Below are 144179 nucleotides of genomic sequence, written 5' to 3'. Positions count from 1 at the left end.
CCCAAGGAGAGCTACTGGGGTGTACGAATCCTTGCTCAATGAGTTGGGAAAGTTACTTTTTAAGTTCAATGGCTTCAAGAAGGGACATTTTATAGGGCGTTTTCGAGACAGGTTGAGCTCTAGGGATCACCTCGATTTCATGATCGACTTCTCGAGGAGGCGGTAGCCCTGTAAGCTCATCAAGGAAGATGTCAGAGAATTCTTGGAGCCAAGAGGGTTCTGTATCCTTACTAGGTTCAATGGCTTTGCTGATTTTGACTAAGAAAACTTGCTAACCCTTACGTGCTCCCTTGAGAAGATGTTTTGCCTTGACTACCCTAGATTTAGGTTTTCCTATTATCCCTTGAACGGATATTACTTAGCCATGCTTATTTTCAAAAGTGATACTCCCCTGAATGCTAGCTTTGTTTGCAATTAACCAATCCATCCCAAGGATTCCATCATAAATTCATAATGGCAAGACTCTAAAGTGGCATGAGTTTGCTCATTATCCAGCTCAAAATTAAGGTCTCCTTCAAAGTGGCGAGATACTACTTCTTTCCCACTAGCTAACTCTACAGTCATTCATCTAGCTGTTTTTTGACCCAAGTTTAATTTTTGCAAACACCTAGGAGAAAGAAATGAATAGGTACTTCCACAATCAATCAAAAGCTGGAATGTCTTACCGTGATGAGTGGCTGGGGTTTGGATTACACCAAATTGTTTATTCCTTGGTGTTCTACTGCTGCATGGACGGTGGCGCGCTCTTCTTCAGCCATTTCCAAGGTCGGTTCTTCTCTGCTCCTCCGCGGCCTCTCTGCCACATCCACCGCCTCTTGCACCTTGGTGGATAGGAGTTCCATGGTCTTGATTTCCTTTGCCACCTTGGGGAAGGGAAATGATGTTGCCATCTTGGGACAGTTGGCCCTAAAGTGTCCCGGCTCATTGCATTCAAAACACAGAGGGCCTTCTCTGGAAGAAGCAGCATACGAGCAGGGGAAAAAAGAGTTGCTTTGCCGCCCTCTGTTGTAGTAGGGAAAATTTTGTTGGGGTTTCTTGCACGGTTGATCTTTAGGATTTGCCTCAGGGTAAGATCTCTTTTGAGGCTTAGGTTTGTCAGTCCTCATTTCTTTCACAAGGGGCTTTGCTCGTATGAGAGCATCCTATAATGTGCTTGGCCTCATTGCTTCAAGGCGGGAATCTAAGGGTTCATTTAACCCTTGGTAGAAACGAGCCACTTGCTGGAAAGTAGTCATAGCTGGGGCATACTTCTGAAGAGTGATAAATTTGGAATAGTAGTCCTCATCAAGAGTTAAGCTGCACTGCCTTCTACGACTAAAAAACTCATTCATCTTTATGGATTCATGGGATGGGGGAAGATATCTTTCCTTCACGGCCTGCTTGATGTCTTCCCACGTTTGAGAATACTCGGTGACTCCCTTGTCATGGCACCACTGTTTCCCCCAGAGTTTAGCATCTCCGATGAGGCCAAACCATGTAAGCATAGACTGATTTCCTACTCCAGTACCAACATTAGAAAAATAATCGTCCATTGCTTCAATCATCTAGACTTCAGCATCCTTCTCAATCTTTGAACATTCTCCTTTAAAGGAGTGTAAGATTCCTCCCCAGCCTCTCAAGATGTCCAGCATCTTCCCGTGTAATCAAATCCCTCTTTAGAAACATAAAAGATCTTGTTTCTAACTGTTTTAGCCTAGAGAGAGAAAATATTCTAGAGAGAGAATATTCAGATTTTGTCAATGATGTAATTTGACAGCTGGTCATGTAGCATCTCATCATTCATAAGAGATCCACAGTGTACTATGAACAGGCTAACGGTTAGGTGGAGTCCACTAACAAAATACTCTAGTGGATTTTGATGAAACTAGCTAATGAAAATCACACCGATTGGGATGAGAAGTTGTACTCAGTGTTATGGGCATTCCACATAGCCTACAAGGTCTCCACAGGAATGACTCCATTCAAGCTAGTATACTGCACACAAGCAATCATGCCAATGGATTTCCTAGTGTGCCAAGCCTTTGAATTGCAAGAGTTGAGAAGTTAAGCCCCAAAGAATCCTAGCAGCATCATATGGATCAGCTCCTCGAGCTGTGGATGAAGATCGATTCAAGAGCTTCTTCATCCACTACAGTGATCCAGAAGCGGAGGAAGAAATGGGTCAATTGCCACTCCAAGTTTTGACTGTCCAAGGAAGAAGATCCTATCCTACTGTTCTAGCCATGGATGGGTCCACATTCGGGGAAGCTGAAGCTCACATGAGCTGGACCTTTCTAGACCGTGGAGAAATTCTATGAAAAAACATTCCTCCTTGGCACACTCACAAGAGAGTGCTTCCAGAATCCAGTCAATAGCTATATAGCCTATGATCATACAATGGGCCGATGTCACCTAATCCATTCATTTATATGGTGGCACCGCTAACCCACTATCTCGGAATCCATCACATTAATATGGGCACACCTCTCAGAACAAGCATCATTGTGAGATCCCCCTGTTCCCACCGAGCAACGGATTCGAGTACTAGCAGCGGAAGTAGCACTTCTCGCACGGGACAGGGGTCCCACATTCGGGGCCTCGCCCACGGATATCCGGACAAGAGACTAATCCGACGGTTGTTCCAAAACCGAATTCGGGAAAACTTCCTTTACCCGGAAAGCACGGGCGATTCCACCCGGATAACTTTTTACTTTATCGTAGTCAAGATTATTTCTGATCAAGTTGATCCAATTGCATCTTCAAGATACTCGGTCGGATCAAGGAAGAAACTTGCACTTGGATCATTGGGATCAACGCTTTTTTCCCCATCAAGAGGCACAGCCGTTGATTCCTATCCATAGAACAATTACTATCCGGGACTTACTTCATCTATCGTAATAACAGAATTTGAGTCTCGGTTTACGGATCCATCAGTCCAGCCTAACCCCATCCGATCCCATGGGTTAGCCAACCGCCCAACCACTGTAGTGATGGGATCCAATTTGGAATTTGGTTAGGTTTTGTCCCGGGTACCAAGGAAAAGAGTTCCAAGGCCCCCTAGCCGGAATTTCATGCAAACATAAAACTAGCCACACCACTTACACACCCAATATGAAAATTGCCTTTTTCTTAGCATCAGCTAACCTTAAAACAATCCTTTAATGAAACCATAGTACCACTGATCACAATCTCCCAATTTATCCAGTTGATTCATAATTTTCCATCATTCCTTCATCAGAGTATCTATGGCATCATTGGCAACTAGAACGCTCACCACCTGTCCACACAGAGGCCGTTTCCATAGTTCCTAGCCCATAATACTCGGCAATATAATCACTTATCAAGATGGACTCTCGTTGAAGATCAGCAAGATCAACCAACAGATCCATATAAAAGAGCCATGGACTCATCCGTTGAGGACCAGCAAGGTCAGTCAACCAGATCCATGCCCGGTTTCACAAAACAACTCTTACTCCTTGTTCCAATATCTTCCTCGACGCACGCGTGGGTATCCTAGGCGACCCAGAGCCCGAGCACCGTATGGTCAGCACCCTCTAGGATCCTTCGCAGGTGACCTAGCGCTTCACTCATAGGCCGCTTCCTTGGTCCCTCATCCACCGTACCGGAAGCTCACCATTTTAATCGAACCGAGGCTGGTCAAGACCTCGGTCGACCTTGCTACGCGAGACGTCCTCCATTGACTCTCCGTCAGCAGTTGCAACTTTATCAGTTAGGTCTCCACGACCTTAAACACAAGACGGTCAAAATGCTTCCCCAACATTCTTGACATAAAACAGCCATTTACAAACAGCATTTACAAACAGTTTACAAATACAATTTCTATATTAACTCTCATTTTTCCACATTATCCCTCATTAATCCACATTACTTATTCCACATTCCATTTATATGTGTACTCATCCAATCACATCATTTTTCATCTCTTCACTTCAGATTCCTTCACATCACATATCATATATTCACATCCATATCCACATCCATACATCCACATCCACATCCACATTCACATCTACATGCTTACCTCCATTTTCACATCCTCATTTATACATCCACATCCCATATCCACATTCATACATACACATCCATATCCACATCCATAAATCCACATCCACATGCATACATCCACTATCACGTCCTCATTCATACATCCACATCCACATCCACATCCATATACATACATACATCCACATCCACATTCTCATTCACATCTATACATCCACATCTACATCCACATACATACATACATCCACATCCACATTCCACATTCACATCTATACATCCACATCTACATCCACATTCACATACATCCACATTCACATACATCCACATCCACATTTCCATTCACATCTATACATCCACATCTACATCCACATACATACATACATCCACATCTATACATCCACATCCACATCCACATACATACATACATCCACATCCACTTTCCACATTCACATCTATACATCCACATCTACATCCACATACATACATACATCCACATCCACATCCACATACATACATACATCCACATCCACTTTCCACATTCACATCTATACATCCACATCTACATCCACATTCACATACATCCACATCCACATTTTCATTCACATCTATACATCCACCTCTACATCCACATACATACATACATCCATATCCACATTCCACATTCACATCTATACAACCACATACATACATACATCCATATCCACATTCCACATTCACATCTATACAACCACATCTACATCCACATTCACATCTATGCATATACATCTTCATGCATACATCCATTTTCACATTCATACATCCACATCTACATTCACATTCACATACATCCACATCCCCATTCCCATTCACATCTATACATCCACATCTACATCCACATACATACATACATCCACATCCACATTCCACATTCGCATCTATACATCCACATCTACATCCACATTCACATACATCCACATCCACATTTCCATTCACATCTATACATCCACATCCATTCACATCTATACATCCACATCTACATCCACATTTACATCTATGCATATACATCTTCATGCATATATCCATTTTCATGTTCACACATCCACATCCCATATCCACATTCATACATACACATCCATACATCCACATCTACATCCACATACATACATACATCCACATCCACATTCCACATTCACATCTATACATCCACATCTACATTCACATTCACATACATCCACATCCACATTCCCATACATCCACATCTATACATCCACATTCCACATTCACATCTACATTCACATTCACATACATCCACATCTACATTCACATTCACATACATCCACATCCCCATTCCCATTCATATAACCCCATATGCCTTCACATCTAATCTTTTACATCACATCCATTCTTGCCCTATCTCTTCACAACCCATATACATCTTATCCTATCATATACACTTCTTCATACACATCTTATCACATCTTAATTCATCTTATTACCTCTTATCACATCTTATACACCTCTTATCACATCCTATCACATCTCATATCTATTTATAGAATACAAGAGAACTCTTATATTTGATATAAGATTTCTTTACACATTTATTTATGCATAAATTCCATTTAAGGAGATTAATACTTTCGAAGTAAAAATCAATCTTTTTTTGCATCTTCCTATGCATAAATTCCTAATCTTCCTATGCATAAATTCATTTTAAATGAAAATGATACTTTTGAATTAAAATTCAATCTTTTATGCATCTTCCTATGCATAAATTCAATTTAGATGAGAATGACACTTTTGAATCAATCTTTTATGCATCTTCCTATGCATAAATTCAATTTGGTAGGAATTACACTTTTAGAATAAAAGAATTTCTCTTATGCATGTAATTTATGCATAAAATCCATTTATGAGGAAAATCACACTTTTAGTATAAAAAGAATATCTTTTATGCATACCTATATGTATGAAATCCAATATGATAAGAGTAACACTCTTACAATAAAATAATCAACTTTTATGCATACCTCTATGCATGAAATTCAATTATGATAAAAGTCACACTTTTATAATAAAATAATCGACTTTTATGCATACCTCTATGCATGAAATCCAATATGATAAAAGTAACACTTTTGATATAAAAAAAATTATCCTTTATGCATACTTCTATGCATGAAAATTAAAAATGATAAAAGTAACACTTTTAATATAAAAAAATTATCCTTTATGCACACTTCTATGCATGAAAATTAAAAATGATAAAAGTAACACTTTTGATATAAAAAATTTATCCATTATGCATACTTCTATGCATGAAAATAAAAATGGTAAAAATAACACTTTTGATATAAAAATTTATCCTTTATGCATAATATTAAAATTCAATTTCTCCATGATTATAATGAAATTCTTTCAATTAATCTAGGATGATGATTCCTAGAATATGGTAGGAAGTCCTCTTTTTATGCTTTGAATGAAAATTTTTTATGCATAATTTTTATAAAAATTTTGCCATAGCTCCGCTGCTATGACTGATAAATCTCAAATTTTCTAAGGGATAAAGCTTATCATTAAGGAAATAATTAAAATGATTCTCTAATTGGATCCTTAATCCATAATGGATTGAATCATCAATATACATAAACTAAAAGCATAAGAAAAAACCATTAATTTGGCCTCAAGCATAGCTTAATCTTGGGTTAAGAAAAAGCTTTATGAAAAGCTTGATTTGGATTGAGAATAGGTCATGAGTATGACCATTTCTTGAGTGAGAGAGAGAATTTACATAAGAATCATTAGAATTTAAACATAAATGAAAATTAACTTCAATAGCATTTATTAAATTATGTAACTCTTCACTACTATTCAAACTTCAATAGCATTTAAAAAAAATCATACCAATTAAACTTCTCAAGCTTGAGAGGGGTTGAGAAGAGAGAAACATTGAGAAATTATAGAAAGATGAATATTCACTAATTACCTTACAACTTGCTTGATTCTTTGTTCACGGTAGAGGCTCCCAACCAATCAATTGGTTAAGTATGTTGATGGAGCCACTAATAGGGATTGAAGAAAGAGGGAAGCTCCAAAAACTAGTGAATTATTAAATGAATTCACAGTTCTTGGCTTAGGTGGAGTAGAGTAACGATGCATAAACACTATATATTTTTCAACAAGGGGGAGGCTTCTATTTATAGGAAAAATTAAGCTCCTAACCAAACAAACTGATTCTAGAATTTTCTAAATCAGTTTGGTCAATATTTGACCATTTTTAGGTCAGTTAAGCTAACTTTTTGGAACTAGACTTGAATGAGGAGAGAGGAGAGATGAAATATCTCAATTTTTATGAGTTTAAAACTCATTCAAGCATGTGAAATATGCACCTCCTTTAAAGAACTCCTCTTCCTTACATATGTGTCATAATGGAATCATTTTAATATTGCTCATAGTTTTTTTTACTAATAATCCTTGTACATTTTCAACTCTTCATCTTATGTGAAATATGCACCTCCTTTAAAGAATTCCCCTTCCTTACATATGTCATATTTTTAATTTTGCTCATAGTTTTTTACTAATAATCCTTGTACATTTTCAACTCTTCATCTTATGTGAGCATTTAAGGGACTTCCCTTCCTTACATATGTGTCATAATAAAATCATTATACCCAAAATATCTCATTGCACATAGTTTTTTTTACTAATAAACCTTGTACATTTTCAACTCTTCACCTCATGTGAGCATTTACTCATTTTTGGGTATTTTCTTTTTACAAGTTGGATTTATCTCCTCCCTACACATGGATTGATGCTATTGGTCCATAGGAACCTTAATTGGACCATAGTCTAAAGATTTCTGAAAATCTAGACCCTTAGGCTAAGGTTCTTTATAGCTATTTTCAATTAATTCCAATTGCACATTGAAAATTCTTTTTGAATTTCTGTTTCAGGGGAACTCATCTGAATTAGAAGAGATATTTTTCTATCCAAAAATATTCAAAATCTGAATATTCTCTCTCTAGAATATTTTCTCTCTCTAAGTTAAAACAGTTAGAAACAAGTCTTTTATATTTCTGAAGAGGGATTGATTACAGAGGAAGATACTAGACATCAAAAAGGGGTTGGGGGAGGAATCTTACATTCTACCCCACTTAAAAAACGCGAGATGTCCTCATCTCGCAAACTGGGATAATTTCGCAAGATGCACGAATATGAGACTTAGAGAAAAATTTTAATCAAGATTAACCACCAAGATAAGTCTTAAAGAGAGCAAGATTCAAAATACGAACAAGATTTAAACTTTATTCATTCTCGGAACTTATACAGTAAAGATAGAGGAACTCTTTACACTTCCATAAGCCCGTCCATCATATGGTCACAAAAGCAGTCCTCACAAGCTGCACAAGTATAAGGTAACTCATCTATGGGAATGATTCTGTGGGTTATTGCTGCGCCTATCTCAGTGGTATGAGGTGTTCTAACAAAAGGACCTCTGAGAGGCAAGCCAAAAACGGGGTAAAGGCATATCTTCTCATGAGGAAGAAAACACGCCAGTAAGAAGACCCGCTCATAAAACCCAGGATGCCTTGATCTCATGATGCAGTAGTATCGGGGACCCAAACCCAAAGCTTCAATAACCATGGCCAAGCGGACATTGTTACGGAAGTGCTGCTGACCCCAGGGTGTTACCCTAGTTATGTTTTGATAGGTCCGCCATTTGGTTTGCGCTACAGAAGTTCCCAAGTGAGGGAAAAGTGAGCGCTCATACTGCTCTATAAAATCCTTCTTTACAGATTCACTTGCGTCTTGAAGGTGAGGAATCATTATGGATAAAACTAGTTCTTGTTGCCAAGCCATGAAGGAGATTAAGAAAGAAAGGAGATCGATGGAAGTAAGATTACTGTGAGCGACAAGTAAAAGTTACGACTTATATAAAGGAAGGAGCTAGCGTAACTTAGAAGCCAACGGTAACTTGCCACTGAAGTTTTACCGTCTTTCCATGATTTGGGTTTGGCACAATTTTCTACAGAAGGCATTAAGAACTTTGAGATGAGGAGATAAAAGAAGTTCGTAAGTTAAATCACCTACTTTCTTTGGTCCAATATCTGGGAGATAACTTCTTCCCAAGAGATAAAGAACTTCTTTTGGGCCGTACTCGAGACCAAAACCTTGATATCCAAAACATCGATTCTCACTTCTGAATCCTTAAAACAGGTGGGACTCTTGAGAAGTATTCAGGAAAAGGTTCTTCCTTTTTTAAACAGAATCTTTCTTTTATTTTAGAGATAGAATAATTATAAGATCAGAAAGGGAGATTCTTACTCCTGTATACCTCTAAGGCTGGGGGAGAATCTTACATTCTACCCCACTTGAAAAGTGCGAGATGTCCTCATCTCATAAAGTAGAGGACAACTCTTTTTCTTAAGATCCAATTTTATTCTGGGGTTCCTTATATTCTGGTCAACCCAACAGAATACTGGGATAAATATCCCTTAGAACTCATCATTAAATAACAATTCATTCAGATCATATCATTCATATCTTTAACATGATAAAGGTTCATTAGACCGAAAAATTTCCTTCTGAGCATTCCTCCACGGGAATTTCAGTCAAGTAAGTTCTCAATTTGTCATCCCTTAACTTGATCTAACGGTCAAGTGTTAACAGTAGCAATTTGACAGCACAATCCACTAATCTCATAGTGATTTGCTGAATCATTTTCATCATTTATCATTACAGGGACTCGTCCCATTCATCCTCATTGCGGTTTTGCTCAAGTTATTATATTTCAACTAAATTTCAAAAATCATCATTTCTCAATCAGAATCCCAATCAATTCATCAGTTCCCAAACAGAATTAAAAATCATATCAACCACATTCAAATTCATCATCTGGATAGCATTAACGCTTATAATTTCAAGTCTTAGATTTACTCGTATATACTGTCAGTAAAGAGCTGCAGTTATACTCTCGGTATATACGGATAGTCACGGCCCTTGGAATTATAAGGTAAATACCATCATGTCTAGGCCTCAAGCAAGTCAAGGATTCTATATAATTGCGGTACTTCCATCTGAAGACCCAATTACCAAATTACGAATTTCAATTTGAATATCAAATTGTATGAATTATATCACACAATTACAACCTTTTTGTGTTTCTTGATAAATTTCTGACCTATTTGTCTTCTCAATTGATCTTTATTAACCAAATGCTCTGATACCAACTGTGAGATCCCCCTGTTCCCACCGAGCAACGGATTCGAGTACTAGCAGCGGAAGTAGCACTTCTCGCACGGGACAGGGGTCCCACATTCGGGGCCTCGCCCACGGATATCCGGACAAGAGACTAATCCGACGGTTGTTCCAAAACCGAATTCGGGAAAACTTCCTTTACCCGGAAAGCACGGGCGATTCCACCCGGATAACTTTTTACTTTATCGTAGTCAAGATTATTTCTGATCAAGTTGATCCAATTGCATCTTCAAGATACTCGGTCGGATCAAGGAAGAAACTTGCACTTGGATCATTGGGATCAACGCTTTTTTCCCCATCAAGAGGCACAGCCGTTGATTCCTATCCATAGAACAATTACTATCCGGGACTTACTTCATCTATCGTAATAACAGAATTTGAGTCTCGGTTTACGGATCCATCAGTCCAGCCTAACCCCATCCGATCCCATGGGTTAGCCAACCGCCCAACCACTGTAGTGATGGGATCCAATTTGGAATTTGGTTAGGTTTTGTCCCGGGTACCAAGGAAAAGAGTTCCAAGGCCCCCTAGCCGGAATTTCATGCAAACATAAAACTAGCCACACCACTTACACACCCAATATGAAAATTGCCTTTTTCTTAGCATCAGCTAACCTTAAAACAATCCTTTAATGAAACCATAGTACCACTGATCACAATCTCCCAATTTATCCAGTTGATTCATAATTTTCCATCATTCCTTCATCAGAGTATCTATGGCATCATTGGCAACTAGAACGCTCACCACCTGTCCACACAGAGGCCGTTTCCATAGTTCCTAGCCCATAATACTCGGCAATATAATCACTTATCAAGATGGACTCTCGTTGAAGATCAGCAAGATCAACCAACAGATCCATATAAAAGAGCCATGGACTCATCCGTTGAGGACCAGCAAGGTCAGTCAACCAGATCCATGCCCGGTTTCACAAAACAACTCTTACTCCTTGTTCCAATATCTTCCTCGACGCACGCGTGGGTATCCTAGGCGACCCAGAGCCCGAGCACCGTATGGTCAGCACCCTCTAGGATCCTTCGCAGGTGACCTAGCGCTTCACTCATAGGCCGCTTCCTTGGTCCCTCATCCACCGTACCGGAAGCTCACCATTTTAATCGAACCGAGGCTGGTCAAGACCTCGGTCGACCTTGCTACGCGAGACGTCCTCCATTGACTCTCCGTCAGCAGTTGCAACTTTATCAGTTAGGTCTCCACGACCTTAAACACAAGACGGTCAAAATGCTTCCCCAACATTCTTGACATAAAACAGCCATTTACAAACAGCATTTACAAACAGTTTACAAATACAATTTCTATATTAACTCTCATTTTTCCACATTATCCCTCATTAATCCACATTACTTATTCCACATTCCATTTATATGTGTACTCATCCAATCACATCATTTTTCATCTCTTCAATTCCTTCACATCACATATCATATATTCACATCCATATCCACACATCATTTCACATCCTCATTTATCCACATCCTAACATCCACATAAACTCCATATACATACATACATACTCCACATCCACATTCACTTCACATCTATACATCCACATCTACATCCACATACATCCATCCCACATCCACATTCCACATTCACATTCACATACATCCACATCCACATTTCCATTCACATCTATACATCCACATCTACATCCACATACATACATACATCCACATCTATACATCCACATCCACATCCACATACATACATACATCCACATCCACTTTCCACATTCACATCTATACATCCACATCTACATCCACATACATACATACATCCACATCCACATCCACATACATACATACATCCACATCCACTTTCCACATTCACATCTATACATCCACATCTACATCCACATTCACATACATCCACATCCACATTTTCATTCACATCTATACATCCACCTCTACATCCACATACATACATACATCCATATCCACATTCCACATTCACATCTATACAACCACATACATACATACATCCATATCCACATTCCACATTCACATCTATACAACCACATCTACATCCACATTCACATCTATGCATATACATCTTCATGCATACATCCATTTTCACATTCATACATCCACATCTACATTCACATTCACATACATCCACATCCCCATTCCCATTCACATCTATACATCCACATCTACATCCACATACATACATACATCCACATCCACATTCCACATTCGCATCTATACATCCACATCTACATCCACATTCACATACATCCACATCCACATTTCCATTCACATCTATACATCCACATCCATTCACATCTATACATCCACATCTACATCCACATTTACATCTATGCATATACATCTTCATGCATATATCCATTTTCATGTTCATACATCCACATCCCATATCCACATTCATACATACACATCCATACATCCACATCTACATCCACATACATACATACATCCACATCCACATTCCACATTCACATCTATACATCCACATCTACATTCACATTCACATACATCCACATCCACATTCCCATACATCCACATCTATACATCCACATTCCACATTCACATCTACATTCACATTCACATACATCCACATCTACATTCACATTCACATACATCCACATCCCCATTCCCATTCATATAACCCCATATGCCTTCACATCTAATCTTTTACATCACATCCATTCTTGCCCTATCTCTTCACAACCCATATACATCTTATCCTATCATATACACTTCTTCATACACATCTTATCACATCTTAATTCATCTTATTACCTCTTATCACATCTTATACACCTCTTATCACATCCTATCACATCTCATATCTATTTATAGAATACAAGAGAACTCTTATATTTGATATAAGATTTCTTTACACATTTATTTATGCATAAATTCCATTTAAGGAGATTAATACTTTCGAAGTAAAAATCAATCTTTTTTTGCATCTTCCTATGCATAAATTCCTAATCTTCCTATGCATAAATTCATTTTAAATGAAAATGATACTTTTGAATTAAAATTCAATCTTTTATGCATCTTCCTATGCATAAATTCAATTTAGATGAGAATGACACTTTTGAATCAATCTTTTATGCATCTTCCTATGCATAAATTCAATTTGGTAGGAATTACACTTTTAGAATAAAAGAATTTCTCTTATGCATGTAATTTATGCATAAAATCCATTTATGAGGAAAATCACACTTTTAGTATAAAAAGAATATCTTTTATGCATACCTATATGTATGAAATCCAATATGATAAGAGTAACACTCTTACAATAAAATAATCAACTTTTATGCATACCTCTATGCATGAAATTCAATTATGATAAAAGTCACACTTTTATAATAAAATAATCGACTTTTATGCATACCTCTATGCATGAAATCCAATATGATAAAAGTAACACTTTTGATATAAAAAAAATTATCCTTTATGCATACTTCTATGCATGAAAATTAAAAATGATAAAAGTAACACTTTTAATATAAAAAAATTATCCTTTATGCACACTTCTATGCATGAAAATTAAAAATGATAAAAGTAACACTTTTGATATAAAAAATTTATCCATTATGCATACTTCTATGCATGAAAATAAAAATGGTAAAAATAACACTTTTGATATAAAAATTTATCCTTTATGCATAATATTAAAATTCAATTTCTCCATGATTATAATGAAATTCTTTCAATTAATCTAGGATGATGATTCCTAGAATATGGTAGGAAGTCCTCTTTTTATGCTTTGAATGAAAATTTTTTATGCATAATTTTTATAAAAATTTTGCCATAGCTCCGCTGCTATGACTGATAAATCTCAAATTTTCTAAGGGATAAAGCTTATCATTAAGGAAATAATTAAAATGATTCTCTAATTGGATCCTTAATCCATAATGGATTGAATCATCAATATACATAAACTAAAAGCATAAGAAAAAACCATTAATTTGGCCTCAAGCATAGCTTAATCTTGGGTTAAGAAAAAGCTTTATGAAAAGCTTGATTTGGATTGAGAATAGGTCATGAGTATGACCATTTCTTGAGTGAGAGAGAGAATTTACATAAGAATCATTAGAATTTAAACATAAATGAAAATTAACTTCAATAGCATTTATTAAATTATGTAACTCTTCACTACTATTCAAACTTCAATAGCATTTAAAAAAAATCATACCAATTAAACTTCTCAAGCTTGAGAGGGGTTGAGAAGAGAGAAACATTGAGAAATTATAGAAAGATGAATATTCACTAATTACCTTACAACTTGCTTGATTCTTTGTTCACGGTAGAGGCTCCCAACCAATCAATTGGTTAAGTATGTTGATGGAGCCACTAATAGGGATTGAAGAAAGAGGGAAGCTCCAAAAACTAGTGAATTATTAAATGAATTCACAGTTCTTGGCTTAGGTGGAGTAGAGTAACGATGCATAAACACTATATATTTTTCAACAAGGGGGAGGCTTCTATTTATAGGAAAAATTAAGCTCCTAACCAAACAAACTGATTCTAGAATTTTCTAAATCAGTTTGGTCAATATTTGACCATTTTTAGGTCAGTTAAGCTAACTTTTTGGAACTAGACTTGAATGAGGAGAGAGGAGAGATGAAATATCTCAATTTTTATGAGTTTAAAACTCATTCAAGCATGTGAAATATGCACCTCCTTTAAAGAACTCCTCTTCCTTACATATGTGTCATAATGGAATCATTTTAATATTGCTCATAGTTTTTTTTTACTAATAATCCTTGTACATTTTCAACTCTTCATCTTATGTGAAATATGCACCTCCTTTAAAGAATTCCCCTTCCTTACATATGTCATATTTTTAATTTTGCTCATAGTTTTTTACTAATAATCCTTGTACATTTTCAACTCTTCATCTTATGTGAGCATTTAAGGGACTTCCCTTCCTTACATATGTGTCATAATAAAATCATTATACCCAAAATATCTCATTGCACATAGTTTTTTTTACTAATAAACCTTGTACATTTTCAACTCTTCACCTCATGTGAGCATTTACTCATTTTTGGGTATTTTCTTTTTACAAGTTGGATTTATCTCCTCCCTACACATGGATTGATGCTATTGGTCCATAGGAACCTTAATTGGACCATAGTCTAAAGATTTCTGAAAATCTTGACCCTTAGGCTAAGGTTCTTTATAGCTATTTTCAATTAATTCCAATTGCACATTGAAAATTCTTTTTGAATTTCTGTTTCAGGGGAACTCATCTGAATTAGAAGAGATATTTTTCTATCCAAAAATATTCAAAATCTGAATATTCTCTCTCTAGAATATTTTCTCTCTCTAAGTTAAAACAGTTAGAAACAAGTCTTTTATATTTCTGAAGAGGGATTGATTACAGAGGAAGATACTAGACATCAAAAAGGGGTTGGGGGAGGAATCTTACAATCATAGATTCTCCTGGGAAGTCAAGCGATGTGATACCCCTCCATCATGATTGTTCGACGGTTGTGTGGCAATCATGATTGTTCGACGGTTGCATGGCAATCATGCACAACACGAAGCACAGTAACTATTTTTGGATTACCAGGAACTACAGTTAACTTTCTTGTATCTATCTATGTGGATGCAACCACTCTTCTCCCTCTCATAGCTCCAACACTGTGCCTGTGCAAGCCTTTGCTTTGCTTGCAACCTTCTTCTCTCTTCTCTCTCATGCACTGCCTGCTTTGCTTGCAACTATGGTGACCTTTAAGCCATTCAACGGCATTGTCATCAAGAACGCTTAGGTGCAGCAAAGTGGCTAGGCATCACCCCACCAAGAATATTTCTTCAACATCCCGAGGCACACATTATCTGTGCACCCTGAGGCTAAAGACCTGGTGCAATTGTAGTAGTGAACCAGCATGACAGTCACCCTACGTGGTGATGAAACCATGCTCATGGAAGCTTTGGTGGCTATGTGCCTGAGGCTACCCCTCGTTGTCCTCACAGAAGTCGTCCCAGCCACCCACCAAGAATGATTACATGGTGAGACACTTCGGTGACCGTGTGAGCGGTGAGCACAATTGGGTAATCGCAAGAACCCCACCTCCATTTTGTGTTACAAATTGTTCTTGAAACCATTTGGCTGCTGCTCTGCAGAACTAGATGCAACATATCTCAGTATCCATGGGTTGGATCCACAAGGCTGAGAAGGGAGAAGATATCAGTTCGGCAACCCTCTCCTTCACCAAACTACAAAAAGAAGCCACCCACATTCAGAAGAGCAACACACACACTAAGATGGGAAAACTTCTCACATTGTTGTTTCCATTCGGCGGCGTAAGGCTTGTGCAGAACCGGGCGGAGGTATTTCCCATGTCTATGCCTATGCCTATGCCTCAAGAAATGTAAAACACTCCAAAAACCTAGCCACAGGACCAAACCGGCCCCCATCTCCATTGAAATGGTTAGCTCGGAGCACACTACTAGCCTCAACACACACCGAGATGGGACACACCCATTCCACCGCCATGGTGTCCCAGTCCAAGTGCAAGTTGGTGTTGGCTTCCAAGGTCTCCAAAGAAAAGAAGCAGTTTGTCTTTCTAAAGTTGCCCCCCTCTACTCTGCCACCTGAGAAACCTCCGCCTGTCCCAGCCACCCCGGCACAATCCGTGGTAGCCTCCAACACCGCGGGTCCCTCAAGCCAATGGCCGCCCATCGACGTCCCCACACCACAACCCGACAGTACATTGAGTACCTTGCCCAATGCTTCCAAGGAGAATATCCATTCGGAACCTACCAAAAAGCAAAAGCCCAAATGCTCCGCCTACAAGATATTGTCAATCGCCTCCAACAAGAGAATAACGCCCTCTGTGATCGGATAGTGGATGCCTAGTAGTGGGAGCTTATTGTGGATAAAGAAACCAAATCCCAAGATGCCACCCAGTTCATTAGTTTCCTCAACTCCCTCAAAGCCCAAACCCTCAAAGAGAAAACCCAAATTGCCATACCAACCCCTCTCCTGATACTATCTAGATCGACACGGGCATGTGTTGGTGGCTGATCTCTTCAACTCACTTCAAGATGAGCTGAGCTATCTTTGGGACTAGCTCATGTGGATAAGCTCTATCTAATCCTCACCAGCCAATGCAAGCAACTGGCCATCTAGCCAAAAGAAGACCTCGACTCAGATGATGAAGGTGACGCGCAATCCAGCGCACCGCGTCAAATGCCCGCCCCACTCCACTCCGTCGCTCCAAGTGCCCCGACATCTCTTTCCCAGCCCTTGCCCCCTAAAGCATCAACCTCAGTCACCCATGATGACCTCCTTACCAAGATGAACCAGTTTGTAACAAGGGCTTGCCCTATGTAAAGCACAGAACGCCAAACTCTTGGACAAGAAGCCTATCCAAGACTTGGCAGAGCTGAAGCCAAAGGCACCAATCGACATGGAGAACCTGTGATTGGCCATGGTTTCCTACTCCAGGGGAACCACATCTAAAGAAGATTCGGCCATAGTCCTTTTGAAGGATCATGCTACGGCCCTCTAGAAGAACTACGATGAGCTATATGATCAGATGGTCACCCTGAAGATGTCCTACAAAGATCAGCACCACCAGCGAGAAAGAAGAACGACAAGGACAAGATGCTCGCTCACATTGAGGAACTCAAAGGTAAGATCACTAAGAAAAGGCTAGTCACTCGGAGCCGAAAGGACCAGGAAACGCGCACAGATATCTAGCTCACTATAACCAGCATCGAAGAGACCAAGAATGTCACCCTCTATGCCGAATTCGCCTCCTTCTGAACACGGATCACGGACCTGTGGCACAGAATGATCTGGCTCCAAGCCAGACTCCATGCCAACCTCGCCCAAACCATCCGCCACAAGACTGTTACTACCTCTAGATCCTTTCCTCTAACATCATTGCAGCCAATCTACATGAACCTGGTGCTTGGAGGAGGATGGATTCCTTTCTCTGTGATAGCATGGCCTCAACCCCCCAACCCCTTCATGACCTCACCCAAAACCGGAACAACCCCATCCTTACTCCTCGATAATGATGTTGATGATATGGGAGGAGTCGAACACTAAAGCTACCAGACTCGAGGGATCAAGAATGTGTCTAAATCGATGACGATGGTGGGCACCTCAGCTAGCCCGATGTGGCAAAAGGTCATTAGCCATACTACCGTCCTTGTTTCATAGCTCAAACTTGAGGAAGTTTTCCTTCATCTTCTAGATCCATTCTTCCATATCACCATCACAAATGTGTCTGTCTCACTAGGTTTGAGAGTCTTGGCACTAAGGATGTAGAGGTGGATTCATCTACATGTTGTGATCAGAACTCCCCCAGACTCAAGGTACATGCTAAGGAGCATCTAACATCATCATGAAGACTCGAAGATTCAAGGTTCAAGTCATCGGATTGGGAATCCGACCCACCGAGCGTGCCAGATGTTGGCCATGGGCCAAATAGCCACCAAACAATCATAGTTGGATAGATACCCAGCCGAAGCAGCACCATTGAAATGTCATAGCCAGTGTACGAGTTAATAGGTTATTACGCCTCTAAATCAACCATACTCAAAGCAAGAGGTTATCTTTGTACCGCCCTATGAATGTGAGTAAGCAATATAAAAGGATGTAATCAAAACTCTGTAAAGGTTGTTGTAAGGTTGTTGTTTTTTTATTATCTCTTTGGAATAAAGGAAGATCATTTTTGTATCATCTATATACATTCATCGAGTCTGTCTTTCTGTATAATTATCTTGTCTATTATCATTTTTGGTGAATCTGTCTATTAAGTCTTTAGTATTTCATGCAACAATCGGGATTGTCCGCACGAGTCCATTAGTCTTAGTATTCATCGAGTCTGTCTTTCTGTATAATTATCTTGTCTATTATCATTTTTGGTGAATCTGTCTATTAAGTCTTTAGTATTTCATGCAACAATCGGGATCGTCCGCACGAGTCCTTTAGTCTTAGTATTCGGTTCCGTTGCATAGTCACTTATAGAAGCCAAGAGGCTGTGTCTGTGTTCGTCTCGTGCCTGATCCGTATCCAATTGGTGTATATTGCATGTATAACTAGAGTCTCTCAGCAGTTTTCTCAAGACAGTGGCAATCAATCCTTGATAGTAACACTATACACTCAATGCGTGCCTCTCAGCATGTATCTCACTTTGATGTATAATGCACATTTATTAGGCCCCCATTATGAGGAGTAGCCATGGTGCATATGTATTTAGTGGAAACCCCAGCTTAGATCCGATGGGGTCATTATTGTGACCATTAATGACGGTTAGGAGATGGTCAAGGGTATGAGCATTAGTGGGGGCCCAAGGTAATGCCCTGATGCTGCTAACTCCCCTGGTGATAATATGAGAAATATTCCCTAGGATATTCCCTAGGATATTCCCTTAGATACCAAGTCCATCATTAGTGGGTAGTGGTCGGTGGTGGTGGTCGGTGGGCTGCGTTCTTGCGTTCTTGATATGCGAGTAGTGATCGTGTCTATGCTATGTAACCGCCCTCGTTGTTGTATACGAGTCTACCACACCGCCTACAGTACTATTGGTTGCCATGAGCGAAGGCATCCAATGCTTATGAGTATCCATCCCCTTCTACACTCAGTACATCCTCCATCTAGAGTCTGTAGTATAGATCACCATCTAAGCTCTACTCAAGAGTGCAGGGGTGGACAACACCATCAATTGTACCAATTTGGTATAATCAAAATTTTTAAATTCTCTCCATTGTATATCTATTGCATTATCTATTGTGCTTTGTCTTGCTATCTCTTTCCACTATGCCATATTCTTATATGGTATTAGAGCTTAGGCGCTCTTAGTAAGAATAGTGCATAAAGTTCAGTCTTTCTCTACATAAAATCCTAGAAGTGAGGGCTTCTATCTCTAACGTTGCGCTGCTACTCTGCTACACCAGTCTTGTGCATTCGTCCACCTACCTTCATGGAAGGCAAGCTTGATGGGACAAACTACACTCTCTAGAAATTTAAAATCAATGCCATTCTAAACTCTTTTGAGCTCCTAGAAACTGTTTTGGGAATGGATACAGAACTAGTGGGAAGACTCGACCCCAAAAACCCTCCAAACATGCTTCCAGATGCTACACTTCTTTGAGCATAAAGAAGGCGCAATGCTGATGAAATTTGTGCCATTGTCTCACCAATGTAAGTGATTCTATTCTCACTGTAATTCAACATACTACCAAGGCTGTAGAGTCTTGGATCATACTGAGAAATCAGTATGAGACTCAAAATCAACGAGGGTTCAGAACCTGGAGAATCAGCTTGCTACTAAAAAGTTTGTTGAAGGAGAAGCTACTGAAGCATTTATCTTGCGGATCAAAAATCTATGAGATCAAATGGCTGATGTAGGGATTGCACACATTAGTAAGGAGTTGTCCTGGGTGCATCCAGACTCTTCCGCAGAAGTATGATGGATTGGCTACATCACCAAACACTCAGGTTAGAGTACCACCTTTATTATTTGAAAAATTTAGTGCTATGTTACTTGAGGGGAAGAGGTGCGGCTAAAGACAAGCGATGGTGGTGATGCTACATTTTTGGTCAATGCTAAAGGCAAATGTGCGACATATTTTGATGAGAAGAAGAAGAAGCCAAAGAAGAAGATGTTTCAAGGGAGCTGCTAAGAAGGGTCACGACATCAAAGAAGATGTTTCAAGGGAGCTGCTAAGAAGGGTCACGATATCAAAGAATATAGAAAGAAGCAAGTTGACGAGAAGAACTGAACCTTGAAGTCTTCATGGAAGGAAAAGGAGTCAGTCAACAATGTCAATACTAAGCTTGAACTTTGGGTCACCATTGAAGAGGTATGGTCATCTGCTGAGGCTCTAGTTGTTGAAGATTCATGGATTTTGGATAGTGGAGTATCCTGACACATGACTAGTAAGAAGGGCTGGTATAGTTCTTAGAAGCCTCTATAGGAACCCATCAGTGTTGTTGGGAATAATGCTAAATGTCCAGCCAAAGGGTCTAGAACCATATCTTTTGTGGTAGCTACAGGTTAAGAGAGGAAGTTGTCTGAGCTCTATGTACCTCAAATAAACAAAAATCTACTATCAGCGCTACGATGATAGATCATGGGCTTGAAGTACACTTTAAGAAAACTGAAGCAAAAATTATAGATGTTGTTGGCAAAGAAGTAAGGCGCAACAATCTCTACGAGCTGAGTGCCTTCACAATATTTGTAGATAAGAGCACAAGTATTCTTTGGCACGAGCGATTTGGTCACATTGGATTTGTAGTGCTAAAGGAGATGTAGAAAAAGGATATGGTAGCTAACTTTCCTGCATTTTTAGAATTGTAGGAACCATGTGATGGGAAAGCAACAATGCAAGGAATTTCCAGAGGAAAGCAGCAATCGAGCAAACACTACAAGGGATCGGGCTCATACCCGCGCTCCTAGCCGCTAAAAATGACTTGTGAAAAAAAGTAGCGGGCCCGTGTATCAGCGCGTGTATCATCGTGGCCACAGACATGCGTGTAAAAGCGTGTGTATAGGACCTCTCAGACGCGTTTATACACGGGTGTATAGCCGCGTTCTTTTCACAGACGCATTGATACATGCGGCTATACACGCCTTTCTTTAATTTAGACGCGCTTATACACGGGTGTATAGCCGCGTTCTGTTCAGTTCAGATGTCTCAGACGCGTTGATACTACCTGCGTCTATACACGCGTTTCTTTCATTTAGATGCGCTTATACACACGTAATTGTAAGTTTTGACGCATTAATACACGCGTATTTTACAGATTATCCGCGTAAATACACGCGAATTTTAGCAGTTCTGACGCGTTTATACACGCGAACAGAGAGCAAAAAAAAAAATCCAGAGAGTGCTATTTGGTGCCTGAATATTGTTCCAGCATTCCAGCACCCAATAACACTCTCTGGATTTTTTTTTTTTGTGCATTAGACCATCCCATTAGACCATCCACGAAGAACATGTGCACGAGGGAGATTAAGACAAGAACGACATGAATGCATACATTATCAATACACGATTCAAGACAGACATGAATGTAATACTATCGATCAATCAATTCAATATTACTATCAAAATTTCATACATATATACAAGGGAGTCCATATCTCGAAGTAGCCCATGGCTTCAGTTTACAAAAAAATATATACAACCACATCCTCAATATGGAATGTGATACTATAAGTCTGAGTACTACTCAGACCCAGATGATGACTCGGTGCTCCCTCCATGCTCAGATGAGCTCACATCGGTCGGAATGTGCGATGAGTAGTGCTCACGTCCACCCTCTGCAGTGGCGGCGGGTGGATCATCAGCAGCTTGTGCCTGTTCAAGTAATATATAGTATATAAGTATATATATATGTAATTCAATAAACCAAAATCATTCGTTTAGAATTTTCAAGTACCTGTCGACCGTATGGTCTCATGGCCATCTCAAACTGCGTGTCCGTAATACGTCCCTTGGCTCTGAAGATGGCCCACGTGTCACGTCTGCTATGCCGGCGAGCATACGCAGTATCGTGGGTTGTGGGCTTCCTCCCCGTAACCCGTCGCGTTGTATCATAATCAACACAATTTGTAAGATTAAAACAATCATAGAATCAATGAATTAAGTAAACAATCAAATAAAGTGGCAAGATACTTACGAACTCTGCCTCCCATGATGACTCGACGTCGCCAGATCCGAAATGCGAAGATCCAATGGTCTCCATCTGGATCCGTCGTGCCTCCACATGTTGCCTGCTCTTCACGCCACCCTCTGCTCGTTTCTTTGCCTCCTTCCACTCGCGTTTGTGCGCAGTGGTGGGCAGGTTTCTCGGCAGGATAGCCACCCGCCCGCAGCTACATTTAGCCGGTCATCGTACGCGAGTTTTTTAAGGTGAGATCTTTTATTACTTAAGATCTCCCTTATTCGCGTCCTTCCCCATACATCCGAGAATGTAGCATGTGGGGGATTGGGGTACCGACTATGTACAGCCTCTATCACCTCCCTAACTAATCGGCTATTTTGATCTTTAAATTTAATAAAACAATTTCTATATGAGTTTGATACTACCCCACGCATGTACTCCATTACCTCCCTCCCCCTCGCATCCATCACTATCCCGCCCCTATCCGTCACATCATAGCAGACCACTCTCTCCATCTCTCTCATCTCCTCCTCTTCTGAACTGTCTCCTCTAACTCTTCTCCCTCTATCTCCTCTCTCACCGCGTGCCCTACAACCTCCCCCACCTCCCCCACCAAAGCACCCGCCGCATCCTCCACTCCCACTCTTCCTACTGCTGCGGGTGGAGTCACGACTGGGGGATTGTCTACGTGACGGTGGTGGCTGTGAGCCCTGACATGACGGTGGCTCTGAGGGAGCACGTGATGGTGGCTGTGAGGGTGTACGTGAGTGTGTCTGGGACGAGGTATGTCTCCTCGGTGGACATGGAAGAGGAGAAGCTGCATGCCGTCTCGTCGGACTCGGAGGAATAGACGGCACTGGAGTGCCCTGGATACTCGCGGTAGGGGTATAGACACCAGGCAGGGAAGGAGGGGGGTGGGCATACATATACTTTGTGAGCTCAACTGGACCAGGATGGCGCCCAAAATGATTCAGCATCTCCATCAGCCAATTGCTGTACGCAAATGGATCGGATGAAGAACCTGGAATATCCATAAAGAACCTGCAACAACAAACATCTTCATGTACATCATGGGCTGTCTCTTGACTCACACAAATATCATCATTCAAGTCAGTTGTGTTGCTTGCAAATCATGAATTTTGAAACGCAGTCTCTTGTATACACCTGTACAGAAACGCGTGTATACACCCGTCAGAAAACGCGTGTACACACACGTCAAAAAACGCGTGTATATACCCGTCAGAAAACGCGTGTATATTCGCGTGAACAGACTCTGCAGACAGGGTACACACGCTTTTACACGCGTTTCTACACGCGACCTGCGAAAATTTTTTTTCAAAAGGACCGACCTCCGACAAAGACAAAGTGTCCTTATAAAAGGACCATTGTTGCCCCTGTCAGAATCATTCACCCAATCGTGTGCACAGAAGCAAAAGGACGGAGACAAACCCAAAAAGCAAAGAGCAAATAGCATAAACAAATCTGAGGAAAGAGACAAGGCACAGGACAAACTGACTCACCTCTGAAAAAGTGAGTCTTCTCTGCTCCTTCTCTGCTCCCTCCTTCTCCCGTGTGTGCTCCTTCTCTGCTCCCTCCTTGCACTTAGGTTTCGTTACTGTTGGAAGAGGCGAAAACGAAAGCAGTGTTGATATGTTAGTTCAAAATCTATATTTGGGGAAGGCGGGCTATTTTTAGTTTAAACATACCGTCGCGTTTATAAACGCGTGTATATTCGCGTGTATGATATTTTAGCTGCGTTTATACACGCGTTTTGCAGAAATTACCCGCGTTAATACACGCGATTTTTAGGAAATAGCCGCGTTAATACACGTAATTTTTAGGAAATAGCCGCGTCAATACACGCGATTTTTATACTTTCATTAAAAACATATTATGATTTTGTGTTTTCTGGTTTGTACATAGGATGTCATCAACCTCTTCAAGCAGTTCTGGGGAAGATGAGACAATGCGTCATCGTAATCGCGATGTGTGGTTGGGACAACAGATCAAATGTATGTGTAATCGATGTCAAGGATGCATTGTACGAGCACGTCGAATTACCTTGAATCACATCTCCATGTATGGAGAATGGAATCAAACAGGTTTAGAGGTGAGTAGATGTAAATTGATGGTTTAGAGGTGAGTAGATGTAAATTGATGGTTTAGAGGTGAGTAGATGTAAATTGATGGTTTAGAGGTGAGTAGATGTAAATTGATGGTATTCAAATGACTCATGGTATCCAAATTAAATTAATAGAGTTGTAATATATAAACTCTAATTGAAGCAAGATGCAGTACCACACCCTAACATGGTACCCTACGCGCGACGAGAGCACGCAAAGCGTCGACGAGATGATGCTGGAGCTTTGGGATCTATTGTTAGAGATGAGTGGGGAAGGGATGACAATAGCCCTGCACCCCACGAAGTTGTGGAAGAGGAGGTGCTTGATGATATGGTGCGGAATCTTTTTAAGGATGATCCCAAAGGTATGGACGACGATGATATGGAACAAGAGCATCTTTATAAGGCTTCATCGACACCGGTGTTTGAAGGGTGCACATTCTCTGTTTTACGTGCTTCACTTGAACTACTTAATATACAAATAGTTTATGGATGGAGCAATGCAAGTCTTGACGCATTATTGAAGTAAGCATTCTAACTTACAAATTTGAATTAGTGGTTTAAGGTTTAGGATTTAAGACGAATTATAATTGATGATATTGGATGCAGGCGATTATCAAACATGCTTCCAAAGGAAAATAGACTACCCACCTCAAGAGACATAGCGAGGCGCTATGTGACATCTCTTGGAGGACTGGATTATGATCGCATACATGCATGCGTCAATGATTGCATTCTCTTTCGTGGGACGCATAAGGAGGCTCTACATTGTCCCACTTGTGGTGAAGCAAGGTACAGAACAGATATGAAGAGTTTTGATGTACCTCGTAAAGTCTTGCGACACTTTCCTATAATTCCTCGCATCAAACACATGTTCAAGTGCAAATCCATAGCAGAGCTCATGTCATGGCATTCCTCACATCGATCGGATGATGGCATGTGGAGAATTCCCGCAGACACTCCTGCTTGGAAGCATATTGAAGATGAGTGGCCCAGCTTTAAAACAGAGCCCAGAAACTTGAGACTTGGCCTGGGTATGGATGGAGTGAATCCATTTGGTTTCAAAAGCACCGCATACAGCGTGTGGCCAGTTGTGTTGGTGAATTACAACCTTCCACCATCAATGGCGATCAAGAAGGGACATCTTATGTTATCCCTTCTAATTCTAGGGAAACATAAAGTCAAGCATATGGATGTTTATCTTGAACCATTGATTGATGAGTTGGAGGAACTATGGAGAGGTGCTGCGGTGGACATTAGTAGGCCTCCCTCCTCTCGACACTTCGACTTAAAAGCAGTGTTGATGTGGACAATGCATGACTTTCCAAGATACAGCGATTGTTCTGGTAAGAATTCTAATTACCTCCCTACTCTATTACTATTGGCTATATATATTAATTATACATATTGACTTTATTATTCTAACTTTTATTTATATTTTAACAGGTTTGAAAACATCGGGTAAACATGCATATCCTGTTTGTGGCCCTTCATGAGTATGCTGACGGTTTGTATAAGACTATATTCGATAATCATCATCGATTTCTCCCCTCAGATCATCCTAAATATGTTGCTAGTAAGAGTAACATTCCTCCACAAACACTTCGTGCAAAAGATTGGAAGCGTATTTGGCAACTATTCTTCCTCCAGATGGCATGAACAGGTATAGTAATGTTTTTTCAATCTTGTTTTGTGTAGTCTCTAATTGGATTAAAGATCACATAGAGCAATCCCTTGTGTATTTTTTTTCGGCTGCCATATTGGACCCATCTTAAGATCAACCATCTTCTTGATCCCATGCACATCTTCAAGAATGTGGGATCTGGTATTTGGGAACATATTATTGGTAAACGAGACAATGTTAGCGTACGTGAGGACTTGCGGGTCGCAGGACGTATGCGTCAAGATTGGCCACGAGAGGTGGGTGGGCACGTTTGTCTTCCACCTGCACCATGGATTATATCAAAGAAAGAGGAGAAGAAGGTAAAGCAGGCCATCACCACTTTGCGTACTCCCACTGGATGCATGAGATCATTGAAGGGAGCCTTTACAAGCATTAAGAAAAGAGGCGTTGAGCAACTATATGGGTTGAAGTCCCACGGTTGGCACAAGATGCTTCAAGTAAGTGTTTTCCAAGTCTTGTACGTACGTTGAAATTAAATTTTATATTGAAGATGAGATCGAACCCTAACCAATCCGTCACTGTACGTTCTAAATTGATGACATTTCTATCATCTCATATGCATGATTTATTTTTGAATATATTTCATTGTTGTAAATGCATGTAGTGGGATTGTGTAATGATGTATACTGTAATGTACTATGAGATGTTTTAAAGAAAATAGTTTTTAATTTTGTAAAGGAATTCAGTTTTTCTTCAGTTTTTCTTTGCCATGCGTGTATTAATCCGTGTATAGTAGCGTGTATTAATCCGTGTATAATAGCGTGTATTAATCCGTAAATATTACCGTGTATAGATGTGTGTATTACTGCGTGTATATAAACGCGTTTATACACGCGTTGATAAATGCAAATATACACGCGAACTTAAATGCTAAAATACACGCGCCCGATTCTATTCAAATACAAGCGTGACCATACACGCGCTCGTAATTTATCGCGTGTATGAAACGCGTGTATGGCAGCATTGTCTTAGAGTGAAAGACTCCTCTAGAGATGGTACATGCTAATCTTTGTGGTAAAATTTCTACTACTACATTATGGGGATCTTCTTACTTTATGTTGTTAGTCGACGATTACAGTAGGAAGATGTCGGTTTATTTCCTTCGAGATAAGACTGGAGCTTTTGGCAAGTTCAAACAATGGCATAAGCTTGTGGAAAATGAGACAGGAAAGAAGTGAAGAAGTTTTGTGTACAGATCGAGGAGGATAATTCCTTTCAATGGAATTCGACAGCTATTGCAAGGATAATGGCATCAAGCACCAACTCACCACTACTCACACACCTCAACAAAATGGTGGCATAAGCTTGTGGAAAATGAGACAGGAAAGAAGGTGAAGAAGTTTTGTACAGATTGAGGAGGAGAATTCCTTTCAATGGAATTCGACAACTATTGCAAGGAGAATGGCATCAAGCGCCAACTCACCACTACTCACACACCTCAGCAAAATGATGTTGTAGAATGCTGCAATCAAATTGTCACGGAGATGGCTCGATGCATGCAAAGGGTTTGCCCAACACATTTTGGGCTAAAGCAGTCAACACAGTAGTTTATGTCCTCAATCGGAGATACATAAAGGCACTCAAGGATGTTACACCTTAAGATGCATACTCTAGTAAGAAACCTTCAGTTTCTCATTTCAGAACATTTGGCTGTGTGTTATGTGTATATTCTAGATGAATCCAAGACCAAGCTAGATGAATCCAAGACCAAGCTAGATGCCAAAACCAAGAAGTGTATATTTATTGGATATAGTCAAGAGTCAAAGGCATATTGGCTCTATGATACAGAGACAAAGAAGTGTATATTTCTTGGATATAGTCAAGATTTGAAGGCATATTGGCTCTATGATACAGAGGCAAAGAAGATTTTGGCCAACTGAGATGTGGTATTTGAAGAACACCCACACTCAGTGGAGGAAGGAGGTCCGTCCACTCTATCATCAGCTAAAGAAATAGTCCACATCATGAGCCCAACCCACCAATCAGATTTCCTCTCCAGGAGGAGGAGTTTTCAGAGGATGAAGACTCACACATCACAACAACCTAATGCTGCACCACAAGGAAAGCCACTTCCAAAGTGGCTTTCCTTGTGATGTAGAAGAGAAGCCTTGATGAAGACTCTCAACATCACAACAGCCTACTATCGCACCACAAGGAAAGCCACTTCCATCACAATAGCTGGCTACTACACCACAAGGAAACCCAATTCCAAAGTGGGCACACCTACTCTTTGATGAACGTAATACAGTACCTGAGAAGCCAGAATCTTCAACAGATGGACCATGCAGATCAAGGAGAATAGAGGAGCATATGATCTCATTGGCCATATGTCCTTGATGGCTGAGATAATGGGAACAATGAAGGATCTAGCCACCTTGGAGGAATCCTTAGCAAATCCAAAGTGGAAAGCCACGATGTAGTTTGCAGCACAACTATTTTCACCTGATTATATTATTAATCCTTGCACTAGTATGCACTAATAAGGAAGATGCCCAGATTGGGACTACAAGGCGAGGTAAGGCATAAACATATGAGTAATCCAAATTATGGGTGTTGTATATCATGTGGAATTTAGAGAAATGTTTTCTTTATAGGTAGATGTCAATGTGGATATGAGTTTTGGGATAGCCTCTTAAAGCACCATGCAAATAAGGGCAAGTGATTGTAGAGCTTTATGCAGGATGTGGAGATTGTGCTATGGTACCATGCAAATTAGGCATGAACATAGTTTGTATTAATCCCGAAGAGGATGTTGTGAAGGGTGTCTTGATGAAGTTGTCATTGTAGTTCAATGAACATATTTTTTTTATGAATATTAGGGTGATTGGGTTTAACAATTGTTTATGATTATGTCATGATCTTTATTTACATCTAAATATATATGTATATATATATATATATATATATATATATATATATATAGAGAGAGAGAGAGAGAGAGAGAGAGAGAGAGAGATGCGTGTTGGGATTTAAAATAAAATATGATTAACAGTTTCAATCATATGTTTGTGCTCAACATGTCAAAATTGAAATTATGTAGATAAAAAAGGTAGTGTTAAGTTTGTAGGCTCAAAGGATATGTAGTAGGGGTGAAATGAAGTTATGTGTACTGTGTTAATAAATGAATGATACTGAGAGAGAGAGAGAGAGAGAGAGAGAGAGAGAGAGAGAGAGAGAGAGAGAGATGGATGTTGGCCTTTAAAATAAAATATGATTAAGAGTTTCAATCATATGTTTGTGCTCAACATGTTAAATAAACTAATAAAGTATTGACATTGTGTGTATTGTGTAGATAAATAAGGTAGTGTTAGGTTTGTAGACTCAAAGGATCTGTAGGGGTGAAGTTATGTGTACTGTTAAATGAATGATAGGTTTGTAGCCTCCTTTGATCAGAAAGGTAAGAGAGAGAGAACATGAAGAGCAAGAGAGGTACAAGAGATAACATGGACAAGAGATAGAGAACATGAAGAGAGAGAGGATGCTATCTCCCTTATAACATCATAGAAACAATCCAAAGACAACGAGATTGATGAAGGAAGAGTGAAAATGAGTTGGAAAGGAAAGACAATGATAGACTACTAATGAAATAGAGGAGGGGAGAGGGTTAAGGTTGACAGAGACAATGAAGGGGGAAGGAGGAGAGAGAGGAAAGGAAAGACAGTGATAGACTACTAATGAAATAGAGGAGGGGAGAGGGTTAAGGTTGACAGAGACAAGGAGGGAGGAAGGGGGAGAGAGGTAGACAAGAGACAAGCAAGAGAGAAAGAGATGGAAGGGGAGAGACAGAGAAGAGAGAGAGGTAAGGGAGAGTGAGACAAAAGAGAAGAGATACGAGAGAGAGAGGGAGAGAGAGAGAGAGAGAGAGAGAGAGGGAGAGGGAGAGAGGGGGGGAGATTGAGACAAGAGAGAAGAGAGACAAGAGAGAGAGAGAGAGAGAGAGAGAGAGAGAGGGAGGGAGGGAGAGGGAGAGAGGGGGGGAGATTGAGACAAGAGAGAAGAGAGACAAGGGGGGGAGATTGAGACAAGAGAGAAGAGAGACAAGGGGGGGAGAGAGAGAGAGAGAGAGACAAGGGGGAGAGAGAGAGAGAGAGAGAGAGAGATGGTAGAAGAGAGAGAAGAGAGACAAAGATATGAAGATTGTTAAAATGAATGATGCTAGAGTGCCAAGTCACCTAGGCAAGTTATCCCACATGAGGTATCATAGCTTTGTTGTACTTTCCTCATATAAAAGAAGGACATTCGAAGCATTGGAATACAAGCACAACATCTCAAGTCTTTTTATGAGTACTGCTATCAAAAAAAGAAGCAAGCAAGGTACATCGAGGCCAAAGCTATCCCTGCTTGAAGACGTGCTCTTCTAGAGAAAGAACCATTGTAATTTTCACCCCTCTTGTCTCTACAAAAAGTGTGATGTAATCAGCCTCTAAGGCCATATAATACACTCAAGTTGAAATTCATAGCCAAAGTAGCTATAATGCCAAAGCAGCCTAGCATAAGGGGAGAGAGAGAAAGAGTGAAAGCCTAAAAATTATACCCAATCTAGCATCAAGGGGCGGTGTTGAAATGAGTGATGCTAGAGTGCCAAGTCACCTAGCCAAGTTATCCCACATGAGCTATCATAGCTTTGTTGTACTTTCCTCATATAAAAGGAGGACATTTGAAGCATTGGAATACAAGCATAACATCTCAAGTCTTTTTATGACTACAAGTTTCCATCTTATAACCTAACTGAACTTGAGTCTAAACTTAATTAGCACACACTCATCACCATGAGTATTGTTTATTTTTATCCACCTTAGATTAGTGTTATCATTAGTGTAAGATTAGATCAGAATTAATATCTAATTAGATAGTTGATTGTCATTAGGGAGCTTAATCCATAAATTTCATCAAAGATGGTAGTAGAGAGAGATGAGGGTGGGAAAGAGATGGTATGAGAGAGAGAGAGAGAGAGAGAGAGAGAGATAGGAGAGAGAAGAGAGGTATGGTTGGAGAGAGAAGAGAGGTATGGTTGGAGAGAGATAAATGAGGGAGAGATGTGAGATGGTTGGAGAGGGAGAGGAGAGGGAGAGAATAGAGTGTGCTAGAAGACAGAGAGAGAAGAGAGAGGAAAAGAGATGGTCACCTTACATCTCCCTCTCCTAGCAGTTGCTCTCATGAAAGTAGCCTTTTGAGATTCTTCTTGTATGAGCAACACCCACAATGCCATTTGGTCAAAGGGGAAGGCACCTTACATCTCCCTCTCCTAGCATTTGCTCTCCTCTTTTTTCATTGTAGTGTACTTCATATAATGCTATTTGGTCAAAGGGGAGTCATTACCGCATTGACTCAAGGAGAAATACCCAAGATTGTGGGGCCATGGGGGGGACTTTCGCGTGGATGATGAGCATTGTTGTGGTGTTATCACATACATCCTTAAATTTGGATTGCGAACCTTTGAGTTCTTTGCTTTTGATGTCAAGTAGTTCTTACATAGCCCATAGGTAGAGTTCCTACTGCAATAATAAGGAAACATCCAAGTGGGCTTAAGCAAATAGACTCTACGAGGCTTTGGTGATCCAATAACAACACTCTAGTCTCGCCCATGCATTGTGAAACAGGTTAACTTCTAAACATACGTATATGTGAGTTTCAATATAATTTAATTTAACTTCATTTGCTTGGGCCTTAAGAAAAGTCTTTTGATCTTGGAAGGTTGTGTTCCAAATCAATGAACTGAGATGGTGGTATGTAGTGCAAGTTACTTCCCGTGTGAAAAGGCCATTTTCCAAGATCTCGACGTCGAAGTTATGGAGGAGGTGGCGGATGCACATGATGGAGCCAATGCAAATGAGGTGGTGACCATGGAGGATACAAATGAGGGCAATAATGCAAATGAGGAGGAAGACCACGAGGAGGAGGATCTTGACATCGATGATGATCATGGTGATGGTTCACATAGTCGATTCAACCTTCTTATTGATCTTCGTTCCATGGGTCTGTCTTGAGGGGGACGAAGAGACTTGTCAAGACCTAGAAGAGGATAGGATTTGCGTGTAGTCGTTTATAAATTAGGTGTCTTTGTGAGAGAAATGTGATATTTTGCTCTTTCCCATCTACTACACATGACAAATCCAATGACCCATCATAATTTAGATATGGTCAAGTACTATTATCCATAGTAAGTCGGAGGCTGATTCTAGCGCACGATCCCAAGTGCAGCATGGCCACATGTGTGATCACACACAGGGCCCCAGCGGTTGTGTGTGATCGTGTATCTGGCCATGTGTTTGGCCGCGTGTGTGGCTCGTATGTGTGGCCTGCCTCATTCTCTTATAGCGTGCGCCATGGAGTGTTCAAAGACTTTGAGAAAGAATCAATGGTCCTTTTTTGAATCGCCTTTCAAAAGTTTTGGCTTGAACATGCATGGCCAAGATCTCCTCCAGCTTGGATAAGATCAATAATAGAGTCACTGCATGAAGTAACCCACTAAGTGCTTGATCTCATTTTGACGTACGGTGCCCCCCCAAACCCTAACCCACTAAGTGAGGCTCAATTGTATTGCATGGCTTTTTAAAAAAGCATGTGGCCTCTTCAGGGTCGTATCAACTTGGTAAACATGGCTACATCTCAGTTGAGCTTCATGTTATTTGGGGGGTATGCTTTGGATACATTGTCCAAACACCACCAATGCACATCATGATGCCGCTTACAATGGAGATGTCTCCTTTCTATTAGCACCGTCAAATAATTCTCCGCCCTTCACAAATTCCAGTCCTTGTATAGTGGGTTTTGGTTTCGCCAATGACAGGGAAAAGATCTTGGTCATCATCACGGCGCGTTTAAAGTGCAAACCTCTAAAGTCTGCACGGCCATAGCCACTACTGACAACTAAGCTACTTACGCTGTAGCCATTACTCACCCACCTTTATAAGAAAAGGAAAAAAAGAGAAAAAGAAAAAAAAACTCAAACTCTTGCAAGAAGAAACTCTGTGACTTCCGTTGACAATTAATGCAGACATGATTATATTTTTCAACAACGGGATCTCGATGGGGCCTCTCCCTTGACGACGAGAGGCCGGTGGTGGCCAGCAGGCGATGGCGACGTCCAAAATAATCCACAGTTAGGGAAGGATTAAGGCAGGCGTCAAGGAACGCCTTTTGAATGCGCGCGCGCTTAGTCGCCAACAAAAGCAGTCATGAGAAAATAATCTGAGGAGGAGGAAGATCTTGCAGGTTGGATCCCACGACGTCCAATAGTGCTGAGCGGGGACCCCCAGCTGGACACAACTTACGCGTCGATATTCTTGCGATCAGCGGCAGCAGCTATAAAATGCAGGTGGTGCGCAAGAAGGAGTGCATCATCTCAGCTATCATCAATATATCATTCACATGGCCAGAAAGCAAGCGTTGCTTCTGCTCCTCATGGTGGGGACGTCCCTACTTCTGAGTGAGGCCGCCCGGGAGGAGCCCGTAGACAAGCCAGACGAGACGGGAGCTGGCTACTACGCTGGTGGTGGTGGTGGCCACAGCAAGTCGGGATCCGAAGGGGGAGGATACGACCATGGCGGAGGGTACGGGGGTGGCGGGGCTGGCCAGGGTGGCAGTGGCTATGGCAGTGGTGGAGGCGGCTACGGCTCTGGCGGTAGTGGCTACGGCCAGGGTGGCTCCGGCTACGGTGGTGGTGACAAGGGAGGCGGCTACGGCAGCGGCGGTAGTGGCTATGGCCAGGGTGGCTCCGGATACGGTGGTGGCGACAAGGGAGGCGGCTACGGAGGGGGCGGCTCTGGCTACGGCGGGGGCGGCTCTGGATATGGTGGTGGCGGAAACGGAGGCGGCCACGGCAACGGTGGCAGTGGCTACGGCACTGGGGGCAGTGGCTACGGTGGGGGCGGCTCCGGCTATGGGGGTGGCGATAAGGGAGGCGGCTACGGCGAGGGGGGCAGTGGCTACGGCGGGGGCGGATCCGGCTACGGGGGTGGCGATAAGGGAGGCGGCTACGGCGGGGGCGGCTCCGGCTACGGAGGTGGCGACAAGGGAGGCGGCTACGGCGACAGCGATGGTAATGGTAATGGCGGATCCGGCTATGGTGGTGGCGACAAGGGAGGCGGCTACAACAACGGAGGTCATGGCTACGGTGGTGGCAGCGATAAAGGAGGTGGCTACGGTAGTGGCGGCATGGGATACGGTGGCTACGGGCACGGAGGTGGTGGGGGTTGGAAAGGAGCTGCAGCCTCTGAAACGGAAGTCGGCCATTGAAGCAAGGTGACGCCGAGGCCCTACGTAGAGTTAGGCTTGCTTGCCTTACTCTGCGCAAGTACTACGATGCAATGCATATACGTCCCAGCTCAAGATCGAGAGCTCTTTATGAAATAAGAATTTGTCATCGTTTTCAAGCTGCCTACGTTATTAACATGCTCATATAAAAAGTGTTGTTATTACGTTATATTAACACCATAGATAAGGTAGACTACTACGCTCATTAGTTTGAGTCTCACGGCTCCCCCCCCCCCCCCCCCCCCCCCAAAAAAAAAAGGTGTAGTTTTTGTTTTTTTTTTCCAACCCAAAGGCAAAGTTTACCCTTGAACTTGAAAATCAATAGAAATCATACAAATATCAAGATTTATAAATAAATAAAATGTACAAAAAAAAATCCTTTAAAATTCTAATCGTCGTGATTTTTGAGTTTTAGTCGAAAAAATGACACTACGAATTGGGTTATGTGAGCACTGGTTTGAGTCTAAGCAACACTAGCTAAACTAAATTCTAATATTTTAAGGAAATCAATAATAGGAAGAGAGAGAGAGAAAGAGAAAAATAATAATTTCATGGCTTTCAAAATGAGAGAAAATACAATCTACTTGTCCATGTTAAGAATGTGTCATTATTAATGTTAATGCCACTTTTTGAAATATTGTTACTTTTGCACTATTATGTCCAAGTCCCAGGGGGGGTTCGAAATTATGTAACCTTTGTGTCGAAATACATATAACATTAGCAATGGAGAGGTATTTTCAAAATCCTTTGTTGTATGTTTTAAGAGGTTGGTACCCTTCTTGTAGATGTGATGCCGATAAAAAGTATTGTATGTTTCAAAAGATCTGTACCCTTCTTGTAGATGTGATGCTAATAAAAAGTATCTCTTATGAATTTTTCTTTTTGGGTTTCAAACCCCTTATATGAATGGACAATTTTTTGAGACCAAGAATTAAAAATAGTCCTATTGTTAAAACCTTGTGCTATTCTACCATTTTTTTTAAATTCGAGATCTATGCGTTGTTTACATTTTTCTAAAGATGAACCCTTGGAGATCTATGCGTTGTGAACATTTCTTTATAGCGGTAGCTGTCCCAATTATAACACATGAACCAGCTCAAGATCAAGAGCACTCTATGTAATCAGAATTGTCATCATTTTGCAAGCTTCCATTTGGCTGGTCATACTTTCGCACGTGTTTTTGCATATAAAAGGTGGTTACATTACTAACATGAGATGAAAGTAATGGCATTAAACTTCAATGCTCTGTCATCCCTAGAAATAAATGAACCTAAAGTAGGTGGTGAGGTTGAGGCCCCAAGTGGGAATAGTAGCTAGGCTACCGAGTCCGAGCCAAGTGGGCTGCTCCATGACCTATGGGGTCCTTGTTTGCGACGACGCGACGACAAAGGAGATGGATATGGGTATTGTGCAAGCTATTTTGTGAGCACCAGTGGCTTGTACCTTACCTTTGCTTGATTTGATATGTATGGTACGTGAATTTGTGCTCGACCTTCCTTTCCGACTGGATCGTGTTGTTGTGGATCATGTGGCCATCGACCTCCCAAAGCACGTGCCAAGTGGGGAGAAGTCGATGGTAATGGCATACCCCAAGAGCTTGGTTGGAAGAAGGCAGGAAAACAATCACTACAAGGGATCAGGCTCATACCCGCACTCCTAGCCATAGAAAATGACTTGTGGGAAAAAAGTAGTGGGCCCGTGTATCAGCACGTGTATCATCGCGGCCAGAGACATGCGTGTAAAAGCGCGTGTATAGACCCAGTCAAATGCGCTGATACGAGGGCTTATACACGCGTTTTATAAGTTTAGCTGCGCTTATACACGCACATTTCACAAAGTATCCGCGTGTATACACGCGACTTTTATAGAGTTAATGTTCTACCTCCAGATGGCATGAACAGGTACAGTAATGTTTTTCAATCTTGTTTTGTGTAGTCTCTAATTGGATTAAAGACCACATAGAGCAATCCCTTGTGTAGGTACTCCATTTTTTCCGACTACCATATTGTACCCATCTTAAGATCAATCATCTTCTTGATCCCATGCATATTTTCAAGAATGTGGGATCTGGTATTTGGGAACATGTTATTGGTAAACGAGACAATGTTAGCGTACGGGAGGACTTGCGGGTCGCAGGACGTATGCGCCAAGCTTGGCCACCTCTATTGCGCCTCAAGGAAAAGGACAGAACATTGATTGATGATCTCAATTTCACTTGCATCCTTAATAGTGATGTGATGAGCAGATGGGTTACAAGATATGAGAATGCAAAGACAAAAAGGCAAGCAGAAAGAGCTCTCTTTCGGAGGCAACATGGCTCTCATAAGGCGCACCCTAAGCATCTAGCAACACTTCCGAATGATATCCATGTTGATTGGTTGCATGAGGAAATGGAGAGAGCAGAGAGCAGCGAGGGGCTGCATATCACAGCGGAAGAATGGGAGTATGCACGAGGATGCATGTTAAAGGTACATAGAACTAATGTTTTGCATTAGTTGTAAGTGACTTGCTTTTAATATTTACTCACGCGAGGATGCATGTTAAAGGTACATAGAACTAATGTTTTGCATTAGTTGTAAGTGATTTGCTTCTAATATTTACTCACATTGCTTATACAAATATTGCTTCTATTTTGGTCCAATGCACTATGTTCAATGCTATATGGTGTGAAGGCAAGCATTTTTGAACACAAAGAATTGATGAAAAGAGGAATACACAAGATTGCGGCGTCATTAGTAGCTTTGAGGGAGCCAATGGAAAAATGGATGATTATTGTGGCACAATCCAAGACATATTTAGGCTTGACTTTCGTCGCTTCTTTGTGTATGTTTTGGATGTCAAATGGAAAATGAACGTGGTGGAAAGAAAAAGGGCCTAATACAACGATAAAACGCCATGCAAGTGGCTAGGTAACTATTGACTCTACAAAGTTTTGGCAAACAAAGAAAGATAGGCTCGTATTGCCACAACAATGTGAGCCGGTATGCATTTTTTTACTAATGTGTTTCATTTACATATATATCTAAGCTCACGTACCCCTTGACTTTTGATATGCTAATTAATTACTGCAGTATGTGTATTTGAGTAGGTTATCTATCTGCTAATGGTGCATGATATTAAATGGTGGTACGTCATCCCTATTGCACCACATTCCAAAGTGATATATAATACATTCATGTTGGAATTAGGTTTGCAAGAAAGCACACAAAGCTTGGAGAAAAAGGAGCAAGGATGCACACAACACAAAGTGTATTAGATTGTGTCAATGTACAAAAGATAAGTTAGTCCTAGAAGGATGGGCGTATATACAAGCCGGGGGAAAAAACCTCCTAAAGAGGGAAAAAGTGCCCCGGCGGTCCTAAGTGTGTTCACACACATCACTGCCTATATATATATGGCAACAAATCCCCCCTGGGAGTCATGGTGTGAACGAGAGCTGGCACTCATGTATAGGGGAGTGCCATGCCCGAAGTAGATCAGTCCACAAAGGAGAGCAAGCCCAAAGCTTTGCGGAAAGCTTCAAACTTCTCACGAGGAAGCGCCTTTGTGAAAAGATCGGCGAGGTTGTCCTGTGTTGGCACATAGGCCAAGCCAATCTCTCCTGCTGAGAGTCTCTCCCTGACATAGTGATAATGCACCTCAATGTGCTTTGTGCGAGCATGAAAAACTGGGTTTCTCGCAACTGCCAATGCGCTCTGACTGTCAGTGAAGATAGAGGTGGCAGACTCCTGTCCAACACCCAAGTCAGTCTCATAAGCCGTCTGAGCCACACACACTCAACCTATAGCTGTGAAAGCTGCCCTGTACTCAGCTTCACAACTAGAAGTGGCCACAGTAGGTTGCTTCTTGCTCAACCAAGATATGCATGAGCTACCGAGCATGAAACAAAACCACTTGTGGACACTCTTGTGTCATAGCAACCAGCCCAACCTGAGTCCGAAAAAGCATGTAAATCTGGCAGCAACGATCCCCCCTTGGGATAAAACAACCCAAGATGTATGGTGCCACTCAAGTAGCAAAAGATGCGTTTAACTGCCTTCCAATGCTAAGACCCTGGGCTATGTATAAACCTGCTCACCTGTGAGACTGCAAACTGAATGTCCGGCCTCATAATGCATACATAAATGAGGCAACCAACAGCTGTGTGATAGAGTGTGACATCAAAGTGATCTCCAGCATCATGAAGACTCAACTTCAAACCTGTCTCCATTGGAGTAGCAATAGGCTTGCAATCTTCAAGGCCAAATCTCCGCAACAATGTCTCAATATACTTTGTCTGACACAAAGCAATACCTCCATCACACTGCTTAAATTGTATTCCCAAATAATGATGCAAATGCCCCAAATCTGACATCTCAAAAGAGGCATTCAAATCAGCCTTAAAATTAGCAATATGACTCTCATTTGGTCCTGTGAGCAGCATGTCATTGACATAGAGAGCAATGATTAGATGTACACCATCCACACGTTTAACATACAAAGTGCTTTCTGTTGGACTATTCTGAAACCCATGTGCAGTCAAATATGCATGTATCTTTTCATACCAAGCTCGTGGAGCTTGCTTTAAACCATATAAAGCCTTTTTCAGCCTGCACACTTTGTTTTCCTGCCCTCTTTGAACAAAACCACGAGGCTGCGATACATACACCTCCTCATGCAAATCTCCATTCAAGAACGCAGTCTTATGTCCAGCTGATGTACATTTGAACCATTATAAGCTGCCAATGCACAAATGCTACAAATGGTAGTTATACGACAAGTGGGAGCAAAGGTCTCATCAAAATCAATGCCCTTTTCTTGAGCATAACCCTTTGCAACAAGTCTGGCCTTATAGCGATCAACACTGCCATCTGGCTTTTGTTTCAACTTAAAAACCCACTTACATCCAATGGCCTTTTTACCAATAGGCAAATTACACAAAGACCATGTACCATTCTTGATTATAGCATCATATTCACTTTGCATTGCAGCCAACCAATTTTCTGATTTTTGTGCCTCATCAAATGAAAGAGGTTCTTCCTCTTCACACATACTAGACATAGCCAAAGCATAACAATCTGATGCATAAGAGGCATGCTGAGAACCTGAACAAGTATGACTAGATATAGGTGCATCAATTTTACTATCATGCAAGGTTTGCACCAGCCATTTAGGCATACCTCTAGCCTGCTCATTTTTAGCCCTATCCTCAGAAATTACATCCTGTAAATCTGCATCAAAAATGGGATGATCTATTATGTCATTTGAAATCTGCATAGGCTGAATATTTGCCTCATTAGGACTTACATTTGAATTCCCACCTGTAAACAGAGACAACAATGTATCAAATACATCCCGTGAGCTCACACCCGTCTCTTTGGTACATGATAACAAAGGCTGCAGAGCATCTTCCACAAAAACAACATCTCGACTAATCAAGATACGCTTTGACTGCGGATGATACAATCTGTAACCCTTGCTCTCAGCACTATAACCAACAAAAACGCATTTGACAGCCTTATCATCCAATTTTCTGCGTTGTTGCACAGGCACTAAAGCATAGGCCAAGCAACCAAAGACACGCAAGTGACCAATAGAAGGCTTCCTACCATGCCAAGCTTCGTATGGAGTAATAGACTGTAAGGCCTTAGTGGGACACCTGTTGAGTACATATGCAGCACACATGACAGCCTCAAGCCAAAACGCATGTAGCAAAGCTTGGCTCTTGACCATACATCGTGCCATCTCCATAAGTGACCTATTTTTCCTCTCAGCAACACCATTTTGCTGAGGGGTATATGGCACTGTACATTGGTGTTTTATCCCACGACTAGCTAGAAATGCATCAAACTCTTTAGACAAGTACTCTCCCCCTCGATCAGAACGGAGGGTGCCCACCACAGTACAATTGGATACATTTTCAACCATAAGAAAAAACTCTTTGAAGCACAAAAACACTTCGGACTTTGCCTTCAGTGGATATACCCATGCATGCCTCGAGTAATCATCAATGAAAGTCACGAAGTACAAGTGTTTACCAAATGATGGAGTTTGCATAGGCCCACATACATCACTATGTACAAGTTGCAATTTGCGAGTGGCCCGCACAGAACCATCCTTTGGAAACGCAGAACGCTGCATTTTACCCAAAATACAGCCTTCACAAACATGTTTCAATGGTGCCTCAAGAGGGGGCAATGAAGCAACCATATTAAATTTCTGCAAACGCAGCAAACTAGCAAAGTTCAGATGACCAAAACGAGCATGCCATAGTTTTGCATCTGAAACTGCCTTTTCATCAGAAACTGCATTTGCTGAATCTTCCACACACTTGTCATAAGAATTGAGCCTATACAGCCCACGAAACAAGGTGACAGATACAATAATCGTATCACCAGAAGTCAAATCATGAACAGTACATCTGTCATCCACAAATTTGACTACAAATCCAAGTCTAGCAAGCGTAGAGACAGACAATAGATTCTTCTGGAACGAATATGTGGGGTGATGTTACATTTGATAGAAAGTGCAATCAAGGCATGAGCCTGTGCATCTTTACCATCCCAACGAGCTTGTTCAGCAGTGGGTAAAACAGCAGCAATAGTAGAGCTGCTAGAACCTGCAACATCCTCAACAGATCCTACATCCACAGAACCTGGACGTACATCCATACCCTGCACAATGTTCCACACTCCTTTTGCAACCAAAACATGCTGCATCATGTATGCCCAAAGTGGGTAGTTGCTGTCTCCATCCAATTTGTCAGCAGCAGCAGATAACATGCGAAATACATCATTGTTGTTATCAGCCATGGCCACTGACTGAAACTGATGCAAAAGCTACCTGTAATGAAGCAAAGACTGAACAGAAAACAACTCGTGCTATGTAGCACAGTCCACAATAGAGTACGTATGCTTGTTTTGCAGAAAATTGCACTGTCGAAATTTCTGTAGAAAATGACGAAAACACCTGTGCAGAACTTGAAATGCAAAAAGGGAGCCCAAAACGACCTCAGATGCGATTTCTGAGAACATAAAGCCCTACGGGTTTTTTTTGCAGAGTATAGGGACCTGGAAGCGCTCGTGAAAGCTCACCTCAATCGGAGAACGTGAGTCGAAGGGTGCTGGCGGCGTAGCCCTGGGAGCCGATGCCTGCTCTGATACCAATTGTTGGAATTAGGGTTGCAGGAAAGCACACAAAGCTTGGAGAAGAAGGAGCAAGAATGCACACAACACAAAGTGTATTAGATTGTGTCAATGTACAAAAGATAAGTTAGCCCTAGAAGGATGGGCGTATATACAAGCTGGGGAAAAAAAAGATAAGTTAGCCCTAGAAGGATGGGCGTATATACAAGCTGGGGAAAAAAACCTCCTAAAGAGGGAAAAAGTGCCCCGGCGGTCCTAAGTGTGTTCACACACATCACTGCCTATATATATATGGCAACAATTCACTGATATAGAGCATATGGAGGATGTAGCAAGCCGCAATGAAGACGATGTCGAACATGTCAATAAAGATGTTGTGATCGATGATCATGAAATAAGAGATGATCATGATAATGAGGATGAGCGTGCCATTTCTCATGATCATGAGGATGACCCTACCATTGAGGATGATGGTGATGTTGATGAGGATGATCAGGGCATCGGTACCATTATCAATGGACAGAATATCGATAGTGGAATAAATTTAATCGTAGCCTTACAAATTGATCAAATGGATATTGATGTTGATCATTTGGCAAGGATGGATCTTATTGAAGATGAGATCAAACCCTAACCAATCCATCACTGTATCGTTCTAAATTGATGACATTTCTATTGTATATGTTGTCTTTTAATTATCATCTCATGATTTATTTTTGAATATATTACATTGTTGTAAATGCATGTAGTGGGATTATGTAATGATATATACTGTAATGTACTATGAGATGGTTTAAAGAAAATGGTTTTTAATTTTGTAAAGGAATGGAGATTTTCCTAATAAAGTTCTCTGTTATCGCGTGTAATAAAGCGTGTATAATTGCGCATATATACACGCACTGGTACACGCGTTTCTGAAACCAGTATACATGCCAATGTAGATGCCAATATACATGCAAATGTAGATGCGAATATACACGCGCTCGATACTACTCATATACATGCGCGACCATACATGCGCCCGTAACTTATCGCGTGTATTGAGCGCGTGTATGTGAGCGCGTGTATGGCAGCAGTGTCTTGTAGTGAATTGGCAAGATTTTAGCTAGCTGTAGAGGAAACAGTGGGAAATGAGAGGGGCCCTTTCCTTTTATAGTATTTTACTTAGGAACGTGCATACGCAATGGGTACACACGTTCGCACGCCAATCTCAAGAACGTGCATATGCAAAATGACATACATATGTTTGGAGCTCCATACATACATGCTGAGGTGTGAAGATGCGTGCGAGATGGAAACGTACATGTGCAGATGGAAACGTGCATGTATAGATGGAAATATACGTGTGCAGATGTGAACATGCATGTATAGATGAAAATACACGTGTGCAGATGTGAACATGCATGCATGCGCATCTTGTACCTTCTTTGTGGTGGTTGTATTCTAATTACTGGCTCGGTGATGGGATGTAGCATGGGCCAAGTTATCACCCACCATGGTCCCCCATCCTGAGATAAAGGAGATGGCTATGGTAGTGGACGTTGGAAAGGAGTTGCCTCTAAAACGAAGTCCATGGAAGTCGGCCATTGAAGCAAGATAACGCCCCTGTGTATGGTAGAGTTAGGCATGCTGCATGGACGGTGCAAGTGCTATGATGCAATGCATATATAAGAGATCTTTATGGAATAAGAGTTTGTCATCGTTTTCAAGCTTCCATTGTTTGCGCCTACATTATTAACATGCTCATATAAAAAGTGTTGTTATGTTATTAACACTAGATAAAAGTAGACTTAAAGTACTAGCACTCACTTAAACGCTCTTTCATGCAGTAGTTTGAGTCAGTGCTCCAAAAAAAAAGTTTTTTTTTAAACCTTAAAATTAAAAGCAATGTTTAGGCTTCAACTTTAAAAACATTAGAAATCATACAAATATAGTAAAATGTATAAATTTCGTCCCTTAAAAGTCTAATTGGGATTTCTAAATTCTAGTCGAAAAAATTACACTACAAACCAGGTTATGTGAGCACACTGGTTTGAGTCTACGCAACCCTAACTAAAGTAAGTTCTAATATTTTAGGAAAATTGATATATATATATATATATATATATATATATATATATATAGAGAGAGAGAGAGAGAGAGAGAGAGAGAGAGAGAGAGAGAGAGAATATATAGATATATATATATATAGAGAGAGAGAGAGAGAGAGAGTGAATATATATATATATACATATATATATATATATATAGAGAGAGAGAGAGGGAGGGAGAGAGAGATAATTTTAAGGCTTTCAAAATGAGAGAAAATACAATTCACATACCCATGTTAAGAATGTGTCATTATTAATTTGTTAATGCCACTTTTTGAAATATTGTTACTTTAGCACTGTTATGTCTAAATCCTAGGGGCTTCGAAATTATATAACTACACATATAACATTAGCAATCGAGAGGCATTTTTAAAATCATTTGTTGTATGTTTTTAAAGATAGGTACACTTGTTGTAGATGTGATGCTAATAAAAAGTCTCTTATGAATTTTTAAGTTCCCCATCAATATCATCATTCACATTTTGAGGCCATGTTTTAATAACATATTTATGAAACCAAAATAAAGAATCCCATATAAGGTTGTCACATTTCTATAGGAAGAATGACCACTTCTCTATAATGTGCTGTAATAAATTTTAAATTAATCAGTGGCTAATAATTAAGATCTTGACCTAGTACTCAAGAGAACAATGGCATTCTCAAGCCACATCCTAGGCCTTGGGAAATCACATGGACCTAGGTATAAATTAACCTCTAGAAGGAATCAAGTTTTATCTTGATGGTGGGTACATCAATCATGGGGGTAACTTGGTCACAACCCAAGACAAATAACTAGGGTGAAAACGTCATTTTGTATCATTTCATCAATCAACGCAAATCCTTGCCAAAACAAATCACTTAGCTTCCTTTTCAATAAAAAACCAGTTTAGACTATGATTCCAAGTAGTGAACTAAAAAGATTTTGAGTCAAGATTGACTTACTTGTGCAGTATCAGATAGAAATGAAGATGGACAACCTAAATGCAAGTAGTAGCTACATTCACATTGTGTGTTGCCTGACCATATTCTACCTTTTACCACATCTTCTCACATCATCCAACATCGTACTTGTACTAGTGATGCCAGTTCTATACTCTTCTTGGTTCTCCTACCTTTAACAACACTCCCATCATGACTTTTCATCAACCAATAGTCATCGAAAGATGGATAAGATTTTCACATCAGTCTCACTTATGGATTGCTTGAGTCGCTCATGCATTAATTTGGGGATTAGAAGATTGCATAAAAGATGGAATTAAAGAGGTAGAGGTAAAAGGGGATTCACAAATGAAAGGAGAATATAAGGCAAGGAGTCCCAATCTCCAAGAATTGTATAAAAGGGCAATGGAGTTAAAAGAAGCTTTTGAGTTTTGTAAATTTGTGCATGTTAGCAGGAAGGATAATCAAAAGACTGATGAATTGGCTACTAAAACTTTGACTTCTTTCAAAGTAGCTATTCTTGCATTAATGGATATAGGTTGGCCTGAGCTCCAAGATGTTCAACACTATTTAGATACAGGTTACTTCCCTCTTGAATTGAATCCTCAACAGAAGCAAAGGCTCACAAGGAAAGCTCATCCTTACAAAATTCTAGGGGATGTTCTTTACAAGCAAGGTAAGGATAAGATTCTTAGGAGGGTAGTGAGCCTGGAAGAATCTAAAAGGATTATGGAATTATGTCATGAATGTTCAGGTCACTTTGCCTCAGCCAGCACAACTCGGAGGATCCTTAACACAGGGTATTATTGGCCTCGACTCAGCAAAGATGTCTATGAGTGGTGCAGAAGCTGTGAAGTATGCCAAGCGTATGGGCATAAGCAATTGGTTCCCGGACCCTTAAACCCTATCCCGGTATATGGTCCATTTGAAAGGTGGGAATTAGATTTTGGGGGCCCACTTCCTCGTTCCTCACACATGGGAAGTATTACATATTGGTGGCCACAGATTATGCAACAAGGTGGGCAGAAGCAAAGGCCATGGTCAATAATAAAGCAGTGGTTGTGGCATCCTTTCTCAGGGAATACATATGTGCCCGATTTGGGTGTCCACTAGAAATCCTTACAGATGGGGGGAGGTCTTTCAAGAATGACTTGATTGAAGTTTTGGTGCAGAAATTAAAAATGAAGCATGCTATGTCAACTCCCTATTATCCCCAATGTAATGGTTTAGTAGAAAAAACTAATGGACTGCTTTGTGGATCTTTGTCTAAGCTAGTGGATACTATGAAGAGAAAGTGGGATGTGCATTTGCCGGAGGTCCTATGGGCCTATAGGACAACTCACAAACTCTCTCTTGGTTTCACACCTTTTCAGTTAGTTTATGAAATGGAGGCTATTTTGCCAATAGAATTGAAAATCACAAGCCTTCGTACATCTTTTGCACGCTTGAATAATGAAGAAGAAACACATGCCCAACGCCTAGCACAATTGGAGGACTTGGATGAGAGGCGACTTCAAGCATTTCAAAATTTGGAGGCTGCACAACAACGGCGCAAGGCAAGGCATGACACTCTCACAAAGAAGAAGAAGAAACTGGAACTCAAGCAAGGAAGCTTAGTCATGAGGTATGATGGCCGTGTGGAGAAACGGCTAGATAAGAAGCTTCTTTGACACTGGGAAGGCCCCTTCAGGATAAAGAAAAAGTTCAAAAATAACACCTATCTTCTAGAGGATGCAAGTGGCTAGGAGGTTCCCGGACGTGCCAATGAGTACCGGCTAAAGATATTCTACCCTCGAGCACCATGGCCAGCAGATCCCCAAGACAAGCATGGAGGATCTGCTTGGGGGGGGGGGAAAGATGTGACATGAAAAATTGATATCTTTCGTTTTCAATTATGTGCATATTTTGATGGTTTCTCAATGGTAGTAAGGTGGAAGCTTGTCCAAGAATATTGCGACGCCCACAATGGAATAATGACGTGGTGATACGACGGCTTGGCGGCTACCCTGATAACAACATTCTATCTTCAAATATAATGGTTTTGCTTGATTTAGGGTGCACACATTGTAAATGCCACAAGTATGCTTGATAAATACTTTGGTATGGTAGATAGACTAGTGATGTGGAAAATAAAAGTGGGCCTTCATGCTCACATGGATTTTAATTGTATTATTAATATGGTATTCACCATAAGGCTACAAGTTGGGGAGTGTGGAAGGCATGTGGAGGAGTGTGTGTGTAGGTGCATAATTGGGAAAGATTCTTCTAGAATGCCTACATGATGGAAGAGGAGAATTCCGCCATGTGTAAGTGGGATCTCCACCTACATGCCACTTAGACTTGGCTATTATCTCATCACACTTTCAAAGTCAAAAAGTCTTCAATTTAATAATCAATAGAAGACTTAGCCTAAGAGGACAATTGATGGTGACATCTACCCTTATTCTTCTAGAATGCCTACATGATGGAAGAGGAGAATTCCGCCATGTGTAAGTGGGATCTCCACCTACATGCCAATTAGACTTGGCTATTATCTCATCACACTTTCAAAATCAAAAAGTCTTCAATTTAATAATCAATAGAAGACTTAGCCTAAGAGGACAATTGATGGTGACATCTACCCTTATGTCACTGAAGGGTTGAAGATTTTTATGTTGTAATTTGTAAAAATGGAAGAGAGGGTGATTCTCCACCTATAAAAGGAGCCCTCCTCTCCCTTTCAAATCCAGGAATGTGCCTCCTCAATTGAGCATTTTGTGTCATTGCCATTCTCTTATCTTTCAAACCCCTATTCAAACACTCTCTTTACATGTGAATGTCTCATTTAGCATTAGCTCCTCATGCTTAACCCAATTTTGGACCTCTTTGATGATTCATGATAAGTGGGATAAGGAGTTATTATCTTGGTGGGCCTGTGACTTCTCAAGGTAGCCCTTGCCTTATTGCCGCCCTCCTTTGGAGGTACTAATGGTTTTAGCGGTAATGAGCATGCGAAAAGACTTTGGGGACCATAGGTAAATCTTTACGATTGCCCGCTGAGCAATGTTAACCCTTACCCTCTAGCTTGAATCATGAAGGAGATGAAAGGCAAGAGGCTATGTGAAAATTGAGGTTTCATGCAAAGAGAGGGAAGTGCAGTTTTTGTGATCCAATACCCAATTTTCAACCGGTAATTACTCATCACTCGGGTGTTGGTTTCTTAAATTGATCATATGGCTAGGAAGCTCTTTATATACTCTTTCCACTCATGTAACTAATTTCTTAATCCCTTACTTCATTGATGATCAGAATTTCTCCCAAAGTTGCTAACTTTTAGGCAGTTTTATAGTCTTGTAGTAAAATGCTCATAACTTTTCGCTCGGTTGTCCGTTTTTGAAAGTTTTTATATGGGCGCAAAGCTCTCTTCAAGCTCTACACACTTAGGTAATCCTTTTTTGCATAGCCTATATGGATTTAAAACTGTAATTCTCTGTGTATCTCTGTTTTTATAGAATTTTGGCCATTCTTTCTTCTTAATAATGATTAATTTCTCTTAATCTCTTATCAAAAAGCCAATCCCATGTGTCATATCCTCTTGTAAGTGATTGCTATATTCATTTGCTTTAATATGTTCGACCAAATCGCCCAATTCGAACAGATGAACCTTACCAATATTCCCCGTATGTTTCCGTTCACATAATCCTGAGTCGGAAGATTTTCTTCCAACAAAGAATCTCCCTCTTGTTTGGAGCTACAAGACTGGCAGAAATTCTTGCTTCTCCGGAGCCTTTCATCTTCCCTTCCATGAATTATGATCTCACCTTTGATGTGTATATCTTTATCTTAATCTAGGGAGAGAAAGGGAGGTGAGGAGGCTGTGAGGTTTCATACAAGTGTGTTTTGATTCTAAGAAGTGACTGAAGTCCAAACCCTAACTTCGTGTCACAGTAGGAAAGGGTAGCTACGGTGAAAGAATGATCTATGCAGCGTGGTTCTCCCGAAAGCGTAACATGCGGGTGTTAAGGGCCCCTAACTTCGATATAGAAGTAGTGGTCAGAAACTGGTGAAGTGGCCCCTATAAAGGGATATCAAAGTCAGCCCGTATGTGTGCATATGCTGGGCATGTCATAATCATGTGCTCCTCTGATTCTACACGCTGTAGTCCACACAGCTTGCATAACCTCGTCTCTCATGCCTGTCCACTCCATGCACCTGTCTCGATCAATAAAGTGTGTGATCAAGTTCAAAGTCATGCAATACTCCATCTAAATACCACTGAGAGAAGGGCTTGGGGGAGAGAGAGAGAGAGAGAGAGAGAGAGAGAGAGAGAGAGAGAGAGAGAATCTTTTAGTTGTTGAGTCAGACAGAGAGGAGATGTGATAGTAATCAATGAAGAAAACAGTTTTTGGGTGGGTTTGCTATAAAATATAAATTTTAAATTGCTAGCCTATCTAGAAATTTAAATTTAAATTAAACTTTTTATGTTTTATGCATTGAAAAGTGAAAAATTAAAAAACGTAAGTTTTCCTTGTCTTTTAATGACTATTGATTTAGAATTTGTGGGAACTTCAAAAACGCAATGAAAGTGTATTAAACGAGATTGTCTTTTAATGACTATTGATATGAAATTTAGAGGGAACTTCAAAAAAGCAATGAAAGTGCATTAAATGTGATTGAAAGTTATTTTGAGACAATTATTTTGAATTGTAAGAAAAAATATTTTTGGGGCCCCTATATGGATGAGATTGATGATGTTTCGAGAGTTTTAGTGGCTAGAAAGAGAATCCTAGAGTGAAAATCCTACAAGGAAAACTAGAGAGATCCCCTAATTTTAGGGCCAAAAGTAGGCTTCATTATGACTATCTCCTTAAACCTCAAAAAAATTAGTCTTAATTCCTTAAAATTAGGGATTCTCACAGGGCCCTTTTTATGCTCAAATGCCCCCTAATGCATAGGGCAACTGTTGGGGAGCAATGTACAGTGGGTTTGCCATGAAAAGTCTTTAATAAAAAAGGGACCCTGGTTGTCTTAGTCCTAGTGCTCCATTTGACTCTAAATAATCAACTTCTCATCCCTTCTATGAAATCAAAATTTAGCGCATTTAGCTCACCTAGTTGGAACCATCTTTGTTTACCTCTAAACCACAAGTTACCCAAACATCAAATCCTTTTTTTGGAAAGTTTGTGAGCTTGGACATGTACCACTATGGGAATATAGTTCTTCATGATTTCAGATAACCAGAATGACTCGTAGTGGAGAATGCTCCCAAATTTCCTTAAGTTACTATAGTGAAGGAGAGCTCTTCTTTTGCTTCTATTCTAGGATTTCCACATCACCTTCACAAAGGAGGCTTCCCAGAGTCCGGTGGCTTGATTACACAGACTGTAGAAGATGGTCATTTGCAAGACCTCATATCATGGGCAATCTGCCACTCTGAAGCTACAAATCTGCATATTATGCATAATGGCACATTCCTCAATGTCCCTGTAGTATTATAAGCTTTGTATAACCCATTTTGATGCCATCGTATTTGCAACATCTAATGTGAATAGATGTGAATGTGATGTGATGATATCTAAATGGATGTGATGCGATGTGAATATGATATCATGAGATGTAAATGGATGTCAGTATGATGTGATGTGACGTGAATGGATGAGATGTGATATGGATGGATGTGATGTGATGAGATGTGGATCTGAATGAATATAAATGAATGTGATATAATGTGAATGGATGGATGAGATGTAAGGTGGATGAATGTGATGTGATATGGATCTAGGTAGATGTGAATGGATGGATGAGATGTAATGTGGATAAATGTGAGGTGATATGGATCTAGGTAGATGTGAATGGATGTGATGTGGATATGGGTAGATGTGAATGGATGAGATGCATTAGGACCTCAATGGAAGGCTTCTTGGGCCCTTTTATTTGGTAGTTTAAGGAGTCAAACCTTTTCTCTTAAGAAGAAACGTTTTCTAATTAGAAGCTTCAAAACGGCTACTTTATTCGAATTTGAATTTTGGAGGGAAAAGACAAAACCATATCATGTAGCATATCTATGGAAAGCTCTTGATGCATAGATCACGGATCTATAATCTCCGCTCAAATCGGAGCTTGTATGTAGAAGTTATGGAGGTTCGAAAATTGTAAAATTGCCTCCCCCCTTTTTGGGGAAAAAAGTGCACCCTTTGACCACTCTTACACCTCTCTTACAAACCCAACATTTCAGTCCACATGGCAACCCTCCATTTGGCTATTCCTTAATCACCTTGATTAGGCTTGGGCAAATTAAAGGGCCCAAGAAGACCCCATTCACTTCCTAATGTGATGAGGATAGATGTGATGAGATGTAATATGATGTGATTGGTTAAGAATGGATGAAGACGATGGGAATACATATGACTGGATGTGGAATAAGCAATGTGAATCGATGTAGAAGAATGTGGAATAACGAGAAATGATGTGGAACAATGTGGAAAGATGAGAGTTTGTTATTAGAAACTATATTTATGACCTATTTTTAAATAACTGTTTTATGTCAAGAATGCTAGGAAAGCATTTTGACCATCTTGTGAATGAGGTCGTGGTGGAGACCTAATTGATAAAGTTGCATCAGTTGACAGAGAGTCAACAGAGGACGTCTCGCGTAGCAAGGTCATCGACCGAGGTCTTGACCAGCCTCGGTTTGATTTAAATGGTGAGCTTCCGGCGGTGGATGAGGGACCAAGGAAGCGGCCTTTCAGTGAAGCACTACGTGACCTACGAAGGAGCCTAGAGGGTGCTAACCATACGGTGCTTGGGCTCTGGGTTGCCGAAGATACCCACGCGTACATCGAGAAAAAAAATGGAACAAGGTGCTAGAGTTGTTTTCTGAACTCGGGCATGGATCTATTGATTGTCCTTGCTGATCCTCAAAACGGATGAGTCCATGGCTCTTTTATATGGATCTGCTTTTTGATCTTGCTGATCTTCAACGGAGAATCCATCTGGATTTTCTTATGTGATTATATTGTGTAAGATTTCTCCTCAGCCTGAATAATGAATAAGCCTTTACTTCAATCCCCTGTAATCATTTCCTGTTTCTGAATACACAAGAAAATATTAATTTTTCTTGTTTTTACCTAGTGAGATGAAAATTTATAGAGAGTGGTAATTCAATATTGAGATATTTTTGGATATATAAATTCTACAAATATCAAAAATATGTTTCCTTGAAATAGAAAATCAAAATAAATTTTCTAAGGTGTATTAGGAATCAATTAAAAATGATTTAAAAGACCTTAGCCTAAGGGTCAAGATTTTCTCAAATTTTTGGATTATGGTCCAATTAAGGTTCCTATGGACCAATAAGATTAATCCAAGTGTTGGGATAAGATAAATCCAATGAATAAAAGAAAATACCCAAAAATGAGTAAATGCCCACATAAGATGAAGAGTTGACTAAGTACAAGGTTTATTAGTTAAAAATTATGAAATATTACTAAAAAAAGATATTTTGAAGTAATCATACCATTTTGACACCTTGGTAAGAAAAGGGGGAGCCTTCAAGGAGGCTCCTATTTCACACATGTGAAGGAGTTTTAAACTCAAAAATATTAAGATATTTTTATCTCTCCTCTCTCCTGGATCAAACCAAATAAAAAAGGGAGCCAAACTGGTCCAAATCTTTATCGAAATTCAACCAAACTGAAGCTGGGAAATTCTAGTAGTTGGACTCAGTTAGTGGCCTCCCTCACCTATAAATAGACCCTCATTCATTTGTATTCTCGTCTGTGAACTAGACCATGCCAGTATTACTCTAAAATAAGCATATTTTCTATTATCCTCTAAAAATCCTCTACAATTTGGAGAGATTGGATCTTCTCTCTCGCTTCAACCTACTTTGGAGCTTTCCTCAACATACTAACCAATTGATTGGTTGGGGGCCTCTCCTAAGACTAGAGAATCGAGCAAAAAAAACAAGAGGTAAAGTGTGACTTTATGGTCTTTTTTCTTAATCTTCTAAATGTTTTTCACTTCTCAACCCCTCTCAAGCTTGAGAAGTATTAAATTGAATGGTTCTTCAATGCAAATGAAGATCTCTAATGAATTTTAATGATTAATCACATAAAGTTTACATTTATGCTTAAATTAGAATGTTTTTTAAGCATATCTCTCTCTCTCTCTCTCTCTCTCTCTCTCTCTCTCTCTCTCTCTCTCTCTCTCTCCCCCAAAGAATGGTCATTCCTATGACCAATTCTATATTCAAATGATGCTTCTCATGAAGCAATTCTTAGTTCTAAAAGTAAACTCTATGCTAGTCAAGTTAAAGGCCAAATAAGTGGCTTTTTAATCCTTTTATGTTACTTAAATTATGATAAACTTAGGGATTAAGTCCATAAATTGGATATTGATCCAAATGATAGTTATTCTATCATATTGTATTATTAAATCTTATCCTTTCTAAATTTATTCAAAATTATCAGTAGTAGCAGCGAAGCTACGGCAAAATTTTTAAAAATTAACACATAAATCATTTTTATGCATAATGTGAAAAGAGGACTTCCTACCATATTCTAGGATTAGTCATCCTATGTTAAATGGATAATTCTCATCATATCCGTGGAATATTAATTTTTAATATTTATGCATACATAGTTAATTAGAGAAAAAGAGAAATTTCTAGTAATTTCATTTTTATGATAAAAGAGGAATTCCCATGATAATGGAGATCCATGTATTCTAATCTAGAAAGAGAAAAATTAGAATATCAAAATAATGGCTATTTTATTTAAAATTAAAGGAAAACTTTAGTTAAATTGATTTTTTATGCAGCATAAATAAATTTAAATGATGAAAGAGGAATTCCCACCATATTTGAAATTCAATCATTTAAATGAGACAAGTGGAATTTCTAGTATAATGGAATTAATGGATATTTTTATTTAATTTTTAAGAGAAAAATTAGTTAAATTTATTTTCATGCATGAATAGATTTAAATGATGAAAGAGGAATTCCCACCATATTTGGAATTCAATCATTTAAATGGAAAAAGTGAAATTCTTATCATATTAGGATTAATGGATATTTTTATGTAATTTTTAAGAGAAATTTTAGTTAAAATTATTCTATGCATGTATAAATTTAAATGACGAAAGAGGAATTCCCATCATAATTGGAATTCAATCATTTAAATGGAAAAAGAGAATTCTTGGTATATTTGGAATATTTAATATTTTTTATTTAATTGAAAGAGAAATTTTTTATAGATTTAATTTATGATAAAAGAGGAATTCCAATGACATTTCGATTGCACTCATTAAATGGAAAAAGGAGGTATTTCAAGTTTATTCAAAAAAAAAGATATTGGTATTAGTTAAAAAAAGAATTTTTATGATATTTAAGAAAAGAAGCATTTTAATTAATTTTTAGTGTCAAAATATGAATTTCAACCATAATTCTACCTAGGGAATTAAGGTTGAGAACATAAATGGTAGAAAGAATATCTTTAGATATTTTATGTGGTTAAAACACTAAATTGGTATTTACCCAAAACTAGATGTTTATCTGAAGGAATCCTTGTTGAACTAAACCGAATGAAATTGGTTAGACTGTGAGAGGGACAGACAATAAACCTACTTGTCCATATCTCGATCTAAATCAAGCAAAATCTTCGTGACCAAATCTAGTTCCTAAATACAAAGAATTGACTACCGTTGAACTAAACTAGTTTTCATTTGATCAAACTCACCAAGAATCTAGTTAGACAATCAGTCAAATGATGGGTAGATTACCCTGATGAGAGATCAAGGATCCTCATTTCGAAACTAGAAAATATGGAAAAAGGGGTTTTGCGGAACCAATCTCAAACTGGGAATTTTACTTGCATTAGAACATCTGTTTTTTATTTAAAGGACTGTTTTACGCCACAATGTTGGAGGAAGCATTTGGCATGTGTTTTACTAAGAGGAGATTCGTTGCAATAGCTGGTGGGGAGTCGTCGAGGGAGACGTCGCTCGTCGCGACAAAGCCTACCGAGGTCTTGACCAGCCTCGGTATGGTTAAAGTGGTGTGCTTCCGGTACGATGGGCGAGGACCGACGAAGCGATCCCTAAGTGAAGTGCTAGGACACCTAAGGAGGATCCTAGAGGGTTCTGACTAGGTGATGCATGGGCTCGCGGTTGCTATGCGTGCGTCGAGGAAGATTCGGATGGACTAAAGGAAAGATTTTTGTGAATCAAATTTTGATACTGGATCTCGTTGGTTGGCCCAGCTGAAGACGGAGAGTCCATAAGACACATTTTGTAATATAATGGACTCCGAACTTTGGAGGATGATGATCAGTAATAGTATGATTTTCATTGAAGGATTGTTTTAAAGCCAGTCGAATCTGTTATAAATGGCAGTTTCATATTGTGGGTGTACGTGGTATGCCTACCTTAATTTTTGAATGAATCGCCAGCTAGGGAGCCTGAGAACTCTTTTCCTCGGTACCCGGGCAAAACATAACCAAATCTTTATAAAGGAATCCCACCAATACAGTGATCGGGTGGTTAGCTAATCCATGGGCCGGTTGTAGGATTCCCTGCGAAACAACTAAGATGCGATTAGTTACATTAGTTAGATTAAGTCCTGAGAAGACCTTGTTCTGTGGGAAGGGATCAGCGGGGCTGTGCCTTGTTAAAGAAGGAAAAAAGCAGTGATTCTATGGACCAAGTGCAAGTCTCTTCTTGATCTGACCATGTGACTTCAGATTCGGTTAGATCAGTTTAAAATAGTGATGACTTTGACTCGTTAGGATAATTTTTCCGTTAGAAGATTTTCCCCATGGTGGAATTGCCCGTGCCTTCCACGCGAGAGGAGGTTTTTTCGGGCTCGGTTTCGGAGGAATTGCCAGGCTAGTCTCTCGTCCGGACATCTGCACGGCGAGGCCCCGAGTGTGGATCCCTGCCGCCCTACGTGTGGGAGGCCGACGCTCCTTCCACCGTCGGAGCCCCCGGAGGGGGATCTCACATATTGTCGGGTACTATGAGCTAGGAACTATTGAAAAGGCCCCTGAGTGAATAGGTAGGGAGCGTTCTGGTTGCCAATGATGCCATAGGTACAACGATGAAGGAATGATCAAAATCCTCCTAGTGTCTGAAATGGTTTCCCCTGAAACAGAATTTCAAAAAAATTCTCCAAAGTGCATTAGGAATCAATTAAAAATGATTTAAAAGACCTTAGCCTAAGGGTCAAGATTTTCTAAAAACTTTGGATTATGGGTCCAGTTAAGGTTCCTATGGACCAATAAGATTAATCCAAGTGTTGGGATGAGATAAATCCAATGAATAAAAAGAAATACCCAAAAATGAGTAAATGCTCACATAAGATGAAGAGTTGACTAAGTACAAGGTTTATTAGTTAAAAATTATGAGATATTACTAAAAAAATGAGGTATTTTGGAGGAATGATAAATTTTTGACACCTTGGTAAGGAAGGGGAGACCTTTAATGTAGGTGCCTATTTCACACATGTGGATGAGTTTTTAATTCAAAAGTATTAAGATATTTTTATCTCTTCTCTCTCTTGAATCAAACTAGATCAAAATGGGAGCTAAACTGGTCCAAATCTTATCTAAACTGAACCTAAAAAAATCTAGAAGTTAGTTGGACTCAGTTAGTGGCCTCCCTCACCTATAAATAGACCCTTATTCTTTTGTATTCTCATCTTTGAGCTAGACCATGCCAGTGTTACATTAAAATAAATATATTTTCTATTATCCCTTAAAAATTCTCTACTTTTGGAGAGATTGGAGCTTCTCTCTCTCTTCAACAATCCTTGGAGATTTCCTCTCAACACACTAAACCAATTGATTGGTTGGGGGCTTCCTTCTAAGATAAAGAAGCAAGAAAAATCAAGAGGTAACATGTAATTTCATGGTTTTCTGTAATATTCTCAATGATTTCACTTATCAACCCCCCTCAAGCTTGAGAAATTTCAAATGAATTGTTTTTCAATGCAAATTAAGCTCTCTATAAGAATTCTAATGATTAATCACAAAAAGTTAGTTTTTATGCTTAATTAGGATGCTTTTTTTATGATTAATTAGGATGCTTTTTATGTATATCTCTCTCCCCCAAAAGAATAGTCATTCCTATGACTAATTCTTATTCAAATGGATGCTTCTCATTGATAAATTCTCAATTCAAAAATCAAACTCTATGCTAGTTAAGCTAGAGGTTATGAAAATGGCTTTTTATGCTTTTATACTAATAAAATTATAGTAAACTTATGATTTAATTCCATAAATTGGATTTAGGTCCAATGATAGTTATTCTATCATAATTGAATTATAAAGTCTTATTCTTTTCAAAAATATTAAAAATTATCAGTAATAGCAGCGAAGTGAAATTCAATCATTTAAATGCTACTTCTGCTGCTAGCACCCCCGAATTCTCATTGCGCGGAGGGCGCAGGGATCTTTCGCCTAAAGTTGTGCTTGGCCCAATGTCAAGTTTCCAGACTGAGCCTGAATCCCGCTAAATGTGCCTTTGCCATCCAAAGCGGTATGCTCGTTTGACACATTATATCTCAGGAAGGCATTGTAGTAAACCCAGCCAAGGTGGAAGTAAACTGGAAAGCTCCAATTCCGACCAGTGAGCTGAGAAGATTTTTGGGACAAATCAGATGGCACAATCGAATTCTCCGATATCTTTCCCACATAGCAGTCCCATTAAACTAGCAAATGACCAAAATCAAAACACCATTGACCCATCAGTTGAGTCAATCCAACCTCGACTAGATGGAGGAATGTGACGTTGCATTTCAGCGCCTCAAGTTGATGCTATTTCAAGAACCTATAGTTCAAGCCCCTAATTGGGAATTGCCATTTCCCATCTTTGTGAATTCCTCAGATGTGGCAATAGGAAGTGTCCTGATGCAGGAGGATGACAAAAAATGGTTTTGGCCCGTTTATTATGCCAGCCACCACAGTGACTATCAAATGCTGAAGGGAATTACTCCACCATACATAGGGCAACGCTTGGCATTATCTATTCAGTTAGTAAGTTTTGCCACTATTTGCTAGGCAACAAGTTCACCTTCCAGTTCACCTTCCATGTGGATCATTCCATCTTGCTTTATCTTGTGGATAAGCAGAGCTTGGCAGCAGCAGCTGGAAAGATGGCGAGGTGGATGCTGATCCTACTAGAATTTGAATTCAGCATAATGCACATCCTAAGTGCAAACCATATATTGGCATATTACCTATCCTCACTAGAATCTAGTGAAGCCCCAATCGGAGTAGCGCGGATGATCTACCCGAATGCGGAGCTGTTTACAATGGAAGCAGTCATCCCGATTCCTCAGACATGGTATGATAAAATGTTGGCATTTGTGGCCACAGGTTTGATGGAGGATAGCCTTTCTCATCTAGTTTTACTCTGAGAAGGAATCTCTACCTAGCCTTGAGGCTTTTCCATATACAAGTGATCTTGATCCATATACAATTTCAGAACACAAAAAGAACCATATTTGTAAGCTAGGTGCTCATAGATTTTAGCTATAATTTCATGCAATAAACAAACACACGTGAGCATGGATTTTATCCATACTCTCATGCCACAATGAAAGGTTTATTTGTAATGCCAATTTTCATGTCGACATGGTCATAGGTTCATCATGGACCTATTATAGTGGAAGTGGCCAATTGATAATTCATATTCATGGGATTTTGAAGAGATGTCTTCTATAGAATTTGACCATGTGGAAAAAACTTTGCTTTGTTTAGTTTTACTCTTAGAAGACACCTCTACTTGGCCAACTTCCTTGAGGCCTTTCAATATACAAGTGATCTTGTAATTAAGATGATTGAAAAAGAATTTTAGAACAGAAAAAGAACCATCTTAGTAACCTAGGTGTCCATGGATTTTAACCGTAATTCCATGCAACAATCAAACATAGGTGCTCATGGATTTTAGCCATACTATTATGCAACATTGAAAGAATACATGATTTTCTTACTTTTTTCCCATAATTTCAAATTTAGTTTGACATGAAATAGAGAGACAATGTGTTACATGTAACAATTGAGATACAAAGATTTGACCACAAGGCAAAAGCCTATGTGTCCAAAATGTTGAATGTAATAATTATAAGGTAGAATTTGACCATATGAACAAATCTTGTGACAATGGAGAGCACTAATGTTAGAGATCACTAATGGATATATAGAAGTGAGCATGGATTTTATCCATACTCTCATGCCACAATGAAAGGTTTTTTTGTAATACCAAATTTCATGTAGACATCGTCATAGATTCATCGTGGACATATTGTCATGAAAGTGGCCAGTTGATAATTTATATTCTATGTGTAGCATGGGTTTTTGAAGGAGATGTCTTCTATAGAATTTGACCATATGGTAAAAACTTTGCTATGTTTGGTTTTACTCTTAGAAGACTGCTCCACTTGGCCAACTTTCTTAAATCCTTTCAATGTACAAGTGATCTTGGATACAAGATGATTAAAAAAAAATTAGAACACAAAAAGAACCATCTTAATAACCTAGGTGTCCATGGATTTTAACCATAATTCCAACAATCAAACATAGGTGTCCATGGATTTTAGCCATATTATTATGTGACATTGAAAGTATGCATGATTTTCTTACTTTGATCCGATTTTAGTCTAATATGCAATAGAGACACAACATGTTACGTGTAATAGTTGAGGTACAAAGATTTGACCACAAGGCAATATCCTATGGCTATTTCAGAAAGAAGCTTTCATACTGACCATGGCTTTTGGCCACACAGTCACTTTTGTTTGAAGCATCATATAACCAGAAGTATATTTTTGTTACCTCTTTTGTAAGCACAAGTATATGTGTGTCTTGAAAAAGTCATTTCATGTGAAATGCATACATATACAGAGAATTATTCTATAATGTCCAATTAGTCTCTATTGTGCTACATGGATAGATCACTATTTTCTGCATAGCGAGTGATTACACATATGTGCAAGTAGTATATACAAGTACGCTTATACAAGCAAGGTCAACGCAGCATACAAGAAGAATCAGCAAGACAAAAGCATTCTCAAGGGACAAGGTCACATCTTTGCCATAACAAGAGTGTTGAAAAACTGATCAAGGTTAGTTTCATACTTGTTTTCTTATTTCTGCATTGTTTGTCTTTTCAAGTAGGCTCTTAGTCAAGAAACATTCTCGATTTTAAGAAAACTGGGTGTGAAGTTAACCATATTTTTATTTTTATGTCATGAATGTACTATATGATCTTGTTTATCTTACTAGCTAATTATAATTAAGAAAGATTAATTATGTAATTAAGTATTATGAACCAAAAAATCAAGAAAACAAAGAACATGCATGAGGCAAAGAGCCTACCTTTAAATGGCTATGGTTACGATGCTTGCTGGCAAAGTTCTGATTAGCATCAATATTATGAATGGCTGTTGTTGTTGCGAAGCTTGCTAGCAAAGTCGCTTCTGATTAGCGTCTGATTAGCATCAATATTTAAGAAGAACTTCCAATTTCCATAGCCAAAAACTACAAAAAAATAGCAATGACGTGTGAAGACAGAAACAAGAAGATGAAAAGAAGTAGATATGTAGATGAAGCATGCATGAAGGGTCAAAATCTTGCTTAAGCACAATTAAATCTTTTGATTAGAGAGCTTAGGTGAGTTGTAATGCAGAGAAAACATCACAGAGAGAGCAAGAACAAAAACCAGGGTCGAAAGTGCGAGCAAGAAGAAGAGTACGTTTTTAGGAGAAGAGGGAAATCCTAGAGAGAGAAGATAGAAAGAGAGGACCAAATTCAAATTCTTAGAAAAGGTTCACATCACTAAAGGATATCTTCTTTAATGAAGCATATATTCTCAAGAATATATCACATTTAATGAAGAACATTTATAAAAAATGGACGTTTGACAATAAATGGAATTATCTTAAAAATGGACGTTTGACAATAAATGGAATTATCTTAAAAAAATCACTTTTATCAAAGTTCGTAAATAAGAATTAAGCAATCGATTTTTTTTTCATATCACACATAGCCGCTGGGGGCGTTGCCCCCTGGACCCCTCACTGGTGGGGGGCGTTGCCCCCCCAGTGCCCCTGGGGCGCTGCCCCTTGGCTGGGGACGTTGCCCCCAGACCCCCACCAAGGGTGCTGCCTCCTAGACCCCCATTAGGGAGCATTGCCCATAGCAACTAGTGCCTCAAATGTCATTTAGAGTTTCCAAGAAATCCACCACTATAGTGAACAATATTATAATATTATTATATTCCAAAATATACTATTATAATATAATATTATTTTATATTATGATAATAATTTATATTATTAAATATTATATTAAATAATAAATATTAAAATATTATGTTATTAAATATAATATTAATTTATTGATATTTTTTTATAAGACAACATAGAAAGCAATAAGTTAGTTACATAGGATTACTCATTTTACATCATTTATTGCTTTGCTAAAAGAGTTCCTATGTCTACATAGATATTTCAAGGTGTTGAGGCTATTCTAATATTAATGCCATATAAAATAAGATTCATATCTTGCTATTCTATTTTCACGACCTTTACTTTTCATTATATGGATAAATCTACTCTTTTCAAATCTACTTTTTAATTTGACACAACTCATATTAGTTACTTCTTGCAATGTGCACTGCATTTAGACCATAATACCAACTATTGGTATATGATTATTCAATTTTGCATCCAGAATTATTACTTGTGCATGCACTAACATTTGTGCTTCCCAATATATTAATAACTATTCTACTTACCACATGGACATAAACTTTGCACCAACCAAATCTTATTCATACTATGCCTGCAATACATTAAACCTTGAGAGGATTTGACCATGCAGCTAAAACATTCTCTACACTAGCACACAATAAATTGTCTTCCTTGGAAAAGTTACATATGGCCTGTAAATATTTTAAGAACGATAAGTCTTGAGAGGATTCGACCATGTGGCTAAAACATTCTCTACACTAGCACACAATAAATTGTCTTCCTTGGAAAAGTTACATATGGCCTGTAAATATTTTAAGAACAATAAGCCTTGAGAGGATTCAACCATGTGGCTAAAACATTCTCTAAACTTGCATGCCATAAATTGTCTTCCCATGGAAAAGTCACATATGATCTAAGTATATTTTAAGAATGATAATCCTTGAGAGGATTCAACCATGTGGCTAAAACATTCTCTACACTAGTACACAATAAATTGTCTTCCATGAAAAAGTAACATATGATCTATAGATATTATAAGAATGATAAGCCTTGAGAGGATCGGACCATGTAGCTAAAACATTCTCTACACTAGCACATAATAAAGTGTCCTCCGCAAAAAAGTAACATATGATCTACATATGTTTTAAGAATGATAATCCTTGAGAGGATTCAACCATGTGGCTAAAACATTCTTTACACTAGCACACAATATACTGTCTTCCATGGAAAGGTAACATATGATTTGTACATATTATAAGAACAATAAGCTTTGATAGGATTTGATCATGTGGCTAAAACATTATCTACACTAGCACACAATAAATTGTCTTCCCATGGAAAAGTAACAGATGATCTACCCATGTCTTAAGAATGATAAGCCGTGCAAGAATTTGTCCATGTGGCTAAAACATTATGTAGACCATCACACACACCATGAATACTTTTAATACTAAAGTAAGATATGATGTGCATATATACTAAAGTAAGATATGATGTGCATATATCATAGGCTAATGAAGTTTTGGCCATATGGTCAAAGCATCCATTTCAACTAAGCAATGATGACTACATAGGCCTTTTTTATCTAGTAACTCAAGTAATCTAGATCAAGGATATACTACCATGTTCATTTTTATGCCCACATCCTCATCATCTAGCGAAGAGCGTCGGGTTGGGCGTGATGTTTACCTTTCTCAAAGAATCCTTCTCCCTTGTAATGAATGCAAGTGGACTATGAGAAGGGAGTGACAAATGACACTGCGACATGTTCGAGATCATGGAAGATTTGATCCAGGGCTCATAGATCAAATAGTGGAGTGACATAACTCATATGTGAGTTTTTCATAAATATGTGTGTTTTTTTGCGTGTTTATGTATGTTTATGCACGCGCATGTGTGTATATACATGTGTGTGTGTGTATGTTCATGTTATACTATGTGTGTGTGCGCTCACTTTTACTTTTATAGGACTCTGGTAATGATATGGAGTACAACATCTTACGGCCTACAACTCGAAGGCGCACTAGAACAACACCATCTACAAATATACCCCATCTTGATGAATATGTTAACATATTAGATCAACAAAATAACAAGGAAAGTGACGCAGATGCCAACATGGAAGAAGAACCACAATATGCACATAATGCGCTAGAAATGGATGAAATGATGAAAGCTCTATTTGAAGACAACAGTGGTGGACAACCTAACCCAATTGAAGAAGCATTGAAATCAAAGGCCAGCACTCCATTGTATGATGGATCCCGAATATCAAAGCTTAAAACGTGCCTTGCATTATTGAATCTACAATCCATTTATGAGTGGAGTGATAAAAGTGTTATTGAATTGTTTAGGTACGTATTTCATACTTGTAAGATTCCTCCTTAGCATGAATAATGAAAAATCTTTTACCTCAATCCCCTGTAATCATTCCCTATTTTTGAATACAAGAAAATATTATTTTCCTTGTTTTTGCCTAGAGAGAAGAAAAATTCTAGAGAGAGATAATTCAATATTGAGATATTTTTAGATATAAAAATTCTCCTAATATCTAAAATATATTTTCATGAAACAGAAGTTTAAAATAAATTCTCCAATGTGCATTAGGAATCAATTAAAAATGATATAAGAGACCTTAGCCTAAGGGTCTAGATTTTCAAAAATTTTTGGATTATGGTCCAATTAAGGTTCCTATGGGCCAATAGGATTAATCCAAGTGTTAGGATGAGATAAATCCAATGAATAAAAGAAAATATCCAAAAATGAGTAAATCCTAACATAAGATGAAGAGTTGACTGAGTACAAGGTTTATTAGTTAAAAATTAAGAGATATTACTAAAAAAATGAGATATTTTAAAGAAGTGATGAATTTTTGACACCTTGGTAAGGAAAGGGGGACACCAGATTTCCACTTACATCATCCCCAACAACATCTTTTTCAGCAGTATACCAGGTACTCATCTCATCAAATACAACATCCCTGCTTACCCTCAATTCACATGTAGCAGGATTATAACATCTATATCCCTTCTTCTCAAGGGAATACCCAATAAACACACATTTTTCTGATTTTGGATCCAGCTTGGTATGCAACTCATCTAGTATATGCACATATGCAACACATCCAAAAACTTTCAAGTGAGACAAATCAGGTTTCTTGCCAATAAACTTCTTCTTTGGCGTTACATCATGTATGGCTGAGTATGGCTGAGTATGGCTGCAGTAGGAGTCCTGTTCATGATAAACAGCTGTGTAGACACAGCCTCAGCCTAATAGCTATGCGACATATTTGTAAGATCCCTGTTCCCACCGAGCAACGGATTCGGGGTACTGGCAGAGCGGAAGTAGCGCTTCTCGCGCGGGACAGGGGTCCCACACTCGGGGCCTCGCCCACGGATATCCGGATAAGAGACTAATCCGTTGGTTGTTCCAAAACCGAACCCGGAAAAACTTTCTTAACCGGAAGCACGGGCGATTCCACCAGGATAACTTTTTACTCTAACGTAGTCAAGATCATTTCTGATCGAGATGATCCAATTACATCTATAAGATACTTAGTCAGTTCAAGGAAGAAACTTGCACTTGGATCATTGGGATCAACGCTTTTTTCCCCATTCAAGAGGCACAGCCGTTGATTCCTATCCATAGAACAGTTACTGTCCGGGATTTTTTTTTTCTTTTCTATCGTAAAAACAAAAGTTTGAGTCTCGATTTACGAATCCATCAGTCCAGCCTAACCCCATCCGATCCCATGGGTTAGCCAACCGCCCAACCACTGTAGTGATGGGATCCAATTTTTAATTTGGTTAGGTTTTGTCCCGGGTACCAAGGAAAAGAGTTCCAAGGCCTCCTAGCCGGATGTTCATGCAAAATAAAACTAGTCACACCACTCACACACCCACCAATATGAAATTGCCTTTTTCAACCAGATTCAACCAGTTTAAAACAATCCTTTAATAAAACCATAGTATCATTGATCACCATCTTCCAATTTATCCAATTGATTCTTAATTTCCCATCATTCCTTCATCAGAGTATCTATGGCATCATTGGCAACTAGAACGCTCAGGAGCTGTTTCGATAGTTCCTAGCCCTTAGTACTCGGCAATATAATCACTTATCAAGATGGACTCTCGTTGAAGATCAGCAAGATCAACCAACGGATCCATATAAGGAGCCATGGACTCATCCATTGAAGACCAGCAAGGTCAATCAACCAGATCCATGCTCGATTTCAGAAAACAACTCCAACCCTGTTCCAATATCTTCCTCGACACACGCGTGGGTATCCAAGGCGAGCACCGTATGGTCAGCACCCTCTAGGATCCTTCGCAGGTAACCTAGCGCTTCACGCATAGGCCGCTTCCTTGGCCCCTCATCCACCGTACCAGAAGCTCACCATTTTAATCGCAGCGAGGCTGGTCAAGACCTCGGCCGATGACCTTGCTACGCGAGACGTCCTTCATTGACTCCCCGTCTCAGCAGTTGCAACTTTACCATCACGACTTTAATCACAAGACGGTCAAAATGCTCCCCCCAGCATTCTTGACATAAAACAATCATTTACAAACAGCATTTACAAACAGTATTTACAAACAGTTTACAACACAATTTCTATTTTAACTTTCATTTTTCCACATTATCCCTCATCAATCTACGTTACTTATTCCATATTCCATTTATATGTATACTCATCCCATCACATCATTTCTATCTCATCATTTCAGATTCCCTCACATCACATATCGTATATTCACATCCATACATCCACATCTATATGCGTACATTCACATCTACATGCATACATCTACATGCATACATCTACATCTACATGCATACATCTACATCTCTATGCATACATCCACATCCGCATTCACATTCACCTCCATACATCTACATCTACATGCATACATCCACATCTCTATTCACATCTACATCTATACATCTACATCTACATGCATCCATCCACCTCCACATCTACATCTACATCTATACATCTATATCTTCATTCCCATCTACATCTATACATCTACATCTACATGCATCCATCCACCTCCACATCCACATCTACATCTATACATCTACATCTACATGTATACATCCACCTCCACATCCACATCCGTATCTATACATCTACATCTACATGTATACATCCACATCCACATCTATACATCTACATCTACATGCATACATCTACATTTCCATTCACATCCACATCTATACATCTACATCTACATGCATCCATCCACATCTCTATTTACATCCTCATCTATACATCTACTTCTACATGTATACAACCACATCTCCATGCATACTTCCACCTCCACATTCACACTCACATCCATACATCTACATCTACATGCAAACATCCACATCTCCATGCATAATAAAATTCTTTTAATTAATCTAGGATGATAGTTCCTAGAATATGGTAGGAAGTCCTCTTTTTATACTTTGAATGAATTTATTTTATGTGTAATTTCTATAAAAATTTTGCCATAGCTCCGCTACTATGACTGATAAATCTCAATTTTTTTCTAAGGGATAAAGCTTATCATTAAGGAAATAATTAGAATGGTCTCTAATTGGGTCATCAATCCATAATGGATTGAATCATCAATGTGCATAAACTAAAAGCATAGCAAAAAGCCATTAATTTGGCCTCAAGCATAGCTTAATCTTGGATTAAGGAAAAGCTTTATGAAAAGCTTCATTTGGATTGAGAATGGGTCATGAGTATGACTATTTCTTGAGTGAGAGAGAGAAATTACATAAAAACCATTAGAATTTAAACATAAATGGAAATTAACTTCAATAGCATTTATTAAATTATGTAACTCTTCACTACTATTCACCAATTAACTTCAATAGCATTTAAAAAACCATACCAATTAAACTTCTCAAGCTTGAGAGGGGTTGAGAAGAGAGAATCATTGAGAAATTATAGAAAAGATCAAAATTCAATATACTTACCTTATAATTTGCTTGATTCTTTATTCACGGTAGAGGCCCCCAACCAATCAATTGGTTTAGTATGTTGATGGAGCCACCAATGGGGATTGAAGAAAGAGAGAAGTATCAAAAACTAGTGAATTATTAAAGAATTCACAGTTCTTGGCTTAGGTGGAGTAGAGTAACAATGCATAAGACACTATCTAATTTGGCTTAGGTGGAGTAGAGTAACAAAGCATAAGACTCTATCTAATTTGGCTTAGGTGGAGTAGAGTAACAAAGCATAAGACTCTATCTAATTTGGCTTAGGTGGAGTAGAGTAACAAAGCATAAGACTCTATCTAATTTGGCTTAGGTGGAGTAGAGTAACAAATTATAAGACTCTATCTAATTTGGCTTAGGTGGAGTAGAGTAACAAAGTATAAGACTCTATGTCTTTTTCAACAAGGGGAGGCTTCTATTTATAGGAAAATTTGAGCTCCTAACCAAACAAACCGATTCTAGAATTTTCCAAGTCAGTTTGGTCACTTTTTGACCATTTTTAGGTCAGTTAAGCTAACTTTTTGGAACTAGACTTGAATGAGGAGAGAGGAGAGATAAAATATCTCAATTTTTATGAGTTTAAAACTCATTCAAGCATGTGAAATATGCACCTCCTTTAAAGAACTCCCCTTCCTTACATATGTGTCATAATGGAATCATTTTAATATTGCTCATAGTTTTTTATTAATAAACCTTGTACATTTTCAACTCTTCATCTTATGTGAAATATGCACCTCCTTTAAAAAAACTCCCCTTCCTTGCATATGTGTCATAATGGAATCATTTTAATATTGCTCATAGTTTTTTACTAATAAACCTTGTATATTTTCAACTCTTCATCTTATGTGAGCATTTAAGGGACTCCCCTTCCTTACATATGTGTCATAATAAAATCATTATTCCCAAAATATCTCATATTTTTAATATTGCTCATAGTTTTTTTATTAATAACCCTTGTACATTTTCAACTCTTCATCTTATGTGAATTATGCACCTCCTTTAGAGAACTCTCCTTCCTTACATATGTGTCATAATGGAATCATTTTAATATTGCTCATAGTTTTTTACTAATAAACCTTGTACATTTTCAACTCTTCATCTTATGTGAGCATTTAAGGGACTCCCCTTCCTTACATATGTGTCATAATAAAATCATTATTCCCAAAATATCTCATATTTTTAATATTGCTCCTAGTTTTTTACTAATAAACCTTGTACATTTTCAACTCTTCACCTCATGTGAGCATTTACTCATTTTTGGGTATTTTCTTTTTACAATTTGGATTTATCTCCTCCCTACACATGGATTGATGCTATTGGCCCATAGAAACCTTAATTGGACCATAGTCTAAAGTTTTCTAAAAATCTAGACCCTTAGGCTAAGGTTCTTTATACCTATTTCCAATTAATTCCAATTGCACATTGAAAAATTCTTTTTAAATTTCTGTTTCAGGGGAACTCATCTGAATTATAAGAGATATTTTTCTATCGAAAAATATTCAAAATCTGAATATTCTCTCTCTGGAATATTTTCTCTCTCTAGGTTAAAATAGCCACAAACAAGATCTCTTATATTTCAGAAAAGGAATTGATTACAGGGGAATATACTAGACATCAAAAAGGGGTTGGGGGAGGAATCTTACAATATTCTTCTCTGCCACATCAATGCTCGTGCTATCTCTGTAATGTGCCTATTTTTTTGCTCAACAACCCCATTTTGCGTAGAGTGTATCTACATGTAAATTGTCTCTGAATGCCATTATTTCATAAGAACTCAAAGAACTCATTGGAGAAGGATTCTCCCCCTCCATCTGACCTTAGGCACTTCACATGCCTTCTTGTCTATTTTTCAACCACCATAACTCTGAAATTTTGAAAATGAGTGAACACTTAACGCTTCTCCTTCATGAAATCCACCCACACTTTCCTCGTGTGGTCATCAATGAATGTTATATAGTACCTTCATCCACCAATAAACATAGTCTTTGCTGCAGGACCCCATACATCTGAATGCACAACATCTAGTGCTCACATTTCTGTCATGTGGAAATACATGTTTTGTTTGCTTTCCAAGTTGACATGCTTCACAAACTTTATGCATACCTTCAACTTTAAACTTAGGCAGCCCTATCACAATTTTTTTAATCTGCATAGACTTCATTCTTTGCACATTTACATGCCCAATTCTCTTATGCTAAATGTCTATATATTGGCAACCAATCCAAAACTATTTACAAACATTGCAGCACTCACTTCAGGCATATTTACATTCAATGTAAACATTCTGTCCACTCTGTTTCCTTTTGCCAACCAACCTGCATTTATGTTTAAAATCTTCTACATAGTAGCCATATCACGGTTAAACCAGACCTGCAAACCCTGCTCAATCATCTGGCCAATAAAAACCAAATTCTTTAGAATATTCGAAACATGAAGTACATCTGCAAGGTACTTCACCTTACCATCTTGCATAGACAATGGGACATCTCCAACATGGGCAATCAGATGAGCAGTGTCATCCTGTTTTGATAAAACCTGGTCTTTCAAACTGGTCATTTCCTTGAACCACTCACCATGACTTATGTGGTTTGAAGCACCTGAATTAACATACCATACATTATCTGTACATGTTGCTACATCATTTCCAGACATAGAATTAACCACATATTGCATAACAAACAACCTCTCATTATCCTCATTATCTCTGCTAGAGGATGCATAGTTGTTTCACTACACTTTTTCATTTCGCATGTCACTCTATTTCTTAGAGAAATCTACCTGCTGATTTCAATCTTATTAACCCTAATCATTCTCATTAAGCTACTAATCCATATCTTATCTCTTCTTCACTATTTGTGGCCAAGATTTGAGATGATCATTCTACTCACTTAAGGCACCATTGGGAGAGATATTTTAGGCATACATTGGCCTCATATTGCTCTCCAATCTCACCATTGCAATTAGGCGAAGACGCATGCTGCTCTGCTGCCTACAAATCGCAAATAAGCGCATCGACTGGTCTTTTGAAGCATTCATACCATGTACGTCGAATTAGGCCAAGCCCTTTTAGCCATGTGTTCTACTTACCTAAAGGCCTCGAGTGGCTAAAGGCTTAGTCTATGCTCCAGGAGCATCTATTTTAGCAGGCGACAAAAATAGGCAAAAATTAACCTTTTTGGGCATCTTTGAGCTGAGTTTTTTACATGAGCCTTCAAGGGCAAGAAGTTCATCAAGAAAGCCCCATCAAAACGCTTTCTCAATTTTGCCCTCCAAAGTCTGTTGTTGTTAATCACTATGATTAGCACTTAATCATTGGTATTAGCAAGCAATTAGAAAAATTAAGCTGAATCAAAATCAGAATTGGAAAATTAGAGTACTATTCCACAGAGTGGGAAACATCCTCTTGCATCAAATTTCACTGCATCCTCTCGCATTACTCAATTGAAGAGAATTTGTTTCATTATTATCCTTGTACTAGGACTAGACACTGGACTAGACACTGGCCGTGAATCATTATCCCGTGCAAAGACCTTCACACTACAAATTTGTATGATATTAGACACTGCTAACAAAGCAACATAAAAGCTTGTTAGTAAGACCTTCTCAGTATGGAGCGTGTTGAAGTTGTTTCAAGATTTAATGGTTATGTTTTTTTTACATGGCAAAGCAAGACCATGTTCTTGCTTATGCGTAAGGGGCTTTGGCACCTTATTGAGGATGAAGAAGTTGAGGTTGAGCCACTTCAAAACAACAAAGCATTGGGCCTCATCACTCAAAATCTTGATGATGATGTGATTAGTCACATTGCTAGTATGAAGGATGCCAAGTTGGCATGGCAGGAACTCAACAAGATTTTTGGCACCGACTCAAAGAGCTCAAAGATCAACCTTCTCATGGAGTTCTACAAGCACGACAAGAAGGAGACCGAAACCATGGCACAACACATTAGTAAATTCAAAGGTATCATTAGTACATTAAAGAAAGTCATTGAGGAAGATGAATCTATTGCTGTATTGCTAAAAAGTGTTGACAAAGAACCTTATGAATCAATTGTTGCTACACTTAAAAATGTGCCCAACACTAAACTTCCAGACGTAGAATCATCTCTACTTGAACAAGAATCCAAATTCAAAGATAAAGAATCATTCAAATCACATTCAAGTGAGCAAGCACTCTATACAAAGGGTGGGATATTCCAAAGGAAAAATCAATCAACATCTCAACTTCTAAGATGCTATCACTCTGAAAAACTTGGTCATACCAAGAATGAATGTCGCAGCAATAAAGATAAACCAAAGCTTGTTTGTGACTATTGTGGAAAAATTGGTCACCTAGAAGAAGATTGCTATCAAAAAAAGAAGCAAGTAAAGTACATCGAGGCCAAAGCTATCCCACCTTGAAGGCGTGCTCTTCTAGAGAAAGAACCATTATAATTTTCACCCCTCTTGTCTCTACAAAAAGTGTGATGTAATTAGCCTCTAAGGCCATATAATACACTCAAGTTGAAATTCATAGCCAAAGTAGCCTAGCAAAAGGGGAGAGAGAGGAAGAGTGAAAGCCTAAAAATTATACCCAATCTAGCATCAAGGGGAGGTGTTGAAATGAGTGATGCTAGAGTGCCAAGTCACCTAGCCAAGTTATCCCACATGAGCTATCATAGCTTTGTTGTACTTTCCTCATATAAAAGGAGGACATTTGAAGCATTGGAATACAAGCATAACATCTCAAGTCTTTTTATGAGTACAAGTTTCCATCTTATAACCTAACTGAACTTGAGTCAAAACTTAATTAGCACACACTCATCACCATGAGTATTGTTTATTTTTATCCACCTAAGATTAGTGTTATCATTAGTGTAGGATTAGATCAGGATTAGGATCTAATTAGATAGTTGACTGTCATTAGGGAGATTAATCTATGAATTTCATCAAAGATGGTAGTAGAGAGAGATGAGGGTGGGAAAGAGATGGAACGAGAGAGAGAGAGAGAGAGAGAGAGAGAGAGAGAGAGAGAGAGAGAGAGAGATGGCAGAGAGAAGAGAGGTATGGTTGGAGAGAGATAAATGAGGGAGAGATGTGAGATGGTTGGAGAGGGAGAGGAGAGGGAGAGAACAGAGTGTGCTAGAAGACAGAGAGAGAAGAGGGAGGAAAAGAGATGGTCACCTTACATCTCCCTCTCCTAGCATTTGCTCTCATGAAAGTAGCCTTTTCAGATTCTTCTTGTATGAGCAACACCCACAATGCCATTTGGTCAAAGGGGAAGGCACCTTACATCTCCCTCTCCTAGCATTTGCTCTCCTCTTTTTTCATTGTAGTGTACTTCATATAATGCTATTTGGTCAAAGGGGAGTCATTACCGCATTGACTCAAGGAGAAATACCCAAGATTGTGGGGCCATGGGGGGGACTTTCGTGGATGATGAGCATTGTTGTGGTGTTATCACATACATCCTTAAATTTGGATTCCGAACCTTTGAGTTCTTTGCTTTTGATGTCAAGTAGTTCTCACAGAGCCCATAGGTAGAGTTCCTACTGCAATAATAAGGAAACATCCAAGTGGGCTTAAGCAAATAGACTCTACAAGGCTTTGGTGATCCAATAACAACACTCTAGTCTCGCCCATGCATTGTGAAACAGGTAAACTTCTAAACATACGTATATGTGAGTTTCAATATAATTTAATTTAACTTCATTTGCTTGGGCCTTAAGAAAAGTCTTTTGATCTTGGAAGGTTGTGTTCCAAATCAATGAACTGAGATGGTGGTATGTAGTGCAAGTTACTTCCCGTGTGAAAAGGCCATTTTCCAAGATCTCGACGTTGAAGTTATGGAGGAGGTGGCGGATGCACATGATGGAGCCAATGCAAATAAGGTGGTGACCATGGAGGATACAAATGAGGGCAATAATGCAAATGAGGAGGAAGACCACGAGGAGGAGGATCTTGACATCGATGATGATCATGGTGATGGTTCACATAGTCGATTCAACCTTCTTATTGATCTTCGTTCCATGGGTCTGTCTTGAGGGGGACGAAGAGACTTGTCAAGACCTAGAAGAGGATAGGATTAGCGTGTAGTCGTTTATAAATTAGGTGTCTTTGTGAGAGAAATGTGATATTTTGCTCTTTCCCATCTACTACACATGACAAATCCAATGACCCATCATAATTTAGATATGGTCAAGTACTATTATCCATAGTAAGTCGGAGGCTGATTCTAGCGCACGATCCCAAGTGCAGCATGGCCACATGTGTGATCACACACAGGGCCCCAGCGGTTGTGTGTGATCGTGTATCTGGCCATGTGTTTGGCCGCGTGTGTGGCTCGTATGTGTGGCCTGCCTCATTCTCTTATAGCGTGCGCCATGGAGTGTTCAAAGACTTTGAGAAAGAATCAATGGTCCTTTTTTGATTCGCCTTTCAAAAGTTTTGGCTTGAACATGCATGGCCAAGATCTCCTCCAGCTTGGATAAGATCAATAATAGAGTCACTGCATGAAGTAACCCACTAAGTGCTTGATCTCATTTTGACGTACGGTGCCCCCCCAAACCCTAACCCACTAAGTGAGGCTCAATTGTATTGCATGGCTTTTTAAAAAAGCATGTGGCCTCTTCAGGGTCGTATCAACTTGGTAAACATGGCTACATCTCAGTTGAGCTTCATGTTATTTGGGGGGTATGCTTTGGATACATTGTCCAAACACCACCAATGCACATCATGATGCCGCTTACAATGGAGATGTCTCCTTTCTATTAGCACCGTCAAATAATTCTCCGCCCTTCACAAATTCCAGTCCTTGTATAGTGGGTTTTGGTTTCGCCAATGACAGGGAAAAGATCTTGGTCATCATCACGGCGCGTTTAAAGTGCAAACCTCTAAAGTCTGCACGGCCATAGCCACTACTGACAACTAAGCTACTTACGCTGTAGCCATTACTCACCCACCTTTATAAGAAAAGGAAAAAAAGAGAAAAAGAAAAAAAAACTCAAACTCTTGCAAGAAGAAACTCTGTGACTTCCGTTGACAATTAATGCAGACATGATTATATTTTTCAACAACGGGATCTCGATGGGGCCTCTCCCTTGACGACGAGAGGCCGGTGGTGGCCAGCAGGCGATGGCGACGTCCAAAATAATCCACAGTTAGGGAAGGATTAAGGCAGGCGTCAAGGAACGCCTTTTGAATGCGCGCGCGCTTAGTCGCCAACAAAAGCAGTCATGAGAAAATAATCTGAGGAGGAGGAAGATCTTGCAGGTTGGATCCCACGACGTCCAATAGTGCTGAGCGGGGACCCCCAGCTGGACACAACTTACGCGTCGATATTCTTGCGATCAGCGGCAGCAGCTATAAAATGCAGGTGGTGCGCAAGAAGGAGTGCATCATCTCAGCTATCATCAATATATCATTCACATGGCCAGAAAGCAAGCGTTGCTTCTGCTCCTCATGGTGGGGACGTCCCTACTTCTGAGTGAGGCCGCCCGGGAGGAGCCCGTAGACAAGCCAGACGAGACGGGAGCTGGCTACTACGCTGGTGGTGGTGGTGGCCACAGCAAGTCGGGATCCGAAGGGGGAGGATACGACCATGGCGGAGGGTACGGGGGTGGCGGGGCTGGCCAGGGTGGCAGTGGCTATGGCAGTGGTGGAGGCGGCTACGGCTCTGGCGGTAGTGGCTACGGCCAGGGTGGCTCCGGCTACGGTGGTGGTGACAAGGGAGGCGGCTACGGCAGCGGCGGTAGTGGCTATGGCCAGGGTGGCTCCGGATACGGTGGTGGCGACAAGGGAGGCGGCTACGGAGGGGGCGGCTCTGGCTACGGCGGGGGCGGCTCTGGATATGGTGGTGGCGGAAACGGAGGCGGCCACGGCAACGGTGGCAGTGGCTACGGCACTGGGGGCAGTGGCTACGGTGGGGGCGGCTCCGGCTATGGGGGTGGCGATAAGGGAGGCGGCTACGGCGAGGGGGGCAGTGGCTACGGCGGGGGCGGATCCGGCTACGGGGGTGGCGATAAGGGAGGCGGCTACGGCGGGGGCGGCTCCGGCTACGGAGGTGGCGACAAGGGAGGCGGCTACGGCGACAGCGATGGTAATGGTAATGGCGGATCCGGCTATGGTGGTGGCGACAAGGGAGGCGGCTACAACAACGGAGGTCATGGCTACGGTGGTGGCAGCGATAAAGGAGGTGGCTACGGTAGTGGCGGCATGGGATACGGTGGCTACGGGCACGGAGGTGGTGGGGGTTGGAAAGGAGCTGCAGCCTCTGAAACGGAAGTCGGCCATTGAAGCAAGGTGACGCCGAGGCCCTACGTAGAGTTAGGCTTGCTTGCCTTACTCTGCGCAAGTACTACGATGCAATGCATATACGTCCCAGCTCAAGATCGAGAGCTCTTTATGAAATAAGAATTTGTCATCGTTTTCAAGCTGCCTACGTTATTAACATGCTCATATAAAAAGTGTTGTTATTACGTTATATTAACACCATAGATAAGGTAGACTACTACGCTCATTAGTTTGAGTCTCACGGCTCCCCCCCCCCCCCCCCCCCCCAAAAAAAAGGTGTAGTTTTTGTTTTTTTTTTCCAACCCAAAGGCAAAGTTTACCCTTGAACTTGAAAATCAATAGAAATCATACAAATATCAAGATTTATAAATAAATAAAATGTACAAAAAAAAATCCTTTAAAATTCTAATCGTCGTGATTTTTGAGTTTTAGTCGAAAAAATGACACTACGAATTGGGTTATGTGAGCACTGGTTTGAGTCTAAGCAACACTAGCTAAACTAAATTCTAATATTTTAAGGAAATCAATAATAGGAAGAGAGAGAGAGAAAGAGAAAAATAATAATTTCATGGCTTTCAAAATGAGAGAAAATACAATCTACTTGTCCATGTTAAGAATGTGTCATTATTAATGTTAATGCCACTTTTTGAAATATTGTTACTTTTGCACTATTATGTCCAAGTCCCAGGGGGGGTTCGAAATTATGTAACCTTTGTGTCGAAATACATATAACATTAGCAATGGAGAGGTATTTTCAAAATCCTTTGTTGTATGTTTTAAGAGGTTGGTACCCTTCTTGTAGATGTGATGCCGATAAAAAGTATTGTATGTTTCAAAAGATCTGTACCCTTCTTGTAGATGTGATGCTAATAAAAAGTATCTCTTATGAATTTTTCTTTTTGGGTTTCAAACCCCTTATATGAATGGACAATTTTTTGAGACCAAGAATTAAAAATAGTCCTATTGTTAAAACCTTGTGCTATTCTACCATTTTTTTTAAATTCGAGATCTATGCGTTGTTTACATTTTTCTAAAGATGAACCCTTGGAGATCTATGCGTTGTGAACATTTCTTTATAGCGGTAGCTGTCCCAATTATAACACATGAACCAGCTCAAGATCAAGAGCACTCTATGTAATCAGAATTGTCATCATTTTGCAAGCTTCCATTTGGCTGGTCATACTTTCGCACGTGTTTTTGCATATAAAAGGTGGTTACATTACTAACATGAGATGAAAGTAATGGCATTAAACTTCAATGCTCTGTCATCCCTAGAAATAAATGAACCTAAAGTAGGTGGTGAGGTTGAGGCCCCAAGTGGGAATAGTAGCTAGGCTACCGAGTCCGAGCCAAGTGGGCTGCTCCATGACCTATGGGGTCCTTGTTTGCGACGACGCGACGACAAAGGAGATGGATATGGGTATTGTGCAAGCTATTTTGTGAGCACCAGTGGCTTGTACCTTACCTTTGCTTGATTTGATATGTATGGTACGTGAATTTGTGCTCGACCTTCCTTTCCGACTGGATCGTGTTGTTGTGGATCATGTGGCCATCGACCTCCCAAAGCACGTGCCAAGTGGGGAGAAGTCGATGGTAATGGCATACCCCAAGAGCTTGGTTGGAAGAAGGCAGGAAAACAATCACTACAAGGGATCAGGCTCATACCCGCACTCCTAGCCATAGAAAATGACTTGTGGGAAAAAAGTAGTGGGCCCGTGTATCAGCACGTGTATCATCGCGGCCAGAGACATGCGTGTAAAAGCGCGTGTATAGACCCAGTCAAATGCGCTGATACGAGGGCTTATACACGCGTTTTATAAGTTTAGCTGCGCTTATACACGCACATTTCACAAAGTATCCGCGTGTATACACGCGACTTTTATAGAGTTAATGTTCTACCTCCAGATGGCATGAACAGGTACAGTAATGTTTTTCAATCTTGTTTTGTGTAGTCTCTAATTGGATTAAAGACCACATAGAGCAATCCCTTGTGTAGGTACTCCATTTTTTCCGACTACCATATTGTACCCATCTTAAGATCAATCATCTTCTTGATCCCATGCATATTTTCAAGAATGTGGGATCTGGTATTTGGGAACATGTTATTGGTAAACGAGACAATGTTAGCGTACGGGAGGACTTGCGGGTCGCAGGACGTATGCGCCAAGCTTGGCCACCTCTATTGCGCCTCAAGGAAAAGGACAGAACATTGATTGATGATCTCAATTTCACTTGCATCCTTAATAGTGATGTGATGAGCAGATGGGTTACAAGATATGAGAATGCAAAGACAAAAAGGCAAGCAGAAAGAGCTCTCTTTCGGAGGCAACATGGCTCTCATAAGGCGCACCCTAAGCATCTAGCAACACTTCCGAATGATATCCATGTTGATTGGTTGCATGAGGAAATGGAGAGAGCAGAGAGCAGCGAGGGGCTGCATATCACAGCGGAAGAATGGGAGTATGCACGAGGATGCATGTTAAAGGTACATAGAACTAATGTTTTGCATTAGTTGTAAGTGACTTGCTTTTAATATTTACTCACGCGAGGATGCATGTTAAAGGTACATAGAACTAATGTTTTGCATTAGTTGTAAGTGATTTGCTTCTAATATTTACTCACATTGCTTATACAAATATTGCTTCTATTTTGGTCCAATGCACTATGTTCAATGCTATATGGTGTGAAGGCAAGCATTTTTGAACACAAAGAATTGATGAAAAGAGGAATACACAAGATTGCGGCGTCATTAGTAGCTTTGAGGGAGCCAATGGAAAAATGGATGATTATTGTGGCACAATCCAAGACATATTTAGGCTTGACTTTCGTCGCTTCTTTGTGTATGTTTTGGATGTCAAATGGAAAATGAACGTGGTGGAAAGAAAAAGGGCCTAATACAACGATAAAACGCCATGCAAGTGGCTAGGTAACTATTGACTCTACAAAGTTTTGGCAAACAAAGAAAGATAGGCTCGTATTGCCACAACAATGTGAGCCGGTATGCATTTTTTTACTAATGTGTTTCATTTACATATATATCTAAGCTCACGTACCCCTTGACTTTTGATATGCTAATTAATTACTGCAGTATGTGTATTTGAGTAGGTTATCTATCTGCTAATGGTGCATGATATTAAATGGTGGTACGTCATCCCTATTGCACCACATTCCAAAGTGATATATAATACATTCATGTTGGAATTAGGTTTGCAAGAAAGCACACAAAGCTTGGAGAAAAAGGAGCAAGGATGCACACAACACAAAGTGTATTAGATTGTGTCAATGTACAAAAGATAAGTTAGTCCTAGAAGGATGGGCGTATATACAAGCCGGGGGAAAAAACCTCCTAAAGAGGGAAAAAGTGCCCCGGCGGTCCTAAGTGTGTTCACACACATCACTGCCTATATATATATGGCAACAAATCCCCCCTGGGAGTCATGGTGTGAACGAGAGCTGGCACTCATGTATAGGGGAGTGCCATGCCCGAAGTAGATCAGTCCACAAAGGAGAGCAAGCCCAAAGCTTTGCGGAAAGCTTCAAACTTCTCACGAGGAAGCGCCTTTGTGAAAAGATCGGCGAGGTTGTCCTGTGTTGGCACATAGGCCAAGCCAATCTCTCCTGCTGAGAGTCTCTCCCTGACATAGTGATAATGCACCTCAATGTGCTTTGTGCGAGCATGAAAAACTGGGTTTCTCGCAACTGCCAATGCGCTCTGACTGTCAGTGAAGATAGAGGTGGCAGACTCCTGTCCAACACCCAAGTCAGTCTCATAAGCCGTCTGAGCCACACACACTCAACCTATAGCTGTGAAAGCTGCCCTGTACTCAGCTTCACAACTAGAAGTGGCCACAGTAGGTTGCTTCTTGCTCAACCAAGATATGCATGAGCTACCGAGCATGAAACAAAACCACTTGTGGACACTCTTGTGTCATAGCAACCAGCCCAACCTGAGTCCGAAAAAGCATGTAAATCTGGCAGCAACGATCCCCCCTTGGGATAAAACAACCCAAGATGTATGGTGCCACTCAAGTAGCAAAAGATGCGTTTAACTGCCTTCCAATGCTAAGACCCTGGGCTATGTATAAACCTGCTCACCTGTGAGACTGCAAACTGAATGTCCGGCCTCATAATGCATACATAAATGAGGCAACCAACAGCTGTGTGATAGAGTGTGACATCAAAGTGATCTCCAGCATCATGAAGACTCAACTTCAAACCTGTCTCCATTGGAGTAGCAATAGGCTTGCAATCTTCAAGGCCAAATCTCCGCAACAATGTCTCAATATACTTTGTCTGACACAAAGCAATACCTCCATCACACTGCTTAAATTGTATTCCCAAATAATGATGCAAATGCCCCAAATCTGACATCTCAAAAGAGGCATTCAAATCAGCCTTAAAATTAGCAATATGACTCTCATTTGGTCCTGTGAGCAGCATGTCATTGACATAGAGAGCAATGATTAGATGTACACCATCCACACGTTTAACATACAAAGTGCTTTCTGTTGGACTATTCTGAAACCCATGTGCAGTCAAATATGCATGTATCTTTTCATACCAAGCTCGTGGAGCTTGCTTTAAACCATATAAAGCCTTTTTCAGCCTGCACACTTTGTTTTCCTGCCCTCTTTGAACAAAACCACGAGGCTGCGATACATACACCTCCTCATGCAAATCTCCATTCAAGAACGCAGTCTTATGTCCAGCTGATGTACATTTGAACCATTATAAGCTGCCAATGCACAAATGCTACAAATGGTAGTTATACGACAAGTGGGAGCAAAGGTCTCATCAAAATCAATGCCCTTTTCTTGAGCATAACCCTTTGCAACAAGTCTGGCCTTATAGCGATCAACACTGCCATCTGGCTTTTGTTTCAACTTAAAAACCCACTTACATCCAATGGCCTTTTTACCAATAGGCAAATTACACAAAGACCATGTACCATTCTTGATTATAGCATCATATTCACTTTGCATTGCAGCCAACCAATTTTCTGATTTTTGTGCCTCATCAAATGAAAGAGGTTCTTCCTCTTCACACATACTAGACATAGCCAAAGCATAACAATCTGATGCATAAGAGGCATGCTGAGAACCTGAACAAGTATGACTAGATATAGGTGCATCAATTTTACTATCATGCAAGGTTTGCACCAGCCATTTAGGCATACCTCTAGCCTGCTCATTTTTAGCCCTATCCTCAGAAATTACATCCTGTAAATCTGCATCAAAAATGGGATGATCTATTATGTCATTTGAAATCTGCATAGGCTGAATATTTGCCTCATTAGGACTTACATTTGAATTCCCACCTGTAAACAGAGACAACAATGTATCAAATACATCCCGTGAGCTCACACCCGTCTCTTTGGTACATGATAACAAAGGCTGCAGAGCATCTTCCACAAAAACAACATCTCGACTAATCAAGATACGCTTTGACTGCGGATGATACAATCTGTAACCCTTGCTCTCAGCACTATAACCAACAAAAACGCATTTGACAGCCTTATCATCCAATTTTCTGCGTTGTTGCACAGGCACTAAAGCATAGGCCAAGCAACCAAAGACACGCAAGTGACCAATAGAAGGCTTCCTACCATGCCAAGCTTCGTATGGAGTAATAGACTGTAAGGCCTTAGTGGGACACCTGTTGAGTACATATGCAGCACACATGACAGCCTCAAGCCAAAACGCATGTAGCAAAGCTTGGCTCTTGACCATACATCGTGCCATCTCCATAAGTGACCTATTTTTCCTCTCAGCAACACCATTTTGCTGAGGGGTATATGGCACTGTACATTGGTGTTTTATCCCACGACTAGCTAGAAATGCATCAAACTCTTTAGACAAGTACTCTCCCCCTCGATCAGAACGGAGGGTGCCCACCACAGTACAATTGGATACATTTTCAACCATAAGAAAAAACTCTTTGAAGCACAAAAACACTTCGGACTTTGCCTTCAGTGGATATACCCATGCATGCCTCGAGTAATCATCAATGAAAGTCACGAAGTACAAGTGTTTACCAAATGATGGAGTTTGCATAGGCCCACATACATCACTATGTACAAGTTGCAATTTGCGAGTGGCCCGCACAGAACCATCCTTTGGAAACGCAGAACGCTGCATTTTACCCAAAATACAGCCTTCACAAACATGTTTCAATGGTGCCTCAAGAGGGGGCAATGAAGCAACCATATTAAATTTCTGCAAACGCAGCAAACTAGCAAAGTTCAGATGACCAAAACGAGCATGCCATAGTTTTGCATCTGAAACTGCCTTTTCATCAGAAACTGCATTTGCTGAATCTTCCACACACTTGTCATAAGAATTGAGCCTATACAGCCCACGAAACAAGGTGACAGATACAATAATCGTATCACCAGAAGTCAAATCATGAACAGTACATCTGTCATCCACAAATTTGACTACAAATCCAAGTCTAGCAAGCGTAGAGACAGACAATAGATTCTTCTGGAACGAATATGTGGGGTGATGTTACATTTGATAGAAAGTGCAATCAAGGCATGAGCCTGTGCATCTTTACCATCCCAACGAGCTTGTTCAGCAGTGGGTAAAACAGCAGCAATAGTAGAGCTGCTAGAACCTGCAACATCCTCAACAGATCCTACATCCACAGAACCTGGACGTACATCCATACCCTGCACAATGTTCCACACTCCTTTTGCAACCAAAACATGCTGCATCATGTATGCCCAAAGTGGGTAGTTGCTGTCTCCATCCAATTTGTCAGCAGCAGCAGATAACATGCGAAATACATCATTGTTGTTATCAGCCATGGCCACTGACTGAAACTGATGCAAAAGCTACCTGTAATGAAGCAAAGACTGAACAGAAAACAACTCGTGCTATGTAGCACAGTCCACAATAGAGTACGTATGCTTGTTTTGCAGAAAATTGCACTGTCGAAATTTCTGTAGAAAATGACGAAAACACCTGTGCAGAACTTGAAATGCAAAAAGGGAGCCCAAAACGACCTCAGATGCGATTTCTGAGAACATAAAGCCCTACGGGTTTTTTTTGCAGAGTATAGGGACCTGGAAGCGCTCGTGAAAGCTCACCTCAATCGGAGAACGTGAGTCGAAGGGTGCTGGCGGCGTAGCCCTGGGAGCCGATGCCTGCTCTGATACCAATTGTTGGAATTAGGGTTGCAGGAAAGCACACAAAGCTTGGAGAAGAAGGAGCAAGAATGCACACAACACAAAGTGTATTAGATTGTGTCAATGTACAAAAGATAAGTTAGCCCTAGAAGGATGGGCGTATATACAAGCTGGGGAAAAAAAAGATAAGTTAGCCCTAGAAGGATGGGCGTATATACAAGCTGGGGAAAAAAACCTCCTAAAGAGGGAAAAAGTGCCCCGGCGGTCCTAAGTGTGTTCACACACATCACTGCCTATATATATATGGCAACAATTCACTGATATAGAGCATATGGAGGATGTAGCAAGCCGCAATGAAGACGATGTCGAACATGTCAATAAAGATGTTGTGATCGATGATCATGAAATAAGAGATGATCATGATAATGAGGATGAGCGTGCCATTTCTCATGATCATGAGGATGACCCTACCATTGAGGATGATGGTGATGTTGATGAGGATGATCAGGGCATCGGTACCATTATCAATGGACAGAATATCGATAGTGGAATAAATTTAATCGTAGCCTTACAAATTGATCAAATGGATATTGATGTTGATCATTTGGCAAGGATGGATCTTATTGAAGATGAGATCGAACCCTAACCAATCCATCACTGTATCGTTCTAAATTGATGACATTTCTATTGTATATGTTGTCTTTTAATTATCATCTCATGATTTATTTTTGAATATATTACATTGTTGTAAATGCATGTAGTGGGATTATGTAATGATATATACTGTAATGTACTATGAGATGGTTTAAAGAAAATGGTTTTTAATTTTGTAAAGGAATGGAGATTTTCCTAATAAAGTTCTCTGTTATCGCGTGTAATAAAGCGTGTATAATTGCGCATATATACACGCACTGGTACACGCGTTTCTGAAACCAGTATACATGCCAATGTAGATGCCAATATACATGCAAATGTAGATGCGAATATACACGCGCTCGATACTACTCATATACATGCGCGACCATACATGCGCCCGTAACTTATCGCGTGTATTGAGCGCGTGTATGTGAGCGCGTGTATGGCAGCAGTGTCTTGTAGTGAATTGGCAAGATTTTAGCTAGCTGTAGAGGAAACAGTGGGAAATGAGAGGGGCCCTTTCCTTTTATAGTATTTTACTTAGGAACGTGCATACGCAATGGGTACACACGTTCGCACGCCAATCTCAAGAACGTGCATATGCAAAATGACATACATATGTTTGGAGCTCCATACATACATGCTGAGGTGTGAAGATGCGTGCGAGATGGAAACGTACATGTGCAGATGGAAACGTGCATGTATAGATGGAAATATACGTGTGCAGATGTGAACATGCATGTATAGATGAAAATACACGTGTGCAGATGTGAACATGCATGCATGCGCATCTTGTACCTTCTTTGTGGTGGTTGTATTCTAATTACTGGCTCGGTGATGGGATGTAGCATGGGCCAAGTTATCACCCACCATGGTCCCCCATCCTGAGATAAAGGAGATGGCTATGGTAGTGGACGTTGGAAAGGAGTTGCCTCTAAAACGAAGTCCATGGAAGTCGGCCATTGAAGCAAGATAACGCCCCTGTGTATGGTAGAGTTAGGCATGCTGCATGGACGGTGCAAGTGCTATGATGCAATGCATATATAAGAGATCTTTATGGAATAAGAGTTTGTCATCGTTTTCAAGCTTCCATTGTTTGCGCCTACATTATTAACATGCTCATATAAAAAGTGTTGTTATGTTATTAACACTAGATAAAAGTAGACTTAAAGTACTAGCACTCACTTAAACGCTCTTTCATGCAGTAGTTTGAGTCAGTGCTCCAAAAAAAAAGTTTTTTTTTAAACCTTAAAATTAAAAGCAATGTTTAGGCTTCAACTTTAAAAACATTAGAAATCATACAAATATAGTAAAATGTATAAATTTCGTCCCTTAAAAGTCTAATTGGGATTTCTAAATTCTAGTCGAAAAAATTACACTACAAACCAGGTTATGTGAGCACACTGGTTTGAGTCTACGCAACCCTAACTAAAGTAAGTTCTAATATTTTAGGAAAATTGATATATATATATATATATATATATATATATATATATATATATATAGAGAGAGAGAGAGAGAGAGAGAGAGAGAGAGAGAGAGAGAGAGAATATATAGATATATATATATATAGAGAGAGAGAGAGAGAGAGTGAATATATATATATATACATATATATATATATATAGAGAGAGAGAGAGAGGGAGGGAGAGAGAGATAATTTTAAGGCTTTCAAAATGAGAGAAAATACAATTCACATACCCATGTTAAGAATGTGTCATTATTAATTTGTTAATGCCACTTTTTGAAATATTGTTACTTTAGCACTGTTATGTCTAAATCCTAGGGGCTTCGAAATTATATAACTACACATATAACATTAGCAATCGAGAGGCATTTTTAAAATCATTTGTTGTATGTTTTTAAAGATAGGTACACTTGTTGTAGATGTGATGCTAATAAAAAGTCTCTTATGAATTTTTAAGTTCCCCATCAATATCATCATTCACATTTTGAGGCCATGTTTTAATAACATATTTATGAAACCAAAATAAAGAATCCCATATAAGGTTGTCACATTTCTATAGGAAGAATGACCACTTCTCTATAATGTGCTGTAATAAATTTTAAATTAATCAGTGGCTAATAATTAAGATCTTGACCTAGTACTCAAGAGAACAATGGCATTCTCAAGCCACATCCTAGGCCTTGGGAAATCACATGGACCTAGGTATAAATTAACCTCTAGAAGGAATCAAGTTTTATCTTGATGGTGGGTACATCAATCATGGGGGTAACTTGGTCACAACCCAAGACAAATAACTAGGGTGAAAACGTCATTTTGTATCATTTCATCAATCAACGCAAATCCTTGCCAAAACAAATCACTTAGCTTCCTTTTCAATAAAAAACCAGTTTAGACTATGATTCCAAGTAGTGAACTAAAAAGATTTTGAGTCAAGATTGACTTACTTGTGCAGTATCAGATAGAAATGAAGATGGACAACCTAAATGCAAGTAGTAGCTACATTCACATTGTGTGTTGCCTGACCATATTCTACCTTTTACCACATCTTCTCACATCATCCAACATCGTACTTGTACTAGTGATGCCAGTTCTATACTCTTCTTGGTTCTCCTACCTTTAACAACACTCCCATCATGACTTTTCATCAACCAATAGTCATCGAAAGATGGATAAGATTTTCACATCAGTCTCACTTATGGATTGCTTGAGTCGCTCATGCATTAATTTGGGGATTAGAAGATTGCATAAAAGATGGAATTAAAGAGGTAGAGGTAAAAGGGGATTCACAAATGAAAGGAGAATATAAGGCAAGGAGTCCCAATCTCCAAGAATTGTATAAAAGGGCAATGGAGTTAAAAGAAGCTTTTGAGTTTTGTAAATTTGTGCATGTTAGCAGGAAGGATAATCAAAAGACTGATGAATTGGCTACTAAAACTTTGACTTCTTTCAAAGTAGCTATTCTTGCATTAATGGATATAGGTTGGCCTGAGCTCCAAGATGTTCAACACTATTTAGATACAGGTTACTTCCCTCTTGAATTGAATCCTCAACAGAAGCAAAGGCTCACAAGGAAAGCTCATCCTTACAAAATTCTAGGGGATGTTCTTTACAAGCAAGGTAAGGATAAGATTCTTAGGAGGGTAGTGAGCCTGGAAGAATCTAAAAGGATTATGGAATTATGTCATGAATGTTCAGGTCACTTTGCCTCAGCCAGCACAACTCGGAGGATCCTTAACACAGGGTATTATTGGCCTCGACTCAGCAAAGATGTCTATGAGTGGTGCAGAAGCTGTGAAGTATGCCAAGCGTATGGGCATAAGCAATTGGTTCCCGGACCCTTAAACCCTATCCCGGTATATGGTCCATTTGAAAGGTGGGAATTAGATTTTGGGGGCCCACTTCCTCGTTCCTCACACATGGGAAGTATTACATATTGGTGGCCACAGATTATGCAACAAGGTGGGCAGAAGCAAAGGCCATGGTCAATAATAAAGCAGTGGTTGTGGCATCCTTTCTCAGGGAATACATATGTGCCCGATTTGGGTGTCCACTAGAAATCCTTACAGATGGGGGGAGGTCTTTCAAGAATGACTTGATTGAAGTTTTGGTGCAGAAATTAAAAATGAAGCATGCTATGTCAACTCCCTATTATCCCCAATGTAATGGTTTAGTAGAAAAAACTAATGGACTGCTTTGTGGATCTTTGTCTAAGCTAGTGGATACTATGAAGAGAAAGTGGGATGTGCATTTGCCGGAGGTCCTATGGGCCTATAGGACAACTCACAAACTCTCTCTTGGTTTCACACCTTTTCAGTTAGTTTATGAAATGGAGGCTATTTTGCCAATAGAATTGAAAATCACAAGCCTTCGTACATCTTTTGCACGCTTGAATAATGAAGAAGAAACACATGCCCAACGCCTAGCACAATTGGAGGACTTGGATGAGAGGCGACTTCAAGCATTTCAAAATTTGGAGGCTGCACAACAACGGCGCAAGGCAAGGCATGACACTCTCACAAAGAAGAAGAAGAAACTGGAACTCAAGCAAGGAAGCTTAGTCATGAGGTATGATGGCCGTGTGGAGAAACGGCTAGATAAGAAGCTTCTTTGACACTGGGAAGGCCCCTTCAGGATAAAGAAAAAGTTCAAAAATAACACCTATCTTCTAGAGGATGCAAGTGGCTAGGAGGTTCCCGGACGTGCCAATGAGTACCGGCTAAAGATATTCTACCCTCGAGCACCATGGCCAGCAGATCCCCAAGACAAGCATGGAGGATCTGCTTGGGGGGGGGGGGAAAGATGTGACATGAAAAATTGATATCTTTCGTTTTCAATTATGTGCATATTTTGATGGTTTCTCAATGGTAGTAAGGTGGAAGCTTGTCCAAGAATATTGCGACGCCCACAATGGAATAATGACGTGGTGATACGACGGCTTGGCGGCTACCCTGATAACAACATTCTATCTTCAAATATAATGGTTTTGCTTGATTTAGGGTGCACACATTGTAAATGCCACAAGTATGCTTGATAAATACTTTGGTATGGTAGATAGACTAGTGATGTGGAAAATAAAAGTGGGCCTTCATGCTCACATGGATTTTAATTGTATTATTAATATGGTATTCACCATAAGGCTACAAGTTGGGGAGTGTGGAAGGCATGTGGAGGAGTGTGTGTGTAGGTGCATAATTGGGAAAGATTCTTCTAGAATGCCTACATGATGGAAGAGGAGAATTCCGCCATGTGTAAGTGGGATCTCCACCTACATGCCACTTAGACTTGGCTATTATCTCATCACACTTTCAAAGTCAAAAAGTCTTCAATTTAATAATCAATAGAAGACTTAGCCTAAGAGGACAATTGATGGTGACATCTACCCTTATTCTTCTAGAATGCCTACATGATGGAAGAGGAGAATTCCGCCATGTGTAAGTGGGATCTCCACCTACATGCCAATTAGACTTGGCTATTATCTCATCACACTTTCAAAATCAAAAAGTCTTCAATTTAATAATCAATAGAAGACTTAGCCTAAGAGGACAATTGATGGTGACATCTACCCTTATGTCACTGAAGGGTTGAAGATTTTTATGTTGTAATTTGTAACAATGGAAGAGAGGGTGATTCTCCACCTATAAAAGGAGCCCTCCTCTCCCTTTCAAATCCAGGAATGAGCCTCCTCAATTGAGCATTTTGTGTCATTGCCATTCTCTTATCTTTCAAACCCCTATTCAAACACTCTCTTTACATGTGAATGTCTCATTTAGCATTAGCTCCTCATGCTTAACCCAATTTTGGACCTCTTTGATGATTCATGATAAGTGGGATAAGGAGTTATTATCTTGGTGGGCCTGTGACTTCTCAAGGTAGCCCTTGCCTTATTGCCGCCCTCCTTTGGAGGTACTAATGGTTTTAGCGGTAATGAGCATGCGAAAAGACTTTGGGGACCATAGGTAAATCTTTACGATTGCCCGCTGAGCAATGTTAACCCTTACCCTCTAGCTTGAATCATGAAGGAGATGAAAGGCAAGAGGCTATGTGAAAATTGAGGTTTCATGCAAAGAGAGGGAAGTGCAGTTTTTGTGATCCAATACCCAATTTTCAACCGGTAATTACTCATCACTCGGGTGTTGGTTTCTTAAATTGATCATATGGCTAGGAAGCTCTTTATATACTCTTTCCACTCATGTAACTAATTTCTTAATCCCTTACTTCATTGATGATCAGAATTTCTCCCAAAGTTGCTAACTTTTAGGCAGTTTTATAGTCTTGTAGTAAAATGCTCATAACTTTTCGCTCGGTTGTCCGTTTTTTAAAGTTTTTATATGGGCGCAAAGCTCTCTTCAAGCTCTACACACTTAGGTAATCCTTTTTTGCATAGCCTATATGGATTTAAAACTGTAATTCTCTGTGTATCTCTGTTTTTATAGAATTTTGGCCATTCTTTCTTCTTAATAATGATTAATTTCTCTTAATCTCTTATCAAAAAGCCAATCCCATGTGTCATATCCTCTTGTAAGTGATTGCTATATTCATTTGCTTTAATATGTTCGACCAAATCGCCCAATTCGAACAGATGAACCTTACCAATATTCCCCGTATGTTTTCGTTCACATAATCCTGAGTCGGAAGATTTTCTTCCAACAAAGAATCTCCCTCTTGTTTGGAGCTACAAGACTGGCAGAAATTCTTGCTTCTCCGGAGCCTTTCATCTTCCCTTCCATGAATTATGATCTCACCTTTGATGTGTATATCTTTATCTTAATCTAGGGAGAGAAAGGGAGGTGAGGAGGCTGTGAGGTTTCATACAAGTGTGTTTTGATTCTAAGAAGTGACTGAAGTCCAAACCCTAACTTCGTGTCACAGTAGGAAAGGGTAGCTACGGTGAAAGAATGGTCTATGCAGCGTGGTTCTCCCGAAAGCGTAACATGCGGGTGTTAAGGGCCCCTAACTTCGATATAGAAGTAGTGGTCAGAAACTGGTGAAGTGGCCCCTATAAAGGGATATCAAAGTCAGCCCGTATGTGTGCATATGCTGGGCATGTCATAATCATGTGCTCCTCTGATTCTACACGCTGTAGTCCACACAGCTTGCATAACCTCGTCTCTCATGCCTGTCCACTCCATGCACCTGTCTCGATCAATAAAGTGTGTGATCAAGTTCAAAGTCATGCAATACTCCATCTAAATACCACTGAGAGAAGGGCTTGGGGGAGAGAGAGAGAGAGAGAGAGAGAGAGAGAGAGAGAGAGAATCTTTTAGTTGTTGAGTCAGACAGAGAGGAGATGTGATAGTAATCAATGAAGAAAACAGTTTTTGGGTGGGTTTGCTATAAAATATAAATTTTAAATTGCTAGCCTATCTAAAAATTTAAATTTAAATTAAACTTTTTATGTTTTATGCATTGAAAAGTGAAAAATTAAAAAACGTAAGTTTTCCTTGTCTTTTAATGACTATTGATTTAGAATTTGTGGGAACTTCAAAAACGCAATGAAAGTGTATTAAACGAGATTGTCTTTTAATGACTATTGATATGAAATTTAGAGGGAACTTCAAAAAAGCAATGAAAGTGCATTAAATGTGATTGAAAGTTATTTTGAGACAATTATTTTGAATTGTAAGAAAAAATATTTTTGGGGCCCCTATATGGATGAGATTGATGATGTTTCGAGAGTTTTAGTGGCTAGAAAGAGAATCCTAGAGTGAAAATCCTACAAGGAAAACTAGAGAGATCCCCTAATTTTAGGGCCAAAAGTAGGCTTCATTATGACTATCTCCTTAAACCTCAAAAAAATTAGTCTTAATTCCTTAAAATTAGGGATTCTCACAGGGCCCTTTTTATGCTCAAATGCCCCCTAATGCATAGGGCAACTGTTGGGGAGCAATGTACAGTGGGTTTGCCATGAAAAGTCTTTAATAAAAAAGGGACCCTGGTTGTCTTAGTCCTAGTGCTCCATTTGACTCTAAATAATCAACTTCTCATCCCTTCTATGAAATCAAAATTTAGCGCATTTAGCTCACCTAGTTGGAACCATCTTTGTTTACCTCTAAACCACAAGTTACCCAAACATCAAATCCTTTTTTTGGAAAGTTTGTGAGCTTGGACATGTACCACTATGGGAATATAGTTCTTCATGATTTCAGATAACCAGAATGACTCGTAGTGGAGAATGCTCCCAAATTTCCTTAAGTTACTATAGTGAAGGAGAGCTCTTCTTTTGCTTCTATTCTAGGATTTCCACATCACCTTCACAAAGGAGGCTTCCCAGAGTCCGGTGGCTTGATTACACAGACCGTAGAAGATGGTCATTTGCAGGACCTCATATCGTGGGCAATCTGCCACTCTGAAGCTACAAATCTGCATATTATGCATAATGGCACATTCCTCAATGTCCCTGTAGTATTATAAGCTTTGTATAACCCATTTTGATGCCATCGTATTTGCAACATCTAATGTGAATAGATGTGAATGTGATGTGATGATATCTAAATGGATGTGATGCGATGTGAATATGATATCATGAGATGTAAATGGATGTCAGTATGATGTGATGTGACGTGAATGGATGAGATGTGATATGGATGGATGTGATGTGATGAGATGTGGATCTGAATGAATATAAATGAATGTGATATAATGTGAATGGATGGATGAGATGTAAGGTGGATGAATGTGATGTGATATGGATCTAGGTAGATGTGAATGGATGGATGAGATGTAATGTGGATAAATGTGAGGTGATATGGATCTAGGTAGATGTGAATGGATGTGATGTGGATATGGGTAGATGTGAATGGATGAGATGCATTAGGACCTCAATGGAAGGCTTCTTGGGCCCTTTTATTTGGTAGTTTAAGGAGTCAAACCTTTTCTCTTAAGAAGAAACGTTTTCTAATTAGAAGCTTCAAAACGGCTACTTTATTCGAATTTGAATTTTGGAGGGAAAAGACAAAACCATATCATGTAGCATATCTATGGAAAGCTCTTGATGCATAGATCACGGATCTATAATCTCCGCTCAAATCGGAGCTTGTATGTAGAAGTTATGGAGGTTCGAAAATTGTAAAATTGCCTCCCCCCTTTTTGGGGAAAAAAGTGCACCCTTTGACCACTCTTACACCTCTCTTACAAACCCAACATTTCAGTCCACATGGCAACCCTCCATTTGGCTATTCCTTAATCACCTTGATTAGGCTTGGGCAAATTAAAGGGCCCAAGAAGACCCCATTCACTTCCTAATGTGATGAGGATAGATGTGATGAGATGTAATATGATGTGATTGGTTAAGAATGGATGAAGACGATGGGAATACATATGACTGGATGTGGAATAAGCAATGTGAATCGATGTAGAAGAATGTGGAATAACGAGAAATGATGTGGAACAATGTGGAAAGATGAGAGTTTGTTATTAGAAACTGTATTTATGACCTATTTTTAAATAACTGTTTTATGTCAAGAATGCTAGGAAAGCATTTTGACCATCTTGTGAATGAGGTCGTGGTGGAGACCTAATTGATAAAGTTGCATCAGTTGACAGAGAGTCAACAGAGGACGTCTCGCGTAGCAAGGTCATCGACCGAGGTCTTGACCAGCCTCGGTTTGATTTAAATGGTGAGCTTCCGGCGGTGGATGAGGGACCAAGGAAGCGGCCTTTCAGTGAAGCACTACGTGACCTACGAAGGAGCCTAGAGGGTGCTAACCATACGGTGCTTGGGCTCTGGGTTGCCGAAGATACCCACGCGTACATCGAGAAAAAAAATGGAACAAGGTGCTAGAGTTGTTTTCTGAACTCGGGCATGGATCTATTGATTGTCCTTGCTGATCCTCAAAACGGATGAGTCCATGGCTCTTTTATATGGATCTGCTTTTTGATCTTGCTGATCTTCAACGGAGAATCCATCTGGATTTTCTTATGTGATTATATTGTGTAAGATTTCTCCTCAGCCTGAATAATGAATAAGCCTTTACTTCAATCCCCTGTAATCATTTCCTGTTTCTGAATACACAAGAAAATATTAATTTTTCTTGTTTTTACCTAGTGAGATGAAAATTTATAGAGAGTGGTAATTCAATATTGAGATATTTTTGGATATATAAATTCTACAAATATCAAAAATATGTTTCCTTGAAATAGAAAATCAAAATAAATTTTCTAAGGTGTATTAGGAATCAATTAAAAATGATTTAAAAGACCTTAGCCTAAGGGTCAAGATTTTCTCAAATTTTTGGATTATGGTCCAATTAAGGTTCCTATGGACCAATAAGATTAATCCAAGTGTTGGGATAAGATAAATCCAATGAATAAAAGAAAATACCCAAAAATGAGTAAATGCCCACATAAGATGAAGAGTTGACTAAGTACAAGGTTTATTAGTTAAAAATTATGAAATATTACTAAAAAAAGATATTTTGAAGTAATCATACCATTTTGACACCTTGGTAAGAAAAGGGGGAGCCTTCAAGGAGGCTCCTATTTCACACATGTGAAGGAGTTTTAAACTCAAAAATATTAAGATATTTTTATCTCTCCTCTCTCCTGGATCAAACCAAATAAAAAAGGGAGCCAAACTGGTCCAAATCTTTATCGAAATTCAACCAAACTGAAGCTGGGAAATTCTAGTAGTTGGACTCAGTTAGTGGCCTCCCTCACCTATAAATAGACCCTCATTCATTTGTATTCTCGTCTGTGAACTAGACCATGCCAGTATTACTCTAAAATAAGCATATTTTCTATTATCCTCTAAAAATCCTCTACAATTTGGAGAGATTGGATCTTCTCTCTCGCTTCAACCTACTTTGGAGCTTTCCTCAACATACTAACCAATTGATTGGTTGGGGGCCTCTCCTAAGACTAGAGAATCGAGCAAAAAAAACAAGAGGTAAAGTGTGACTTTATGGTCTTTTTTCTTAATCTTCTAAATGTTTTTCACTTCTCAACCCCTCTCAAGCTTGAGAAGTATTAAATTGAATGGTTCTTCAATGCAAATGAAGATCTCTAATGAATTTTAATGATTAATCACATAAAGTTTACATTTATGCTTAAATTAGAATGTTTTTTAAGCATATCTCTCTCTCTCTCTCTCTCTCTCTCTCTCTCTCTCTCTCTCTCTCTCTCCCCCAAAGAATGGTCATTCCTATGACCAATTCTATATTCAAATGATGCTTCTCATGAAGCAATTCTTAGTTCTAAAAGTAAACTCTATGCTAGTCAAGTTAAAGGCCAAATAAGTGGCTTTTTAATCCTTTTATGTTACTTAAATTATGATAAACTTAGGGATTAAGTCCATAAATTGGATATTGATCCAAATGATAGTTATTCTATCATATTGTATTATTAAATCTTATCCTTTCCAAATTTATTCAAAATTATCAGTAGTAGCAGCGAAGCTACGGCAAAATTTTTAAAAATTAACACATAAATCATTTTTATGCATAATGTGAAAAGAGGACTTCCTACCATATTCTAGGATTAGTCATCCTATGTTAAATGGATAATTCTCATCATATCCGTGGAATATTAATTTTTAATATTTATGCATAAATAGTTAATTAGAGAAAAAGAGAAATTTCTAGTAATTTCATTTTTATGATAAAAGAGGAATTCCCATGATAATGGAGATCCATGTATTCTAATCTAGAAAGAGAAAAATTAGAATATCAAAATAATGGCTATTTTATTTAAAATTAAAGGAAAACTTTAGTTAAATTGATTTTTTATGCAGCATAAATAAATTTAAATGATGAAAGAGGAATTCCCACCATATTTGAAATTCAATCATTTAAATGAGACAAGTGGAATTTCTAGTATAATGGAATTAATGGATATTTTTATTTAATTTTTAAGAGAAAAATTAGTTAAATTTATTTTCATGCATGAATAGATTTAAATGATGAAAGAGGAATTCCCACCATATTTGGAATTCAATCATTTAAATGGAAAAAGTGAAATTCTTATCATATTAGGATTAATGGATATTTTTATGTAATTTTTAAGAGAAATTTTAGTTAAAATTATTCTATGCATGTATAAATTTAAATGACGAAAGAGGAATTCCCATCATAATTGGAATTCAATCATTTAAATGGAAAAAGAGAATTCTTGGTATATTTGGAATATTTAATATTTTTTATTTAATTGAAAGAGAAATTTTTTATAGATTTAATTTATGATAAAAGAGGAATTCCAATGACATTTCGATTGCACTCATTAAATGGAAAAAGGAGGTATTTCAAGTTTATTCAAAAAAAAAGATATTGGTATTAGTTAAAAAAAGAATTTTTATGATATTTAAGAAAAGAAGCATTTTAATTAATTTTTAGTGTCAAAATATGAATTTCAACCATAATTCTACCTAGGGAATTAAGGTTGAGAACATAAATGGTAGAAAGAATATCTTTAGATATTTTATGTGGTTAAAACACTAAATTGGTATTTACCCAAAACTAGATGTTTATCTGAAGGAATCCTTGTTGAACTAAACCGAATGAAATTGGTTAGACTGTGAGAGGGACAGACAATAAACCTACTTGTCCATATCTCGATCTAAATCAAGCAAAATCTTCGTGACCAAATCTAGTTCCTAAATACAAAGAATTGACTACCGTTGAACTAAACTAGTTTTCATTTGATCAAACTCACCAAGAATCTAGTTAGACAATCAGTCAAATGATGGGTAGATTACCCTGATGAGAGATCAAGGATCCTCATTTCGAAACTAGAAAATATGGAAAAAGGGGTTTTGCGGAACCAATCTCAAACTGGGAATTTTACTTGCATTAGAACATCTGTTTTTTATTTAAAGGACTATTTTACGCCACAATGTTGGAGGAAGCATTTGGCATGTGTTTTACTAAGAGGAGATTCGTTGCAATAGCTGGTGGGGAGTCGTCGAGGGAGACGTCGCTCGTCGCGACAAAGCCTACCGAGGTCTTGACCAGCCTCGGTATGGTTAAAGTGGTGTGCTTCCGGTACGATGGGCGAGGACCGACGAAGCGATCCCTAAGTGAAGTGCTAGGACACCTAAGGAGGATCCTAGAGGGTTCTGACTAGGTGATGCATGGGCTCGCGGTTGCTATGCGTGCGTCGAGGAAGATTCGGATGGACTAAAGGAAAGATTTTTGTGAATCAAATTTTGATACTGGATCTCGTTGGTTGGCCCAGCTGAAGACGGAGAGTCCATAAGACACATTTTGTAATATAATGGACTCCGAACTTTGGAGGATGATGATCAGTAATAGTATGATTTTCATTGAAGGATTGTTTTAAAGCCAGTCGAATCTGTTATAAATGGCAGTTTCATATTGTGGGTGTACGTGGTATGCCTACCTTAATTTTTGAATGAATCGCCAGCTAGGGAGCCTGAGAACTCTTTTTCTCGGTACCCGGGCAAAACATAACCAAATCTTTATAAAGGAATCCCACCAATACAGTGATCGGGTGGTTAGCTAATCCATGGGCCGGTTGTAGGATTCCCTGTGAAACAACTAAGATGCGATTAGTTACATTAGTTAGATTAAGTCCTGAGAAGACCTTGTTCTGTGGGAAGGGATCAGCGGGGCTGTGCCTTGTTAAAGAAGGAAAAAAGCAGTGATTCTATGGACCAAGTGCAAGTCTCTTCTTGATCTGACCATGTGACTTCAGATTCGGTTAGATCAGTTTAAAATAGTGATGACTTTGACTCGTTAGGATAATTTTTCCGTTAGAAGATTTTCCCCATGGTGGAATTGCCCGTGCCTTCCACGCGAGAGGAGGTTTTTTCGGGCTCGGTTTCGGAGGAATTGCCAGGCTAGTCTCTCGTCCGGACATCTGCACGGCGAGGCCCCGAGTGTGGATCCCTGCCGCCCTACGTGTGGGAGGCCGACGCTCCTTCCACCGTCGGAGCCCCCGGAGGGGGATCTCACATATTGTCGGGTACTATGAGCTAGGAACTATTGAAAAGGCCCCTGAGTGAATAGGTAGGGAGCGTTCTGGTTGCCAATGATGCCATAGGTACAACGATGAAGGAATGATCAAAATCCTCCTAGTGTCTGAAATGGTTTCCCCTGAAACAGAATTTCAAAAAAATTCTCCAAAGTGCATTAGGAATCAATTAAAAATGATTTAAAAGACCTTAGCCTAAGGGTCAAGATTTTCTAAAAACTTTGGATTATGGGTCCAGTTAAGGTTCCTATGGACCAATAAGATTAATCCAAGTGTTGGGATGAGATAAATCCAATGAATAAAAAGAAATACCCAAAAATGAGTAAATGCTCACATAAGATGAAGAGTTGACTAAGTACAAGGTTTATTAGTTAAAAATTATGAGATATTACTAAAAAAATGAGGTATTTTGGAGGAATGATAAATTTTTGACACCTTGGTAAGGAAGGGGAGACCTTTAATGTAGGTGCCTATTTCACACATGTGGATGAGTTTTTAATTCAAAAGTATTAAGATATTTTTATCTCTTCTCTCTCTTGAATCAAACTAGATCAAAATGGGAGCTAAACTGGTCCAAATCTTATCTAAACTGAACCTAAAAAAATCTAGAAGTTAGTTGGACTCAGTTAGTGGCCTCCCTCACCTATAAATAGACCCTTATTCTTTTGTATTCTCATCTTTGAGCTAGACCATGCCAGTGTTACATTAAAATAAATATATTTTCTATTATCCCTTAAAAATTCTCTACTTTTGGAGAGATTGGAGCTTCTCTCTCTCTTCAACAATCCTTGGAGATTTCCTCTCAACACACTAAACCAATTGATTGGTTGGGGGCTTCCTTCTAAGATAAAGAAGCAAGAAAAATCAAGAGGTAACATGTAATTTCATGGTTTTCTGTAATATTCTCAATGATTTCACTTATCAACCCCCCTCAAGCTTGAGAAATTTCAAATGAATTGTTTTTCAATGCAAATTAAGCTCTCTATAAGAATTCTAATGATTAATCACAAAAAGTTAGTTTTTATGCTTAATTAGGATGCTTTTTTTATGATTAATTAGGATGCTTTTTATGTATATCTCTCTCCCCCAAAAGAATAGTCATTCCTATGACTAATTCTTATTCAAATGGATGCTTCTCATTGATAAATTCTCAATTCAAAAATCAAACTCTATGCTAGTTAAGCTAGAGGTTATGAAAATGGCTTTTTATGCTTTTATACTAATAAAATTATAGTAAACTTATGATTTAATTCCATAAATTGGATTTAGGTCCAATGATAGTTATTCTATCATAATTGAATTATAAAGTCTTATTCTTTTCAAAAATATTAAAAATTATCAGTAATAGCAGCGAAGTGAAATTCAATCATTTAAATGCTACTTCTGCTGCTAGCACCCCCGAATTCTCATTGCGCGGAGGGGGCAGGGATCTTTCGCCTAAAGTTGTGCTTGGCCCAATGTCAAGTTTCCAGACTGAGCCTGAATCCCGCTAAATGTGCCTTTGCCATCCAAAGCGGTATGCTCGTTTGACACATTATATCTCAGGAAGGCATTGTAGTAAACCCAGCCAAGGTGGAAGTAAACTGGAAAGCTCCAATTCCGACCAGTGAGCTGAGAAGATTTTTGGGACAAATCAGATGGCACAATCGAATTCTCCGATATCTTTCCCACATAGCAGTCCCATTAAACTAGCAAATGACCAAAATCAAAACACCATTGACCCATCAGTTGAGTCAATCCAACCTCGACTAGATGGAGGAATGTGACGTTGCATTTCAGCGCCTCAAGTTGATGCTATTTCAAGAACCTATAGTTCAAGCCCCTAATTGGGAATTGCCATTTCCCATCTTTGTGAATTCCTCAGATGTGGCAATAGGAAGTGTCCTGATGCAGGAGGATGACAAAAAATGGTTTTGGCCCGTTTATTATGCCAGCCACCACAGTGACTATCAAATGCTGAAGGGAATTACTCCACCATACATAGGGCAACGCTTGGCATTATCTATTCAGTTAGTAAGTTTTGCCACTATTTGCTAGGCAACAAGTTCACCTTCCAGTTCACCTTCCATGTGGATCATTCCATCTTGCTTTATCTTGTGGATAAGCAGAGCTTGGCAGCAGCAGCTGGAAAGATGGCGAGGTGGATGCTGATCCTACTAGAATTTGAATTCAGCATAATGCACATCCTAAGTGCAAACCATATATTGGCATATTACCTATCCTCACTAGAATCTAGTGAAGCCCCAATCGGAGTAGCGCGGATGATCTACCCGAATGCGGAGCTGTTTACAATGGAAGCAGTCATCCCGATTCCTCAGACATGGTATGATAAAATGTTGGCATTTGTGGCCACAGGTTTGATGGAGGATAGCCTTTCTCATCTAGTTTTACTCTGAGAAGGAATCTCTACCTAGCCTTGAGGCTTTTCCATATACAAGTGATCTTGATCCATATACAATTTCAGAACACAAAAAGAACCATATTTGTAAGCTAGGTGCTCATAGATTTTAGCTATAATTTCATGCAATAAACAAACACACGTGAGCATGGATTTTATCCATACTCTCATGCCACAATGAAAGGTTTATTTGTAATGCCAATTTTCATGTCGACATGGTCATAGGTTCATCATGGACCTATTATAGTGGAAGTGGCCAATTGATAATTCATATTCATGGGATTTTGAAGAGATGTCTTCTATAGAATTTGACCATGTGGAAAAAACTTTGCTTTGTTTAGTTTTACTCTTAGAAGACACCTCTACTTGGCCAACTTCCTTGAGGCCTTTCAATATACAAGTGATCTTGTAATTAAGATGATTGAAAAAGAATTTTAGAACAGAAAAAGAACCATCTTAGTAACCTAGGTGTCCATGGATTTTAACCGTAATTCCATGCAACAATCAAACATAGGTGCTCATGGATTTTAGCCATACTATTATGCAACATTGAAAGAATACATGATTTTCTTACTTTTTTCCCATAATTTCAAATTTAGTTTGACATGAAATAGAGAGACAATGTGTTACATGTAACAATTGAGATACAAAGATTTGACCACAAGGCAAAAGCCTACGTGTCCAAAATGTTGAATGTAATAATTATAAGGTAGAATTTGACCATATGAACAAATCTTGTGACAATGGAGAGCACTAATGTTAGAGATCACTAATGGATATATAGAAGTGAGCATGGATTTTATCCATACTCTCATGCCACAATGAAAGGTTTTTTTGTAATACCAAATTTCATGTAGACATCGTCATAGATTCATCGTGGACATATTGTCATGAAAGTGGCCAGTTGATAATTTATATTCTATGTGTAGCATGGGTTTTTGAAGGAGATGTCTTCTATAGAATTTGACCATATGGTAAAAACTTTGCTATGTTTGGTTTTACTCTTAGAAGACTGCTCCACTTGGCCAACTTTCTTAAATCCTTTCAATGTACAAGTGATCTTGGATACAAGATGATTAAAAAAAAATTAGAACACAAAAAGAACCATCTTAATAACCTAGGTGTCCATGGATTTTAACCATAATTCCAACAATCAAACATAGGTGTCCATGGATTTTAGCCATATTATTATGTGACATTGAAAGTATGCATGATTTTCTTACTTTGATCCGATTTTAGTCTAATATGCAATAGAGACACAACATGTTACGTGTAATAGTTGAGGTACAAAGATTTGACCACAAGGCAATATCCTATGGCTATTTCAGAAAGAAGCTTTCATACTGACCATGGCTTTTGGCCACACAGTCACTTTTGTTTGAAGCATCATATAACCAGAAGTATATTTTTGTTACCTCTTTTGTAAGCACAAGTATATGTGTGTCTTGAAAAAGTCATTTCATGTGAAATGCATACATATACAGAGAATTATTCTATAATGTCCAATTAGTCTCTATTGTGCTACATGGATAGATCACTATTTTCTGCATAGCGAGTGATTACACATATGTGCAAGTAGTATATACAAGTACGCTTATACAAGCAAGGTCAACGCAGCATACAAGAAGAATCAGCAAGACAAAAGCATTCTCAAGGGACAAGGTCACATCTTTGCCATAACAAGAGTGTTGAAAAACTGATCAAGGTTAGTTTCATACTTGTTTTCTTATTTCTGCATTGTTTGTCTTTTCAAGTAGGCTCTTAGTCAAGAAACATTCTCGATTTTAAGAAAACTGGGTGTGAAGTTAACCATATTTTTATTTTTATGTCATGAATGTACTATATGATCTTATTTATCTTACTAGCTAATTATAATTAAGAAAGATTAATTATGTAATTAAGTATTATGAACCAAAAAATCAAGAAAACAAAGAACATGCATGAGGCAAAGAGCCTACCTTTAAATGGCTATGGTTACGATGCTTGCTGGCAAAGTTCTGATTAGCATCAATATTATGAATGGCTGTTGTTGTTGCGAAGCTTGCTAGCAAAGTCGCTTCTGATTAGCGTCTGATTAGCATCAATATTTAAGAAGAACTTCAAATTTCCATAGCCAAAAACTACAAAAAAATAGCAATGACGTGTGAAGACAGAAACAAGAAGATGAAAAGAAGTAGATATGTAGATGAAGCATGCATGAAGGGTCAAAATCTTGCTTAAGCACAATTAAATCTTTTGATTAGAGAGCTTAGGTGAGTTGTAATGCAGAGAAAACATCACAGAGAGAGCAAGAACAAAAACCAGGGTCGAAAGTGCGAGCAAGAAGAAGAGTACGTTTTTAGGAGAAGAGGGAAATCCTAGAGAGAGAAGATAGAAAGAGAGGACCAAATTCAAATTCTTAGAAAAGGTTCACATCACTAAAGGATATCTTCTTTAATGAAGCATATATTCTCAAGAATATATCACATTTAATGAAGAACATTTATAAAAAATGGACGTTTGACAATAAATGGAATTATCTTAAAAATGGACGTTTGACAATAAATGGAATTATCTTAAAAAAATCACTTTTATCAAAGTTCGTAAATAAGAATTAAGCAATCGATTTTTTTTTCATATCACACATAGCCGCTGGGGGCGTTGCCCCCTGGACCCCTCACTGGTGGGGGGCGTTGCCCCCCCAGTGCCCCTGGGGCGCTGCCCCTTGGCTGGGGACGTTGCCCCCAGACCCCCACCAAGGGTGCTGCCTCCTAGACCCCCATTAGGGAGCATTGCCCATAGCAACTAGTGCCTCAAATGTCATTTAGAGTTTCTAAGAAATCCACCACTATAGTGAATAATATTATAATATTATTATATTCCAAAATATACTATTATAATATAATATTATTTTATATTATGATAATAATTTATATTATTAAATATTATATTAAATAATAAATATTAAAATATTATGTTATTAAATATAATATTAATTTATTGATATTTTTTTATAAGACAACATAGAAAGCAATAAGTTAGTTACATAGGATTACTCATTTTACATCATTTATTGCTTTGCTAAAAGAGTTCCTATGTCTACATAGATATTTCAAGGTGTTGAGGCTATTCTAATATTAATGCCATATAAAATAAGATTCATATCTTTCTATTCTATTTTCACGACCTTTACTTTTCATTATATGGATAAATCTACTCTTTTCAAATCTACTTTTTAATTTGACACAACTCATATTAGTTACTTCTTGCAATGTGCACTGCATTTAGACCATAATACCAACTATTGGTATATGATTATTCAATTTTGCATCCAGAATTATTACTTGTGCATGCACTAACATTTGTGCTTCCCAATATATTAATAACTATTCTACTTACCACATGGACATAAACTTTGCACCAACCAAATCTTATTCATACTATGCCTGCAATACATTAAACCTTGAGAGGATTTGACCATGCAGCTAAAACATTCTCTACACTAGCACACAATAAATTGTCTTCCTTGGAAAAGTTACATATGGCATGTAAATATTTTAAGAACGATAAGTCTTGAGAGGATTCGACCATGTGGCTAAAACATTCTCTACACTAGCACACAATAAATTGTCTTCCTTGGAAAAGTTACATATGGCCTGTAAATATTTTAAGAACAATAAGCCTTGAGAGGATTCAACCATGTGGCTAAAACATTCTCTAAACTTGCATGCCATAAATTGTCTTCCCATGGAAAAGTCACATATGATCTAAGTATATTTTAAGAATGATAATCCTTGAGAGGATTCAACCATGTGGCTAAAACATTCTCTACACTAGTACACAATAAATTGTCTTCCATGAAAAAGTAACATATGATCTATAGATATTATAAGAATGATAAGCCTTGAGAGGATCGGACCATGTAGCTAAAACATTCTCTACACTAGCACATAATAAAGTGTCCTCCGCAAAAAAGTAACATATGATCTACATATGTTTTAAGAATGATAATCCTTGAGAGGATTCAACCATGTGGCTAAAACATTCTTTACACTAGCACACAATATACTGTCTTCCATGGAAAGGTAACATATGATTTGTACATATTATAAGAACAATAAGCTTTGATAGGATTTGATCATGTGGCTAAAACATTATCTACACTAGCACACAATAAATTGTCTTCCCATGGAAAAGTAACAGATGATCTACCCATGTCTTAAGAATGATAAGCCGTGCAAGAATTTGTCCATGTGGCTAAAACATTATGTAGACCATCACACACACCATGAATACTTTTAATACTAAAGTAAGATATGATGTGCATATATACTAAAGTAAGATATGATGTGCATATATCATAGGCTAATGAAGTTTTGGCCATATGGTCAAAGCATCCATTTCAACTAAGCAATGATGACTACATAGGCCTTTTTTATCTAGTAACTCAAGTAATCTAGATCAAGGATATACTACCATGTTCATTTTTATGCCCACATCCTCATCATCTAGCGAAGAGCGTCGGGTTGGGCGTGATGTTTACCTTTCTCAAAGAATCCTTCTCCCTTGTAATGAATGCAAGTGGACTATGAGAAGGGAGTGACAAATGACACTGCGACATGTTCGAGATCATGGAAGATTTGATCCAGGGCTCATAGATCAAATAGTGGAGTGACATAACTCATATGTGAGTTTTTCATAAATATGTGTGTTTTTTTGCGTGTTTATGTATGTTTATGCACGCGCATGTGTGTATATACATGTGTGTGTGTGTATGTTCATGTTATACTATGTGTGTGTGCGCTCACTTTTACTTTTATAGGACTCTGGTAATGATATGGAGTACAACATCTTACGGCCTACAACTCGAAGGCGCACTAGAACAACACCATCTACAAATATACCCCATCTTGATGAATATGTTAACATATTAGATCAACAAAATAACAAGGAAAGTGACGCAGATGCCAACATGGAAGAAGAACCACAATATGCACATAATGCGCTAGAAATGGATGAAATGATGAAAGCTCTATTTGAAGACAACAGTGGTGGACAACCTAACCCAATTGAAGAAGCATTGAAATCAAAGGCCAGCACTCCATTGTATGATGGATCCCGAATATCAAAGCTTAAAACGTGCCTTGCATTATTGAATCTACAATCCATTTATGAGTGGAGTGATAAAAGTGTTATTGAATTGTTTAGGTACGTATTTCATACTTGTAAGATTCCTCCTTAGCATGAATAATGAAAAATCTTTTACCTCAATCCCCTGTAATCATTCCCTATTTTTGAATACAAGAAAATATTATTTTCCTTGTTTTTGCCTAGAGAGAAGAAAAATTCTAGAGAGAGATAATTCAATATTGAGATATTTTTAGATATAAAAATTCTCCTAATATCTAAAATATATTTTCATGAAACAGAAGTTTAAAATAAATTCTCCAATGTGCATTAGGAATCAATTAAAAATGATATAAGAGACCTTAGCCTAAGGGTCTAGATTTTCAAAAATTTTTGGATTATGGTCCAATTAAGGTTCCTATGGGCCAATAGGATTAATCCAAGTGTTAGGATGAGATAAATCCAATGAATAAAAGAAAATATCCAAAAATGAGTAAATCCTAACATAAGATGAAGAGTTGACTGAGTACAAGGTTTATTAGTTAAAAATTAAGAGATATTACTAAAAAAATGAGATATTTTAAAGAAGTGATGAATTTTTGACACCTTGGTAAGGAAAGGGGGACACCAGATTTCCACTTACATCATCCCCAACAACATCTTTTTCAGCAGTATACCAGGTACTCATCTCATCAAATACAACATCCCTGCTTACCCTCAATTCACATGTAGCAGGATTATAACATCTATATCCCTTCTTCTCAAGGGAATACCCAATAAACACACATTTTTCTGATTTTGGATCCAGCTTGGTATGCAACTCATCTAGTATATGCACATATGCAACACATCCAAAAACTTTCAAGTGAGACAAATCAGGTTTCTTGCCAATAAACTTCTTCTTTGGCGTTACATCATGTATGGCTGAGTATGGCTGAGTATGGCTGCAGTAGGAGTCCTGTTCATGATAAACAGCTGTGTAGACACAGCCTCAGCCTAATAGCTATGCGACATATTTGTAAGATCCCTGTTCCCACCGAGCAACGGATTCGGGGTACTGGCAGAGCGGAAGTAGCGCTTCTCGCGCGGGACAGGGGTCCCACACTCGGGGCCTCGCCCACGGATATCCGGATAAGAGACTAATCCGTCGGTTGTTCCAAAACCGAACCCGGAAAAACTTTCTTAACCGGAAGCACGGGCGATTCCACCAGGATAACTTTTTACTCTAACGTAGTCAAGATCATTTCTGATCGAGATGATCCAATTACATCTATAAGATACTTAGTCAGTTCAAGGAAGAAACTTGCACTTGGATCATTGGGATCAACGCTTTTTTCCCCATTCAAGAGGCACAGCCGTTGATTCCTATCCATAGAACAGTTACTGTCCGGGATTTTTTTTTTCTTTTCTATCGTAAAAACAAAAGTTTGAGTCTCGATTTACGAATCCATCAGTCCAGCCTAACCCCATCCGATCCCATGGGTTAGCCAACCGCCCAACCACTGTAGTGATGGGATCCAATTTTTAATTTGGTTAGGTTTTGTCCCGGGTACCAAGGAAAAGAGTTCCAAGGCCTCCTAGCCGGATGTTCATGCAAAATAAAACTAGTCACACCACTCACACACCCACCAATATGAAATTGCCTTTTTCAACCAGATTCAACCAGTTTAAAACAATCCTTTAATAAAACCATAGTATCATTGATCACCATCTTCCAATTTATCCAATTGATTCTTAATTTCCCATCATTCCTTCATCAGAGTATCTATGGCATCATTGGCAACTAGAACGCTCAGGAGCTGTTTCGATAGTTCCTAGCCCTTAGTACTCGGCAATATAATCACTTATCAAGATGGACTCTCGTTGAAGATCAGCAAGATCAACCAACGGATCCATATAAGGAGCCATGGACTCATCCATTGAAGACCAGCAAGGTCAATCAACCAGATCCATGCTCGATTTCAGAAAACAACTCCAACCCTGTTCTAATATCTTCCTCGACACACGCGTGGGTATCCAAGGCGAGCACCGTATGGTCAGCACCCTCTAGGATCCTTCGCAGGTAACCTAGCGCTTCACGCATAGGCCGCTTCCTTGGCCCCTCATCCACCGTACCAGAAGCTCACCATTTTAATCGCAGCGAGGCTGGTCAAGACCTCGGCCGATGACCTTGCTACGCGAGACGTCCTTCATTGACTCCCCGTCTCAACAGTTGCAACTTTACCATCACGACTTTAATCACAAGACGGTCAAAATGCTCCCCCCAGCATTCTTGACATAAAACAATCATTTACAAACAGCATTTACAAACAGTATTTACAAACAGTTTACAACACAATTTCTATTTTAACTTTCATTTTTCCACATTATCCCTCATCAATCTACGTTACTTATTCCATATTCCATTTATATGTATACTCATCCCATCACATCATTTCTATCTCATCATTTCAGATTCCCTCACATCACATATCGTATATTCACATCCATACATCCACATCTATATGCGTACATTCACATCTACATGCATACATCTACATCTACATGCATACATCTACATCTCTATGCATACATCCACATCCGCATTCACATTCACCTCCATACATCTACATCTACATGCATACATCCACATCTCTATTCACATCTACATCTATACATCTACATCTACATGCATCCATCCACCTCCACATCTACATCTACATCTATACATCTATATCTTCATTCCCATCTACATCTATACATCTACATCTACATGCATCCATCCACCTCCACATCCACATCTACATCTATACATCTACATCTACATGTATACATCCACCTCCACATCCACATCCGTATCTATACATCTACATCTACATGTATACATCCACATCCACATCTATACATCTACATCTACATGCATACATCTACATTTCCATTCACATCCACATCTATACATCTACATCTACATGCATCCATCCACATCTCTATTTACATCCTCATCTATACATCTACTTCTACATGTATACAACCACATCTCCATGCATACTTCCACCTCCACATTCACACTCACATCCATACATCTACATCTACATGCAAACATCCACATCTCCATGCATAATAAAATTCTTTTAATTAATCTAGGATGATAGTTCCTAGAATATGGTAGGAAGTCCTCTTTTTATACTTTGAATGAATTTATTTTATGTGTAATTTCTATAAAAATTTTGCCATAGCTCCGCTACTATGACTAATAAATCTCAATTTTTTTCTAAGGGATAAAGCTTATCATTAAGGAAATAATTAGAATGGTCTCTAATTGGGTCATCAATCCATAATGGATTGAATCATCAATGTGCATAAACTAAAAGCATAGCAAAAAGCCATTAATTTGGCCTCAAGCATAGCTTAATCTTGGATTAAGGAAAAGCTTTATGAAAAGCTTCATTTGGATTGAGAATGGGTCATGAGTATAACTATTTCTTGAGTGAGAGAGAGAAATTACATAAAAACCATTAGAATTTAAACATAAATGGAAATTAACTTCAATAGCATTTATTAAATTATGTAACTCTTCACTACTATTCACCAATTAACTTCAATAGCATTTAAAAAACCATACCAATTAAACTTCTCAAGCTTGAGAGGGGTTGAGAAGAGAGAATCATTGAGAAATTATAGAAAAGATCAAAATTCAATATACTTACCTTATAATTTGCTTGATTCTTTATTCACGGTAGAGGCCCCCAACCAATCAATTGGTTTAGTATGTTGATGGAGCCACCAATGGGGATTGAAGAAAGAGAGAAGTATCAAAAACTAGTGAATTATTAAAGAATTCACAGTTCTTGGCTTAGGTGGAGTAGAGTAACAATGCATAAGACACTATCTAATTTGGCTTAGGTGGAGTAGAGTAACAAAGCATAAGACTCTATCTAATTTGGCTTAGGTGGAGTAGAGTAACAAAGCATAAGACTCTATCTAATTTGGCTTAGGTGGAGTAGAGTAACAAATTATAAGACTCTATCTAATTTGGCTTAGGTGGAGTAGAGTAACAAAGTATAAGACTCTATGTCTTTTTCAACAAGGGGAGGCTTCTATTTATAGGAAAATTTGAGCTCCTAACCAAACAAACCGATTCTAGAATTTTCCAAGTCAGTTTGGTCACTTTTTGACCATTTTTAGGTCAGTTAAGCTAACTTTTTGGAACTAGACTTGAATGAGGAGAGAGGAGAGATAAAATATCTCAATTTTTATGAGTTTAAAACTCATTCAAGCATGTGAAATATGCACCTCCTTTAAAGAACTCCCCTTCCTTACATATGTGTCATAATGGAATCATTTTAATATTGCTCATAGTTTTTTATTAATAAACCTTGTACATTTTCAACTCTTCATCTTATGTGAAATATGCACCTCCTTTAAAAAAAACTCCCCTTCCTTGCATATGTGTCATAATGGAATCATTTTAATATTGCTCATAGTTTTTTACTAATAAACCTTGTATATTTTCAACTCTTCATCTTATGTGAGCATTTAAGGGACTCCCCTTCCTTACATATGTGTCATAATAAAATCATTATTCCCAAAATATCTCATATTTTTAATATTGCTCATAGTTTTTTTATTAATAACCCTTGTACATTTTCAACTCTTCATCTTATGTGAATTATGCACCTCCTTTAGAGAACTCTCCTTCCTTACATATGTGTCATAATGGAATCATTTTAATATTGCTCATAGTTTTTTACTAATAAACCTTGTACATTTTCAACTCTTCATCTTATGTGAGCATTTAAGGGACTCCCCTTCCTTACATATGTGTCATAATAAAATCATTATTCCCAAAATATCTCATATTTTTAATATTGCTCCTAGTTTTTTACTAATAAACCTTGTACATTTTCAACTCTTCACCTCATGTGAGCATTTACTCATTTTTGGGTATTTTCTTTTTACAATTTGGATTTATCTCCTCCCTACACATGGATTGATGCTATTGGCCCATAGAAACCTTAATTGGACCATAGTCTAAAGTTTTCTAAAAATCTAGACCCTTAGGCTAAGGTTCTTTATACCTATTTCCAATTAATTCCAATTGCACATTGGAAAATTCTTTTTAAATTTCTGTTTCAGGGGAACTCATCTGAATTATAAGAGATATTTTTCTATCCAAAAATATTCAAAATCTGAATATTCTCTCTCTGGAATATTTTCTCTCTCTAGGTTAAAATAGCCACAAACAAGATCTCTTATATTTCAGAAAAGGAATTGATTACAGGGGAATATACTAGACATCAAAAAGGGGTTGGGGGAGGAATCTTACAATATTCTTCTCTGCCACATCAATGCTCGTGCTATCTCTGTAATGTGCCTATTTTTTTGCTCAACAACCCCATTTTGCGTAGAGTGTATCTACATGTAAATTGTCTCTGAATGCCATTATTTCATAAGAACTCAAAGAACTCATTGGAGAAGGATTCTCCCCCTCCATCTGACCTTAGGCACTTCACATGCCTTCTTGTCTATTTTTCAACCACCATAACTCTGAAATTTTGAAAATGAGTGAACACTTAACGCTTCTCCTTCATGAAATCCACCCACACTTTCCTCGTGTGGTCATCAATGAATGTTATATAGTACCTTCATCCACCAATAAACATAGTCTTTGCTGCAGGACCCCATACATCTGAATGCACAACATCTAGTGCTCACATTTCTGTCATGTGGAAATACATGTTTTGTTTGCTTTCCAAGTTGACATGCTTCACAAACTTTATGCATACCTTCAACTTTAAACTTAGGCAGCCCTATCACAATTTTTTTAATCTGCATAGACTTCATTCTTTGCACATTTACATGCCCAATTCTCTTATGCTAAATGTCTATATATTGGCAACCAATCCAAAACTATTTACAAACATTGCAGCACTCACTTCAGGCATATTTACATTCAATGTAAACATTCTGTCCACTCTGTTTCCTTTTGCCAACCAACCTGCATTTATGTTTAAAATCTTCTACATAGTAGCCATATCACGGTTAAACCAGACCTGCAAACCCTGCTCAATCATCTGGCCAATAAAAACCAAATTCTTTAGAATATTCGAAACATGAAGTACATCTGCAAGGTACTTCACCTTACCATCTTGCATAGACAATGGGACATCTCCAACATGGGCAATCAGATGAGCAGTGTCATCCTGTTTTGATAAAACCTGGTCTTTCAAACTGGTCATTTCCTTGAACCACTCACCATGACTTATGTGGTTTGAAGCACCTGAATTAACATACCATACATTATCTGTACATGTTGCTACATCATTTCCAGACATAGAATTAACCACATATTGCATAACAAACAACCTCTCATTATCCTCATTATCTCTGCTAGAGGATGCATAGTTGTTTCACTACACTTTTTCATTTCGCATGTCACTCTATTTCTTAGAGAAATCTACCTGCTGATTTCAATCTTATTAACCCTAATCATTCTCATTAAGCTACTAATCCATATCTTATCTCTTCTTCACTATTTGTGGCCAAGATTTGAGATGATCATTCTACTCACTTAAGGCACCATTGGGAGAGATATTTTAGGCATACATTGGCCTCATATTGCTCTCCAATCTCACCATTGCAATTAGGCGAAGACGCATGCTGCTCTGCTGCCTACAAATCGCAAATAAGCGCATCGACTGGTCTTTTGAAGCATTCATACCATGTACGTCGAATTAGGCCAAGCCCTTTTAGCCATGTGTTCTACTTACCTAAAGGCCTCGAGTGGCTAAAGGCTTAGTCTATGCTCCAGGAGCATCTATTTTAGCAGGCGACAAAAATAGGCAAAAATTAACCTTTTTGGGCATCTTTGAGCTGAGTTTTTTACATGAGCCTTCAAGGGCAAGAAGTTCATCAAGAAAGCCCCATCAAAACGCTTTCTCAATTTTGCCCTCCAAAGTCTGTTGTTGTTAATCACTATGATTAGCACTTAATCATTGGTATTAGCAAGCAATTAGAAAAATTAAGCTGAATCAAAATCAGAATTGGAAAATTAGAGTACTATTCCACAGAGTGGGAAACATCCTCTTGCATCAAATTTCACTGCATCCTCTCGCATTACTCAATTGAAGAGAATTTGTTTCATTATTATCCTTGTACTAGGACTAGACACTGGACTAGACACTGGCCGTGAATCATTATCCCGTGCAAAGACCTTCACACTACAAATTTGTATGATATTAGACACTGCTAACAAAGCAACATAAAAGCTTGTTAGTAAGACCTTCTCAGTATGGAGCGTGTTGAAGTTGTTTCAAGATTTAATGGTTATGTTTTTTTTACATGGCAAAGCAAGACCATGTTCTTGCTTATGCGTAAGGGGCTTTGGCACCTTATTGAGGATGAAGAAGTTGAGGTTGAGCCACTTCAAAACAACAAAGCATTGGGCCTCATCGCTCAAAATCTTGATGATGATGTGATTAGTCACATTGCTAGTATGAAGGATGCCAAGTTGGCATGGCAGGAACTCAACAAGATTTTTGGCACCGACTCAAAGAGCTCAAAGATCAACCTTCTCATGGAGTTCTACAAGCACGACAAGAAGGAGACCGAAACCATGGCACAACACATTAGTAAATTCAAAGGTATCATTAGTACATTAAAGAAAGTCATTGAGGAAGATGAATCTATTGCTGTATTGCTAAAAAGTGTTGACAAAGAACCTTATGAATCAATTGTTGCTACACTTAAAAATGTGCCCAACACTAAACTTCCAGACGTAGAATCATCTCTACTTGAACAAGAATCCAAATTCAAAGATAAAGAATCATTCAAATCACATTCAAGTGAGCAAGCACTCTATACAAAGGGTGGGATATTCCAAAGGAAAAATCAATCAACATCTCAACTTCTAAGATGCTATCACTCTGAAAAACTTGGTCATACCAAGAATGAATGTCGCAGCAATAAAGATAAACCAAAGCTTGTTTGTGACTATTGTGGAAAAATTGGTCACCTAGAAGAAGATTGCTATCAAAAAAAGAAGCAAGTAAAGTACATCGAGGCCAAAGCTATCCCACCTTGAAGGCGTGCTCTTCTAGAGAAAGAACCATTATAATTTTCACCCCTCTTGTCTCTACAAAAAGTGTGATGTAATTAGCCTCTAAGGCCATATAATACACTCAAGTTGAAATTCATAGCCAAAGTAGCCTAGCAAAAGGGGAGAGAGAGGAAGAGTGAAAGCCTAAAAATTATACCCAATCTAGCATCAAGGGGAGGTGTTGAAATGAGTGATGCTAGAGTGCCAAGTCACCTAGCCAAGTTATCCCACATGAGCTATCATAGCTTTGTTGTACTTTCCTCATATAAAAGGAGGACATTTGAAGCATTGGAATACAAGCATAACATCTCAAGTCTTTTTATGAGTACAAGTTTCCATCTTATAACCTAACTGAACTTGAGTCAAAACTTAATTAGCACACACTCATCACCATGAGTATTGTTTATTTTTATCCACCTAAGATTAGTGTTATCATTAGTGTAGGATTAGATCAGGATTAGGATCTAATTAGATAGTTGACTGTCATTAGGGAGATTAATCTATGAATTTCATCAAAGATGGTAGTAGAGAGAGATGAGGGTGGGAAAGAGATGGAACGAGAGAGAGAGAGAGAGAGAGAGAGAGAGAGAGAGAGAGAGAGAGAGATGGCAGAGAGAAGAGAGGTATGGTTGGAGAGAGATAAATGAGGGAGAGATGTGAGATGGTTGGAGAGGGAGAGGAGAGGGAGAGAACAGAGTGTGCTAGAAGACAGAGAGAGAAGAGGGAGGAAAAGAGATGGTCACCTTACATCTCCCTCTCCTAGCATTTGCTCTCATGAAAGTAGCCTTTTCAGATTCTTCTTGTATGAGCAACACCCACAATGCCATTTGGTCAAAGGGGAAGGCACCTTACATCTCCCTCTCCTAGCATTTGCTCTCCTCTTTTTTCATTGTAGTGTACTTCATATAATGCTATTTGGTCAAAGGGGAGTCATTACCGCATTGACTCAAGGAGAAATACCCAAGATTGTGGGGCCATGGGGGGGACTTTCGTGGATGATGAGCATTGTTGTGGTGTTATCACATACATCCTTAAATTTGGATTCCGAACCTTTGAGTTCTTTGCTTTTGATGTCAAGTAGTTCTCACAGAGCCCATAGGTAGAGTTCCTACTGCAATAATAAGGAAACATCCAAGTGGGCTTAAGCAAATAGACTCTACAAGGCTTTGGTGATCCAATAACAACACTCTAGTCTCGCCCATGCATTGTGAAACAGGTAAACTTCTAAACATACGTATATGTGAGTTTCAATATAATTTAATTTAACTTCATTTGCTTGGGCCTTAAGAAAAGTCTTTTGATCTTGGAAGGTTGTGTTCCAAATCAATGAACTGAGATGGTGGTATGTAGTGCAAGTTACTTCCCGTGTGAAAAGGCCATTTTCCAAGATCTCGACGTTGAAGTTATGGAGGAGGTGGCGGATGCACATGATGGAGCCAATGCAAATAAGGTGGTGACCATGGAGGATACAAATGAGGGCAATAATGCAAATGAGGAGGAAGACCACGAGGAGGAGGATCTTGACATCGATGATGATCATGGTGATGGTTCACATAGTCGATTCAACCTTCTTATTGATCTTCGTTCCATGGGTCTGTCTTGAGGGGGACGAAGAGACTTGTCAAGACCTAGAAGAGGATAGGATTAGCGTGTAGTCGTTTATAAATTAGGTGTCTTTGTGAGAGAAATGTGATATTTTGCTCTTTCCCATCTACTACACATGACAAATCCAATGACCCATCATAATTTAGATATGGTCAAGTACTATTATCCATAGTAAGTCGGAGGCTGATTCTAGCGCACGATCCCAAGTGCAGCATGGCCACATGTGTGATCACACACAGGGCCCCAGCGGTTGTGTGTGATCGTGTATCTGGCCATGTGTTTGGCCGCGTGTGTGGCTCGTATGTGTGGCCTGCCTCATTCTCTTATAGCGTGCGCCATGGAGTGTTCAAAGACTTTGAGAAAGAATCAATGGTCCTTTTTTGAATCGCCTTTCAAAAGTTTTGGCTTGAACATGCATGGCCAAGATCTCCTCCAGCTTGGATAAGATCAATAATAGAGTCACTGCATGAAGTAACCCACTAAGTGCTTGATCTCATTTTGACGTACGGTGCCCCCCCAAACCCTAACCCACTAAGTGAGGCTCAATTGTATTGCATGGCTTTTTAAAAAAGCATGTGGCCTCTTCAGGGTCGTATCAACTTGGTAAACATGGCTACATCTCAGTTGAGCTTCATGTTATTTGGGGGGTATGCTTTGGATACATTGTCCAAACACCACCAATGCACATCATGATGCCGCTTACAATGGAGATGTCTCCTTTCTATTAGCACCGTCAAATAATTCTCCGCCCTTCACAAATTCCAGTCCTTGTATAGTGGGTTTTGGTTTCGCCAATGACAGGGAAAAGATCTTGGTCATCATCACGGCGCGTTTAAAGTGCAAACCTCTAAAGTCTGCACGGCCATAGCCACTACTGACAACTAAGCTACTTACGCTGTAGCCATTACTCACCCACCTTTATAAGAAAAGGAAAAAAAGAGAAAAAGAAAAAAAAACTCAAACTCTTGCAAGAAGAAACTCTGTGACTTCCGTTGACAATTAATGCAGACATGATTATATTTTTCAACAACGGGATCTCGATGGGGCCTCTCCCTTGACGACGAGAGGCCGGTGGTGGCCAGCAGGCGATGGCGACGTCCAAAATAATCCACAGTTAGGGAAGGATTAAGGCAGGCGTCAAGGAACGCCTTTTGAATGCGCGCGCGCTTAGTCGCCAACAAAAGCAGTCATGAGAAAATAATCTGAGGAGGAGGAAGATCTTGCAGGTTGGATCCCACGACGTCCAATAGTGCTGAGCGGGGACCCCCAGCTGGACACAACTTACGCGTCGATATTCTTGCGATCAGCGGCAGCAGCTATAAAATGCAGGTGGTGCGCAAGAAGGAGTGCATCATCTCAGCTATCATCAATATATCATTCACATGGCCAGAAAGCAAGCGTTGCTTCTGCTCCTCATGGTGGGGACGTCCCTACTTCTGAGTGAGGCCGCCCGGGAGGAGCCCGTAGACAAGCCAGACGAGACGGGAGCTGGCTACTACGCTGGTGGTGGTGGTGGCCACAGCAAGTCGGGATCCGAAGGGGGAGGATACGACCATGGCGGAGGGTACGGGGGTGGCGGGGCTGGCCAGGGTGGCAGTGGCTATGGCAGTGGTGGAGGCGGCTACGGCTCTGGCGGTAGTGGCTACGGCCAGGGTGGCTCCGGCTACGGTGGTGGTGACAAGGGAGGCGGCTACGGCAGCGGCGGTAGTGGCTATGGCCAGGGTGGCTCCGGATACGGTGGTGGCGACAAGGGAGGCGGCTACGGAGGGGGCGGCTCTGGCTACGGCGGGGGCGGCTCTGGATATGGTGGTGGCGGAAACGGAGGCGGCCACGGCAACGGTGGCAGTGGCTACGGCACTGGGGGCAGTGGCTACGGTGGGGGCGGCTCCGGCTATGGGGGTGGCGATAAGGGAGGCGGCTACGGCGAGGGGGGCAGTGGCTACGGCGGGGGCGGATCCGGCTACGGGGGTGGCGATAAGGGAGGCGGCTACGGCGGGGGCGGCTCCGGCTACGGAGGTGGCGACAAGGGAGGCGGCTACGGCGACAGCGATGGTAATGGTAATGGCGGATCCGGCTATGGTGGTGGCGACAAGGGAGGCGGCTACAACAACGGAGGTCATGGCTACGGTGGTGGCAGCGATAAAGGAGGTGGCTACGGTAGTGGCGGCATGGGATACGGTGGCTACGGGCACGGAGGTGGTGGGGGTTGGAAAGGAGCTGCAGCCTCTGAAACGGAAGTCGGCCATTGAAGCAAGGTGACGCCGAGGCCCTACGTAGAGTTAGGCTTGCTTGCCTTACTCTGCGCAAGTACTACGATGCAATGCATATACGTCCCAGCTCAAGATCGAGAGCTCTTTATGAAATAAGAATTTGTCATCGTTTTCAAGCTGCCTACGTTATTAACATGCTCATATAAAAAGTGTTGTTATTACGTTATATTAACACCATAGATAAGGTAGACTACTACGCTCATTAGTTTGAGTCTCACGGCTCCCCCCCCCCCCCCCCCCCCCCAAAAAAAAGGTGTAGTTTTTGTTTTTTTTTTCCAACCCAAAGGCAAAGTTTACCCTTGAACTTGAAAATCAATAGAAATCATACAAATATCAAGATTTATAAATAAATAAAATGTACAAAAAAAAATCCTTTAAAATTCTAATCGTCGTGATTTTTGAGTTTTAGTCGAAAAAATGACACTACGAATTGGGTTATGTGAGCACTGGTTTGAGTCTAAGCAACACTAGCTAAACTAAATTCTAATATTTTAAGGAAATCAATAATAGGAAGAGAGAGAGAGAAAGAGAAAAATAATAATTTCATGGCTTTCAAAATGAGAGAAAATACAATCTACTTGTCCATGTTAAGAATGTGTCATTATTAATGTTAATGCCACTTTTTGAAATATTGTTACTTTTGCACTATTATGTCCAAGTCCCAGGGGGGGTTCGAAATTATGTAACCTTTGTGTCGAAATACATATAACATTAGCAATGGAGAGGTATTTTCAAAATCCTTTGTTGTATGTTTTAAGAGGTTGGTACCCTTCTTGTAGATGTGATGCCGATAAAAAGTATTGTATGTTTCAAAAGATCTGTACCCTTCTTGTAGATGTGATGCTAATAAAAAGTATCTCTTATGAATTTTTCTTTTTGGGTTTCAAACCCCTTATATGAATGGACAATTTTTTGAGACCAAGAATTAAAAATAGTCCTATTGTTAAAACCTTGTGCTATTCTACCATTTTTTTTAAATTCGAGATCTATGCGTTGTTTACATTTTTCTAAAGATGAACCCTTGGAGATCTATGCGTTGTGAACATTTCTTTATAGCGGTAGCTGTCCCAATTATAACACATGAACCAGCTCAAGATCAAGAGCACTCTATGTAATCAGAATTGTCATCATTTTGCAAGCTTCCATTTGGCTGGTCATACTTTCGCACGTGTTTTTGCATATAAAAGGTGGTTACATTACTAACATGAGATGAAAGTAATGGCATTAAACTTCAATGCTCTGTCATCCCTAGAAATAAATGAACCTAAAGTAGGTGGTGAGGTTGAGGCCCCAAGTGGGAATAGTAGCTAGGCTACCGAGTCCGAGCCAAGTGGGCTGCTCCATGACCTATGGGGTCCTTGTTTGCGACGACGACGATCTTATGTATGGTACGTGAATTTGTGCTCGACCTTCCTTTCCGACTGGATTGTGTTGTTGTAGATCATGTGGCCATCGACCTCCCAAAGCAGCTCCACGCCAAGTGGGGAGAAGTCGATGGTAATGGCATACCACCCCAAGAGCTTGGTTGGAAGAAGGCAGGAAAACAACTAGCAAGATTTTGGCTAGCTGCAGAGGAAACAGTGGGAAATGAGAGGGGCCCTTTGTTTTTATAGTATTTTACTTAGGAACGTGCATACGTAGTGGGTACACACGTTTGCACGCCAATCTCAAGAACGTGCATATGGAAAATGACATACATATGTTTGGAGCTCCATACATACATGCTAAGGTGTGAAGACGCGTGCCAGATGGAAACGTACATGTGCAGATGGAAACGTGCATGTATAGATGGAAATATACGTGTGCAGATGTGAACATGCATGTATAGATGGAAATACACGTGTGCAGATGTGAACATGCATACATAGATAAAAACATGCATGCGCATCTTGAACTTTTTTTTGTGAATGCCTGAGGTGGTCGTATTCTAATCACTGGCTCAGTGATGGGATGTACCATGGGCCAAGTTTTCACCCACTATGGTTCCCCATTCTTAGATGTACCTAGACCATCAGGGATTAGAGAACCAATTTACATCAATAGTGGTGGTAACGCAAGCGGACTCTCTTGCACAAGTCTCCATCATGTTGCTTTCTTATTTGCACACCAACACAATTGCTTTCCTCGACTCTTTTTATGGTTTCCTTGGCATTTTTCTATGGGATTTTTTATTTTTTGATGAGTGCCCTTCTCTATCCTATCTGGCGAGGGTGAGATACTACCTGCTTTTTGGTCCACATGGTAAGACTTGAGAGGGAGGCCACTGGTCATAGGAAAGTGGGTGGTGAAGGGCTCTCTATTGTATTATAGGCAACTAAGTTTGAGGTGGAAGGAATATTAAGGCTCGGGTATGTTTTAGAGGGTCTAAGGGCTCCATGGATTGGTCAATTTTGTCCTTGCCCTTTGCTAGGTTTGTGTCAAGGGTTGTTGTGCTATGGGGAACCTTGGGTCACAAAATATCACCACATTTGGGGACTTCATGAGTATGCAAAATTGCCTATCATGCTATATATCATTGGAAAGGTCGAAGAGTAGATTCCAAATGTCCAAACTCCACTTACTTCTACGTTGATTTGCAAAAATTTCACCATGAGCCCATTTTTGTAGAGAGAGAGAATGTGTACAAATCCTTAAAGGGCCCAATTTGAGTCCAAATTTCTTCTAATGAAACCTTGTGCTATTAAACATTTTTTTTAAGCCGATCCCTTGGAGATCTATGCTTTGTTTACATTTTGTGAACAGTTCTTTATAGAAGTAGCTATTGCATTTACAACACATGTACTAGCTCAAGATCTTGCAAGAGCTCTCTACGCAATAAGAATTGTCATCATTTTGCAAGCTTCCATTGCTAGTCATACTTTTGCACACATTTTCTTGTATAAAAGGTGTTTACATTATGAACATGAGATGGAAGAAATGACATTAAACTTCAATGCTCTTTCATCCATAAAAAAGTCAATATTAAATAATTTGAAAAAAATCTCATATTTTGGGAATCAATCACTTCATTTAATTTTAGATATATCTTAAACATGCCAACTCCAAATTTGTCGAAGATTGTAGATCTATATTCTACTCTTCAAGATCTTTCTAATGGTATGTCACATGCGGGGGTTTTGACAAAGGGTCATTGTATTAAATGTTATAAAGAAGGAAAGTTCAACATGTATACTACTTTTGACTGAAGAAGCATAACTTCTGCATGAAAAAAACCAATGCATAACCAGTGACCCCTATTCTTTTAGGGAAAGAATGCTGTGAAAATACTAGTTTCGAATCCTACCTCATCACCGGTATTCTTCTAAAGGCATTTCTACTATGAATGGTTCTAATTTAATTTTGTGAAATTGATCCTTGGTTCTTGGCATTTTAATGATCTCATCCATGTCACGCATACAGAGCTTTACTGAGCTTTGCACATCTTGAAACCTACTTTGATGATCTCATCAGTTTTATCTGCACAAACAAACCCCTACTTAGACATTGAACATGTTAATTGTTTATTTGTTAAACAACCACACATTTTTTCCCAGCCACACTATCCAAAGCTATTCAGCTCAGAGTCACTCTTGCAAAAGCCTCAGCATCTCCTCATTAAACTGACATGGAATGAACATATGTGCTATCCTTATTGACATCCCACTTACAATGCCAAATTTTAAGGCTGTTTAATTGGTCCATAGGATTTTATGCATAATTAATCATAGGAGACATGAATTTCTTTGGTGGAATAATGGGAGACCATATTTTGGGTGACAAGATAGATACCTAGAAGATTCTTTTTTTGCCTGGGCCACTCTTGCAAGGACGGGTGACCATCTAAAAGAGCAGAGCACTTTGATTCTAATGCCATCGCTTCCAAATCATCTTTGCATAAAGAAATACATCGTCTCTTCTTTAGCAAGCTCTCCTCTAGCACAACTCCACCACAATATATCTCTACAACATAGCTCTGTTCAGGACAAAACCCTGTGATGAGACCATCAATAAAGCCTTTGTCGATGAATTCTCTATTTTGGCCACTAGAGCCTGAGATGAATACATTTTTTGTGAGAACCTTATCAATGGCCTCAAGCTTGTCAACCTTGCTGATGAAAAGAATAACAGTTGCAATCTCAACTATTCCAGATGTCCAGGCATCATCTTTTTGTGTGTGGATCACGCCAAATTCATAGTGCACCTTTGTTGACTGGCTAGAAATCCCTTCGATAAGCATTCCAATGGTGATGAAATCAACAAAACACACAAGAATATATTCATATTGTGAGTTTAGTGTGTTTAAAGCAAGTGCCAACTTGGAGAAAAATTCTGACGAGAGCTGCTCCTTTGTACGATGTAGGTCCATGATTGCCAGTTGAAATGGTACATGCTCTTCACTACAGAAGGCTATAATCTTTGTCATGTCAAAACCCACCCCCCCTAATTTTCCAAGGAATAGACTCTTGTTGAGATACAATACCCATAGATGCTCTATATAGGTGATTCAATAAAGTTACTACACTTTTTGGAAGTGAAGGATTTTTTTTGAACGATTGAGAGCATCCCTAACAAAGGACTGGCTGTAGCTCCTCAATTGATTATACTCATACTCTCCTAGCTTATATGTCTCACCCACCTGTTCCCAAGTCATCTTTTCCCTTGTCAGATCAAAATAGAAGGCAGTTATTGCATCTTTGAGAACTCGATCTGTTTTTAGCTTCCAAGCCATCTCCTCCATATCCATTCTTTGATGGGTTTGCTTTCCCTTTTTAAGCAATATTCTCTTGTCAAGAAGTGATGTTTGAATGTCCAAAACTTCACTCTTTTGAAGGCCTAAAATGCACCTAAACAACGTTGGGCCTAGTGTGACTGTTCCTGGTGCCTGCTAAATTTGCCCACTCTTCAAAGTTGGAAGTTTGGGATTTTGATCAAGACCTTTAGTTTGAGTTTCGCCCTTAGTATTTGGTAGCAAGCCTTTTGCATAAAGCCTCATGATCTTAACCCAGTTCTGCCATACATTATCATCACATAGAAGCAAGTGTAAATCATTTTTGACAAAATTCTTATGTAGTGTGTGCTCCGTGGTCTCCACAAAGGCCTGCAAAGTAAGAAGTAAGAAGTTAGCCCCCTCACTATAGATATCACAAAATATTAGGAGGAATTATGCATCTATGGGTTTTCAATCATTTGGAGCTTATGCTCAAACTTGAGTTTGAGCCTCACTTGATGCAGTAGTGCTAAACTAGTATATAATGGTGATGCTCGATCTTAGGTTTGAGCATCACCTCCGTATGCAAATCTAGCACTTGCAAGTGAGGCTCCAACTTAAGTTCGAGCCACAATTAGATATGCAAGTGCTACACCATCATAGAGAGGTGAGGCTTGAAGTTCAATTTCAAACCAAACTATTAAGTTTATGTAGTTTGAGAAGAAGCCTTACATGCATCTTTCTTATGCTACTGCTATACTTAAAACTATAGATCTATGAAGAAGTAAAGAAGAAGTAATGTAGGTCTATGATTTACCAAGATATAGCAAAGAATGAAAAGATTACCTTCCAAGACTCGTCCATCTTGGGTTGATTGACACGAGGCAAAGGTTTACTAGGACGACCGTTTGCATGCCATTGTGCTCGAGCTTATAGAAGTTGATCGAGGAATGGCTCCTTTTACATTGTTCGCATCCTTGGAAATGTCACGAGAAATCTTGGGCGGGCAATTTATAATTATCTTTGATCTCCTGAACTTGAATTGCTGACGCAGTGGAGGGGTCACTTTAGCCATATTTAGAGCTTGCAAGCTTTTTGCAGCACTAATGGAGTGTTGACCAGAGATAATCCAATATTCAACTTTATGAATATCTTCTTTTGCGAGTTTATCAAGGGGTTGTTTTGTAGCACGATTACATGGCATCAAAATTGCAAGTATCTCCTCTTGCTTTGGGTCCTCAATAAAGTCTTGGGTCAAAATACGAACCCAATCCTTATTTAACCTTCTATACACAGTTTGAAGGAGCAAGATAACATTTCATCACATCAATGCTGAAGACCTCATTTAGACCAAAGGGATAATATCCCTTCTTTATTTCTAATGAGATAATTGCTTTGCTGCCCTTGTTTAGAGTCTCAACCTCCATTAGCTCATCATCGGACGCATCTATCTCCTTTGAACCACTTACTAGTTTTGTCCTTTGCCTCTTTAAAGAGATTTCTTGAACCTTTGTAGAGTTCTTTGCCTTTCTCTTCTTTGCAAGTGCTTGCTCCTCTTCTTGCACCTGAGAGCCTGCCATGTTATTGTGCTTATATCAAGGACTTTTATTTTGTCACCCTCCTTTTTATGTTTTGAAGAAGTTGCACTAACATTTGTAGATGCTTCAAGTGCACTCTTCACTATGGCCCTGCCTTTTTTCTCTACAATTTTCCTAACTTGAGTGGTTGTTGTCTCCTTTTCAGGTATGGACTTTTTTCGTGAATCCAAAGCCTTCTTTGCATGCCTCACTACTTTCACCAGGTCCTCCACATTATCCACCCCTGAGTCTTCTTGATTAGAAAATTCAATGATCTTCAATCTCGGTTACAATAGAATTGTCCTTTCCTAGTTTACTGCCAGTCATGTCTGCTGGGTGAAAAGTTTCCAATGATAAGCAAAACTTATTTGCTTTTGTAGTTTCTCCTTCTGGCAATACAGTGCATGTGAAGCATGGGTTTGCTCTTGCGTCCACATCATCCTTAGCGCCTACTACCACAATCCCCATATCTCCATATGATGTATCACCTTGAGACAGAAAAAAATGGAGGACTCCTTTGAAGTTTGCACTAGCATCGTAGCTATCCACAAACCATTTTACTCCTTCTTTGTTACTCAATTCGAAGGTTTTATCCACCTTAATTCTAGGAGTGACACTTTTAGCTTGAATTATTGTTTCGAGAGCATCCAGAGTAAAGCTTGGTGCACCATGTGGTTGCGAGGTAGCGGGTGCTCTGCTAGCTTCCATTCCTGTGAAGCAAAAAAAAAACGTTTCAAAACCTTAGAAAAAAATGGATTTAAATGCTACATATCAAATCAAAACCTATCAAACTTAAGAAACTTAATGCATGCTACAAAAAGTTTTCTTGAATAGAAAGGGCCTCACTTGCATTTACTTAATCTATACAGAAGCTCGACTTAAGCTGGAGCCTAGATCCAAGTTGTGCACTCATATGCTAGGGGTACGCTAGCATAGAGGGACAAGCTCAAACTCAAGTTTGAGCCTTAAGGCGAAGTTCCATGTATGGGAGGCTTGAACTTAAGTTGGAGTCTTAAGGGGCCGGGGTGCACTAGCATGGAGAGCAAAGGCTCAATCTGAAGTTTGAGCCTTAAGGGACCGGGATGCACTAGCATGGAGAGCAAAGGCTCAAACTCAAGTTCAAGCCTTGAGGCCAGAGTACACTAGCATGGAGAACAAAGGCTCAATCTGAAGTTCGAGCCTTAAGGCCAGTGTACACTAGAGCATCGAGAGCCAAGGCTCCAACTCAAGTTCGAGCCTTAAGGCCCCGGTGTACACTAGCATGGAGAACAAAGGCTCCAACTCAAGTTCGAGCCTTAAGGCCAAGGTGCACTAGCATGGAGAGCAAAGGCTCAAACTTAAGTTCGAGCCTTAAGGGGCCGGGGTGCACTAGCATGGAGAGCAAAGGCTCAATTTGAAGTTCGAGCCTTAATGGACTGGGATGCACTAGCATGGAGAGCAAAGGCTCAAAGTGGAGTTCGAGCCTTAAGGGGCCGGGGTGCACTAGCATGGAGAGTAAAGGCTCAATCTGAAGTTCGAGCCTTAAGGGACCGGGATGCACTAGCATGGAGAGCAAAGTCTCAAACTGGAGTTCGAGCCTTAAGGGGCCGGGGTGCACTAGCATGGAGAGCAAAGGCTCAATCTGAAGTTCGAGCCTTAAGGAACCGGGATGCACTAGCATGGAGAGCAAAGGCTCAATCTGAAGTTCCAGCCTTAAGGGGCCGGGGTGCACTCGCATGGAGAGCAAAGGCTCAAACTCAAGTTCGAGCCTTAAGGCCAGAGTACACTAGCATGGAGAACAAAGGCTCAATCTGAAGTTCGAGCCTTAAGGCCCAGTGTACACTAGCATCGAGAGCCAAGGCTCCAGCTCAAGTTCGAGCCTTAAGGCCGGTGTACACTAGCATGGAGAACAAAGGCTCCAAGTCAAGTTTGAGCCTTAAGGCCAGTGTACACTAGCATCGAGAGCCAAGGCTCCAACTCAAGTTCGAGCCTTAAGACCGGTGTACACTAGCATGGAGAACAAAGGCTCCAACTCAAGTTCGAGCCTTAAGGGGCCGGTGTGCACTAGCATGGAGAGCAAAGGCTCAATCTGAAGTTCGAGCCTTAAAGGATCGAGATGCACTAGCATGGAGAGTAAAGGCTCAAACTCAAGTTTAAGCCTTGGGGCCAGAGTACACTAGCATGGAGAGCAAAGGCTCAATCTAAAGTTCGAGCCTTAAGGCCGGTGCAAACTAGCATCGAGAGCCAAGGTTCCAACTCAAGTTCGAGCCAGTGTACACTAGCATGGAGAACAAAGGCTCCAACTCAAGTTCGAGCCTTAAGGGGCCGAGGTGCACTAGCATGGAGAGCAAAGGCTCAATCTGAAGTTTGAGCCTTAAAGGACCGGGATGCACTAGCATGGAGAGTAAAGGCTCAAACTCAAGTTCAAGCCTTGAGGCAAGAGTACACTAGCATGGAGAGCAAAGGCTCAATCTGAAGTTTGAGCCTTAAGGCCGGTGTACACTAGCATCGAGAGCCAAGGATCCAACTCAAGTTTGAGCCTTAAGGCCGCCCGGTGTACACTAGCATGGAGAACAAAGGTTCCAACTCAAGTTCGAGCCTGAAGTTCGAGCCTTAAGGCCGAGGTGCACTAGCATGGAGAGCAAAGGCTCAAACTTAAGTTCGAGCCTTAAGAGACCGGGGTGCACTGGCATGGAGAGCAAAGGCTCAATCTGAAGTTCAAGCCTTAAGGGATCGGGATGCACTAGCATGGAGAGCAAAGGCTCAAACTGGAGTTCGAGCCTTAAGGGGCCGGGGTGCACTAGCATGGAGAGCAAAGGCTCAAACTCAAGTTCGAGCCTTAAGTCTACTAGAGTACACTAGCATGGAGAACAAAGGCTCAATCTGAAGTTCGAGCCTTAAGGCCAGTGTACACTAACATCGAGAGCCAAGGCTCCAACTCAAGTTCGAGCCTTAAGGCCGGAGGACAAAGGCTCCAACTCAAGTTCGAGCCTTAAGGTCGGTGTACACTAGCATTGAGAGCCAAGGCTCCAACTCAAGTTCGAGCCTTAAGGCTGGCGGGGTACACTAGCATGGAGAGCAAAGGCTCAAACTCAAGTTCAAGCCTTAGGGCCGGTGCACTAACATGGAGAACAAAGACTCAATCTAGGTCGAGCATTAACACATAAGTTCTATGTAGGGGAGGCTCGAACTTAAGGTGGAGTCTATATCCAAGTTGTGAACCCTTATCATTTAGATTATATAATGTGCACAAAGATCAGTTTTACAGGTTCTCGACATATGTGAAGATACAAAAGAGAGCAGCAAGAGGTGCAAACAATCTACGACGAGCAACGATTGACAAATGGCACACTTAGCGTGCAATCAAGTAAGCGTTTATATCGGTGTAGACAATCAATTAAAGAAGGACTTACTTGCTGTGTAAAGTATTCAACTAGACGAAGGAACACACGAAACGCAGATGGGCGCACGAAAGTCTCCGATGTCGCACAGTCTTGACGGATGCTTGAAGTATCCGCCGATGGCGTGATGGTTCTGCACGAAACAGAGGTCGGAACAAACGCAGACGTGCAGATTGCGGGAGGAAAAGAAACTGTTAGAAACGCAGGGCTGCAGAGACACAGAAAGCCTCCAAGATCCAAGATTATCGCGCACAGAGAACAACTGTTTAAAATGCAGGGCTGCAGAGACACAAGAAGCAGAGATTATTGCGAACAGAGAATTGCTCCAGGGTGCACAGCTTTTTGTCTGGGTGAAAACGCGAGGTCGGCCATCCTTGTTTTTTTTGGCGAGGGAAGCGAAGGAGGAAATTTTCTTTGGTGCGATTGAGGTCGGTGAGGGAAGGCGAAGGCAAAAAAATTTTTAGGGTCGACAGGGAATTTCGGCGGGGTGCGGGCGGGGGGGGATTTCGAAATTCGGCCGTTGGGGGGAAGTTCGAATTTCGAATTTTGTTTTGGGGGGGAGTTCGAATTTCGAATTAGGGGGGGAAGTTTGAATTTGAATTTGGGGGGGGGGTGTGGCTGCGCGTTGCGCCGGGAGAGGAGGAGGGGGTGGGGGCTGGTTGCGCCGGGAGAGGAGAGAGGGGTGTGGGCTGGCGTGTGCGCCGACAGAGGAGGAAGGGGGTGGGGCTGGTTGCGCCCCGCCGGGAGAGGAGAGAGGGGGGTGGGCTGGTGGCATGTGCGCCAACGGAGGAGGGGGTGGGGGCTTGGTTGCGCCGGGAGAGAGGGGTGTGGGCTGGCATGTGCGCCGACAGAGGAGGAAGGGGGTGGGGCTGGTTGCGCCCCGCCGGGAGAGGAGAGAGGAGGGTGGGCTAGTGGCATGTGCGCCAACGGAGGAGGGGGGTGGGCTGGTGGCATGTGCGCCAACGGAGAGGGGGGTGGGCTGGTGGCATGTGCGCCAACACGGAGGAGGGGGTGGGGGCTGGTTGCGCCGGGAGAGGAGGGGGGGCTGCGCCGGACGGAGGAGGCTGAGGGCCGTTGGGAGGGAGAGGGGGGTGGGGCTGGTTGCGCCGGGAGGGAGAGGGAGGTGGGCTAGCGCCGGGAGAGGAGGCTGGGGGCCGCCGGGAGGGAAAGGGGGGTGGGCTGGCGTGTGCACCGAGACGGAGGAGGAAGGGGGTGGGGCTGGTTGCGTCGGGAGAGGAGAGAGAGGGGCGGGCCAGCATGTGCACTGACGGAGGAGGAAGGGGCAGGTCGTGCACCGGGAGGAGGGGGCGGGCCGTGCACCGGGAGGAGGGGGCGGGAGAGGAGTGGCAGAAAGTCGGGTTTCGGTTTCGGTTTCATTCCCCAGGCCCAAGCCCCAGGTCCCAGGTCTTTTGATAATAGTTACTTACACTTTTCATTATATACCCATCTTCACCCACAGCCCACTTGCTCTATGGGATTATCCTGGCTTCCCTCTCTATTCCTACTTACTTGTGTAATAGACAAGGCTCAAACTCAAGTTCGAGCCTTGAGCTTGACCTTGAGCTTGAGATTTCTTATTTTCTTCCATCTTTCCCCATACACCCAAATATACTTATGAACTATGCGATTAAAAATTCAACTAAAATCTATATAATGCACAATGGCTCATTCCCCAAGCCCAAGCCCAAGCCCAAGCCCACGCCCACGCCCAGGTCCCAGGTCTTTTGATTATAGTTACATTCACTTTTGGTTATATACCCATCTTCACCCACACCCCACTTGTTCTATTGGATTATCCTAGCTTCCCTCTCTATTCCTACTACTTGTGTAATAGACAAGGCTCAAACTCAAGTTCGAGCCTTGAGCTTGACCTTGAGCTTGAGATTTCTTGTTTTCTTCCCTCTTTCCCCATACACCCAAATATACTTATGAACTATGCGATTAAAAATTCAACTAAAATCTATATAATGCACAATGGCTCAAACTTGAGTTTGAGTCTCACGAAGGAGAAGAGTCTCAAATCCAATGTCCCTTTGCTCATTTCCATGTCACATTCTCTTCACTAGAATATCATTTCTCTCTATTGCTTTCTCTTTGCCTTTGCTGCTGTTGTAACCACTCACCTTTGCCTTTTGTAGCTATGAAACATTGATGGCTAATTGACACCATATCTTGACTCAATATCCCAATGAAACGGTGTGGCCAGATGCAGAGGGTGATGAAGCCTACCTCTTGGGAAACTAGCATATACATGAGGTGAGGATTATCACTTCAATTGGGACCTCTTAATAGCAAACTAGCATATGAAGGTGAGGCTCAAACTTTGGTTGGAGCCTCCAAGCAAACTAGCATCTGTGGGTCAGGTTCAAACTTTACTTTCAGCTTCCTAGAAGCGAACTAGCATCCGCAGGTGAGGCTTTAACTTTTGTTGGAGGAGCCTACCATTCTAGCTAACATATGCAAACTAATATATGATGCAAGTGAGGATGATAACTTTAACTAGAGCCTCCTAGCAAACTAACATATGATGGTGAGCCTCATGGAGCCTCCTACTAACAAGCTAGTATATGCAGGCAAAGGTTCAAGCTTTAGATGGAGCCTAGCCTCATGGAGCCTCCTACTAACAAGCTAGTATATGCAAGCAAAGGTTCAAGCTTTAGATGGAGCCTAGCCTCCTAGCAAATTAGCATTGATAAGTGAGATTCAAACTTTGGTTGGAGCCTGAACTCGTGTTAAGATTGAATTAAATTTATAGTTTTGTGTACTACCGCAAAAACATCGCTTCAGTCTTTCTTATTGAGATTTTAATTTTCTGAGGGATTGCAGGGTCTAAAACAAGGTGCTTCAGTGTTTCTCATTGATGGTTCTGCAAGGAAGGCACGTGGGGTTATTCATGCCATTGATGCATCTCAAACATGTGGTTTTCAATTCATTGGTGAGACATGTGTAGCAATACATGTTCAATAAAGCTTTGATGACACATTTCTCATTCCATTTGCCACAATGGATGCAAGAACAATGTCTCAAGTAGTTGGAAGCATCATCAAATGGCCATTGGTCAACCTTGTTATTATGGACAGAGACATTACTAATACCAAAGAGGATAATTTTGCGGAACTTCTTGTTGATCAAGAAGATCACTTTATAGATAGGGAGAGCTGGAAAGAGAAAAGTGTCATCCTCTGGGATGTCAACAGATCTACAAAACTTAGCAATGGAGTAGTATTGCTGGTCCACCCATACGAGGCTATAAATTGTAGAAAACTAGGGGAGAGTAGCTTGGGTGTCATTATAGAAGGATCTTTGCATCCAAGTTCAACTTGTGTTTCAGGTTTGAATTTGGTTAGTTGGCCGATCAGGCAACTCACATTTGAGAATGGTGAACCATTAGTGAAGGACACAGAATCTTCTTCTATTGATGAGGGTATTCAAGATCACTAATGGTGAACCATTAGTGAAGGACACAGAATCTTCTTCTATTGATGAGGGTATTCAAGATCACTTCATGCAAAAAAATATTGACAGCCTAAACAATTCAAGTGATGAAAAAGAGGATGATGATGTAGAGGGCAATGATGGCGATAGTTCTGATAACATACACCATGATGCCATGATCACTGACTATGATATCATTGAAGGGAAAAGGAGCTATGTCCATAGGGTAAGGGTAATGAAAAATTACGATAAAACCCATGGAGCTGGCAAAAAATGTGATGTTGCAAACATTCACAACGTCGCAACCATTGATTGTTGCGAGAACCAATGTTGTCAAATTGGAGATAGATCCAAAATCATGCAAGCTAGGGTACACTTTTGGGGAAAGAGCTATAGTACACGATACACATTTGTACTAGATTGCATGGGCATGGCCTATAGACAAGGTCAAGATGATGAGTGCTTTGAGTTCACATTTGATGGGAAGAAGGTTTGTAGTAAAGCATGGTATGTAATGCATGGCATCGGTAAGTCAACGTTCTATAGGCTCAGAAAGAAGTTCTTGAATGGTGCATGTAATGTCAGTCATGGCAACAGTGGGATAATACGGAAGGGCATGACACATGTTGAGATGGCAAAATCAATCATACAGGGCTTCATAGATAATAATGCCAATCAAATGCCACATAGGTCAAGGACAACTATGCATGGAGCTCGCGAGACCCAACATGTTCTACCAACAATGTACAAACAGGTGGACATATTGCGTGAAGTGAATGACACACTTGTCTTGTTCGAATACCGGCCACTGTCACAACCATCATTCTCAAGATTGTGGAACACAGAGTTCAAGACAGTTAGTTTATCAAAAACCAGCACCTTCTCAAAATGCGACATTTGTACGGCAATCAAGGTCAAGTTGGAATCAACAAAAAATCAAGAGGAGCGTGCCAGATACATGGCACAAAGAAGGGCACACAGGTTGCAACAAATGAGTTGTAGAAATCTATACTATGCTTGGAGGAGCTCTTTCGAAATGAACCCAAACAGGTATTTGTGTATTATACATGATAAGATGGACCAGAGCAAGACTGCCATGCCACAAATTAAACCAGTTCCTAAATCTCTCAATGGGGTTGAGAGGCTTCCAGTATCCTTAACAGGAATGCTCACTCATGGACATGGATAAACAGCTTATGGTCACTTTGCCTTGGGGTTATGGCCAAGTGATCCCAACTTCACAATTTCATCTCTCTCAAAATGTTTAAGAAACTTAGAGAGAGGAGAGCAACACATGTATGGTGACTTGAGCTCACAAAACTCAGATGCTGAACCACGAACAGATCTTTTTGATTGTGTTTTGTCTACTATGGCCCTGTATCCGCATATGGAAGTGCTGAAGGAGAGAAATGCATATTGCAAGCAGAGCATTGAGGATGCAGATGCAGAGACAGAAACAAATGTGGATACAGAGGAAAATTGTTCTTCACATATGCAGTCAGTCTTTCATACAAACACACATGTGCAGGATAGGGGCAATGGAAATGCCTAAAGTTTAATGCCATCAAATTCAAGGACATTTTTTAAGAGATTTCCAAGGACGTTGTTGCAACTTGACAATTGTGGTTCTGAAAATAAGAACCGTTATGTATTTGCCTATCTATCCCTATTGGTTGCACGAGGAGTGTTTGACATGGTGTAGCTTGGTTTTCTTATGGTTGGTCATACTCATGAAGATATTGATGCATTGTTTAGTTGCTTCTCTGAGAAGTTGAGGAAACAAACCATTTTCACATTTCCACATTTGATGAAGATCTTTAATGAGTGTGTTAGCATGCATCCAGCACCCTTTCTCCTATAAAAGGTGGTAGACTTCAAAGGCTTTGTCAAGGGATGCTTACATGATGGAGCCGATAACTTGATTGGACATTCAAAGCCATTGCAATTCAGGTTTTATATGAGTGATGGAATACCTTTGATGCAATACAAAGTACACCCCAAAAATGTTGATTGGTTACCAGAAAGCGGTATAGAGTTATGGAAGAGAAATGACTAGGGAGGACCCAAGCTTCCTGAAGGTTTTCCAAAAGTATTGCCACCCTTTGAGTATGTTAAGGAAAATGAGAAGGTTGTGGAGGGCTTTAAAAAACATGTCAATTGGTGGAAAGAGCACTTGCAAGAGAAAGGAGACCAAAGTGATTATGCGAAGTGGATCAATCCGGTCCTTGCCTATTGGGAGAATCTTATGCTAAACATGCAAACCCCTAGTGCAAGGGAAGACATTGGATTTTATGACTTTTGGCCAAGGAGTGTATGCAAAAAAGCTGAGCCTCTTAACCTTCAAGTGGAGGATATGTAGATGAAGGATTTGATGTAAATGAGGATTTGATGTAAATGAGGACTATTAATGTGGTCCAATGCGCAACAAACCTGCTGAAGAGTTCAACCCGACTCTTGATGTGTCTAAAGGTCCAAGAGATTTTTTGCTTGTACAACCTTGTGATGCAAATTACCCAATATGGTTGGGAGTGACAACAAGTGATGTTGATCAAAACAACAACTCGATAAACTACCTACAAGTTCAGATACAATATTGGGCACCAATTTCAAAGAAGAAGAATGCAAGTGATGTGGAGGTTTATAAGGATTGCTGGAACAAGTATTGGCGAGAGAACAGAAATAATCCTCAGCACTGGGAAGATACTGGCTGCATCATTTGGGCAAGGAAGCCCAAGGGTGGACGACTTCCAGAGAAAATCAAGATTCCAAAGGCTATAATACAGAAAGCCAAACAGAATCAATTGAATCAACATGTCAGTGCAGTTGAGCAAGAATGATTTGTTAGCACATGGGCAACTAGCTTCGTAATCTTTTAGCAATGTTGTATGAAGCTACCGAACTCCTAGTTCAATCATTATTCAGATTGTAAGGCTTTCTTAAGCTTTTAGATTTATGGTTCACCCATTGTTCAAGAATTTTGATTCAATACAGATGGTGATCTTTTTAATTCTATCACCTAGACATTCTTACAACTTAAAGTTACATTGAATATCCTTTCTTTGTTAAAGTTTCTTGTTTGATGGTCAAATGGAGGCTATGTGATATAAACAAGCTTAATTCTTGGTGTGCATGTGTGTCTGTGTGTGCAGGCAAATTTACATCCCACCACCAACATCATATATACTTGTTACAAATGTACAATAGTATATAAATCATATCGCATTATTCAAATGCTTGTTGAGAACATCCAATAATAAATCTTTCATATCGCACAGTAAACATTGTATTGGATCTAACAAAGAATGCTTGTTGAGAACATCCAATAATAAATCTTGCATATCGTACAGTAAACATTGTATTCGATCTAACAAAGATTTGTCCCAAAATTGTGCATATTTCCTAAAATTCCTAAATTTGAGTTATTAATGTTAATGCCACTTTTTGAAATATTGTTACTTTTGCACTATTATGTCCATGTCCCAAGGGGGGTTCGACGAAATTATGTAACTTTTGTGTCGAAATACATATAACATTAGCAATGGAGAGGTATTTTCAAAATCCTTTGTTGTATGTTTTAAGAGGTTGGTACCCTTCTTGTAGATGTGATGCCGATAAAAAGTATTGTATGTTTCAAAAGATCGGTACCCTTCTTGTAGATGTGATGCTAATAAAAAGTATCTCTTATGAATTTTTCTTTTTGGGTTTCAAACCTCTTATATGAATGGACAATTTTTTGAGACCAAGAATTAAAAATAGTCCTATTGTTAAAACCTTGTGCTATTCTACCATTTTTTTTAAATTCGAGATCTATGCGTTGTTTACATTTTTCTAAAGATGAACCCTTGGAGATCTATGCGTTGTTTACATTTTGTGAACATTTCTTTATAGCGGTAGCTGTACCAATTATAACACATGAACCAGCTCAAGATCAAGAGCACTCTATGTAATCAAAATTGTCATCATTTTGCAAGCTTCCATTTGGCTGGTCATACTTTCACACGTGTTTTTGCATATAAAAGGTGGTTACATTACTAACATGAGATGAAAGTAATGGCATTAAACTTCAATGCTCTTTCATCCCTAGAAATAAATGAACCTAAAGTAGGTGGTGAGGTTGAGGCCCCAAGTGGGAATAGTAGCTAGGCTACCGAAGTGGGCTGCTCCATGACCTCTAGGGTCCGTGTTTGCGACGACGACGATCTTAGTATGGTACATGAATTTGTGCTTGACCTTCCTTTCCGACTAGATCGTGTTGTTGTGGATCATGTGGCCATCAACCTCCCAAAGCAGCTCCGCATCAAGGTAATGGCATACCCCAAGAGCTTGGTTGGAAGAAGGCATGAAAACAATTGGCAAGATTTTAGCTAGGTGCTGCAGAGGAGTGGGAAATGAGAGATGACCAATTCCAGTTCCTAAATACAAAGAATTGACTACCGTTGAACTAAACTAGTTTTCATCTGACCGAACTCACCAAGAATCTAGCTGGACAATCAGTCAAATGATGGGTAGATTACCCTGATGAGAGATCAAGGATCCTCATTATGAAACTAGGAATTATGGAAAAGGGGTTTTGCGGAACCAATCTCAAACTAGGAATTTTATTCGCATTAGAACATCTGTTTTTTATTTAAAGGACTGTTTTACGCCAGAATGTTGGAGGAAGCATTTGGCATGTGTTTTACTAAGAGGAGGTTCGTTGCAATAGCTGGCGGGGAGTCGTCGCTCGCGATAAAGCCTGCCGAGGTCTTGACCAGCCTCGGTACGGTTAAAGTGGTGTGCTTCTGGTACGATGGGCGAGGACCGACGCAGCGGTCCCTAAGTGAAGTGCTAGGACACCTAAGGAGGATCCTAGAGGGTTCTTACCAGGTGATGCATGGGCTCGCGGTTGTTATACGTATGTGGAGGAAGATTCGGATGGACTAAAGGGAAAGATTTTTGTGAATCAAATTTTGATACTGGATCTCGTTGGTTGGCCCAGCTGGTCTTCGAAGACGGAGAGTCCATAGGACACATTTTGTAATACAATGGACTCAGAACTTTGGAGGATGATGATCAATAATATTATGATTTTCATTGAAGGATGATGATCAGTAATATTATGATTTTCATTGAAGGATTGTTTTAAAGCCAGCCGAATCTGTTATAAATGGCAGTTTCATATTGGGTGTATACGTGGTATGCCTACCTTAATTTTTGTATGAATCGCTCGCTAGGGGGCCTGGGAACTCCTTTCCTCGATACCCAGGCAAAACATAACCAAATCTTTATAAAGGAATCCCACCAATACAGTGATCGGGTGGTTGGTTAATCCATGGGCCAGTTGTAGGATTCCCTGCGAAACAACTAAGATGCGATTAGTTACGTTAGTTAGATTAAGTCCTGAGAAGACCTTGTTCTGTGGGAAGGGATCAGCGACGGTTGTGTCTTTTTAAAGAAGGAAAAAAGCGATGATTCTATGAACCAAGTGCAAGTCTCTTCTTGATCTGACCATGTGACTTCAGGTTCGGTTAGATCAATTTAAAGTAGTGATGACTTTGACTCGTTAGGATAATTTCCCCGTTAGAAGATTTTCCCCATGGCAGAATCGCTCGTGCCTTCCGCGTGAGGGGAGTTTTTTTGGACTCGATTTTGGAGGAATTGCCGGGTTAGTCTCTCGTCGAGACATCCACGCGGGCGAGGCCCCGAGTGTGGATCCCTGCCCTACGTGTGGGAGGCCGACGCTTCTTCCGCCGCCGTCAGAGCCCCCGGAGGAGGATCTCACATATTGCCGGGTACTATGAGCTAGGAACTATTGAAAAGGCCCCTGAGTGAATAGGTGGGAAGCGTTCAGGTTACCAATGATGCCATAGGTACACCGATGAAGGAACGATTTGAAAATTAGAATTCAACCGGATATTTTGGAGGATTATGATCAGTGATACTATGGTTTCATTAAAAGATTGTTTTAAAGACAACTGAATCTATGTAACAGGCAATTTCATTCTGGGTGTGTAAGTGGTGTGACTATCTTGAAGTCTTGAAGCATCGGCTAGGGGGCCTGGGAACTCTTTTTCCTGGTACTACCCGGGGCAAAACATAACCAAATTCCTAAATGGATCCTATCACTACTACAGTGGTTGGCTGGTTGGCTAACCCATGGGACTGGATGGGGTTAGGCTGGACTAACGAATCCCTATATTGAGACTCAATTCTGTTAAGTTACGATAGTTGAAGTAAATCCCAGATAACCCTTGTTCTATGGAAAAGAATCAACGGATGTGCCTCTTGATGACCCTGAATCAGACTATGACCACGACTTAATCTCCTTCGTCCAATTTTAAGAAAAGATGATGAGACTAGTTCAGGAAAATTCAATCAAATCACCCACCGAATCTGAAACTAAGTTGAGACCTTTGAATTTGATGTGAGGATCAAGAATTCAAAATTCAAGGAATTTTTCTTGGGAATCCAGACCTGTGATCTAGAAGTCTTGGGATACGGAATTAAGATATACTCATTGTATTCAAAAGAAAATCAAAACTGAAAACTTGCATAGAAACCTTGTTTTCTTAAAGGACTGTCTTAAGCCAGAATGCTGGAGGGAGCATTTGGTATATGTGTTTTCTAAGGAAAGTTCGGTTGCAAACAGCTGGCGGTGGGGAGTGTTCAAAGGATGGCTCACGCGGCAAAAACCTGCCCAGGTCTTGACCAGCCTGGGTATGGTGTAAGATGGTGTGCTTCCGGTACGATGGGCGAGGGCCGATGAAGCAGCAAAAACCTGCCCATGTCTTGACCAGCCTGCGTATGGTGTAAGATGGTGTGCTTCCGGTACGATGGGCGAGGGCCGACGAAGCGGTCTCCCTGAGTGAAGTGCTAGGACACCTAAGGAGGTACCTGGAGGGTTCTGACCAGGCGATGCACGGGCTCACGGTGCTGAGGACACCCATGTGTATGTCGTGGAAGATATATATATGTATGATGACGACAAAATTATTGTAATCTGTTATTACTGGATCTCGTTGTGCTGACCTCGTGGTCTCAATGGAGAGTCTAGAGTGATACTTTTTTGTGAGAAACAAGGATTGAATGGAAATTTTGAGTTATGACATCTGTAACCAATAATTGTTTGTCAATGGATTGTTTTATAAATTAAAGTTTAAAGAGGAGTGTGTGCGTATCTGTATTCTATAGAAAACGTTAAGAAAGGCATTCAATTATGGGTGGGTGAGTACTTGTCTGGTTCTACCAATTCAAGTGATTGGGTGGTGGCTAACCCATAGGATGGAACCAGTAGAGTTTTAATAATAAAATTGATCAATAGGAATACGCTTAGAACTCGAATAGTTAAATAATAACCTGAAGACTTCTCAATAGATCAACGGCTGTGCCTAATTCAATTAGGAAAAAAGCGTTGATTCCTTCAAGTTAAGTCTGTAATAGTTTCCCTTCTATTTGGTTTATTTAGATGAAGGTTAGTTCAGTATCTTGACCTCGTTAGAAAAATTCATTAAGAAATTCAAAATGGTGGAATCATCCTCGTTTTTTGAGCATGGGAAATTTTCCCAGTTTTGGTTTTTGGAATGACCACCAGCTTAGTCTCGTGCCCGGACATTCGAGGGCAAGGCCCTGAGAGTGGGAAACCCTACCCCGCGCAAAAGGGAGCTGCTTCCGCTCTACCAGCAATCGGGAATCCGGTGCGCGGAGGGGGTAGTGGGATCTCACAGTTGGTATGAGAGCGCTGTTGTAAATTTACGTAACAGCATCAGAAATTGCTTAAAATTTTAAAGTAAATCTGGGAAATAATGTTTTCGCTTGTTAAATTTATGTTGAATCAACTTCAAAAATTGAAAACTCATAAATTGAATTGGAAATTTATAGATGGATACCCCGAATCTATCTAGCATTCCTAAACTCTCCCAAAGTCAAGATATGATAGCCTTTGCATTCGAGCACCTCATCAACTCTGCTATGACCCGAGTAATCAGAGTGAGACTCGCACGTCATTTTGAGACTCTTTACTTTCCTGATCCTCTTGAGCGATGTCGGTATATGTGGTTCTGTGGAAGACGATGTATTAATGTCAATACCAGTTAGCGTGAGAGGCTTAGGCAAAATATTTCCTTAGCCATGATTCTGATAAGGCTAGCGCTTGTTCAGCATGTGCAACTCTTTGATCATTCACCCACAAACTTCAAAATTTCATGCCAAATTTTTAGGCTTCTTAGCCCCTTTATCCCTAGAAGTAGAATTACATCACCTCTTTCTAATGAATGGTGTGTACCATGGCATGTCTCCTTCGCAGTTTTGCTTCTTTATGCGTATACGATTGAGGCAGTGATTTTGGGAGCCGTGATGCTCTATGTATATATCGAAAACTTTTGATAATAAACGATGTTTTACAAAAAAAAAATCCAAATTATTTTCATGATTGTGAATGGTTAATAAAATTATCAGAGTAAGTCTTGTTTCATGAAGTGTGATAAAATAATTATCTATTTAAAGAATAAATCGTAAAAATTAAATAATCATAAATCTGTTGTGTCAAAGTTAAGTTGACAAAAATCTTGTTTTGTCAGTCTCATGAGGCGTGCGGCCCGTGCAAGGAAACCGGATCCTCTAACCGGACGACGAAGAGTTAGATCTGGATGTTCGAAAAGCCGTGCAAGCACAGATCCCAACCTGGTCGCTTCTCAAGGGTGAAGGAGGGAAGCAGTTAGGTGAAGTAGTGGAAAAGTGGATTGAGGCGATGGAGGAATACTTTGATGTAACTGGCTACAATGAGAGAAGCAAGATGGCTCTCGCCAGGATAAAGATTGTGGAAACGACCAGGGTCACTTTGAGGAATCACTGCGAGACTAACCGTCTCAACCGGAATACCCAGACCTGGACCGATCTTAAAGCTTACCTCAGAAAGAGGTTTTGTCCTCCGCTTCCTTGAAACTAAAATGAATGAGTTCTTGGAACTAAAGCAGGATAGCCAGACAATTGAAGAGTACCATCAAGCTTTTGCCCTTCTCCTCAAATATTCCCCGCAATTGGATGAAGAGCAGCTGATGGCCAACTTCATTCGAGGAATGAACAAACCATTGGACACCTTAGTAAAGAATGCCAAACCTCTCAATTGCCGAAGCAGTAAGAATGGCAAAATACTTTGCCAAAGCCTTTGTTGTTAAGGTCCTGCCAAAGCCTGCACCCTCTAACTTTAAAAGATTCCAAACCCCGGGAAGTACTTCAAACTTTCCTCCCCCAAAGAGGCAGCAAGGCCCAATTCAGAATCAGGATACTGGGAGATTCAGAAAAGAAGGAAGACCCTTCCCACACAAGACTGCCCGACTCTTGCCATATCAAGGGGACAGGGAAGTCAAGGACTGAGAGTGCAGAGACTAGCCCCTTCCTATCAGTCAAATCAGGGCAATCCCAGGAGGACTCCATCTCAGCCTTTGTCGAGAGTAGCCTCAGTCAAATCAGGGTAATCCCAGGAGGACTCCTTCTCGTCAAAATCAGGGCAATCCCAGGAGGACTCCATCTCAGCCTTTGTCCAGAGTAGCCTCAGAACACCTTCCCAGAACTGGGGCAACCAAAGAGAAAGAGTTCCACCTCAGACTGCACAGCAGCCAGAGCAGTCACAATAGCAGAAGTAGTGGAAGAAGAAAGAGGACAGATTTATGCGGCAATTGAAAACCAAGGGCCAAATCGCCAATTCTCCATCATCCATACTCCAGCTGAGTATCAGGGTGGTAATCCTTTTAAGCTTTTGACTGATTCAAGCAGTACTCATTCTTTCATTTCCCCTGGATGCTTACGTAAGCTAGTCTTAGATCAGAAATCAAGGAAACCTATGCAAGTTGAATTGGTCAGTGTGGTGGGAAGATTCTTTTCACTCACCTTGCACATCGTATTCAGTTCAATCTAGATAGGAATTTAACTGACTGGTTATACCTTTGGGAGTTTTCGACGGGATCCTTGGAATGGATTGGCTCCACGAAAATCAAGCTGACATTCACTGTCATAATGGAACCATTTCCTTCCGTGACCTTCATGGAAATAAAGTTCAAGGAACTGGAATTTTAGGATCCCCAAGTCTGCACAATTAGTAAAGGCTTCTAAGTTACTAAAAGGACTTAGAAAGAAGCAGCTCATTTATGTTGTCAAAATGAATCCAGTAGACACAAAGTTAAAAGCTAAAGAACCTGAATGGTTAAATGAATATGATGAATTATTCCCAGTAGAATTATCAGAGATGCCTCCGATTTGGGAAGTAGATCATGTGATAGAATTGACCCCTGGAGCTCAGCCAACAGTAGCCCTGCGCACGTACAAAATGCCAGTTCCTTTAAATTGATGCCATGCCTTGTTGGAAAGGCTTTCCCCCTCTCTTCATTCTTAAATTCAGCCTTTCTTTATCCTAGTTAAGTAATCAAATTGTTAGAATTAAACTTTTCATATTGTTTCTCTTTTAAAAGTGGAATTTGATTAGTTTAGAATGCTTTAAACCATTTGGGGATAATTTTTAAGTAATATAAGATTAGGAAAATTTTAAAAATGGTCAGCCATACAAAGGAGATTATGGCAAAATTTTCTTAAATTTTGTGAAATAAGTTTTATCTTTTACTATTGAAAAAGAGTAATCCCCATCGTTTGTGTATTCTAAAAGTGTTATTTTTATTCTAGGCATAGAACAATGCATAGTAGAAATATTTTTATTATAAAAGTGTTATTTTCATTAAAATTAAATTCTATGCATAATAGAAAGATGCATATTGATTACTTTTTTATTATAAAAGAGTGATTTTTATTAGATTTAAATTCTATGCATATAAAGATGCATATTGGTTATTTCTCTTATTATAAAAGAGTGATTTTCATTAGGTTTAAATTCTATGCATAGAAAGATGCATATTGATTATTTTTTATTATAAAAGAGTAATTTTCATTAGATCTAAATTCTATGCATAGAAAGATGCATATTGATTATTTTTCTTATTATAAAAGAGTGATTTTCATTAGATTTAAATTCTATGCATAGAAAGATGCATATTGATTATTTTTTTATTATAAAAGAGTGACTTTCATTAGATTTAAATTCTATGCATAGAAAGATGCATATTGATTATTCTTTTTATTATAAAAGAGTGATCATTAGATTTAAATTCTATGCATAAAAAGATGCATATTGATTATTTTTTATTATAAAAGAGTGATTTTCATTAGATTTAAGTTCTATGATTATAAAAGAGTGATTTTCATTAGATTTAAATTCTATGCATAGAAAGATGCATATTGATTATTTTTTATTATTATAAAAGAGTGATTTTCATTAGATTTAAATTCTATGCATAGAAAAATGCATATTGATTATTTTTTTATTATAAAAGAGTGATTTTTATTAGATTTAAATTCTATGCATAGAAAGATGCATATTGATTATTTTTTTATTATAAAAGAGTGAATTTTTATTAGATTTAAGTTCTTTACATAGAAAGATGTATATTGGATAATGTTTTTTATTATAAAAGTGTTACTTTCATCAATATTGATTTTTATGCATAAATAGATGCATGAAAGAATTTTTTTAATTATAAAAGTGTTACTTTCACTAATATTGATTTTTATGCATAAATAGATGCATAAACGAATATTTTTTTATTATTATAAAAGTTTACTTTCACCAATATTGATCTTTATACATAAAATGATGCATAAAAGAAATTTTTTTATTATAAAAGTGTTACTTTCATCAATATTGATTTTTATGCATAAAAGAATTTTTTTAATTATAAAAGTGTTGCTTTCATCAATTTGATTTTTATGCATAAAATGATGCATAAAAGAATTTTTTTTTATTGCAAAAGTGTTGCTTTCACCAATATTGATTTTTATGCATAAAATGATGCATAAAAAAACTTTTTTATTATAAAAGTGTTACTTTTATCAAAATTGATTTTTTTATGCATAAATAGATGCATAAAAGAATTTTTCTTTTTTATATAAAAGTGTTATTTCCATAGAAGTTGGATTTTATGCATGAATAGATGCATACATAATTTTTATATCAAAATAAGAGTTCTCTTTAATCCTATGTTTAAATCCCATGAATATTGGAAAATGAATAAGTAAATACTCAGTGAAGGAAAATTATACCATTTCATATTCTCTAGGATGGTAATGAGAAAATTTAGAAAAACTATCGAAGTTGGAATTTTAGATAAATGATTTGTTTATTCCTCATAGGAATACGTGTTTAGTTTTGAATTCAGTTAAGCAAAATACTCAATGTAGTAATTTAAATATTATCCTTCGAGAAAGATAGTTCAGGGAGAACCTCTCCAGACTCGAACCTTAAATCAGACAATGACCACGACTTAATCTCCTTCATCAGTTTCAAGAAAAGATGATGAGACCAGTTCACGAAAATACAATCAAATCATCCACCGAAGCTGAAACTAAGTTGAGACCTTTGAATTTGATGTGAGGATCAAGAATTCAGAAACCGAGGAATTCTGCTGCTGGGAATGCAGACCTGTGATCTAGAAGTCTTGAGATACAGAATTAAGATATACTCATTGTATTCAAAAGAAAATCAAAAATGAAAACTTGCATAGAAACTCTGTTTTCTTAAAGGATTGTCTTATGCCAAAATGCTGGAGTGAGCATTTGGTATATGTGTTTTCTAAGGGAAGTTCGGTTGCAACAGCTGGTGGGGAGTGTTCAAAGGACGGCTCACGTGACAAAAACCTACCCAGGTCTTGACCAGCCTGGATATGGTTTAAAATGGTGTGCTTTCGGTACGATGGGCGAGGGCCCACGAAGCGGTCCCTGAGTGAAGTGCCAGGACACCTAAGGAGGATCTTGGAGGGTTCTGACTAGGCGATGTATGGGCTCGTGGTGCTTAGGACACCCATGCGTATGTCGTGGAAGATATATATATGTATGTTTTGACGAGAAAATTATTGTAATCTGTTACTGGATCTCGTTTGCTAACCTCCTAGTCTCAACGGAGAGTCCAGAGTGATACTGTTTTGTGAGAAACAAGGATTGAATGGAAATTTTGAGTTATGACATCTGTAACCAATAATTGTTTGTCAATGGATTGTTTTAAAAATTAAAGTTTAAAGAGGAGTGTGCGCGTATCTGTATTCTGAAGCAAAAGTTAAGAAAGGCATTCAATTATGGGTGGGTGAGTACTTGTCTGGTTCTACCAATTCGAGCACCTCACAACTGAGGTTAATACCGACTCCGCCACTATGAGTCCTAAAAATTGCTAAGTGTGATATCCTCGGTGTTATAGTTGGTATCTGGCCAATATGTTGTAGTGCTAGACCATGTTAAAAAGATTTTATTAAGTATGATATAAAAGACACACATTAATTTTCATTATACATGTGATGCACAATTAAGATAATATTAGATAATTTGGAAAAAATCTCACTTTGGAAAATAACTTTTCAATATAATATTGGCCAACCTTGACCGTATTAACTCCAAATTTATCAAAGATTATATATTTAGATTCTACCCTTGAATATCTTTCCAATGATATGTCATGTGAAGGTTTTAACAAAATCTTGGATAGGTTCACCCATGATCCCATTTTTCAAATGGGAATGGGATTGCTCCCAAATTATCGAATATGGTGTTAATTGATTAGTATACCTGTGAGTGTCGAGGTTTCTACAATAATAGAGGAACTTGCACTTTGATGTTGTAACATGCTTGGAACACCGAGGAATATTATACTTATCATACCACGAGACACTCCTACAAAGCATACATTTTTGTAAGTACATTCACTGCACATATACATTACATTGTCATTACTATTTTGTCAAATTATACCTAGCAATTTTTTTTGGATTGGTTTCAAAACACCTTAGGCTAGGTAAGATGGATTATTATGCCAAAATGGTGCATTTGGCACTTCACTTCTAGCCAAGCTTATCTGCAGCATAACCAAATTATGAACATTAGTAGTTTAACTATTTATTAATAAAAGTAATCAATTACAATTAAAAGAGTGGTCTGCTTGTGTTGTAGCATGATCCGCTTTGTTAATTTTTAGGGTTGTCTCGATGGACCAAATGTCATCCTTGAAATCACAAATCAACATACTCTGATGCAATGTCAACATCGTTATCATCTTCTTTCCCTCCTGCATTGCTTCCATTGAAGTTACGAATACGAGAAGATAAAAAGTAGTGAGTGGTCTTTCTAGATTGTTTTACACCTGAATGTAGTATGACTTGGTTTTTTAGGACCCCACCATTTCCTCAAATAGGTTCCCAAAATTGAGATCACCGACATCTTCCTTAAATGTATCTAGAAATTGTATTTGGTACTTATCTGTAATTTCTGTAAGGATTGCCACACCTTGTGCTTCAATCTCATGCCATATCACTTCTCATCTTAGCCAATCTCTGAATAAACTTGCATTTTACATCACCATTGAAATTGTTATTAATACAAGATACAGTGCTTGCCATATCACTTCTCATCTTAGCCAATCTCTGAATAAACTTGCATTTTACATCACCATTGAAATTGTTATTAATACAAGATACAGTGCTTTGTATATATCAAGAAAATAGGGAAAGTAATAATTACTTACTCGTTGGGATTTACAAGTCCTTAACCTTCGAAAATCTCCATCAATCAAAATATCTAAAATCATAGCTTTTTGGTTATTTGGCAATGTGCTTAGATGCCAAGCTATATAACCTATCCTCCATAAAATCATAGCTTTTTGGTTATTTGGCAATGTGCTTAGATGCCAAGCTATATAACCTATCCTCCATAAAAAAATTTGGTATGTCAGATGTCCCAATTTACTTGCACTAGTTAGACAGCAACACACAATGCTAAAATCAAACCACAAAATTAAGAAACATTTACGTTGTTACCTATCAAAATGACTAAGAGGGAAGTAGATAGGTTTTT

At 39.6% G+C, this 144179-nt stretch overlaps 1 protein-coding gene across 1 annotated transcript; it reads left to right on the top strand.

Moving 5' to 3' along the window:
• The first annotated feature begins 33998 nt into the window (after window positions 1-33998).
• LOC147615585 (uncharacterized) lies at window positions 33999-116303 on the top strand. The gene is made up of 3 exons (XM_086779697.1): window positions 33999-34517; window positions 74914-75183; window positions 115504-116303. The coding sequence occupies exons 1-3, from the start codon at window positions 34044-34046 to the stop codon at window positions 116164-116166; spliced, it is 1407 nt and encodes a 468-aa protein (XP_086635823.1). The 5' UTR covers window positions 33999-34043; the 3' UTR covers window positions 116167-116303.
• The last annotated feature ends 27876 nt before the right edge of the window (window positions 116304-144179 follow it).

The sequence above is a fragment of the Cibotium barometz genome, chromosome 40 (genome assembly GCF_041138505.1).
Source record: "Cibotium barometz isolate CiBa-2024 chromosome 40, ASM4113850v1, whole genome shotgun sequence".
NCBI lineage: Eukaryota > Viridiplantae > Streptophyta > Polypodiopsida > Cyatheales > Cibotiaceae > Cibotium > Cibotium barometz.
The sequence above is the reverse complement of the archived record's forward strand: the minus strand, read 5'-3'. Positions and strand labels throughout refer to the sequence as shown.

Bases quoted from the DNA above. Each gene is read 5' to 3' on its own strand.
- LOC147615585 (XM_086779697.1), top strand. From the start codon at position 34,044: ATGGCCAGAAAGCAAGCGTTGCTTCTGCTCCTCATGGTGGGGACGTCC. The intron at 34,518-74,913 runs ACTGGGGGCAGT...GGCGGGGCTGGC, and splicing joins ACGGTGGCAGTGGCTACGGC to CAGGGTGGCAGTGGCTATGG. The intron at 75,184-115,503 runs ACTGGGGGCAGT...GGCGGGGCTGGC, and splicing joins ACGGTGGCAGTGGCTACGGC to CAGGGTGGCAGTGGCTATGG.